This window comes from Microtus pennsylvanicus, chromosome 9 (assembly GCF_037038515.1).
Source record: "Microtus pennsylvanicus isolate mMicPen1 chromosome 9, mMicPen1.hap1, whole genome shotgun sequence".
Classification (NCBI taxonomy): domain Eukaryota; kingdom Metazoa; phylum Chordata; class Mammalia; order Rodentia; family Cricetidae; genus Microtus; species Microtus pennsylvanicus.
Genome location: NC_134587.1, coordinates 39102309 through 39229639, shown reverse-complemented (window position 1 = coordinate 39229639; position 127331 = coordinate 39102309). Strand labels below are relative to the sequence as shown.

The 127331-nt window shown below is 47.5% G+C and overlaps 5 protein-coding genes and 1 non-coding gene across 13 annotated transcripts; 2 read left to right on the top strand and 4 right to left on the bottom strand.

The window, feature by feature from the left end:
• Window positions 1–14456: 14456 nt before the first annotated feature.
• On the bottom strand, window positions 14457–23176 carry Nsmf (NMDA receptor synaptonuclear signaling and neuronal migration factor). Of its 2 annotated transcripts, XM_075985352.1 has the most exons (15): window positions 22884–23176; window positions 22485–22546; window positions 21404–21904; window positions 20148–20223; window positions 19023–19091; window positions 18285–18337; window positions 17649–17738; window positions 17080–17204; window positions 16717–16800; window positions 16562–16595; window positions 16403–16473; window positions 16165–16244; window positions 15949–16051; window positions 15704–15779; window positions 14457–15596 (listed from the first exon to the last, which is right to left on the bottom strand). In XM_075985352.1, exons 1-15 carry the CDS (start codon window positions 22952–22954, stop codon window positions 15499–15501), a joined length of 1593 nt encoding a protein of 530 aa, XP_075841467.1. In that variant the 5' UTR covers window positions 22955–23176; the 3' UTR covers window positions 14457–15498. The 2 variants fall into 2 exon arrangements, with proteins under 2 accessions (XP_075841467.1, XP_075841468.1); XM_075985353.1 differs by lacking the exon at window positions 17649–17738.
• A 313-nt stretch (window positions 23177–23489) lies between these two features.
• Window positions 23490–94795, bottom strand: Pnpla7 (patatin like domain 7, lysophospholipase). 4 transcript variants are annotated; one of them, XM_075985348.1, is made up of 35 exons: window positions 94449–94795; window positions 91789–91863; window positions 91606–91693; window positions 91114–91193; window positions 89674–89765; window positions 89386–89526; window positions 87667–87826; window positions 84876–84956; window positions 81036–81164; window positions 79266–79346; window positions 77660–77786; window positions 75883–76023; window positions 71134–71234; window positions 70809–70955; window positions 63752–63829; window positions 62843–63048; window positions 60903–61034; window positions 59900–60023; window positions 57393–57506; window positions 52813–52882; window positions 45706–45855; window positions 37101–37164; window positions 36369–36537; window positions 35041–35223; window positions 34240–34358; window positions 29421–29577; window positions 27390–27506; window positions 27165–27234; window positions 26548–26664; window positions 25779–25927; window positions 25362–25514; window positions 25142–25252; window positions 24940–25024; window positions 24087–24190; window positions 23490–23905 (listed from the first exon to the last, which is right to left on the bottom strand). In XM_075985348.1, exons 1-35 carry the CDS (start codon window positions 94476–94478, stop codon window positions 23795–23797), a joined length of 4056 nt encoding a protein of 1351 aa, XP_075841463.1. In that variant the 5' UTR covers window positions 94479–94795; the 3' UTR covers window positions 23490–23794. The 4 variants fall into 4 exon arrangements, with proteins under 4 accessions (XP_075841463.1, XP_075841464.1, XP_075841465.1 ...); XM_075985349.1 differs by lacking the exon at window positions 94449–94795 and adding an exon at window positions 91986–92024; XM_075985350.1 differs by lacking the exon at window positions 81036–81164 and having other exon boundaries at window positions 94449–94594.
• Window positions 42681–42785, top strand: LOC142858103 (U6 spliceosomal RNA). Its single transcript, XR_012911982.1, has one exon. It is a non-coding gene; the product is annotated as a U6 spliceosomal RNA (small nuclear RNA).
• Mrpl41 (mitochondrial ribosomal protein L41) lies at window positions 94758–96569 on the top strand. Of its 4 annotated transcripts, none has more exons than XM_075985358.1 (2): window positions 94758–94849; window positions 96016–96569. In XM_075985358.1, exon 2 carries the CDS (start codon window positions 96039–96041, stop codon window positions 96444–96446), a length of 408 nt encoding a protein of 135 aa, XP_075841473.1. In that variant the 5' UTR covers window positions 94758–94849; window positions 96016–96038; the 3' UTR covers window positions 96447–96569. The 4 variants fall into 4 exon arrangements, with proteins under 4 accessions (XP_075841473.1, XP_075841475.1, XP_075841471.1 ...); XM_075985360.1 differs by lacking the exon at window positions 94758–94849 and adding an exon at window positions 94872–94982; XM_075985356.1 differs by lacking the exon at window positions 94758–94849 and adding an exon at window positions 95691–95814.
• A 2480-nt stretch (window positions 96570–99049) lies between these two features.
• On the bottom strand, window positions 99050–107338 carry Dph7 (diphthamide biosynthesis 7). The gene is made up of 9 exons (XM_075985354.1): window positions 107092–107338; window positions 106557–106690; window positions 106144–106231; window positions 105197–105288; window positions 104533–104705; window positions 102589–102658; window positions 102436–102501; window positions 101896–102068; window positions 99050–99701 (listed from the first exon to the last, which is right to left on the bottom strand). Exons 1-9 carry the CDS (start codon window positions 107236–107238, stop codon window positions 99262–99264), a joined length of 1383 nt encoding a protein of 460 aa, XP_075841469.1. The 5' UTR covers window positions 107239–107338; the 3' UTR covers window positions 99050–99261.
• Window positions 107339–107822: 484 nt separating this feature from the next.
• Zmynd19 (zinc finger MYND-type containing 19) lies at window positions 107823–120129 on the bottom strand. Its single transcript, XM_075985355.1, has 6 exons — window positions 119932–120129; window positions 118328–118387; window positions 116938–117044; window positions 115994–116134; window positions 110926–111106; window positions 107823–110494 (listed from the first exon to the last, which is right to left on the bottom strand). The coding sequence occupies exons 1-6, from the start codon at window positions 119980–119982 to the stop codon at window positions 110351–110353; spliced, it is 684 nt and encodes a 227-aa protein (XP_075841470.1). The 5' UTR covers window positions 119983–120129; the 3' UTR covers window positions 107823–110350.
• Window positions 120130–127331: the final 7202 nt, after the last annotated feature.

Sequence of the window (127331 nt, the reverse complement as noted above, 5' to 3'; positions counted from 1 at the left end):
ACGGTGCACGCCTTTAACGCCAGCACTTAGGCGGCAGTCGCGGGTGGATCTCTGAGAGGTCAAGGCCATCCTGGCAGAGCGAGTTCCAGGACAGTCAGGGCTATATAGAGAAACCCTGTCTAGAAAAAACAAAACAAAACAAAACAGAATTTCCTCCATTCCCCACCCCCCCAAAAATTGGGCCATTACCTTTACATTTAACCTCACTCTCGTTCTTAGTAAGCAGATCTAATTCAGCTATATTATTTGCCAGAATATTATATGAATGGTCCCTAGCCTAGTTCCTAATAGAATCCTGTTCGTCTCTGAAACCTCACAAACCCCTCGGCTGTCCATATTTCTCTTGGCATTCCTATCTTCCCACTTCCCACAATAACCACCCATTATCCTGAACAATAAAAGAACTTCTGGAGGCATCACAATCTGTGACTTCAAACTCTACTACAGAGCTACAGTACTGAAAACAGCCTGGTATTGGCATAAGAACAGACAGGAGGACCAATGGAACCAAATAGAAGACCAGGATATCAATCCACACATCTTCAAACACCTGATCTTTGATAAAGAAGCAAAAAATATCAAATGGAAAAAAGAAAGCATATTTATAAGTGGTGCTGGCATAATTGGATATCAACATGTAGAAGAATGAAAATAGATCCATATCTATCACCATGCACAAAACTCAAGTCCAAATGGATGAAAAACCTCAACATAAAGCCAGCCACACTGAACTTTATAGAAGAGAAAGTGGGAAGTACACTTGAACAGGGAACCACTTCCTAAATATAACCCCAGCAGCACAGACACTGAGAGAAATAATTAATAAATGGGACCTCCCTGAAAAGCTCCTGTAAAGCAAAGGACATGGTCAACATGACAAAACAGCAGCCTACAGAATGGGAAAAGATCTTCACTAACCCCACATCAGACAGAGGTCTGATCTCCAAAATATACAAAGAACTCAAGAAATTGGACACCAAAAGAAACATAATCCAATAAAAAATGGGGTACAGACCTAAACAGAGAACTCTCAACAGGGGAATCTAAAATGACTGAAAGACACTTAAGGAAATGTTCAACATCCTTAGCCATCAGAGAAATGCAAATCAAAACAACTCTGAGATTTCATCTTATACCTGTAAGAATGGCCAAGATCAAAAACACTGATGACAGGCCGGGCGGTGGTGGCGCACGCCTTTAATCCCAGGACTCGGGAGGCAGAGGCAGGCGGATCTCTGTGAGTTCGAGACCAGCCTGGTCTACAAGAGCTAGTTCCAGGACAGGCTCCAAAGCCACAGAGAAGCCCTGTCTCGAAAAACCACAAAAAAAAAAAACCCACTGATGACAACTTATGTTGGAGAGGTTGTGGGGAAAAGGGAACATTTCTGCATTGCTGGTGGGAATGCAAGCTGGTACAACCCCTTCGGATGTCAGTGTGGCGATTTCTCAGAAAATTAGGAAACAACCTTTCTCAAGACCCAGTAACACCACTTTTGGGTATATATCCAAAGGATGCTCAACCATGCCACAAGGACATGTGCTCAGCTATGTTCATAGCAGCTTTATTTGTCATAGCCAGAACCTGGAAACAACCTAAATGGCCCTCGACCAAAGAGTGGATAAGGAAAATGTGGTACATTTACACAATGGAGTACTACACAGCAGAAAAAAATAACAACAGCTTGAATTTTGCAGGAAAATGGATGGAGTTAGAAAACATTATTTTGAGTGAGGTAACCCAGACACAGAAAGACAATTATCACATGTATTCACTCATAGGTGGGTTTTAAACATAAAGCAAAGAAAGCCAGCCCTCAAACCACAATCCCAGAGAACTTAGACAACAATGCAGACACTAAGAGAGACTTACATAGATCTAATCTATATGGGAAGTAGAAAGTACAAAAAGACAAGATCTCCTGAGTAAATTGGGAACATGGGGACCTTGGGGGAGGGTTAAAGGGGGGAGGGGAGAGGCAGGGAGGGGAGCAGAGAAAAATGTAGAGCTCAAATAAATATCAATAAAAAATGTATAAAAAAATGACAGGGACCAGAGTCCATATACAGTTAGCCATACCCAGGACTCCATACTCCATGTTGGGTTGGAGGCGGAGTATCCAGATCAGCAGTCTTAGCCAGGACCATAAGGAGAATTATTTCCTGTGGAAGAGGGAAATGAAAAAGACCAATCTTATTTTGTCTAGGCAAAAGTGGTACAATCAATTCTCCAATGTCCTGCTGTTTGTCCACAGTCCAGGCTGCGTCCTGGCAGCAGGTGCTGCCTTGGTGGTCAGTGTCATCATAATCCAGTGGAAATATCGTGGTGTCCCATAATCTTCTTTGGAGACCTGGGGTCAGGGCTGAGATCTCGGAGTCTCTGTCTAATATAATAAGCTTTTTAATCATTATTTTAAATGTCAAATTCTGCATATCTCTGAAGTATTTGAGGGCTGCCTAGGGATATCTGATTAGACAAATTTTGTTTCTAATTACTTGTTTTAAGTTTGACTTCAAAAACATATATAGGGCACTAAATAAGGCTTATCCCTATAATTAATTATGTCAGTGCTTTAAGGATGACTGACGATTAACTTGTATTTCCTTACAGTCTATAATAAGTTAGCAGCTTTCATAAGACTAGAACTTTACATTCTGTCAGATTTAGCCTTAAAAATAATGCTTTTCAATTGAAGCTAATAAAGAAACTAAATTAATCATTCTGAGGGTAAAAACAGAACAAGTTTGTATGCAGCTGTTACTGCTGTCTCCTGGGAAGGCAAGGAAAAGGTCCCTGGGCAAAATGGGAGCAGGAAGGAGCCTAGGGGGCTATCATTGCCCATCGTCAGTTCTAAGGCACTACAGCCATATGTTAATGGAAGGACTTGTGGACATAGAATCTGAGTGTGCTGGCTAGTTTTATGTCAGCTTGTTACAAGCAGGAAAGGAGGGAACCTCAGTAGAAAATAATGGCATAAAATCCAGCTGCAGGCAGGCAAGCCTGTAAGGCATTTTCTTCATTAGTAATTGATGGGGAAGGGCCAATTGTGGGTAGTCCCATCCCTGAGCTGGTAGACCTGGGTTCTATTAAGAAAACAGGCTAGCCGGGCAGTGGTGGCACACACCTTTAATCCCAACACTTGGGAGGCAGAGGAAGGGGCAGGTAGATCTATATGAGTTTGAGGCCAGCCTGCTCTACAAGAGCTAATTTCAGGACAGCTAGGATTGTTATACAGAGAAACCCTGTCTCAAAAAAAAAAAGCAGACTAAGAAAGAAAGTCATGAGGAGCAAACCAGTTAGCAACACCCCTCCATGGCCCCTGCATCAGCTCCTGCCTCTAGTTCCTACCCTGTGTGAGTTCCTGTCCTGACTTCCTTCCATGATGAACAGTGATGTGGAAGTTTAAGTCAAATAAACCCTTTCCTCCCCAACTTGCTTTGGTCATGGTGCTTCATCAGAGCAATAGAAACCCTAACTAGTGGCTGGAGAGATGGCTCAGCGGTTAGGAGCACTGGCTGCTCTTCCAGAGATCCTAAATTCAATTCCCAGCAACCAAATAAATGGTGGTTCACAACCATCTATAATGAGATCTGGCGCCCTCTTCTGGCATAAAGATTTACATGCAAGATACAGCACTCATAAATAACAAAAAAATAAATAAATCAATCTTTAAAAAAAGAAACCCTAAGACACTGGGTCTTCTGTAAGAGCAACAAGTGCTCTAAACCACTGAGCCATCTCTTCAGGCCTTCCTTCTTGCTACCCTATCCTCTAGGTGATAGTATAGGCTCCATCTAACCCATTTACGGTTTCCTTTCCCACCTGGCACTGATCCTGTAGATAAACCCTCCCAGGGATCCTGCTCTGATCCTGGGAGCTGCAGACCTGCCTGGCCCTTTTCTGACCAGCATCTCTAATGACTCAACAGATTATTTCTTTCAGAGATCCCTGCTTTGATGGTTTAACAGTGTGTAAGCCAGATAGGATTGGTCTGCCGCAAAGCTGGGACCTTAGATCATGGCCAATGCTGTGGACAAGGAAGGCCCTTTAGCTTGAGGACCCAACAGCAAGGTTTTCTGTTGCAAAAGGAAGCAGTTAACCAAGTCTTATTAAACCCTTCGTCTGCGTTTCCCTGGGGCCTAGAAATGCTAACGCAATACCAGCTAAATTAACAAGAGATGGATAAAGACTGAATCGTCCTGGGAGCCCTCAGCAGAGTTGACGTCGTAAAAGTCATTATTAAGAACTTAAGTAGTGTGCCAGGCAGTGGTGGCACAGCCTTTAATCTCAGGATTCGCAAGGCAGGCGGATCTCTGTGAGTTCAAGGCCAGCCTGGCCTACAGAATGAGTTCCAGGACAGCCAGAGCTGTTACACAGAGGAACCCTGCCTTGAAAGACCAAACAAACAAACAAAAACAAAAACAAAAAAACAAAACACTCAGGTAGTTCAGGTGGAAACGTAGTGCAATGGAAACTCCATGAAATTTATGATAGTAACCCTAGCGAAGACTCCTAGTGATGGGGACCATGGCACCTGGACCAGCTATTTTCTGTAACCAGGCAAGGCTTCAAGTGGAGCGATTGGGACACCAACCTAGCCAAAAAACTTTCAACCTAAAGCATGTCCTGCCTTCAGAGTATTCAGGAACCAGAGCCTAGCAGAATCATCTATAAAGAGACCAGAGAGACTTCATCCAGCAGCTGATGGGAGCAGATGCAGACTCCCATAGCCAAACCTTAGATGGAGCGCAGGAAGACCTGCAGAGGAGGAAGGATTGGAGGAGCCAGAGGAGTAGGGACATCAGGAGAACACAGTCCACAGAATCAACTGACCAGGACTCAAGGGGGCTCACAGCGATCAGGGAGCCTGCAGGGGTCTGAACCAGACCCCTGCATATATGTTATGGCTGAGTGGTTTGGTGTTCTTATGGGATTCCTTGTTTGTTTCTTTGTTTTTGAGTTTTCAAGATAGGGTTTCTCTGTGTAGCCTTGGCTGTCCTGAAACTCACAATGTAGACTGGGCTGGCCTTGAACTCACAGAGATCCGCCTGCCTCTACCTCCTAAGTACTGGTACTAAAGGCCTGCACCACCACACCTAGCTACCAGGCCTTCTTTCTTATGGAATTCCTGACAGTGGGAGCGGGCTGTCTCTGACTCCTTTGCCTGCTTGTGGGACCCTTTCCTCCTACTGTGTCACCTCGTCCAGCCTTGATGTGATGGTATGTACCTGGTCTTACATATCATGCTGTGTTTGGTGGATGTCCCTGGAAGGCCTGCTCTTTTTTTGAGGGGAGACAGAGTAGGCATGGATCTGGAGGAAAGGAGAGGTGGGGGAGAGAGGCTTCGGGGAGGGGATGGAGGGGAAAACTGCAGTCAGGTTGTAATATATGAGAGAATTTTTAAAAATGGAAAGAGAAAGAAAAAGAAAGAGAGAGAGAGAGAGAGAGAAAGTAGGAAGAGGTAGGCTGGAGATAGGGCTCTGTGCTCTGTGGCAGAGCATTTGCCTGGCAAGTGGGAAGCCCTGTGTTAGCACCACAGAAAGAAGAGAAAAAAAATGGAAGGAATGACAAAAGGGGGCGTCGTAGAGGCCCCCAGGGTGGAAAGCTCAGGTCTTTACTGAGACATTTGGTGAATAATATGGGTAGCGACTGGAGAGGCCTAATGAGACCACTTAGGAGAGCGAGAGCGGAGGACTTGAGGTGACAGCTGGAGATGGGCTGGAACGCTTGGCCGCATGCCCTGTGAGCAGCGTCCCTCCTGCTCGACTGCATCAGGTGGGGGACGTAGCTTCTGACTGGGCTGTCTTCTTACCTTGTACTGAAAACCAGAGAGCAGGTAAACTGCCCTTCAAGTAAAACCCACTGGACTTGCTCTGCAGGCCCAGGGAATTCTTGTGAGCCCACAGCGTGGAGCGGAAGCTGCAAGGGCTGGATGCTCCATCTGATGGCCCTTGGTGGGAGAGTTGCGGGACTTCATGAAGAGCCCTTGGTGGCCGGCACCAATTATTGGGACCTTGCTCTGGGACTGAGGGAGACTCATGAGTGAAGGTCATGGTAGACCCGAATCTGAAGTCAAATGAGCCAAACTTCTTTTTTTTTTATTTTTATTTTTTTAATATTTATTTATTTACTATGTATACAATATTCTGTCTGTGTGTATGTCTGCAGGCCAGAAGAGGGCGCCAGATCTCATTACAGATGGTTGTGAGCCACCATGTGGTTGCTGGGAATTGAACTCAGGACCACTCTTAACCACTGAGCCATCTCTCCAGCCCCTGAGCCAAACTTCTTGAGGGTTGTCAGGGGAACCGTGAGGGGACACCCCTGTGCAAAAGGGTTCCACAGAAGAGGGGAAGTATCGGCACAGGGCACTACAGCCTGGTCAAAGGCATGGAGAGCGATTCACACCCAGGACCACCTGGAGTTGTGTGTGTAACTGGGCTCTGTCTGTCCTATTGAGGACCATCTAAGGATGGTGTCCTATTGAGCAGCTCTCCCCTGACCACTGAAAGCTTCTAGGTTTGTGAAAGCTTCTGCTCTTGTGGAAGGTCTAGACAGTGGTTGGCACCTGTGTTGGGCAGTGGCTGCACAGAAGGGCAACAGACCCTGGACGACTGAATGGATGTTCGAATGGAGCGCGGCACTGTGGAAGTTCTCAGGTCAGTGAGGTGAACACGTCAGAAAACTCCTTTCTTGGTTGACCAAGTAACTGCAGCTGACAAGCATGATGGCCGAAGTCACAAAATAATCCCCCACGAGTTCAGAATTATAAATAATAAAGGGTTATTTACTTAGGGGAGACTTACAGATCACTGTCCTAGATAACAGTCCTCTGCACAAACGGGGACCAGGAACAGAGTCAAGCAGCTGGACGTGCAAGCCGGAAACAAGAGAGCGAGCGCATGCTTTACAGCTGCATTTATAGTGTGAGACCACGCCCAAGTGGGCTGGTATCTTAAAGGCTATTGACTGAAGGAGCGGAAGGAGCCCCACAGCACAAGCAGACACTTTCCACACTACTGATGGAACCTGGGTTCATGACGTTAGCAGACACAGGGATAGCAACAGGGTAAAGAGGGACATGCTCTTCCCATGCCTCAGATACAAACTGCCAATAGGAACTATCGCGTTGGCCAGCAAGGGAAACCAAGGCTGTGAGGGACACACGGCGGCGCAGTATGGCTAGATGGGAGCTGCACACAGCGGGACAGACAGACATTGGTTGCCCTGGTGCTGCAGGTGAATACTGACACAACCAGACACGGGTTCATCGTTTATTAATTCATTTATTTTACATCCTGACTACAGCCTTCCCTCCCTCCTCTCCTCCCTCTCCCCATCTTGTTCAGAAAGGGGCAGGCCTCCCATGGGCATCAGCAAAGCGTGGCATATCAAGCTGCTGTAAGGCCAAGCACCTCCCCCTGTATTCAGGCTGGGCAAAGTCATCTAGGAGGAGCAGGTTCCTTAGAGCCAGCCAGAGCACCAGGGAGCCCTGCTGAGGAGGAGGAGAAGGGAGTGTGGGAGTCTGTCAGAGGAAAGCCCACAGAAATGGCTAACCTGGCTCATGGGAAGTCACAGAGTCTTAGCCAACAACCATGGAGCCTGCACAGGACTGACCTGGGCCCTCTGCATATCTGTGACAGTTGTGTGGCTTGGTCTATTTATGGGACTCCTGACAAATGGGAACAGGGCTGTCCTTGGTTTGGTTTTTTGAAAGATAGGGTGTCTTTGTGCAAACCTGGCTGTTCTGGAACTCAATCTGTAGACCAGGCTGGCCTTAGATTCATAGGAATCTGCCTGCTGCCAAGTGCTGGGATTAAAGGTGTGTGCCACCACTGTCCAGCTCAGACCTCATTTCTAAACCGAGCTTTGTTTACTCAGGGAAATGTATGTGCTCAGGTGCTACAGAAAACACACAGAAGGTACTGCGGGTTAAGATGACCAAACATTGTGTTTTCAGACAAGAGATAGTCAGTGTAGTCACGATGCCTGTGATAGGGGACATGGTCCTCAGAGCAGTTGTGTTTGTCCTGGTAGACATGGCCTGTCCTCTCGCTTTCCTGAGAGACTGGGGACAAGGTAGCAGGCACCGTCTGAGTGCATTTCTTGCCCAGGGGCGTGCCGCCAGCATGACTGTCCAAGCTTCCTTTCCTCCCCTTGCCACGTCTTTCCTCCTTCTTCCCCGAAATCCTGACCTTGGGACCGCAAGGGAAGGACTGCGGTAAGCCAAGCAGGTGGCTACAGAGTCAGCATCCCACAGGCTGCCTCCCTTGTCTCACCCGGCAAGCTCGCCAGCCCGGGATGCAGCTTTAACACCTGGTAGTGAACGTCCTCCACTTGCCCTGAGCTTGTGTAGCCCACCTTATCTGGATGAAGGAAGCCGAGGAGAGGCATCTGCCCAGTGAGTACTGTTGTCGCAGCCTGGCCCAGCAGTGGCCTACTGCCCCTTCCAAAGGTGGTTTCTGCTTTGACGAAGAGACTAGTAGCTGGCAGTGAAGAAGTGGACAGATCGATAGTGAGGGTGGGGGACCAAAGGCTGCGTCAGTGTCTTCAGAGGCACAGGAGCAGGGGACAGCATTGTCTTTGCTCAGTTATGTCAGATGACTGGAAAGATGAGGCTGTTTGCCAAGACCGCTCCAGTTTCCTGGAACCGAACAAGATCAAACGAAGCCCGCAAACACGAGAGGCCTTGCCTCGGGAGACATATTTAGTAGGATGATGGGTGTAACTAATTCTCAACTGGATGGTAATTCTACTGATGTCCTGGTATCTTTGGAGCTGTAAATTGCTTTGATTCGAGGATTTTGTGCTCAAAAGCCAGGAGTGGCCTAGGATATTAGGTGGAGTTTTGCTTTCCGTATCTTATTCCTACACAAGCCGTGGACATTAGAATCACTGGCTAAAAACATGGCGTGGCAAGTGCAGAACTTCAGAGAAGTTGAACCCGCGGAGGGTCCTGGAGGTCAGTCTCCATCCACAGAACACGTGACGCTTCTATGCCCTTCCTTGACCTTTGTCGTGCACATCTCTTCTTCTGTATTTTTGTCACATTCTTTGTAATAAACCAGAAAGCCCGAGTTCTGTGAGCCTCTCTAGTGAATTCACAACGCTGAGGATGAGGGACGGGGAGATGACTCAGTGGATAAGGGAGAGGGACGGGGAGATGACTCAGGGACAAAGGCCTTGCCAACAAGCCTGATGACCTGAGTTCAATCCCTGGATTCCACATGATGGAGAGGAGACTCCTGCCAGCTGTCCTCTGTCACATGCACACCATGGCATGTGCACGTGCGCACGAGCGTGCGATACACACACACACACACACACACACACATGCTCTCTCTTCAGACAGTGGAGGGTTTGGAGAACCTGGGTTTATAGCCAGTTATTCTGAAGTACAGGGAAATATGACTCAGGACACGAAACTAGAACCCGAAGCTGGAGCTGGATGAGGGCAGCCTTGGGGACTTTGCCCTCCACTGTAGGTGATGTGACTGTTGTGTGTACCCTTGACAGGCATGAAGGGTTGGCATGTGAAAACACAGGGACAGATGGCATCTGGGTCCCTGCCATGAGACGTTAGTGGTTTTGTTTTTTAATATTTCATTATTTTATGCAGATGAGGGTTTTGCCTACATGTATGTCTGCATACTACACAAGTCCCTGGTGCCTGTGGAAGTCAGAAGAGGCCATCAAATCCCCTGAGACTGGAGTTACAGAAGGTTGTTAGCTGGCAGGAGAGCACTGGGAATTGAACCTGAAGAAAAGCCAGGGCTCTTAACTCTCCAGTCCTGTCTTCTTCTTCTTTCTTTCCTTGCTGGAACTTCCTAGTATTTTTTTTTTTTCGAGACAGGGTTTCTCCGTAGCTTTTGGTTCCTGCCCTGGAACTAGCTCTTGTAGACCAGGCTGGCCTCGAACTCCCAGAGATCCGCCTGCCTCTGCCTCCCAAGTGCTGGGATTAAAGGCGTGCACCACCACCACCCTGCTGGAACTTCCTAGTATTTTGAGCACTGTTTTACAACCTGCCCCTGCCTGTCTTCTCGTCCTTGGTGGCTGTCTTTCGTGGTTCTTTAGTAGCAGTGTAATTCTGGTTGGTACTATCTTGAATCTTATTTCTGAGGTAGAGTTTCAGTCCTCAGTGGGCTGTGAGCTCAAGATCGGTCCCTTTCCCTAGCCTTTGGGGCACTGTCTCATCTGGCAGCATCAGGTTCCACAGTAGGGACTTGGGGATGGGTCGGATGGGTAATTGGGGTCAGTTTTGACTTCATGCAAGTTGTGCGCAAGCACACCAGGAAATGGGACAGGGTAGCTGCTGAAATGCCATAGAAGTAGGAGATTCCGCAAGGGGAAGAGCTGGCCTGTCTTCCTGTGGGTGGTGGGGCCACCTGCAGAAATAGGTCTTATGCCTTCTCCCGCCCCACCAAGCAAGACACCCAGCAGAGGAAGTGACAGCTCCAAAGCCTCCATTTAAACATTTATTCTCAGTGTGAGCAGCAAAGGAACCACACCTCTGCATGCCCTTAATGCTCTAACCTGGGTGGGATGGCTCCCATGCTTGAGGCTGGTACTCTGCGGGGGCACACAGCAGGGCTGCCCAGCCGTGTCCATTTGGAGTTGTGTGGCTAAACCTGAACGTGCAGGTCAGAGTGTCCCCACTTTAGAGCACAGGGCCTTCATAGAACAGCACCACAGGAGGCCCAGAAGGCTGAATGACCTCTGTGCTGTTGTTCCAAAGCCCTTTGGACAATTAGGGAGTATGTGTGTCAAGACAGTAGACAGGAGGCGTCAGCAGCCTGGAACGTTATCTAATCACTTCAAACAGGTAGTATTCAGGGTTCTGGCAGCTTCCTCTGGAGTGATTAGGACTTTGAATATCTGGGTGGTGGTGCATGCCTTTAGTCCCAGCACTGGGGAGGCAGAGGCAAGCAGCTCTCTGAGTTCCAGGCCAGCTTGGTCTACAGAGTGAATTCCAGGCCAGCCAAGGTTACACAGAGAAACCATCTCAAAAAACAAAGCAAGAAAAAAACAACAGCTGTCTGACTGTCTGTCCTTCCTTTCTTCAAGACACTACCTGGATGACCTGGCAATGCCCTGCTTATGGGCACAGCATGGACATTGGGAGAGAAGCCTCTTCAGAGAAGGTGCCACAGGGAGCCTTCTGGCTGGAGAGTGGCGAGCTTGTCACCTGAGTCTGCACAGCTGTTAGGAGATAACATCGTCTCGGGCTGGTGTCTTACTCATGCCAAGACAAGGTGACGAGGAGCCCCTCACTACTACTTGTGGTGACTTCCCTCATGGATTTCCTTATACTGTCTCTTCCGGCCTTGCTCCTTCTTATTGGCCTCTGTATTATTCTACATGGGCTTTTTAAGGGGTCTAGAGACAGCTCAGCTCCTGCAGAGGACCTTAGCTCCTATCACTGTGACACAACACGGGGACCAGAAGGCAGGCTGGGGAGGAGAGGGTTCACTTGGCTTACACTTCCATATTACTATTATCATCAAAGGCAGTCAGGAAAGGAACTCAAACAGGGCAGCAATGGGGAGGCAAGAGCTGGTGCAGAGGCCATGAAGGTGTGCTGCTTACTGTTTGCTCCCAATGGCTTTGCTCAGCCTGCTTCTCTCTCTCTCTCTCTCTCTCTCTCTCTCTCTCTCTCTCTCTCTCTCTCTCTCTCTCTTTCTCTTCCACTCTTCCTCCCTCCTTCCTTCCTTCCTAAGTTGTTTTTAAGATAGGGTGTCTCTGTGTGCCCTTGGCTGTCCTGGAACTCACTCTGTAGACCAGGCTGGCCTCGAACTCAGGGATCCTCCTGCTCCTGCCATTCGAGTGCTGGGACTAAAGAGGTATGCCACCACCGCCCGGCTTTCAGCTTTTCTTTTTTTTGATTTTACATTCCAGGGGCAGTTTCCTCTCCCTCTCTAGTCCCTACCCCGTCCCTGCTCTGTCTCTGTTTAGGAAAGGGCAGGTCTCCCGTGAGAATCAACAAAACACATGGCATATCAAGCTGCAGTTAAGACGAAGCACCTCTCCATGCATGAATGCTGGGCAGGGTGACCCAGTATGAGGAGTGGGACCCCCAAAGTCAGTAAGAGTTAGAGACGGCCCCTGCTCCCACAAGAGGACCAGCAACATGAGTGTAACACAGACGCGGAGTTCAGCCTGCCTTCTTAGAGGACACAGGACCACAAGACGCAGACACCGAGTTCAGCCTGCCTTCTTAGAGAACACAGGACCACAAGACGCAGACGCAGAGGTCAGCCTGCCTTCTTAGAGAACACAGGACCACAAGACGCAGACGCAGAGTTCAGCCTGCCTTCTTAGAGAACACAGGACCACAAGACGCAGACATAGACGCGGAGTTCAGCCTGCCTTCTTAGAGAACACAGGACCACAAGACGCAGACGCAGAGTTCAGCCTGCCTTCTTAGAGGACACAGGACCACAAGACGCAGACGCAGAGTTCAGCCTGCCTTCTTAGAGAACACAGGACCACAAGACGCAGACGCAGAGGTCAGCCTGCCTTCTTAGAGAACACAGGACCACAAGACGCAGACACAGACGCGGAGTTCAGCCTGCCTTCTTAGAGAACACAGGACCACAAGCCCAGGGAGGGCACCACCCACCATGGACAGGGTCCTCCCCCATCATTCACTAATTAAGAAAATGCCTTCTAGCTAGATCTTACGGAGGCATTCTCTCAATTGAGGCTCCTTCCTTTCAGGTGACTCCGGCCTGTGTCAAGTTCATGTAAAACTAGCCAGGACAGCACCTACGTTAGGAAACTCAAAATTGCTTGCACTCTTTTCAAAGGCTTCTGACTTCTATAACTGCCTGCACTCACATGCAGGTACCCACACATACACACAGAGCCATAATTCATGATATTTTTAATTGAAAAAGCTTGTTATATATTAAGGCTAATAAGCTGAACTTGACAGCTACTGGAGAGGCTGGGCAGTAGGACTGCAAGTTCAAAGTCAGCCTGTGCTATAGAATAAATGGGTTCAAGGCCAACATGGATCAAAATAAAATTTAAAGGGGGAGGGGAATTAGAGTTGTATCTTAGTGGTGGGATGCTATGTATTAGCATGCCTGAAGCCTGAAGTTGAGCCCCTTGGTACCACACCCTCACAGCCACATCCTGACTAAACCATTCTTGCTGGGTGTAGGAGTGAGCACCTTTAATACCAGCACTGTGGGGCAGGGGAGGAGGGTCTTTATGAGTTTGAGGCCAGCCTGATCTACACAGCCAGTTCCAGACCATCCAGGCTACATAGTGAGACTCTATTTGAGAATTTTAAAAATACATATATTCTTAACACTTTGCATATTTTTTCCAAATATTTCTGCCCAACTGTTTTTGGTGGCTGCCTACTAATGTTGCTGGAGGAAAGCCGGTAGGTAGGTGCTTCAGAAAGGTTCAAGGACACCTTGGATTCCCGTTCCCATGCTCTTGTCTCCCCAAATCCAGTCCAGCCACCTCCTTGCTGTCCTACACTTTCCCCATGTTCAGCCCTGGGTGCTTTCTGGATTTTGTCTCTTTCTGGAGGCTAGAAGCATGAGCATGCTCCGATCACTGCTCTAGCTAACCTTCAGAGCTATGGGCAGACACCTCTGCTACCCAGGCCAGACCCCAGGCTGAGCCTGCAGGGTCTTCAGAGCAAATGTTTGCCTGCTCTAAGGTTAAGGTCAGGAACACAGGATTAAATGTCCCTTCTAAACAGAAGTATTGACAGATGGAACCACGGACACTAACCCACTGACCTGTATAGCAGTATTATGTAGATTCCACGTAGCAGTGACTAGAAACACACACCCACACACAGACATGCACACATGCGCACACGGACACATACACACACACTGTTGGATTGCATGTGATCCTGTAAAGGTGCAGACTAAGCTAAGCCGACCTTCTCAAACTGTTCATGGTGGCACCCATGCTCTCTTCCTCTTGGTCCTTTCTGGAGCGTGGTGGCAGTCCCCAGCACCTAGCCTCAAGCCTGCCAGCCTTTGTCATGCTGTAGACTGCACCCCTACCCCACCTCCAGCCCTTCAACTGCCCAGCTGCTCTGGTCCCTTCCACTGGACAGGTAATGGTCAAGTAGCTAAGTCTGGTTGTAGCCTGGACACTGAGGGAAGCTGGCCCACAACTGAGGCTGTAGTCATTCTCTGGCTTCTCGCTCTGGTCACATGAACGGAGTGACCTGAAAGAAGCTGGGGGCAGCCCTCTCCCATTCCCATGGACGGGACAGGGACTGTTTTCATCTATAGGGAGAAGATGCTGTCTCCACTTTCTCCCATGCCAGCTGATAGGACGAGCCCTACCATATTTTCCCATGGGATGTATCTCAAGGGGGATGTTCTGTCCAGGCCCAGGTGTGAGGGAAGCCAAGCAGCAGTGGCTCCGGCTGGCATGCATGCGGAGCGTGAGTACCAAATGAGAAGACCCACACAGCAGCTGCAGCAGAGGGTCAAGTTTAATGGTCACTCTAAGGGATATCGTACATTGTTCAGAGCCCAGTCCTAACTCCCCTTGGTCAGGGACACAGCCAGGTGCCCTCAGACCCCAGGCTCTACAAAAGGGGGGCCTGCCCCCAAGCTCCAACTATGTACAAGAGAGCCCACCCCGCTAGACCCTGGGCAAGACTGTGAAGGGAGTCGCGGGGACTTCACACTTCACCAGCTCCTTAACTTCACAGCCTGGGGGACAGACCCAGGCCCCCACTGCAGTATTGGTGAGGTTCTTGCCTTCCAGGGCCCAGCCCCAGCTGGCCCCCACCAAGCCCCTAAGCCTCTGTGCTGGGATGTGGCTTCCAGATCAAGGCTGGAAAAAGCTGAGCTCAACAGCAGCAGGGGAAATTGGGAGGCAGGAGCTGGGCAACAGGTGGCCACCCAGGCCTCCTCTGAGAAAAGGGAAAGTGAGGCTCCTCCCTCCTACCGCCCAGGCTGCCCCTTGCCAAGATGAGGTCAAAGTAAGCAAGGGGTGACGAGAGGGGTCAAAGCAGACAGATGTGGCCAATATAGACCGGGCCAGGCTAGGCAGCCAGACAGTGCCGGCCCCACAAAGATGGGCCATCCTGGTGCTGGTGATCAAATACGGCAGGGCTGAGGGGCTGGGGGACAGGAGGACCTGAACACACACTGGGCCGGTTGTCTATACTGTAACTAGTAGCAGAGTGCTTAACTAGTTAACTAGTAATGCTGCTTCCCTTCAAATTGTTTCAGGGGGTGTAAAAAAATTGCACTTATTTCTATGAACCCCGTGGAGGGGATTCCCAATGCTGCGGCCTCCAGGCGAGGCATGACAGGACGATGGCCTCAGCGGCCCACTGGTGCAGCGAGGACCAGACCCTACGAGAACCTGAGCAATGTCTGAGGGTCCCTGAAGTAGCTGTGGGCAAGACCAGGGCCACGTGGTGCTAAGGTACAAGAGGTGGCCCAGCCCCAGGTTCCCAGTTCAGAGGAAATGGCCTGGTGGTGCCTGGGCACGACCCATGCTCCTCACAGGACGTCATCAAAGTCCAGCAGTTTGGAGTGCTGGCGGCTCTTCCAGAGGCGGTAAAGCCGGAAGTCAAAGTAGGTCTCAATCATCTGCTTCCCTAGGCAGGAGAGGGAAAAGCCAGGAGGCTCAGGCCTGACCAGGTCCCAGACAGGCCAGACCTACAGCAGCCGTCTACACTCTAGTCAGTCAGCTGGGACAACTCACCTTGGGCAGACAGCTCCAGGGGTGACTCAAAGGTAACCTTGTAAGGAGTCATGAGGGTCCTGAGGTTCTGGAATAGCTTCAAGGAGGGCAAGGTCATGAGTCTGGGGCTAGGGGCAGCAGAACCCACCCTCCTTGCTTAGGACCCTAGGCACGAGAGAGATTTCTGTAGGAGGGCTAAAGCAGGAGGTGGTACCAGGACAAGGAGAAGACCTTGCCCACCTCTCTCACCAGCCTAGAGCCCCTACCTTCTCCCCATTGGGGTTCCCCAGAATGTAGCAGCCCATGATATGGATGACATTCGGCTCTGGGTTGACTTTGCTCATCAGGCGGCTCAACCTCTTCCAGAAGCTGGAGGGAAGGACAGACGGCCTCAGCAGAAGCATGGTGGAGGGTGGGAGTCGGAAGGAATACACCAGGTTCAAGACTTCCCTCCCGCAACCCACGGCCCCCTCCCCTCTCACTGGATCATGTCCTCTTCCTTCTCCACTTTGGCAAAGGTGGCCACCTTGTTCTTGAGCAAATAAAGGTGTCCAGGGCCGCCCTGTAAGAGGTCACGGTCAGGCCTCAGGGGTGCTAGAGCGGCTGCGATGAGACATCCACATACCCAGCCCACAGATGCACAGACACGCCCCCACCACGTGAACACATGCAGTGGGAGCTCGGGCTCGCCACCCCTACCATACTGATCTCTGGTTCTACCTGGCAGAAAATCAGCATCTTCCAGATCTTGGCCCCCTTGTGATAGATGTTCAGCTTCTTCTCTATCTCCTCTGTGGACAGAGGGCTATGAGCACTGCCCCTCCCCATGCAGGGCCACCCTTCCTGCCAGCCACCAGATGAAGTGAGCAAGATACATACCCAGGATGTCCTCAAATGTTGCATGCTCATGGTCCTGAGAACAGACAGGCCACGCATCAGAGCCCTTGCTAGCCCCCCAAGGCACCAATAGCTGGGCCCAGGGTAAGAGGTACACCCAGAATTTGTCTGGATACAGAGGTGGGGAGGACACTCACGTAGAGGATGGGGATGATGGAGGGGTCATCCCTGCGGATGATGGTAGGGATGTACTCTGCTTTTGGCACCTTGGAGGAGATCAGCTGTGGGGGACAGGGAAAGTCCTATGAGGTGCACCCCATAGTCAAGGAGGGGAGAGCCTAGGGATAGCCCCCCTGCTCTGCTGTAACCAAGGGTAGAACCCTCTGAAACTTCCCCCAGAAAGCAGAGTGCTGAGACCCTAAGGACCTTCACAACTAAGGTGGAGCCTAGAGGTTCCCTCCCCAAGCCAAGGATGCAGTGTGGGCATGGTGGGGAGGATCAGAGGACAAGGCTGTACTTCACCCAAATGCCATGCGGGTGCATCCAGGGGCAGGCCTCACCATGACCTTGGGTGGCAAGAAGCCCTCAGTTTCACAGGCCATGGCCTCCAGGCCTTTCTCTGTGTCCCAGTCCAGGTCCTCACAAGCCTCATCCAGGGTGCAGTGTGAGCTCTGCAGGTCACTGCCTAGGAGGCAGGAGGAGTCACCAAGACAGCGACATACTACCCATAAAGCCCAACCATGTCCTGGAGGGTCTTTGGGTAGCTGAGAAGGTTATAGTCACAGGCAAACTGCAAGGCTGGGCCACTGACACCAGTGGGAAGCCGCCCCACAGAGGAAGAGTAGAGACATGTGAAGTTGGGACCCAGCACAAATGTCACCTTTGGCTAAATGTGCCCTAAGAGACAGTGGGTACCACCTTACAGATGCCCCAGTTAGCACTGCTTAGCCATTAGTTAACCCCGCCTACAAGATAGGAGATGCTGGGTACTCCCTCTCATAGACAGGTAAACTGAGGCTCAGGGAGCAAAAGCGCAGAAGCCTAGCAGTACTGCATGGGACCCTTGGCAGGGATATGGGCCTAAGAGAACTTCTCAGGGAAATGGGCCAGCCTGCAACCGGGCACCTACTGTCTCGGGAGTCGTGGGAAGTGTCGGCTTTCATAGGGGTGGGGTCGCTCCAGGACCGGCTGAAGCTCCGTTCGCGCCGCTCAGCGAACGCTGTAGTGAGAGCAAAACCCCCATTAGCCAGAGGGGGCAAGAACAGAGCAGACTCAGGCCCCAGACTGGGGGCTGAGGAGAGGCAGACACTGACAAGGATGGGGCCTGAGGTCACAGATAGAGGACAGAGACCAACGGTAAGTTTCCAGTATTGTGCTCCTAATTAGGACACTAGGAGTAGAGTCTGAACTGGAGGACATTAGGGTGGAGACAAAAGGCACACTGTGGACTATCGACTGCGCTTAGGGTGGAGCCTGGGCTAGGCAGAGCACTGGGTTAGGATACTGGTCAAGTAGGGCCTGGGTGAGACGGAACGCTGTTGGGGAAGCAAGACAGAACACCGAGACATGGCTGGACAGGAGCAGAACACCGGGAAAATGGGAAGCCCGAAGGGAAGGCAGAACACGGCAAACGGGTGGTGCCGGTAGGTGTGTGGGGCTAGAACAGACCGAGGGAGGTGGACTGCCAACATGCAAAGCCCCAGCTTGCCACAAAGCCCCAGCCTGCCAAGCACAGCACTGCCCACTTCCCCAGTACCCATCTTACTCTGGGCCTTCACCCGCCGACTGCCAACCATGCGCAGGTGTTTGCGGAAGTTCCTGAAGGAGAAACCACGGGGTGATGAGGGTCCATAGAGGGGTGGCTCCTGCCCACCTAGTCCCTGACCACGCTGAGGCTGGACACAGAACAGTCTCCCCGAGGCTTATATAGAAGCCCTGCCTCCTCGTGAGATCCTTCCAGAACTCCAGACCACAGGCATGAGTATCTCTCTTGCCAGTTTTGTTTTTTGCTAAGGCTTCTCACGGTCATCTCCACTGTTGCAGAGACACCCTAATATCCTCTACCTGAACCCACACCCACAAGTTGGTCTGGGGGTTTCAAATTGTCCCTTCCCTACTAGGGAGACAGGTGCTCTCTTCCCGCAAATTTTGTGCCCTGCCAAGACCCCATGTTTGAAACAGACAGACAGTTTCCCAGGCACACCTCTGAGGGTGGTGGGAGTTGGAGAGGGTGGGTTGTGCCATTGGATGAACAGCTCTGGGCTTCAGGGCTAGACAGACATGGACGGGCCAGTTGGCTGCGGTATGACTATCATGTACCCTCAAGTATATCTAGGTCCAGGGGCTGAAATGGCCTCTCCTGCCTGCCACGTCCCCAGAGCAGGGCCAGGCCAGTGGTCGCCACCACCCTTCCCCCATCAGGTCTTCCAGGGCCAGGAGGGCCCTGGCCAGGCCAGTGCAGACCAGAGACAGACCCTGGTGGCGAGTGGCTGGCAGGCCCTACCTCTGGATTACAGACGCGGAATCATTCTCCCGTTTCCGACGCTTCCTCTCCGCGTAGCCCCTGAATACCCTGAGAAACCGCCGCAAGTCAGCACTGCCCTTGGCTGAAGGCAGGAGGGACACAGACGTGGAGACAGAGGTGCAAGCACAGGGCCCAGGGGGCATCCGAGGCCCAGCTCCCAGCAGGCCCTGCCGAGGCCTAAATGTCCACAGGAAGCTGGACTAATGGGAACTCAGTACTATCACTGCCCAGGCCCAGGGTCCCTGACCTGCAGACATCTATCCAAGGGTGGGAGGGTCCCCCAGGACAAAGGCTGTGCCCCTAAGTGCACAATGCATGACATACTTACGAGATGCTGAAGTCACGGGGTGAAGGAGCGGCAAGAGAAAGAAGACAAAATGAGTGTGGGTCTCTGGCTCCCTTCAGCCCCCCAGGTCCCCTGAAGGTGGTTTCCTGATGTCTACTGGACTCAAGGCCAGCTGTCAAAGGGCACCAGAGACTGAGTCACTGGCCCATAGCACCAGGTGCTGGGTTCTGGCCAGGCAAGGATGGGGTTTGGCTTTACAGAAGCTTGCCTGTGCCCTGGCCACTTTGCCATAGCAACTGAAGGTAGGGTAGGACCGCTTTGGTGTGGGAACCTTGCTTCTAAGGCATATCTTTGGGAGGACAATTTAGACACATGTCAGATAAAGAGGAAGAGACCTCCAAGAGGTAACTGTCACCTGTCACATGAAGCAGAATGAGGTTGGAGTATGGGGTATACATGAGGACCAGACCTCCCCACCCCCAAACCACTTAGTGCTGGTGTTCAGCTGTAACTCTGTCTGGGTCAGGTCCCCTAGCAAAAATGAAGATAAAAGGCCATGAGGAAGTAGGTAGGCTGAGCGCAGGGGATGACCCGATGGGATGTTAGTAAGAAAAGAAGCAGAAAACAGTGAAAGTATGGTCAGAGGGAGCAGGATATGGTCAGAGGGAACCTGCTGGGACTCAGAGCCCCAGCTTGGTCCATCAGCACAGTGTGGCATATGCAGCTGCTCACAAGTAGACCCCAGCTGGGCCGGGGGCCGGGAGAGAATTGTCACTATCTCCTAAGCCCTAGACTCTTGCAGTGGACAGTGGACTCACGCTTGCATAGTTGTGGTTGCCGTCTGGAAGCTGAAAAGATTTTCCTTGGGGAACCAGGTACGGATGGGGACATCATCTAGAAGAGAGAGGAGGTTATGGCTAACAAGGACAGGTGTCCCGAAGCCTGATCCCTCCCTATTGGGAGGAGACTCTGGGCCAGTTGGGTCAGCAACAGTAGCAGAGTCAAGGCTATAGGACAGAGTCCTCTCAAGGAAAGCAAAAGCCGGCTTGGGATAGGGGTCTGAGATGTAACTCCTCTTTTTCTTTTGAGAGAGAGAGAGAAGGGAGAGGGAGGGAGGAGAGGCTAGAGGTGTCAATCCTGCTGGAGTTAGAATTACAGATGGTTGTGAGTGGTCTAATGTGAGTGATAGGAACCAAACCCAGGTTCTATGCAGGAGCAGTTAGTGTTCTTAACCACTGAGCCATCTCTCTGCCCCTGGCTTGAGGCTTTCTCTGTTAAATTTCCCATTAGCTGTTAGGAGAGTGAGGAGTCTCCTCAAACACGGGCATCACCTTTTTGTCTCCCCTGGACATAAGGTAGTCCTTCTCAGCTACTACCTGGTGAGACCGTCTCCTCCTCTTACTAAACTAGAGGTCCTGAGAGTGGAGACTACCCTGCTGAGGGCTGTCCACTTCCCAGGGTTCCCTAGAGTTATCCTCTGAAGTCTAGGCTTGAGGCTGCTGGAATGTTCTAAGGGGACAGTCATGCTTTGTGGGGAACGGTAGAACACAGCATGCCCTCCCTCCAGTTTACCAATACTAATCTCAGGGCTCCAATAACTTCCCCTCCCTTGCAGTTTCTGAAGACAGGCTTATCTTCCATTAAGCCTTGTTCTTTTCCTCTTCAGGAACCTCCCAGGCCCCCTCCTCCAGGAAGTATTATTAGAGTATAAACTCTAATAAATTTGCTTGGGGCTGGGCGGTGGTGGCGCACGCCTGTAATCCCAGCACTCGGGAGGCAGAGGCAGGCGGATCTCTGTGAGTTCGAGACCAGCCTGGTCTACAAAGGGAGTTCCAGGACAGGCTCCAAAGCTACAGAGAAACCCTGTCTCGAAAAACCAAAAAAAAAAAAAAAAATAAATAAATAAATAAATTTGCTTGGGATCTGAGGGAGGCCACAACTCATAGGATTTGGGAAGGAGGGTGAGCCCAACGTGAAGAGATTCCATCCTTCACACCAGCTCGGCAGTGTCTGCTGCTGCTAAAGGCCAGCAGGCTTCCCCCACACTTGCCCAGGTCCAGATAAGGCCTCTCACCAGACACTCGGTCAACGCTATACATCCTCTCCAGCTTCTTGTTGCGGCCAGAAGCCTCAGGTAGAGGTGGCTGTTCCAGCCCAAAGGCCCGAGGGGAGGGACCAGGGACCAGCTGGGCACATCCTGGGCATTCTTTGGAGCCCTGGCGGCTGCCGGCCCAGCTTTGGCAGGGCCTGTTGATGTCTTCCCGGCTGCTGCCTGGGCTGGCACGCAGGGGCTGGCTATGATGGTGAGGGTGCCGCTCCCGCTGCCTCCTCCCCTTTACCACTGCTAGCTCTATGGCTTCAGCTCCAGAGCTGGGCAGCAGGGCTGGCTCTCTAGAGATGGTGTACACGCGGGGCTGGGGGCCCTCTGTAGCCGGCTTCCCGCTGACCACCTCATCAGAGATGCTGCCCTCATAGCGGCCATTGGAGACGAGGGAGAGGCGGCGCTTGTTCTGGGGGGCAGGCTGCATCTCTGGGGACCCGTCGTGGCCGGAGTAGGCGTCAGCCAGCAGGTGGTCTAAGGGAAAGGCACCAGTGAGCCTTCAGCCTGCTGGTCTACCCTCCCAGCCTCCGCGGGCACACAGAGGGCAACAAACACTAAGCTTGATGAGGGAGTTCTGGGTGCTAGAGAAGGTTCTGCTAGGTGTCCCTGTTTCTCTTATTTGGGCCTGAAGCCCTTGTGTGAGTGTGGACTGGGGTGACAGACAGGCCTTACTACCTGTGCACCATCATCAGGGGTAAGAACAGACAGGCCAGTCCACCAACCCCCCCCCCCCACGAGCCTACAGATACACCCATCTGCCTGATGCCAACTTCTCCCCTCCCCCCTCCCGACCAGCTGGCCCCCGAGACAGTGGTGCCAGCCCTGGGGGTGCCAAGAGGCCTGTTGCCATGCCAACAACCCAGGCTGGGAGGGCGCCATGGAGATGGGTGATTGGAGCTTCTCCTGGGGTTCTGGGCTCTGGAGGGCAGGGGATGTGAGGATGAGAAGCAAGCGAGGCGTCTAGGTTGGCTCACACTCACACTCTGCTGGCCCTGGCCCTGGCCCGGGACAGAGGACTCACCCTGCACAGCCCTTTTGTTTCCTGGGCCCCTACCTGCACCGTTGCGGTTCTCAGGGTGACTCTGGGACAGGTACTCTCCAAACGCTCGAGCTGCTCTGCAGGGTAGGCAGAGGGAACACAATCAGTGCACGCTGGCCACCGGCCTTCGACAACGGCAAGACCCTCCCCACCAGACCTCCCCCCACCCTAGCCCTCCACACCAACATGAGAAGAGGTGGGCTCTTTTCCACCCACCACAGAGAACCAGGACATCCTGGCCACGGACCTCCGACCGCTCTCTGTCCGATCTGTCCAGCCTGTGGGCGTCAGGTTGTAAGGCCCGAGGCCCACTCTAGTAGGAACTGGAAAGCTGCAGGGGGCCGGGGCAGCAGCACACAGCACAGCGGAAGCCGGCAGCGGCTACCTGACCTCCGGTCAGCCCGCCGCACTCACCTTACTTTGGCCGCTACCGAGGACATGGCCTCGCTCCTCAGCGCCCTCCTCCTGGAGGCGGCGGCACCCATGGTCACGGTGCCCGCGCATCCCCCGGGCTTCAGAGCGCGCCCCGCGCCCGCCGCCTCTGCCGGGGGAGCCGTACAGCGCCTGAGGTCGCGCTAGGTCTCGGCCTCAGGGTCAGGGTCACACTCAGGCCCGGGCCCCGCATGGCCGCACCCAGCGCCCTGCAAGTCCAGCCACTGTAGGAGAGAGCGGCTGGACCGGGGGCGGTGCTCCGCCTCCTGACTGACGCTAGGCATGGCACCACCCCCATGATGACAGATACGGGCGTGGCTAAAAGGCGGCTCCTCCCGCGGGCTTTCTTCCTGGGGCGACCCTCCCTGGACTAACGGGTCGGGCCCATGTATGCCTAGAGGTGAGGAACACTTAAGAAAGCCGAAAGCCGAGAGCTCACCTTGTTTTAAGGGAAACCTTAGCTCCATCCAAACCCGGAGCATCCTGCCTGCCCAGCCTACAGTTGCTGCCTGGAGGTTGCAGGACCACCCTGTTGGGACCTTCCTCAGGCCCACTTAGCTCTTTACCATAGCAGCCTTCACACCGGAGTGAAATACCACACAATCAGACCGACCTTTATTAATACACCAATCCCACGCTCCCATGCCTCACAGAGGCTTCAGAGCCCCTCAGTATTGCTTGCTGTGGGAATACAAGGCGAGCCCACAAAGAGGAGAGGCCCATGACTCCTCTAACACAGCGTATGTCCACAGAAGAAACCAGATGGATACACCACCCAGCTTGATCTTGTCAGGCAACTGAAGCAGCCTCCAAGGAGTGGGTGCAGCCTCAGCCTAGTGGGCAGACCCAGGGGAGGCCTGTGCTGTTCTGTGTTAGTCCAGGCAGGAAAGGCATTAGAGTTTTGGCCCCTGCTCATCTTGACCAGGGAGCCAACAGCAGGAATCCTGAGGCTGTTCTGGGGAAGTCAGGCCTGAGGGCACTTGCCATAGTGAAGACTCATCCTCCTGCAAGCAAATTATACATGGTCAAGATATGTCAAGTAGGGGCTGACAGGTCCCAGGCTGCATCATCTGGAGTGGGAAGGAGTGTCCAGCCCAGAATCAGAGACTGAGGGCAGGCCCAGTCTGGGGACCTCAGAGTGGGCCCAACTGAGGCTCACTGGCAGAACAGGGCCCAGCACCTCACCGAGTCAGAGTCCGACTCAATCCCAGTGCTCTGGAAGTCAGCATATGTCTCCTTGGAGATGTCTGGCAGCTCCTCCTCAAACTCTGTCTGATAGTCAGACTCATCTGGAGCAGAAGAAAGGGCTACACTGGTCCCCTCCCCAAGGACAGTGGCTGTGTCCAGCACCACTAAAGCTAAGGCAGAACACGGCCGTAGACCCACTGTCCCTAATTCCACGGTAACACAAACACAGTCCGCTGCCAGACCCAGCGACACAGCGCACTTTCCTCTGTGCACCTCACCCACCAGCTGTCCCGTTTGTCTTTCACAAAACCACGGAGGAAGCTGGTCCTCCTTACCTACCAAGCATGCCCGGGGGCCCGGTCAGGACTGGATAAGGAGTGGCCAGCACAAACTCACCTCAGTGGCTGGGCTCCCACCCTGAGAAGCCCCCAGGGCACCTCTCAAGTTCCTTTTTAAGATGGAACATGCAGCAGGGAATGCAGCAGAACATGTTCTGTTGCAAAACGGAGGTGAGGTGGGGATGGTGGTTGATGACCCCACTGCAGGGCAGTGGTCAGAGCAGTGGCTGTTGGACCTGGCCCCCAGGCTCCCCTGAAGGTCCGTAGTGTGGTTAGGATGCTATGTGGAGTGATGAGGGAGAAGCCTGAGTGGTCAAGGGGACAATCTCATTGCTATGGGAACTCTTGGGCGGACAGATGGTCTTGAGGTCTCAACAAAGGGGAGCAGCAGTGGTTAAGCTTCTTGGTCAGCACAGTTCAAGTGCCAGTGACTTCAAGAGCAAGAGTGAGGGTCCAGAGTAGCCTGTCCCTACCTTTGTGACTCAGGTCTACTTTCTGGACATCTAACTCACCATCCACTGCAGTCACCTTGGCCGGCTCAATCCGTGACACAATCTCAGCGAGGTCGGTGAAGGAGGCACTGGGGCAGGTGAGCACCTGGAAGGAGGCAGAAGGCAGCACGGGGACTCAAGACTACACAGACAGAGTGGACGCCGAGGATGCTGCCAGTGCCCTGGACTCCCACCTGGCTAGACCCTCCATCCTGCTTCTCACCCCACAGTCCTTCCTCTTGCTTGTCCCCTGATGGTCCTGCAGCATCTTCTCCAGTACGCCACTCCGAACCCAGATGTCGAACACCGTCCGCCCATGTTGATACCCGACTTCCTGTGTACATAGGAGGCCCCAACAGGAACTTGAGGGAGCCCCTTCTTGCGCTTTTAGAAAAGAGGCTGAACTGACCCCCAGTCCCTCGTCCTTAGCTGCTGACACTCACACAGATCTCGTCAAACTTGCCGAAGTCCAGGGTGCGGTAGTTGTCGATGGGAGGCCTCAGATACTCGCAGTAGTCACTGTTCTTCACCATCTCCAGCTGCCGGACGCAGCACACATAGGCCAGGCGTGTCTGAATCTCTGCCATGTTCAACACCTGCCAAGAATGTTTGAGTCTCCTACCCTGGCCCTCCCTCCGAACCCAGACACATGATGGGCTCTGAGCCAAAGTCCTGAAGATGTGACCTAGTGAGCCCTCGTCCTCCACAGTTGGTCCCAGGGTCTGGGAAGTAGTACAAACAAGTGTCCCAGCTGGGCTGGGTTCTGAGCTTGGGAAGTGCTTCTACATCCCTATGGCCAGGGATGGCACAGGGAGGATGAGAACACAAGCCCCAGAGAGGCTATCTAGTCTATCCGGTACCTTGACTTTTGTGGCTAAGGGGTTCCAGCGTTTCCAAAGTAGCCACCATCCAGACAAGGCATCACCATAGTTGGTGAGGTCCATCTCATCCCGGCTGCCAACATCAATGGCAATCACAACCTTTGCCCCCATGGATCTCGCTACATCCGCTATGGAGAAAAAGGTAGCCTGGTCACCATCCAGGTGAAAGATGCAAAACTTTAACGGGGTAACACTCCTGGAGGAATGGGAAGAACAAATGGGAGGCAGACCCTGCTTTACTAAGCACTAAGAAGTCCACCTGGGGACCATGTGGTCCCTCTTTAGTATTCTTCCTGGGCCTAGCAGGGGATCAAATGTCCCAGCTTGTGTGTAGCCATGTGCACAGAACTCTGTTCTGAGCCCTTCTGAGTATGTAGCCAACAGGTAGCAGGTACGGCCTCACACACAGTACACCCAACACCTGCAGACTGTTAGCTTCCAACTGTGGGCACAGATGGAAATCAATTGCTCCTGGTTTGTCTCCTTGGCCTTTGTTCTGTTGCTGCTGTGCTAACAGGCAGAGCCATATGCTGGGAGCATGCTGTGCGCATGTGCAAGCATGGGCACATGCGCATGAGTTCTCTATGAGCTGATGCCAGCCTGACATTTTCTCTTGGCATACTCCAAGGAAAACGTGTACCACCCCAGCCTTCCTGGTGTGGAGGCGGTTATGGCAGGCAGCCACGGGGCAGAATGACCAAAGAGCTACGTACCAGCATGGGGGGCACTCCCCCACCCTCAGCAGTACCTGGGAGGTTGTTGATGTAACCCCCATCCATCAGCAGGTGTCCATCCTTGGGGTCGCAGAGAGGGGGCATGTAGCCCGACAAGGACATGCTTGCACGGACATACCTCCACAGGGAGCCTGGAGCAGCAAGAAGGTCTGGTGGGAAAGGCGCTAGAGAAGACCCGTTCTCTGCCCTCTGTGTTCCCTGTCTCAGAGCTGTATCTCTGTCGTCTAAAAGCCCACAGATCCAACCTCCGGGGAGAACACTAAGCTTGATAGACCACCACCAGACCTCTCATCCCCAAAGGGCTTTGTCTTGAAAAGAGATGGCATTGAAGTATTCCTCTATAGTCCCCAAATATCCCACTTTGCCCAACTGAAGAATTCTGTGCCTGAGCACATCCCTAATTCTGTTCCTTTCCCAGAGGCCCTTTTACTCACCTGAGACCCTCGCCCTTGCCTCACTTCACACAGTGTGCCTCTGCCCCCTATGCAAATGTGGCTGTGACCTTCCTTTGTAAGACCCTCAGAGCCCTCATGGAGCTGTGTGTCCATGACCCCATACCTGACTAAGATCCTAGAGCTACTGACCCCACTAAGACGATGCTATGGTGGTTTTGGTTGGAGAAGGCTCTCACCATCTGTGTGAACCCGCATGGCAGAGGCTGTGATGTCAGTGGTGATGGCAAAATACGGGAGCCACAGGTCCTGTGAGGAGGACAAGGATCAGAGGAACCCTCCTCTCAACTGTTCCCTGCCCCACACTGGCAAGGCCATCTAGGGACAGAGGAACGTGGGGAGAAAGCAGGACAGTGTCAAGTTCACTGAGCATCTAGTGCAAGCCAGGTGTGACAGGGACATACCTCAATCTGCCGGTCTCTGAAGATGCTGCTGATGCTGCTATTAAAGCCAGTTCCAGAAAACATAGATGTGATTGGGTAGGTCAGATCTAGTATAGTCTTCACCACTGATGTCATATCCTAGAGACATGGGAGACCTTTAGTGAGGAAATCTTATTTCTGCATCAGAATAGGGGCGACCAAGAAAACCCCCAGGTCCAACTGCCTGAAGTCTCAGGAGAGCACTCCCTGTGGGCTTGAGCCTTAGTGTAGAGGCCAGCAGAAGCTCCTGAGGCTTAAAAGCTAAGTGCCTCCCATAGCTCCACACCCCTGTCCCTTCCTCATGCAGCTATACACTGAGAGCCCTTCAGGACTCCAGAAGACCTGTGCTCTGGGCATCCAAAGTTTCCTACACTGTAGAGAGAGCGCTTGACTAGACAGAGCCACCAGCCCTGGACCCTTCCATACGACAGATGAGTGGTACGGAAAACAAGGAATAAGACAGCCTGAGATTCTACCCAAGATCTGAGCCAGGGAGGCCGCTGGACAAACTCCCTCTTTCATGGCTGGTGGGTACGTATGCCCATGGCTCCACCCCCATTATGTCCTGTAGTCGTCTCCTGCAGGGCAGCCACTTCAGCAAGGTAGCACAGCTTAATTCACCCTCAGTGGGGGGACCAGCCCAAAGGGCCCTGATTCTCCCCACTGCTGATAGCACCAGCTGAGCAGGAGGAGAGAAGGAAAAACACTTCCCACAGGCCCTGGGCTGGGACCTCCCAGTCCATGACTACAATCTAAGCTGTTGTACACCAAGGGGACACATTTTCCTGTGGTAACTGCTCTTAAAGGCCACCCCCAGTGACCGCTGACATAGCACTAAGAACAGGATGTGTCACCAGGCTCTCTTTCCTGATGGCCACGCACTCCATGAGAGACATATTTCTGGACAGAGCCTCAGCTGTGTCCTCAGCTTTGTGGATGGAGCAGGGAGCCCACTCCTCAGCTCTGCACACGGATGACCAATTTTCTCCTCTTTGGAAAAGGAGAGCACAAAATCTTTTGATCCCACGCATGTGGTTTCAGCAGGGTTCCATTTGTTCCACAGGAGCAGCCCAGCCTCGAGAAGGCTATGAGCGGCCTGCTGGCAAGGCAGAGCTAAGGGAACTGGTTCTGCTTCCTTTGATTTTGCTTGACGCTTTGATTCTGATTCTGGTGTCCATTTTTGACAAGGCTGAACTAAGAGCAGAGAAGTGCCAGCTCCTGTGTAGCCTGGAGCCCACACTCAGCCCCTCCTGGTCTGACTCACACCAAGGCAACACTCCCTTCCCCCAAACCATCCAGGGCTAGGTAGGCACCAGGCAACAAGGAATGTCTCCTAGGCATGCTGGAATGATCCATGCTAACCAAACTGAAGCTGCATACCCTGCCTTGCCTTGGCCTCAGAAACCTGAGGCACGGCTGGGGCCAGGGAGACTCTAGGAGTAGTTGGGGGAGGGGATGAATGTAATCAAAATATACTGTATGAAATCCTCCAGCAACTAATTAATAAAAAGGTAAAAACGACACAAAGTTGGGAAGAAGACATGTTGAGGAGATTATGGGGGGTTGGAAAGGGTAAGTAGAAAGTAGATATGATAATATTTCATTATATACACATATAAAAGTCTCAAGAATAAAAACATGTTTTTTTTAAAAAAAAATCTGAGGCCTGTAGTCTCCTGATCTTGACTGACTGTAGTTCCATCTTGCCTCCCTGCCCATTGTAGCCCATGGTTTAGCTGTGCCTCTTGCTTCCTGAGACCCTAGGGTCCACTAGCTCCCCCTTCACTGGCACTGGACCTCCATGTTGTCACCTGATAAACCTACGCGTTAAGACCACCTCCCACACCTGCCTTACAGCCTCCTGCCCCTGCCTACCTCAGGCCACCTCCCGTCACCTACTCCTGGCCTTCTCCCACTACCTGCCCAGTCTTTTCCTGCTTTATGCTCTCCGCCTGCTACAGAGGCCACGCTCTGACCTGCGAGCCTTCCTGAAGGTGGAGGACACCTGCTTACCTCTGCCCATTGCTTAGCACGGATCCGCATCTGGCTGTAGCTCCGCTCCTCAGCAAACAGAGCACTCATAAAAGCCCCAATGGACGTCCCTCCGATCATGTCCACCGGGATGCCACACTCCGCTAGGGCCCTCAGGATACCCACCTGGGCACAGCCTCTTCACCAGCAAGAAGAGAGGGAGAAAATGAGCACCATAGTCAGGCCAGCCCTTGCCCTCCATGCCCTATGTGCCTCAGAGGTGGGTCACATGCTCAGATTACTCTTCCCTCCTCAGAACCAGAAGTTTACATGACCACAGACAATGGGGCAAAGAGAGGAGAGGCTCCCAGAGGGTTCTGGATATAATTTAAAATGCCTCTCTCTGGCGGTGCACAGGTGACCGAGGGGCTGAGACAGGAGAGGATGGCTTTACTGAGGAAAGCCAGTGGGTGACTGCTACCATCTACTGCTGAGTCCAACAGAGTGTCACAGAGGCTGAGAAGCTGAACAGACTTTGCCACAGTTGCAGATGGGGAAACTGGAAATGAGAGCCCTCTAGGAAAAAAAGGGTCCTGGTGAACACCAAGGGCTGCCCCTAGGAATCAAAGTAAAGCAGAAATGAGCTAGCCCCCATGAAGACCAGAATCCAGGTCCCCATTTTTTTTTCAAACCAGGCTGAAGTTATGACCTAAAGCCTCAAAACCAAGCATAACAAGTCATAAAAGAAGAAAAAACCTCATGACTACAAGACAAGATTAAAAACAAACACCACGAATGGACCGAGGACTAGGGGTGGTAGAATACTTGCCTACCGTATGCACACTTGGGTTGATCCCACTAGTCTGTGTGGGAGAACACAGCGCTGCCTGTACGCCCGCAGGAATATACTAGTGTGCTTAGTAAGGAGGCAGACGCGCAGCACACAGCACAGAGGTGTGACTCCGGTTACAGGAAGGTCCTCTAACAGGCAAACTTATGAACCAGAGGGGGCAGAGCATGGGTGAATGTGCAGTGAATACCGTTTATTCAGGATGACGAAACAGCCTAGAAATAGATAGGCCTGACAGCTGTACGACAGTGAGAACGTATTTCGTTGCACTATAACGGTTAAAATATTCATTTACTGTGCATATATTTAGCACATAAAAAGAATAATATGTAATACCACCAGAAAAAAAATTAAATAAGTAGAACTCTTAAAACAAAAGTTGAGCTTGGCATAGTGGTGCAAGCCTTTAATCCCAGCACCTGAGAGACAGAGGCAGGTGGATCTCTGTGCGCTCAAGGCCAGCCTGGTTTACTTTTACTTTAGGTGTGTGGATGTTTTACCTGCATGTGTGTCTGTACAGCCTGTGCATGTAGTGTCTGCAGAGTCCAGATCCCTTGGGACTGGAGTTACAGGCAGTTGTGAGCTGCCATGTGGGTCCGGGGAACTGAACCAGGGAGAGTAGACAGTGTTTTTGAACACTGAGCCTTCTCTCCAGCCCTGGTTTACATAGTGAGTTCCAGGACACAGAGAGACCATTTCCTCAAAAAACAAGTAAACAAAACAACAACAACAGAAACAACAGAGTTGAGAGCTGGGTGTGGTGGTGCACGCATTTAATTCTAGCACTCTGGAGGCAGAGGCAGGTGGATCTGTGAGGTCAAAGCCAGACTAGTCTACATATAGAGTTCCAGGCCAACAGGGTTATATAGTGAGACCGTCTCACAAAAAGAAAAGGAAAAAAATCCCCCAAAAACAAGAGTTGGAGAAATTAAAGACAGGATTGATAACTGACAGAGAATGGGAAACTATAAGCAGGATGAAGTGGAGATTACAGACATGAAACACATAACTGGGATGAAACAACCAACAAATGAGTTTGAAGAAGACTAGACACAGCTGAAGAGCGATGCGGTGTAACTCTCTCTTGCCAGCGGAACTCAGAAACCAGAGCAGCTGTGACAACCTGCATGACAGAGGCCTTGCACAGCGGGCCTCCTGCACCTTTCTCCTCTTTCCTCAGCTGTCCTTTCAAAGGCCACACTTTTGCTTTGTTGACACTTTCTAATGTATGCTTTAATTTCAGCTCTTGTCTGTTTTTGAAGACACTGTATCCTGTACTGGCCTCAAATTCACCGTCCTCCTCAGCATCCTGGGAGCACTGTTCCAGAATATAGGCAGGCTGGTCTTTCCACTATGTCAGAATTTACTTTATAAATAACAAGAAACTCACAAGCTACCTTGATTTCATTGGCTACAACTTATCAAGCAGCCCTGATTTCCCTAGATAGCTGGCTCTCCCAAGCTCTTTTACTGCAGTCTTAATTACGAATTAACTTTCAAACTGCATATTAAATTGTGTGTGTGTGTGTGTGTGACAGAGAGAGAGAGAGAGAGAGAGAGAGAGAGAGAGAGAGAGAGAGAGAGAGAGAGAGAGAGAGAGAGGAGTTACAAAAGAGCAGAAGAGGGCCTTACTGGCAGTGGAGTCAATACGGATACAAAGAGTCACTGGAGATGGCGAGTAGTAAGATATTAACTACATAGTTAATGTAGCTGCTGGAGGCCTGGAGAGCAGCAGGGTTGAGGAGAGCCCAGCCTAGTCTACTTGGCAACTCCATTCCAGCAAGAGAAGCAAGGCAGATGGTGGTTTGAGGAATGACACTGAGGTTATCCCCTGCGATCCCAGCCGCAATGCACATACACAGAGACAGAGAGAAGCAGAAAGGCAGGGATGCAGAGAGATAAAGAGAATGACACAAAATTAATACATTCATTCAGAGATGTCACTAAAAGAGAGCCAGAGCCTGAGAGACAACACTGGCATAAAGCAGTGAGTGAAGATAAAGGAGGGGGTGCTGGTGGGTTTGGGGGTGTGAAGCCCTGGAAAACTTGAACAGAGATGATCTGGTCTGTCTGAACCTGCTAAGAGGATACAAACGCTCATCAGAAATGGAGGAGAAGCAAACACAATAGTTAGAAGCTCCTTTTTTTTCTTTCTCTCTCTTTTTTAAAGACGGTTTCTCTGTGTTAACAGTTTTGGCTGTCCTGGAACTCAACTTTTTTTTTTAAAGATTTATTTACTTATTATTATGTGTATAATATTCCTCCTGCCTGTACACCAGATCTCATGACAGATGGTTGTGAGCCACCATGTGGTTGCTGGGACTTGAACTCAGAACCTCTGGAAGAGCAGCCAGTGCTCTTAACCTCTGAGCCATCTCTCCAGCCCACTCCACGCCCCTTTTCTAAGACCAGTATTGAAGAACATTATTTTAAGGTGTATTACTTTTGTTTATGCTCTGGAACATTTGTTTAATGCTGCAAAGATGTGTTTGATTAAATAAAATTCACCTGTAGTCAAGAGGTTGCGTCAGCAACTAGCTGACAGGAAGTGGTAGGGAGGAGCCAGGTGAGAAGGGTTTTTAAGGAGGGGTGGGGAGCAGCCTGAGGAGCAGAAGTTCACCTCAACCTTTGAATCCTGAGTTCTTCAGAGGGACAGAAATTTAGATAAGTTCCCTTCGTCACACAGCCGTGGCGTAAAAGGCAGCAACAATTTACAAAAGAGGACAACAGACCAAGCTGACCTCAAACTCACAGAGATCCACCTCCCTCTGCTCCTGAGTGCTAGGATTAAAGAAGGAAATGTTCAGAGTCCCATGGATATGATTTACCTCTGAAAGGGCTACGCTCTCACAATGGAACCTCATGAGGATTAGAGAGAGAGAGAGAGAGAGAGAGAGAGAGAGAGAGAGAGAGAGAGAGAGAGAGAGAGAGAGACTGAGGGTACAAAGAGACCAACAGATGTAGGTTATTTGAGAGTTAGGAAGTCAGTGTTCTAAAATTTAAGGAAACATTAGTCAGATAGGACTACTACTTAGGATCACAGAAAAGTCAATGTCCAAACAGACTTTGAAAGTATTTGGCCCCAGAAAGGGAAAGCAGAGGACTGTTCTTTGTGTGCCTTGCAGAACCACTCAGCTTTTAAGTACACCTTGAGCCAAGTGGTAGAGTTTTCAAAAATGCTGTTGGCCTGACACGCAAACCAGGACCAGGTCTGTACCGAACAGTTCTAAGTTTCTATTATCCAGGCCCACAGGAAGGACTAGGGCCTCCCCTACCTGATAATGTCACACCCCTCCTCTAGGTCAGTTCCCCCATGATTCAAGATACAAGGAGCATGCACTGGGTGGGTGGGTTGGGGGGGTCACTTCACTGTAGACTGAGCAGAGCCAGGACTCAGTTCACAGTGGGTCAGCTCCAGAGCACCCCTCCTCCTGGGGAGATGTGGAGTCTGACACGGCTCCTCCTGCATATCTGGATCACCAACCACTTCATCCTCCCACGATGCCATGGGCCTCCACGTCTTTCAGCTCGGAAGGGTCAGATGACAACTCAGGGCAGGAATTGCATGGGCTAAAACTGCTTTAAAGAATCCCAAGCCTAAAGAACTGAAGGATATTTCTCTAGTCTGTGAGCAGAGCAGGTCGTTCCTTCATAGAGAATATATTAAAATGGAAAGAACCTCATGGGGAGCCCACTGGGGAACTGGCAAAGGACAAGAGCAGACAAAGTTCAAAGCGGAGAGACATGGCTAACCAAACAGATGCTGCTAAGCATAGATAGTCAGACAACACACATATCTTCTTCTACCAAACTGGTAACAGTGAAATCCAAAACATTTAGGTTATAAACACACACGCACCTAGACACTTTGGCACGCGGACCACACTCTTGCCATCCATGGGGACTGAGAGTGCGAGAGTGGTCCAAGGGTCTTTGCATCTGCGGCACCTATGCTTAGTCAGGGTAAGGCCGGTGGGAGTGTGGCACACATTTGGGGGGGGGGGGGTTCACCTTGCTCCACCTCCTCCAAGCACCAAGGCAATGGCATTGCCTGTCAGCACCCGTGCCAGGCGGGAGAAGTCTGAGTGACGGTCTGGAGGTCGTTGGAAAACGCGCGTGTACATCTCAACCTGACAGGAGCCAAAGGGAGACAGAGGTTTGTGCATTTCTCCAGCTAAAAGTTGGCATGTCCTGACAGGGCCCAAGCTCACCTGAGAGGTGCTGGCTGAGGACAAACAGACCTAGAGGAAGCTTCTAACTGCCTAAGACCACAGAGCTGGCCCTTTATGTAGGGAGTGCTCTTGAGGCATATGGTCCCAGGCAGGAATGCAGTCAACAAGATGCTGCCCATTGAGCTAGGGTGTTGAATGGGCTGTAGCATGTGGATAGCACCAATGCTTCCCACCACTTAGCTTTCACACTGAGCTCAAAGAACTAAAGATGGCCCAAGGAAGAGGTGTCCTAGGATTGTATCTGTCTCTGCTCTGAAGGGATAGCACAGCGATCCAGCCATAATATCTCTTTAGGGCCTCAGCTAAATGTGAGACTCTCAGCCTTGATCCCTGAGCTCACTGGTTTCCAGGTCTGGACGGCCTCTCTGTGCTTTGTGCTGTGACTTCCTCAACCTGCAAGGTAGCCCAAGAATCCCAAAGTTATGATTACAGAGTTCAGAGCAGAATGGGCAAGCTCAGTAAGAACCCAAGAGCCCTGATGCGCATAAAGGAGGAGAAAGACAGCTCTAGATGTATAACAGGAGGCCAAAGGTAGTGTAGTCAGGGCTAAGTCCTGCTGCGCCAGCCCACCAGGCCTCACCAACTTGGGCAAGCTCCTCTTAGAGAAGACACGGCGTGGGCAGCGGAGGTGCAAGTGGCCAGAGCACCAGCTCCGCATGTTGAGCCACTCCACTGTGCGGGCAGGCCCTGGACCGTCCTCTTTGTGCAGCAAGATCAGCTGCTTCTGGGCACGCACGGCTGTGTTCTCCAACATCCGCTCCAGCTAGAGGAGAATAAGGCCTGGTCAGCAAGCCCAGGTAAGCCTGAGGGCTGAAACAGAACAGAACCCAGGACCACCACAGAGCTATCTCCAAGGTCGACACTCAACACTGCCCTGATAGCTGGCCCCAGAGAGGACAGTGTGGGATGGATCTAGTTAGTAGCCAGGCTGTAAAGATGGTTACTAACACTCTGACCACATGGTCTACTAACTGTGCTGGCTGGCCAACACGGCTACCAGGGGGATGCTGGGAGTATGAGACAAGAGTGCTTCCTCCCGCGTCTCAAACACACTGCTGTGTGACTGTAGGCTGTGACCTTCACAGACGATGCACTTTTTGGGCACTTGCCTTACAAAATAGCACTGCTCGTGCACAATGGGAACAGATATCAGAGGGGCTGACTTTAGCTGCTCCAGGATTAGACAGGTAGGGCAGACACTTGAAATGGAAGCTGAGCAGGCAGAGCAGAGAGGAGATGGGCACACTAATTCAAATGATGAGGAATCACCTCATACTGCTTAGTTAAAGGACATGAATGGAGCCAGAGTTCCCACTCCTGAGAAGGACGGGAGCTCTTCAGCCGCACCTGCAGCCATTCACAACCAGGGAAGCAGCTTGGCAGCATCTAGTAAGTAGACACATTTCCTTTGGGGTCAGCAACTTGAAAGTATCAGAGGATAACTCGACCTTGCTTGTTACTATAAAGTAACTGGTAGAGACTGTACGGTGGACACTCACAAACGGAAAACTAAACAGCCATAAAAATGGGTAAAACAGTGGGATCTTTATCAGTCCTGGGTATCAATGAAAAAGTAAATTTCATGAGGGAGGTGGTGGCACCTGCTTTAATCTTAGCATGTGGAAGGCAGAGGCAGGAGGATCTCTAGGTTCAAGTCCAACCTGGTCTACACAGTGAGTTCAGGACAGACAGGGCTGCACAAATAAACCCCGTCTTCAAAAATCAAAACAAACAAATAAACACAATTTCAGAATGATATAAAACGGTATTATTTCTATATAATTTTTAGGCGTGAACATAGCAGAGGTCTCTAAAGAGACCAGCAAACATGTGGGTCCTCTCTTAAAAAGTATTTCCGCTAACAGAAAGATAGGCGGGTCTGGGTTGGAAGTCCCTCTGAGCACTCACCTCGCCCACTACTGGCTCTTGCTCTCCCAAACCCACAATGAGGATGCAGTCAGCCTGCCTGATGCAGCGCTGGGTCCAGGGTGTGAGTGTGCTGTCTGCTTGATACAGCACAATCCGGTGGATGTCCTCCTGCTGCCCCAGCCAGCTGGATAGCCGGTACTCATGGATACTGAAAGACATAAGGCAGCACCTCATCTTTTTTTAAAAAAAATTTAAATTAAAATTTAAAAGAAAAAAAGTTTTTTTGAGACAGGGTCTCACTATATAGCACTGGCTGGCCTGGAACTCCCTATGTAGACTAGGGAGCCTCAAACTCACAGAGACTGGTCAGCCTCTGCCTCCTGAGTGCTGGCACTTCACCTTCTATGAGGGCTCCTAAGGCTTCTCATCTTCAGTAGCACCTCTCCCACAGAGCAGCAGTGGGTGCTTGGAACTGGGCAGTTGAGCAGAGGCTGTGGCCATGCCTAGAAATTGGGGGCTTAAGAGAAGGTGAGATGCAGAGCTGCCTGTATGATAAGCAGGACCTGGTTGTCTCCTGGGACCTCTGATGGTACCCAAGCACATATAAAGACTAGCGGGTATAGCTGGACAAGGAACATACTAGAATGTGCAGACACCAAGGCACAGGGTTAATGAGGTCCATCTCAAGACTACGCCAGGGCAGCTAAGAAGGAAGTTCAGGCTGACTAAATTTCTCTACATGGGACCATAAGGGGGTCACCTTATGCGCACCTGTCTAGAGCAGCAGAACCAAGGCGTTGTTTGATGTTGTCACTGGTCAGCAGCAGGACAGGACCTGAGAACAACCACCCATTTCAGAAGTCTGTCCCAGCAGCCGCCTCTAAGGACAAGCAAAGGACAAGCGTGCTTACACCTTGTCCGGAGGTCAGCTCCCTGGGAGGGACTGCCGGCAATGGGGATGCGGCAAGTTTTTAAGCTGCCTCTTCAAATCTGGGTCTCCTGTTGACATCTGAACCAAGTGTTTGCAATCCTGCCATCCCGTGTGTGGACACAAGCTAGGGCAAGGACAGCACGCAGCAGTAAAACTTGAAATCCTATAACTTCCCAAAGAAACATCTACAGTGGCCTGGATCCAAATCTAGTCCATTCACACACAGATGCCAAGCTTTCCCATCCATGCCTCTCAGATCAGCCAAGGAAGGTCAGAGGTGGCTCAGAGGCGATGCAGAGTGGAGCGCACCGGTCACTCTCGGAAGCTGCCTCAAGAGTACACTGGCTAGGGGTAGAAAAGAGCCCAGCAGTGGGAAAGCCAATGATAACATACAAGGAGACCCAAATCATTCTTCTTTAATAGTGGTGTAGCCTGCATAGCCTGGATATACGACTGTGTGAGGGTGTCGGATCCACTAGAACTGGACTTACAGACAGTTGTGAGCTGCCATGTGGTTGACTGGGAATTGAACCTGGGTCCTCTGGAAGAGCAGCCAGTGATCTTAACCACTGAGCCATCTCTCCAGCCCTTGAAATCAATTTTAACAAGCCAGCTATTGTAACTCAGTCTTTAATCCCAGCACTTAGAAAGCAGAGGCAGGTGGATCTCTGTGAGTTCAAGGCTAGCCTGGTCTACATGCTTTCAGTTAGTCTAGGCTAGAGCTACGCAGTTAGACATTGTCTCAAAAAACAAAACAAAACAAAAACCATTCTCAACAAGCTCATCCAAGAGTGTATAATTAAGAGCTAATTCAGGCTGGGTGATGGTGGTGCACCCCTTTTATTCCAGCACTCGGGAGGCAGAGGCAGGCATCTCTGAGTTTATGGCCAGCCTGGTCTACAGAGTGAATTTCAGGACAGCCAGAGCTACCCAGAGAAACTCTGTCCCAAAAAAATACAAGCAAATGAACAAAAAGACTAATTAGCTAATTCATAAGACACTCCCCCCAACACACACACACCAGGGTCTTAGGCTCCAGCGTCTTGAACTCCTAAATTCAAGCAATTGCCCCAGCTCTGCATTTCAGGTAGCTAGGCCTACAAGCGAACACCATTGCATCTGCCAACAGTACCATATTTTAATTAGCAGTAGTCTCTGAGAGGCGCACAGAATAAGGGCATCTTTACAGTTGGGAAGGCAGCCGCAGTGTGCTTATCACAAGTCTCGTTAAATTGTGCAAACGGAGCCAGGCATGGTGGCACCTGCCTGCAGAGAGAAGGGGATCTCGGGGAGTTCCAGGCCAGCCTGGTCTATACAGTGAGTTCCAGGCCAGCCTTGTCTCAAAAAAATTAAGCAACAACAACAACAACAACAAAGCCAGGGGAAACTTTTTAAGCAGGCAAATCTGTCCCACTACGGAGGTGAAAAGCAAAGGCAGCAGGTCCTATACGCGCTTTGAGGCCAGTGCTTCCTCAGTCTGGACAGTAGTATGGGGCACCACCATCTCTACCTCCTCCTGTTAAGAGGCCTTCCTGCATAAGATAGATGGATTCTCGCTACATAAAACATCAAGGTACTGGTCTGACCCCAGGCTAGATGCACTCACCCTCAGGGTACTTCTCTGTCTAAGTGCCCTTACTAGATTTGGGAGCTAGGAAAGAAGCATAGAGCTCCCTAGAGATAGTATCTCGGCTTTCCAAGTCAAGACTTCCAGCACTTTCCCTTAGACAACGCTGATCATGTCTCTGCCAAAGGCTCTGGGTTCTGTGGAGGGAGGCAGGATGCTTCCTCCTGCAGTGCACAAGGTAGGCCAGTCTAGTTGAGGGGAGCCTCTGGCCTCATTGGAAGCAGGAATCCCAAAAGTCAGGAGGCTCACCAGAACTACCTGTCTCTACTTTGAGGGGTGTAGCCTAAAGGCCGCATCCAGCCAGGTTGCTATCCCAGGTCCCTGCAGGCTTGGACAGCACTGCACCAGGCTGCCTGACAGCTTCGCTTCTAGGTTCCTAGATCCAGAGAAGCTAGAGGAGAGGGGAACACCTTCCACGACAAAAGAAAACTTCTCTACCTGGATTCTTCACAAGCAATAACACCCTTGGAAATGAAAGGAAGGGTCAAAGGCAGCCACCTGACTCAAGGCAAAGGTAGGCACAATGTGGCTTTTCTAAATGAGGGTTCTGGTTCAATGACAGGACAGTTCTCCCTTTCTTACTTGTAGTTCTCAAGAATCACCATAGGGTGTGCTGGTTCCTGAAATAGGAAGGGGCAGGTCAAGAGAGCTGGGCTCGGCTTCTGCTCTTAGACACGGGATATTCTCCAACATTTTGACCCAGCAAGTCCTGTCCCATGGGTATATGCCCAAGGCAGGCTGCTTTCCCGGTTCCTGAACCCTGGAGACCAGCTGAGAATGAAGCACTGCACCTGTTGTTCCTTGCTGCCCACTCAAAGAAACTTGCTCTGGTTGTGCAGCAATTTCCTCCTAGATAAAACCTTAGCGGTGGTGGCGCATGCCTTTAATCCCAGCACTCAGGAAACAGAGACAGGCAGATCTCTGTGAGTTCAAAGCTAGCGTGGTCTATAGAGCGAGTGCCAGGACAGGCTCCAAAGCTACAGGAAAACCCTGTCTCATGGGAAAAAAAATACCTCCTCACACACAGGATATTAAAAGGGGGAGAAACAGCGGGATGTTATAAGGGAAGGGGCAGTATTCCATCCTTGAGGCAAGTTCTATAAGCTAAGGAAGTAAACAACTCACATAAATCTAGGAAGTCACCGAAACTAACCAGATTCAGTAGGCTCTTCCCTCCCCAAGGGAACTGCTGAGAGACACTGTCTCAGACCAGCTGAATGGCCTACAAGAGGCAGATCAGCCAAGTACCTGAAAGAAGCTACCTGAGGAGGACACTCTTCAAGGTGCTAAGCTGCCTATGGTTACGTAGGGAGCTCTAGGTTTTCAGCTTTCATGGTTGTCACCCAGGCTGGGGTGGGCTTTTGGTGATGCCGCTTTCTTTCAGTCATTTCTGCTCCTGTAATTAACCCTTCACCCAGATTCCTAAAGAAACTGAATAAAACTTACTGGTTCACCGAGTTAGACTTTGGTGGTATCCGTACTTTAGTTTTTTATTGGTTCCCTATCAGGGTCGAGTAGCAAGCTACTTGCTCATGTTTTGTTGTGGAACATTTGCACACTGTGTGAAGATGCGCTGCTGTGATTGGTGTAATAAGAAGCTGAGTGGTCGATAGCTAGGCAGGAGGTATAGGTGGGATTTCCAGGAAGAGAAAGAACTCTGAGAAGAAAGGAGGAGTCGCCAGGGAGATATGGATAGGAAACAGGAGGTGCACGATGGAAGAGAGGTAATGCCACATGGCAGACCTAGATTAATATAAATGGATTAAGTTTTAACATCTAGTTGAGACAAGCCTAAGCTAATGGCCAACCTTTCATAATTAATAGGAAGTCTTCGTGTTGTTATTTGGGAGTTGGCAATTCAAAGATAGTCTGGCAAGAGAGCTTGCTACAATGTTTCCCCAAGAGCACTGTAACATACATGTGTGCATCTTGCCTGTAACTATTCTCTCTGACCAGATTCAGACCAGCTGATAAGCAGAGCACTGTTTGGTGAAGGCCACCCAAAGACATGATTCATGAAATAAATAGCCAGTAAGGTTTCCTTGCAATATATAAAAATCCCTACTCTGTAACAGGCACTGTTCAGTGAATGAAATGACAAGTCACTGACCAGGAAAAAAAAATAGTCACAAAAGAAATGTCCTATGGAAAACTTACCTAAATAGATATAATAGACTCTTAAATTTCAACAATATGAAAACAACCAGGGAGCCTGGAGAGATAGTTGAGTTTTCCAAGTACTTGCCATGCAAGCCCAAGGACCTGCATTCAGATCCCTAGCACTGGAAGGACAGAAACAGGAGACTCCTGGAGCTTGCCAGCTGGCTAGCCTAGCTGAATCAGTGATGCACAGATGAACACAGCAAATGAAAAAAGATCCTGCATCCCATACCATAAGGGAAACAACAAAGAGATTAGTGGTTTCCACGTCTGTTTGGAAGGGATGAGTAGGCAGAGCAGAGGACCCTTAGGACAACTGATTGAAACCACCTTGAGTGATACTGGAGTAGTGAACACACACACACACACACACACACACCCCGCATGCCCGCCCCGCTCTGAACCCTGGGCAATGGTGAAGAGACACAAGCTCCACTCTGATAAGGAATGCTGATAGCAGGGATAGCTGTGCATGGTGAGGGAGCAGGGATGCATGTGAAATCCACACGTCTACCCAAGTTTGCTTCACTCCTACAACTCTTCACAAACCAAAGGTCTGTTTCTTTCTTTCTTTGTTTATTTATGGCATCAAGGTCTTTCTATGTAGCGGTGACTGGCTTAGTACTTACTATGAAGATCAGGCTGGCTTAAATTCGCAGCCATCTTCCTGCCTCTGCCTCCCAAGAGCTGGGATTACAGGTGTGTATCATCTTTAAAAGTGAATCCCCTTCCCCACTAGCCTCCACAGTAAGAAAACTAATGGCCAATTAGAGAAGGAGAAGAGGAAACCGAGGTGCAGTTGAAAGTGTAATGCTTGTTTAGCATGTGTGAGGCCCTGGGCTCTACCCCAGCAGTCAATAACACATACAAAAGCAGAATGAAAAAAGCAAGGAAGAAAAATATATGAACAGACATTTCATCAAGAGAATACATACAGAGAGCGAATCTGTACACAAAATGTTTAGTGCCATAAGCCGACAGAGACAAGCAAATTAAAATTAGTGCGTATGGACCAGGCATGGTGGCACATTCCTTTAACCCCAGCACTCATGAGGCAGAGACTGTGGAGCTCTGTGAGTTCAAGGTCAGCCTGGTCTATGTAGTGAATTCTTGGCCAGCAAAGGCTACAAAGTAAGACCCTGTTTCAAAAAAAAAAAAAAAGCTATAAATGAACGACAAAAAAAAAACCCCAAGAGTTGAAATTAAAGAGCTTCAGACCAGCCAAGACAACATAGTGAGACCCTATCTCAAAAAAAAAAGAGTAAATAAATGAAAAAATAAAATTAAGGCATGCTATCACTATGTCCCTATTAAAATAGCTAAAATTAAAATAGTGATGACACAGAATATTGGCAAGGATGTGAGGAAACTGGTCCTTCACACACCGCTGCTGGGAATACAAATAATATAGATACTGTGGAGAAAACCTGGCAGTTTACTATTAGACTGACACACTCAGACGCCAGAGAAATGAAAAAATTCCATCCATTACACAAATGGTCACAACAATTTAATTCACAACATTCCCAAGCTGGAAACTATCCAGACACCCTTCAATAACACGTGGCTAAAGAAACTGAAACATGTCTTGGGTGGTGTGAATGTGCTATAGCAATAAGAAAGCAAGCAATGTTTGCTTTGGCAGCATATATACTAAAAATGAATAAAAATAATACAAAGATTAGCATGGCATCTGAAAAAGGAAGATATTCCAATTTGTGAAGGGTTTCATATTTAAAAAAAGAAAGAAAATCTCATGTGGGCACACGCTATGATTCTATGTTTATAAATTTCTCAGAACGACAAAAATCAGAGATTAAGGAGAATTGTTTGGATGTCAGTGAGAAGGGTGTTGATACATTGTGGCAGCTTTAAAATGAAAGCTAGAAGGGTTTCTATGGCAATGAGGATTTTGCAGTGTTGGTATGGGCCTGATGCCCGTGTCAAAGGAGGGACAATGTGCATTCACATACCTATATGTGCAGGTATACAAACACAAGAACAGCTGACGAGTTTGAAGCTAGCCTTTGAGTAGTCTTAGCATCCTATGTGGTGTTATCATACGAGACATTGGAAAGGGTTAGGGGGCCTTTTCTTACTTCACCATTTCCTGTGATTCCATAATTATCTTGAAATAAAAAAGTTTTCTCCACAGAGCAACTTGACAGTGTACTGGATGCAGCCTAAACAATCTGACCAATGTCACCGAAAATGAACGGAACTTTCTATACACCTACAATATGGACTGCAAAACAAAGACGAAGACTATCAAACAAGCCAAGGATGGTGGCACACATCTTTAACCCCAGCAGTCTGGAAGCAGAGGCAGGCTGATCTCTGTGAGTTCAAGACCAGCCTGGTCTACATAGAGAAATCCAGAACAGCCAGAGCTACACAGTGCGTGAGACTTGGTCTAAAAAAAACAAAAACAAAAACAAAAACAAAAAAAACCCAACAACAACAGCAATAAACCCAATAATTTTAAACTATATACATCACAACATTAAGCTTTTAAGAATAATTTATAAATAATAGATACTGTGGTATCTTTCAATTTTACAGATCTTTGGTTTGCATTATTTAATGTTTTATATCAGTGGTTCTCAATCTTCCTAATGCTTCGATCCTTTAATACAATGCTTCATGCTGTGGTGACCCCCAACCATAAAATTATTTCATCGCTACTTCATAACTGTAATTTTGCTACTGTTATGAACTGTAATGTAAATATCAGATATACAGGCTATCTGATGTGCGACCCACAGGTTGAGAACCACTGTTCTATATCATTTACGTATCCGCAGGGTAGAGGATATGTTTGTGCTGTACTGAAATAGATATCCCAATAGTATCTTGTTTATGATCACTGGACATAGGGACTGCATTCACTTTACAGAGACATTCCTGAAACTTTTACTATAACATACCATGAGTATATATAATCATATCTCACTTCAAAATTACATGAACACTTGTAAATAAAATGTTAAGAAAAGAGGCCTTGACCCTCTGCACATGGGTGGCAGTTGTCTAGGTCTATCTGAGGAGCCCCTGGCATAAGGACCATGATCTATCCCTGGTGCATGAGCTAGCTTGTCGGAGCCCATCCCCTATGGTGGGATGCAATACTCATCCTTAATGCATTGGGGGTGGGGACTTTGGTCCTGCATCAACTTAATGAGCCAGGCTTTGTTGACTCCCTATGGGAGCCCTTACCCTTGGGAGGAGTGGATGGGGTGTGCTGTGGGGTAGAGGTGGGGGGCTGGAAAGGGGAGAGGGAGAATTGTGGTTGGAATGTGAAACAAATTTTAAAAAATCATTAAAGAGGGCTGCAGAGATGGCTCAGTGGTTAAGAGCACTGCCTGCTCTTCCAAAGGTCCTGAGTTCAATTCCCAGCAACCACATGGTGACTCACAACCATCTATAATAAGATCTGGTGCCCTCTTCTGGCCTGCAGGCATACATGCAGGCAGAACACTGTACACATAATAAATAAATAAATCTTTTTAAAAAATCATTAAAGAAAAAAAGAGGCCTCAAGCTGGAGAGTAATCTGTGGCAATGAACACTTGCAAATAAAGGCGAATGGACTAAAGGGTGAACTGGGCCACACTGCAGCTTCCACAGCAAGATTATTATTATCATCATCATTATTATTCCTTCTTCCTTCTTCTTCCTCCCCCTCTTTCTTCCTCCTTCTTCCCCTTGTTTGTTTTTGTTTATTTTGTTTGGCTTTCGTTTTTTCTTTTAAATTTAGTTTTGATTCGGGAGGGGGCAGTTTGCAAGGACAGGGGGCAGATGCAAGGGGACGGGAAGCTAAGGACTGGAATGCAAGACGTGAAATCCACAAAAAATCAATAAAAGTTTTTTTTTTTAATGTTAAGAAAAACAGAATACCTTACAAACTTGGAAATTCTCAAGAACTCTCCTGAGTTTTAATTTCTTATTCTTAGACTCCAAAATTTTGAGCATATATTTATTGGTTGATCTGCACTTGTGGAGGAGTGGGTGCACATGACTGTGGAGGTCAGAGGACAACTTGTGGGGGGGTTCTCCCCTTCCACCATGGAGGTACCAGGGATCAAACTTAAGTTGTCAGGCTTGGTGGAAAACATCTTTAACTGCTGAGCCAGCTTGCCAAGCCGAGGCTCTAAAATTTAACAGCTTCTTCCTGATGGACGATCAGCTCTGGGTTTCATCCTACAACTAATATACTCTAGCTGTTGACACAAGAGTGGTCTCATTCTAACCAACCCCCCACCTACCAAAGTTACCTGATCCCATTCAAGCATTTTTCCGTTTTCCATCAGGTCAGCAAGTTCCCCGGACATCTATTCCAACACCCCCTCCAGCAAGCAGGGTGCTGGCATATACTTCTAGCAGCCTCAGAACCCAAAACGAGGGTCCTGTGATGGGGGATGCCTATACAAAGGAGTCTCCTAATGTTTCTGGGGCCCTCCATGTCAGGGTTTCTCACACATCATATACTATTACATTCTCTGTGCCCATGAAGATCTCAGAGCCTGGAATTCCCTTAATGTGGAAGGTTCCCTTAGAGTAGAGCCTCCCCTAGATCGAGTCCACCCAGAGTGTAGAGGGCAGTCCACAGCTCCTGAGGAACCGATAATGTTTACCTTCAGGACCTCTATGTAGCTTACCAATGGCACTGAGGGCATGCTGAAGTTCCAGGGCAAAGGCAGTTAGGGGCACATCTTCAGACACAGGCATTGCTGCTACCGTGGACAAGTTGCCAGGTGGGTTCCCCAAGTCCCATTTGTTGTTTGCTGTGTAAAGCCCAAGCTGGTGACCTGTAAGCACAGAACCAGGAATCAACTTGGAACGTTAGGCCACCAGTTTCCAAAGTCCCAGATGACACAGGGCGCCACCAAGAAGGATCAGAGTCTGCTTTCACTCTTGCAATGACTAAAGCAGGCCCTTGGATCAATACCAAATCTAATGTGTTCTAAGTTTTGGCCCTGCATAAATTATCTTGACCCTCCAGAGCTTAGGAATTCAAGGAGCAAGAAAATTTGGAAAACATTTTGTCAGATGAGAGCCCCCGCCCCAATGGTCTCACTATGTAGCCTGGGCTGGCCTCAGCTCTGCCTCTCTTGATGGGGTACATACATGCCTGGAAGGACTCGCGCTCTATAGCTTTTGTATTTTAATCACTTGGGAAACTGGAAACTTAGAAGAGCAACAAACACACCTTTATCATCTCTTAGCCACATGGATTTTCAAAAACCAAAGGAAGCAGAGAATAAATGAGGACGGTCATTCTGGGGCAGGGGCAGGAGCATCCTAGGGAGATACCAGAAGTGACCCCTGAAGGAGAAATCGAAGCAAGCAGAGATTTCCTAAGACCAGGATATCCAAAGGTCCCACGGTGCCTCACCCAGACACAAAGAGCCTGAACCTCCTCCCAGGGTCCTACTCAGCTGCAGGGGCTAAGGGCCACTCAACTACACAAGTGCAAGACCAAAGACGTTTTTGTTTGCTATCCTGTAGCAGAAGATCCTGGTACAAGTTCTCCTCCAGTACAAAGTTCTCTTGAGTGAGTCCCTCCTGTGTCCACAAAGGTGGCTAAGCACATCTCATGACAGCTGACAGGCAGGCCCCCACTTGATCAGGTTTCCCGTGGCACCGTTGTGCTATGGGCTGCCTGGCCACTGGTAGCCCACCCTCCTCTACAATGTCCCTCCCACCCCTGACCTTTTTTACACTGACACAGACAGACCTATCTTCAGGCCTGGGCCACCTGTCTCCCTTAAGGGTGGTTTCCAAATGCCTGGCATCTTCTCTGCTCCTCACCCTAGGAGCTTCAGGAAACTATCAGACACATAGTCCCAATTGCCTGGACATTAGAAGTCCGGTGCAGAGGTACAGGTGGAGCTCCAAGGATGTGTGGAGCCCCATTTAGTGACTGGTAGGCACAGAGCCAGGAAAGACCCCTGTTTCCAGATGACACAGGTGCAGAATATAAGAGACAGAGTTTAGGAAGGGTTTGCCATTTCAAGCAGACCTAAGAGCACACTCAGGCTGTGACAAGCGTCCGGACACAAGTCTGCAATCTTAGGAGAACACATGCATCTCACCTACACATACAACAGATATTATACATACATCCTCCTACATTATACATAAATCACACATACACCATGCATACAATTCACAGATATCTCACATACATCAATATATACCACACACACTACAACTTGCATACATACCTCCCAGACACCATGTATATACCACACACTTAACTCATTAATGGCTTCATAATTACTATATGTGTACCACACACACATACCTCACATATATATGTCATACACACACACACACACACACACACACACACACACAAAGATTTTACTGCTGTACTGTTTAAAATAGTTGGGAAGGCCAGAGATAGTGGCGCACACCTTTAATTACAGCACTTGGGAGGCAGAAACAGGAGGATTTCTGTGGGTCTGAGGCCAGCCTGGTCTATATAGTAAACTCCAGGCCAGTCAGATAAAGAATAATACCCTGTCTCAAAAAGCAAAACAGAACAAAAAAACACAACAACAACAAAATAAATAATAGAGTTGGGAGAGATGTTTGATAATGGAGAAAACAGCTAAATGAATGACCCTCTTAGCTATCAAAAAATAAAACACATCTTTAAGCTAGGTGGTACACCTTTAATAATAGCACCCAGGAGGCAGAGGTAGGCTAGCCTAGTCTACAGAGCAAATTTCAGGACGGCCAAGACCACACAGAGAAACTCTGTCTCAAAAAATAAAATAACAACAAAAAACTCCACATCTTTATATGGTGAGAAAAGTTACTGAATGAAATAGCTATAGTTAATTTATAAAAATATTTCTTTTATTAAATAAACATCTCAAACCTTCCAAAACTAAAGTACCTGCATCTCTAAATAAACAAAAACAATAAACTGACATGGCCTGCTCAGATGACCCAGACTACTGTGGACTGGGCACCGGGTGATCTCTGCTCAACTCCCTCCGTGTTTGTGCCTGATACCACTCCCTGTTCGCAGGCCTCAGCCCCAAGAGGTAGCTCTGGGCCTCTACTACATAGCCTCTTATGGCTTTGGTCACAAGGCCTAAAATGGGCCCTCTTTGGTACCACACTCTCCAGTACCCTGCCCCTCACTCAAAGTGAACTGATGGTAACAAAGCGGGTGTGGCCCCCGTGGTTCCTCTGAGGTCTCCGCCATTTCCTAGTTACATCCACATCCTGCCCCTTCCCCTGCTCTCCCAGGCCTATGGAAAGAAGCCTTCTTTATTTATCCTCCTGATCCACTTCCCCTGCCTTCCTGTTCTAGGGGCATAAGTCCCTCTTGAGGAGGACCTGTCTGGCCCAGAGGCCCCAACCAGGAAACTCCTCCCTTGGCCACTTCTGTCCCCCCCCCTTTTTTTGTTTTTTGTTTTTTTTTTCGAGACAGGGTTTCTCTGTAGCTTTGGAGCCTCTTCTGGAACTAGCTCTTGTAGAGCAGGCTGACCTTGAACTCATAAAGATCCACCTGCCTCTGCCTCCCGAGTTCTAGGATTAAAGACGTGCGCCACCATTTCCCGGCTGGCTCTTCTTGAAAGAGTCCTTTCCAAGGAGGCTGCTTCAAAGGAGCCTTACCAGCATGAACAAAAAACAGTCTTTCTGTCTAGGAAGCAGAAGCCCTGCCCCAGCCAGAGGAGGAAGCAGAGAAAGCCAATCTTCAGCTATGCCTGCGCTTGTCAGATCAGAATCCACAGAGGATGGGAACAAAGGACGATACAGCACTCCAGCAATGGTACTGGCTCAAGGAAACACAGGCTGACCAAACTACCAGGGCCTTGACAAATCACAGTCCAGAAAACTGGGGCAGAACTTGAGCTATGAATACAAACACGTTGGCAGCCACAGAAGATTTAAATGGGAATATAATATTCAAAAATACATACTTGTTTTGTTCAATATATTATATATTTAAAAAATTCAGTATACTCCAAATTACCAGGTACATTGAGAACAAAGAATTTTTGTTTGTTTGTTTTTGTTGTTCGAGACAGGGTTTCTCTGTATAGTCCTGGGTGTCCTGGAACTCACTCTGTAGACCAAACAGGCTGGCATCAAACTCAGAGATCCGCCTTTCTCTGCCACCTGGACCCTCGAATTAAAGGCATTCACTACTCCTAGAGCAAGGAATCTTAATCTGAGTGAGAAAAGTCAGTCAACAGACAAAATAACAGCACAAAGCTTAGAATATTTGCAGGAATAATGAAATATGACCAGTTATAGCCAACAATCAAAATCATGAAATTTCTGGAAAAAAAAAAACCAGAAGACCTTAGCAAAACAAAGAGCCAGAACACAAAAACAAATAAAAGGTTCTCTGGCAGACAATGAGGAATACTGAGAACTCAAGAACAATGGCAGTGGGTTTTTGATCCTACTGCACGTACTGGCTTTGAGGGAGCCTAGGCAGTTTGGATGCTCACCTTACTAGACCTGGATAGAGGTGGGCGGTCCTTGGACTTCCCACAGGTCAGGGAACCCTGATTGCTCTTCGAGCAGATGAGGGAGGGGGACTTGATGGGGGAGGAGGAGGGAAATGGGAGGCGGTGGCGGGGAGGAGGCAGAAATCCTTAATAAATAAATAAATTTAAAAAAAATTAAATTAAAAAAAAAAGGTTGCTCTTTTTCATCTTCCTCTCGGAGAGGCAGCTTCGCTTCTGCCTCTCTCCCCGCTTCTCTGCTTCCCCCTTCTCTGTCTCTTTCTCCTCCTCCTCCTCCTCCTCCTCCTCCTCCTCCTCCTCCTCCTCCTCCTCCTTCTTCTCTCTCTCTCTCTCTCTCTCTCTCTCTCTCTCTCTCTCTCTCTCTCTCTCTCTCTCTCTCTGTCCCCCCCTTCACCCTTCCTCCTCCATAACCCCCTGAATAAACATTCAACCTCACCCTGCAAAAAAAAAAAAAAATGGTTCTCTGGGGCCAGAGTGATAGTGACGTATACCTGTGCGCCCAGCAGAGGGCGCTAGACTAAGAGGGAGACCAGAGCAGGAGGATGGCAGATTCTAGGTCAGTCTGGGCTATATAATGAGTCAGAGGCCAGCCTGGCATACACAGCAAGATCCTGTCTCAAAATAATAATAACAACCAAAAAAAAATATTTTTAAACCACTTTGTATAGGCCAAGTAGGAGAATGAAGGTGACAGGAAAGAGCAAGTAATATTGAGGACAGACCAAAGTAACAATTCTATTTGAACATCATAGCAACAAAAAGATAAAAAAGTGACCAGTGCCCCAGATACCTCTGGAACAATAACAAAAGGCCCAGTATTCGTGACATTTTGTTTTCAGAAGAAAAGAAAGAATACAAGGTTGAAAGAAGATGTGAAGAAAGAAAAGCTAAGAATTTCCCAAATTTGCTAAAAGATATAATCTATAGATTAAAGCAAAATTAACCCCAAAGGCATAAATCCAAAGATTTTCAAATCTCTGAACTGTGAGATGAGAACAATTTAAGGGCAGGGCAGGTGTCATTTATCTACAACTCCTGAGGCCAGAGTGCTTTGGAGTTCTGGCTTTTTCAGATTTTAGAACATTCCCAGACTACTGGTTAAACATTCCTCATCTGAAAGTGGCAAATGCTCCAAAATTCACAACTTCTAAATGCTGACATGGCACTTAAAAAGTTCTAGATTTTGTACTGCAGATTTTTTCAAGGCAAATGTTTGGTTCTCAAGGCATGCAGAAAAAATGGTTAAGACGTATGTCAAGGGCAGGTGAGATTGCTCACTGGTTAAGAGTACTGGCTACTACTATTCCAGATGACCCAGGTTTGATAACCAGCACTCATATGGTGGCTTACAACTGTTTGTAATTCCAGTTTTAGAGGATCTGACACCTTCTTCTGGCCTCCAAGGGCACTGCAAGAATGTAGTGTACAGACATAAGCAGGCAAAACACCCAGATGCATAAAAATAAATAAATTGGGCTGGAGAGACGGCTCAGAGGTTAAGAGCATTGGCTGCTCTTCCAGAGGTCCTGAGTTCAATTTCCAGCAACCACATGGTGGTACACAACCATTTAGAATGAGATCTGATGTCCTCTTCTGGCCTGCAGGCATACATGCAAGCAGAATACTGTATACATAATAAATATATAATTTTTTAAAAAAAATATTAAAAAAACAAACAACAAAACCCAAAACACATTAAGAGAAAGTCACAGAATAATGTGACCTAAACGGTGATAAAGCACTCTCATTCCACTTAAAATGAAAAATTATTGCTATTAATGGATCAGGATAAGCATAAAATATTTCTGTATAGAAACCATCCAACAAAAAAATGTAGAAATCAGAATTAATAAAAATAGGATGCAGAAAAATGGTTAAGTAATCAAAAAGAAGAAGAATATTGGAAGAAAATTTATTTTATTTTTTTAAAATAGTTATTTATTATGTATACAATATTCTGTCTGTGTGTATGCCTGCAGGCCAGAAGATGGAACCAGACCCCATTACAGATGGTTGTGAGCCACCATGTGGTTGCTGGGAATTGAACTCAGGACCTTTGGAAGAGCAAGCAATGCTCTTAACCTCTGAGCCATCTCTCCAGCCCCTGGAAGAAAATTTAAAAATAAGAAAGTAAACATCAATCCTAACAGAACAGTTATGTTAGATGTAAGTGGCCTAAATAGTTAAAAGGTAAAGATTGCCAGAAGAGTTGATAATAATCTTGGCCTCACTGTGTCTTCCTTTAAAAGACTTATTTCAAACATAATGGTCAGACAGGCAGAGCAAAGTAAGAAAGAAATCGTGTGTGTTGAATAGTATGCTGTCTCCTAAAATCCACGCCCACTCAGAACTTCAGAATGTAATCTCATAAGGAAACAGAGCCTTCAAGATTGATGCAGTTCAGAACTGATCCTGGAGAAGGGTCACAGCTTCCCATTGCTGCGTGCATCCTGCAAGCACAGACAGCTTGCTTAACAAAACACCTAAAGTATCAGGATGTGACCCAAATGATGAGGCATACTGAGAGCAAAGAGCTAAGCAGCAGCATGCTTACCCACAAATTTGACCTTCCAACACACATTCAGTACTGTACACCAGTCTCAGTCATGTATAAAGATTCTATGTCTATACAGGGACAGGTCCCAGATGAGCTAGCCTGGGAGAACTAGTATAAAGAAACAAAGATGAGGGCTGAGAGGACAAGAGGTCTGAACAAAAATGTAGACTGGTGACCTAGGCAGGGGAGGAGGAGGTGGAGGCAGGAGAGCGCTATGGGCACAGTGCACACAGAACAGTAAGCACCAAAGAGCAATGCCAGAGTTCTCAAGTATCTGGGACCAGAGGCTCCCAGATGATGGGCCCTCTTAGAAGAAACAGACACAGTGGGGTGGAGTTCTAGTTCCTGGTACCGCAGTTATTTCACCATCTTTTTATATTTGGCACTTGATAGACAGCGACAATCGCCAACCATACCACTCTTCCAGAGGCTTCACCGCTCTCTCCTTTCCTATCAGCTGACAAAATAGATGGCAGATATATCTCACTTCTTTTCACAGATAGTTGGGTTTCCTTCTGTGCTGCCCATGCTGAGACATATCTTGGCAAAACAAACTGGCACCGTCAGTTAGTCTAAGCCCTCCTTACTCAGAGCTGCAGCACAGTATCCCACAATGCTCCAGAGGTCTGCCCTGGCTTCTCTGCTTCTTTCCTCGACCCCTGCCAGGGGAAGGTGGGGCCGTCGTTGGGGTGGGAAGAGGTGAGACTCACCTGTCCCAGAGCCCTGCTGGAGGCTGCCTAAAATCTTCTCACCCAAGAGGTGAATCAGTCGGGTTACAACCTTGGAGTAAGGAAAGAGGAAAATCCCAAACCATGTCGTTAGATGTTGAAACACTGGGAACTGAAAAAGTCACAATGAAGTTCAAACAGCATACTGGGCCTGCTTTTTCAAAACTGTCAGTGACTGGAAGCAAACATGGGCTACAGATGACAAGAGCCCATGCACAGTTTTCTAGGTTCCAGATGAGACAGACTCATCTGAGAGATGGGCCCCTAGACATGCCTGCAGGATTCTCCCTACTACATTAGCTGATGTGGGAAGACAGGACCTGCGCTACAGAAATGGAGAAGTGAGACGAGCACCATCATGCAGGCACCCATTGCTCTCTGTCCTTGATTACGGATGCGAGATGACAGATACCTCCTCAGCTCCTGTCCCTGTGGTTTCTCTACCACGAGGGACAGCAATGTGTGTCAAAATAAAACATTTTTCCTTTGAGTTGCTTTTGTCAGGGTTTTTTATCTTATTTTATTTATTTATTTATTGTTTTATCGAGACAGGGTTTCTCTGTAGCTTTGGTGCCTATCTTGGCCCTTGTTCTGTAGACCAGGCTGGCCTCGAACTCAGAGATCCACCTGCCTCTACCTCCCAAGTGCTGGGATTAACGTTGTGCACCACCACTGTCTGGTTTGTCGGGGTATTTTTTATCACAACGAAAGAAAAAGAAATTATCGCCAGGAAAAAGGAGCACGATTGTGTGAGGGGGGATATGCAGTGGTGGCTCAGTCCAGAGTGACGACAGAGATATGGAAACACAGAGGTGCAAAAGTGCTCCAGGCTCCCACACTCACTCCAGGTAGCAAATGACCCAAGGGACCCATCCATGAGCCCAGGCACGGCAAAGACAGTTGACAAGGCCACCTGAGATAGGGTTCGTCTCAGACAGGGCGCCTGCTTTTGTTTGGTATCATTTATGTGGCACCAGCACTACTTCATTATTTGTAGTCTTTGCTTGTTTGTTTGTTTTGTTTGCAAGACAGAGTTTCTCTGTGAAACCTTAGCCAAGAAACTAACCTAAAACTCGCTCTTTAGACCAGGCTGGCACTGAACTCACAGAGATCGCCTGCCTCCCAAATGCTGGGATTAAAGGAGTACACCGCTTCTGCATGGCTCACAAGGCCCACTTCACAAACTAAATGAATTAGGGATGCTTATTTGCCCCAGGATGGTGGGCTCAGAAACCACAGAAGATGTAATTGAAACTGTCGACATTTTCAGATATGAAACAAAATATAGTCTAAGTAGAGAAGTAAGTGCTGTGGGATAATGCTCTTGTACACTGTAAAGATTTGTCACTTGTATTAGTTTAATAAAACACTGATTGGCCAGTAACCAGGCAGAAGTACAGGTGGAGCAACCAGACTAGGAGAATTCTGGGAAGAGAAAAGGCAGAGAGTCAGTCACAAGCCAGACACTGAGGAAGTAAGATGAGAATGCCTTACTAAGAAAAGGTACTAAGACACACGGCTAAACACAGACAAGAATTATGGGTTAATTTAAGTTGTAAGAGCTAGTTAATAATAAGTCTGAGATAATAGACCAAACAGTTTATAATTTATATAGATTGTAAATTTATATTAATTATATAAATTTATTCTTTGGGACTAAATGGCTGTGGGACCAGGTGGGACAGTGATGTTTCCAGATGAGGCTATTGTTAATGTATTCTACCATTTACATATGAAGTAGAGAGAAGAGTTTAGGAAATTCCCCTGTTCCTTCACCCACCTCAGTAGTATTATTTCATAAACAAGCCCTTGGGAGTACTCACGGAATTCTATTATGAATATCTAAATGTTCTCTAAAGGCTAAGAGCCAAAGCAAACACCTATACTCAGCAAAGCATGATAGTGTGCACCTCTCATAGCAGCAATGGGAGGCTGAGGTGTGAGAAGCTTAAGTTTGAGGTCCGTCTGGACAAGAGAAGTTCAAGGTCATCCTGGGAACCTAGCAACACCCTGTCTCAAAACTTAAAAAGAGCTGGGGATGAAGTTCAGTGCTATAGTGCTTGCTTAGCATATATAAGGCCCTGAGCTTAATTCCAAGTACCACAAACAAATAAATAAAATTTAAAAACAAGCAAATTCTAAGTGAGATGAATTCTGTTGTTGTTGTTGTTTGGTGGGGGAGACAGAGTTTCACTACTGTAGTCCTTGCTAGCCTGAACTCACAATGTAGACCAGACTGGCTTTCAACTCACAGAACTCACACCTGTGACCTTCTGACTTCCAAATACTGGGATTAAAAGCGGACCACCATGCCTGGCCATTCAAGCTAAAATTTTAAAAGGTTATTACTCTGTCAAGTGGCAAAGGTTCAAGATAGGACAATAAGTTCACAAAACGGCAGCTGTATCTTAAAAAAAAAAATAGAGGAAGCACAAGTTCACACCACTGTGATGTACCCATGAGAACTGTGGTTCAGCAGCTGCCTGTGTTTGCTAGCATCCTAGGCTCAGGAACTACATCACACAGGGCTGGGAAGCCGCACAGCCACTTTGGAGAACTGTGCAGTTCCCAAAACTTGTGACCTAGCAAGAGAACAAGGGAAATGAATCATCTGTTTACAATAACATTTGTCAAGGATGTGTTCAACAGCCTTTTAAACCCAATAGTGCCAAACTGGAAACCATCCCAACACCATGACAGACAAAGGGACTGAATACACAGTGGGATACTGCTGGACAATGAACAACCATTCACAAAAAGCTACATTTTGTACTAGTTCATTCATCTACAATTAACAAACAGGCTTGGATTATAACTCAGAGGTAAAGTAAATACTAACATACAATGTACTGGGTTTCATTACCGGTACCACACACATACACACACAAATCAAAAAAAGAAGAGGAGGAGGAGAGTTGGAAAGAAAAAAAATAGACATTGGAAAGCAGTTTTAAGACTAAGGATAGTGGGGTGGTGGTGGCGCACACCTTTAAATCCCAGCACTCAGAAGACAGAGGCAGGTGGATCTCTGTGAGTTCAAGAATGGCCTGGGGCTGGAGAGATGGCTCAGTGGTTAAGAGCATTGCCTGCTCTTCCAAAGGTCCTGAGTTCAATTCCCAGCAACCACATGGTGGCTCACAACCATCTGTAATGGGGTCTGGTGCCCTCTTCTGGCCTTCAGGAACTTCTACAAAGAGAGTTCCAGGGAGAGAGCAGAGAAATCCTGTCTCAAAAAGCAAACAAAGCATCAAAACTAAGAGCAGAATGCTGACTGGGAGCACCACCATGGGGCTCTCTGGGTTTTAGGCCAGAGTGTAGGTTTTCCCCTTCTCTCCTGTGGCAACCTTGTCACTCACAGGCAGGGGGGACAACCAGAAAAGGAAGCTGACTAACAGCTCAGAGAAGGGCCTAAGTACCCCTCTTCCACCAACCATGGTGGATAGCAAAGCTCTCTTTATTTAAGTTGCTATCCTAAGTTACAGATATTGTGTAGCAATTTCCTCCTATATAACACCGTCCATCTTAGAGGAAGCCCCTTAAGACACAGGATATTCTAAAGGGAGGTTGTTAATCTATCCTGCAGGGAATCCCTCAGGTTCAGGAAGTAAACTACTTAAAGGCTTCAGCACATTCCTGAAACTTACCACATACGCAAGTCTTCTCTATGTAGAAGCATACATAAGCAGTAAAGTCTGTGGAAAGACACTCTCAGACCAGCATAGCTGCCTGAGAGGCTCAGGTCGTCTGGTCTATCTGGGAAAGACTCCGTCCAACATTTCTGAGCTGCCTGTGAGTTGTGCAGTGAGCTCCATGCTTCCAGCTATTGTGAGCCATCACCCATGATGGAGCTGTCTTTGGGCCATTTCTGCTCACCATACTCTGAAGTAGCCCCTCACCACACTCCTGTAAGCACCCCCAACCAAACTCACTGGGTTCATCAAGTTGCTCTCTGGTGGCATTCTTCCTTTAGTCTATGTCAGTTCCATATCTGAGGTAAGTCTGGTCTTTGCTCATGTCTCCCCAGGAATAGTGTCATACAACAACAGATAAAAATCCCCTGTCTGAGAGTATGACCTCTTGTGTCACTTTTACAACCTTCCACCCCCCTGTTCCACAGTACATCTGTGTGATGTGGAATTCCCCTATGCATGTTGTGAATATCATTGGTTAATAAACTGTCTTGGGCCTGTGCAGGGAATAGAGGTAGGTGGGAAAAACTAAATTAAATGCTGGGAGAAAAAAAGGAGGAGTTAAGGAGAAGTCATGTAGCCCCCACTGCGCTCCTGTGACAGATTCTGGACGGAACTTTACCTGGTAAGCCCCAGCCATGTGACGATACACAGATTAATGGAAATGGGTTAGTTTAGGATATGAGTTAGCCAGAAACACGCTAGAGTCATTGGCCAAGCAGTGTTTTAAATAATATAGTTTCTGTGTGACTATTTTGGGGCTTAGTGGCCAGGAACAAACAAGTGGATCTCCTTACAACATCTATGTGCACTTGATGAAATCCTACCTGGGCCAGAAATGCAGCTAGAACAGGGGCTGTGCACCACCCTTACCTGTGGGTACCTGCGCTTGATGGATGTCAGAGCTCCTGCTGGCAGCTTGGCCAGTTCTGAGTCCCGGACGGCATGCACTGTGGTTGCTCTGGCCTGGTGGGTTAGTGTCTCCACCTAAGGAAGAAGAGCCAAACTCTGAGGTCTCATAAATCAGTCAAGGTTCCAGAAGGCCAGACTGACCAAACCTGAAATACAGGCAAGTGTACGTCCAAGTCAGGTGGATAGAAGTTGTCTCAGAGTGTCTACTACTGTGATAAAATACAATGACCAGAAGCACCTTTGGGAGGAAAGAACTTATTTCATCTCATACTTCTAGGTAACAGTCTATCACTGAGGGAAATCAAACAGAGCAAGAACCTGGAGGCAAGAACTAAAACAGAGGCCATGGAGAATCGCTGCTTACTGACTTGCTCCTCTGACTTGCTCATCCCACTTTCTTATACCACTCACAGTGAGTTGGTCCCCACACTCACCAATCAGCAATCAAGAAAATGCCCCATAGTCTAGGGGGGGTAATTTTCTCAATTGAGGTTCCCCCTTCTAAAATGACTATAGCTGGGTCAAAGTGACATAAAGGTAGCCAGCACAGCAGCCTAGAGGAACTGTATGGTCAGGAAGCATGAAAAGGAACAAAATGACCTAGCCAAGCCTTTACGCTGCATGAAGCTAGTGGGCTCTCACGTGTGACTGCTGTCCAAATTATGGGATGTTCTAGAAGCCACAAGCACTCCTAGCAACCTCGAGAGTTCTCAGACATGGGTAGCGGCTGTCTCAGGGAACTCTGAACACCCCTCCAGATACAAATGCCTCTAAGGAAGACTCCCCTCCACTAGGGGGCATCATCAGATGCGTCCCTCAGAGCCTAAAGGAGTCCTGGATTGTGGACTCCTGGAGCAAGACTCCTTTTCCGCTTCTGACCATTATGCGAGCTCCCAAGTAGGAGTCTGCATCTAGACTCACAGGCCCCACACAGCATGGCTACCCCTCTGACATGAAAGAGCCACTGCGAGGCAGAGCACAGTGGGAGGCTGCCAGGTGGGAGTAACACTGGAATGGGGGCTGCACAGAGGAAGTGGCCATTGGCACATGCTTGCCAATACCAAGAGGTTTCCCTAAGACCTGTTATTAGGTAGCAAAAAGTCCCTGAGCTTCCTAAAATAGCAGTCTAAAACTTCTTTACAAGCAGAAAGTGGTCCTGGACCTATAGGAAAGTGGGGTGAGCAAGTCCTGGGGAATCACGTCAGTAAGCAGCACTCCATGTCCTCTGCCTCACTGACGGCTTGCTATCTGGAAGTATAAGAGAAATAGTCCCTTTCCTCCACAAATTGCTTTTGGTCAGGGTGATTTACTATAGCAACAGAAACCGAAGACAATGGACTACACAGTGAGACCTTGTCTCAAAGGAGAAGCAGGGAAGGGGTGCGGGTGGCTGGGTGATCAGGATATAGTCAGGGTACAAAAAACAGCTAACCAGACTCCAGAAGGAAACAAACTAAAGAATATAGCCTTGTAAGTAATTTTTGTTTGTTTATAAAGTACAGGTACTTTTTAAAAACATCTGTGCTTAGGGCAGAGAGATGGCTCCATGGTTAAGAGTACTAGCTGCAGCATGAGTCTAGGGCAGTCAAAGCTACATAGTGAGGCCCTGTCTAAAAAAACAAACAAAACAAAACAAGACAAAGGCGCACTGGCTGCTCTTCCAAATGACCTGAGTTTGATTCCTAGCACCCACAAAATGGCTCACAAATATCTATAACTCCAGTTTCAGGGACTCTGATGCCCTCTTTTTTTCCTTTCCTTTTTAAACTCTAGCCCAGGCTGGCCTAGAACTCACAGAGATACACTAACCTTCTGGGATTAAAGGTGTGTGACACCACTGTAAACTTTGATGCCCTCTTCAAGACTCTATGGGCACCAAGCATACAAACTTATCTACAGGCAAAACACCATGCACATTAATACATATATTTGTGCTAATCCATATAGGTTTACTGCTTTAAAAACCTATAATCCAAACACAGGATGCTGAAGCAATAGATTCATCACAATTAGACCAGCTCAAATCTTATGGTGAGTTCCAAGCCTACCTGGGTTACAGTAAGAAAGTTAAGAAAAACAAACAGCAGAAGTCAGATGTGCAAGCTGGAATTTACTGTCCTATACTGCTCTACAAGCCCAACACCACAACATCCTGGGGCTGATCAGTAGCAGACCAAGACAGAGAAACTTGTCCATGTAGGCAGCATTGGGAAGCTAGGATACGCTGCTAGTTACCCTCAGTCAAGTCCTTCTGGACTCTATTCACCATGGCTTCGGCATTGGCTGGGCACAAAGAAGCAACCAGAAACAAGGGACCAGAATCCTGGACCTCCCTGAAGGCTAACCTAGGACTCTAGACAAGGCCAGCGGGGGGATGGCTATCTCCTGCAGGTCACTCAAGCTTCCTCCTCTCCAGGCAGGCAGGGTCCAGACTACCATGGAGAGCAAAAAGGGTAGCTGGCACCTACCACACCAACAAGGTCTCCGCGGCCATATTCCCCTGCCAGGCGTTTTTTCCCATCATCCTTCCGGACCACAGAGCGCAGCCGGCCACTGAGAACGATGTATGTGCAGTCAGACTTGTCCCCTTGCCTGCAGAGACACAAAAGTGCTCAGCTCACCAACCTAAGCTGCTCACAGAACCAGCTTCACCACAGCCAAGTGGACCCCAGGATGCAACAAATTAAAAGAACACAGACTTCTGCGTAATTTTTTGGTTTGTAAAGTACAGTTACTTTCCCAGGCAGGGGTGTCACATGCCTTTAACCCCCGTACTTAGGGACAGAGGCCAGCCTGGTCTACATCTGTACTTTAGCCCCCGCGCTTAGGGACAGAGGCCAGCCTGGTCTACAGCTGTACTTTCCTAGTTAGCTAAGGCTACATAGTGAGACCCTGTCTCAAATAAGAAAGTAAATAATTTTAAAAATGCAATTACTTTTTACTTTAAAATATTTGTACTAACACATGTATTTACCACCACTTCAAACAATTTTAACTTTTTCTTGACTTAAATTTGAAGTGCTAATAAATATTGATAGCTATAATCTAGGTCTGTCTGTGACCTGAGCAGAGACAAAGTCACCAAAGGCAGCCCAGTTAGCACAGCAGCACCTTACAAAGCTGCTTCAGATGGCTCTCGGGTCTCGAGAGGATGGTTTGGGTTTATGTGTATGCACATGGGAAGGTGTTTGTTGAAAATGCTTTTGTGTCTGTGTATATGCACTGAACCCGGGATGACATCAAAGAATGTCACTATGGGTGCCAGAGGAGGGGGAGTGGATGAGGAAACTTACTCTTTTCATTGTACAGCCTTCACAGTTATGGAGCCTTGTCTATTAGCAATACTACTATACATCAATAGGTAGACCCAGTGATGGAGACACCTGCAGGCCTCTGAATAGTGCACACCTTTGGGCCCCTCTATATACTATCTGTGGGTTCCTTTGTACACTACACATGTGTGAACCTCACCTGTATATGGCACGCCCAGCTTCTACTTCCATCCAGTCTAGAGCGAAGTCAATCTGCCTTACAAAGGAGGACATCCTCTTCACAACTGTGTGTGCCACACCCAGGACGATATCTGGCCGTTTCCTCATGATCCTGTCATGTGATCTCAAGTCATTTCCGTTCCATCAGGTCTCCTCTCACCTCCCAATCTTCAGTTCAGTCCTGCTACACCCACTCCTCACACAGAGTCAGGACAACTGAGAGCAGGCAGAACCTTTAACCCGCCCATCGCACAAGGACTCTTGATGTTTACTTTGAGGGAAAAAGACACTAAGGGCTGAGACAGAATGGTGCCTAAGCAGCCATCTGCTCTTAGCTGCACAGGGACAATGGACTTGGTGGAATAGGAGAAGGCCACCCATAGGACTGTCCACTCTATGAAAGTCCCCTGAACACAGGCTGCACGTAAGTTCCAGGTTTTGGCAGCAAGATTCCACCCACCACATACTCAAACCCATGAGTATAAGCAACAGCAAATACAATGAGGTATCCCAATGCTAGCAAAGTTGTTTCAAGGGACTTTGAACCTGAAGGGCATGGAGTCTACCATGAGTGGGTACAGAGTGCTTAGGTTCTGACCCAAGAACACTGTCATCTCTCTGGTGACTGTATGTGGACAGACAATGGAAGGCAGGGCAACAAGGTTATCGTGGTAGCTCCAGGGCTGGGAGGGAAAGAACCAAGGCTGTGGGACTCCAGACCTTGGCCAACTAACAGGAGAGATGGAGTTGCCAGTCTATAAGCAACAGAAAAACAGAGCATTGCCTCAGGTACTACAAAATGGAGGGAATGGAGTCCCTTCACCATCCCAGGGTAGTAAGATAAATACTAGATGATGATAGCTTCAGTGAAGTTAATTGAATATAATTTTATCCCCAAGACTGGATGAGAGTCCCTAGGACATTTGCTGGACCATGTCTGCAGAGTGAGAAATACTTCTATCAGGAGTTTTTTTGCACATACAACCACATACATCTAGACAAGGACATTCAGTATAAGATACATAGAGCTACACATGGGTAAAGATATGTAACAAATGTACACATAGACACAAATATGTAAACAGGTCACAGAAACAGACATGTATATACATAGACAAAGATATCTATATGTACACATAGATACAAATGTGGACATAGACAAGGATATGCAAACACATATATACACAAAAGCTCACAGAGAGCTGGAGAGATGGCTCAGAGGTTAAGAGCACTGGTTGTTCTTCCAGAGGTCATGAGTTCAATTCCCAGCAACCATGATGGCTCACAACCATCCATAATGAGATCTGGTGCCCTCTTCAGGCCTGCAGGGTATATACATAATAAATAAATCTTAAAAATAAAACCCAAAAGCTCACAGAGAAACATAAGGACATATAAACACACATAGAGGAACATAGACATGCATGCACAGACAGTACCATATAGACACACTCAAACATGTGGACAAAGACATGTAGTCTCACACACACACACAGAGAGACATCCTACATAGATTTGTAGGATAACAGACAGACACACATGCATGGGAAGGCTTTGTCAAGGCCAGAGGAGCAAAGAGAAAGAGAACAAGAATGGGGTCCTGAAGACCATATGAGGCAATTCCTCTTCACCCTTCTGACTATCCTTGAGCTTTGCCCTGATACCAGAGCCACACTCCAATAGAGAAAGCAGCATATGTCAGATAGCACAAGTCAAGAGGTTCTCTGAATGACTGAGCCTGTGTATGGTACGAATGTATGCAGTCACCTAGCTAAAGAGCCAGCTAAGCGCAGCAGTAGGTCTAATCCTGAGAGCCCTCAGGGACAGAGGATCCAGGAGACAGGTAAACAGGACAGAGAAGGGCATAGAAAGTGCCTCTGCATTTCAGAATGAATCAGAGAAGGGAACAAGGTGACTCACTCATAGAAGTGGGCCTTAGAGATGGACAAAAAGCTGCAGTCTCTGTTGGCTTTGATGGTGAACATTAGGGGCTCTCCAGTGAGCACTGCCAGCTGCCCCACCATTTCCCCAGGATGTGTGAGAAACAGGCACGTATCCTCCAAGCTGTCGATCTTCTGTTGGTATACATGCAGCAGCCCCGAGACCACAAACAAAATATTGACATCCTGATAAAAACAGAGAAGGCTGGCTTCAGGAAGATAGATATGATAGTGGCCTAGTAAGCCCCATGGGCCCAAAACCTAGGGAGGATCACTGAGCCCCACAGAGTCACACATGGTACAAGCAGCTGCTTCTTTGCCTATTCTAGGGTAACCTAGTCTTGGGCACATGTTTCCACTGAAAATATTATAGCAGTTCTATAACTTTATTATTTAGTTGAATGGTGTCTATGACTTATTTATCCATTACAGGAAATTTAGTTTTTCAAATCTCAAACACACATCCCTTCCCTCCTTACATACCCTTCTACTGCTCTACATAAATGTCAGCTATTTTCCTATAGAAGCCAAGGTGCGACTCCATGCTTTGAAGCCTGTCTATAGACTACACCTCTGCTACCTTTAAAGTCACATATTTTGATTCAAAAGCCACAAAAACATGCAGGTCCAAATTCCAACTCTGTATCTATTATGGGACTCTGCAAACCTTCTCACCCCAAGTCTTTAGATTTCACAAAAGGAGCCAGGGTAGCTGGAACAACCATGGAGAAGCCTGGTGTCAAGGCCCCAAGCTGCCCAGAGACTAAGACAGTCCCCAGAGGCGAGAAGTCTGGTATCGGGACAACTTCACCCATACTCCACCCAGCACTGAGCTGCAGGCCGGGGCAGCCGGATGACCAGCTCTTTAGGATTGAGGTCCTTCACTCACCTGGTCTCCCTGTTTTGACACTACGGTGCCTGCAGGAACATGAAGAAATGTCACCCGGCCATCCAACAGGGATGGGTCCTAAAACAAAACAGATTTCAGGAACTGAAGAGGTACTTACGAGAAGACACAGAAGATGGGACCTGAGAGGATAGAGCAGAGGCATCATGGGTATGGCTGTATCAAGTGCTTATATCTAAGGACTGTCTACTAACTCGGACAAGGCAGTATGCTGCATAAAAGAGAGGAATGCAGCAGAAAATGCAGGGATGCAGACCAGTATGCATGTGACTTATACAGGACAGAGAAGGAATTTAGTTTCAGTAAGAAAAGACAGTTCATTTCATAAAGGTCACTGGCAAAAAGAGGAGGGTGTCAGATACTCTAGAACTGGAGTTACAGAGTTGTCAACTAACTGGGAACTGAAGCCTAAACCTCTGTAAGAGAAGCAAATGCTCGGGCTGGAGAGATGGCTCAGTGGTTAAGAGCATTGCCTGCTCTTCCAAAGGTCCTGAGTTCAATTCCCGGCAACCACATGGTGGCTCACAACCATCTGGAATGAGGTCTGGTGCCCTCTTCTGGCCTGCAGACATACATACAGACAGAATATTGTATACATAATAAATAAATAAATAAATATTTAAAAAAAAAAAAGAGAAGCAAATGCTCTTAACTGCTCTAAGACATTGCTCTAATCCCTCCACCTTATTTTTTGCAACTGGGTCTCTAACTAAACAGGGTGCTCCCTGTTTCAGCTAACAGCTAGGCATACTATTCAGTAAGGCCCCCAGAACTTGCCTATTTCTGTCTGTGCCAACACTGCCCTAGGCCTGAGGCTACAGACACACACACACACACACACACACACACACACACACACACACACACAGAGCTGCCTACACACTGTGATAGCCACTCCCCCTGGAGTGCTGTGGATATTATAAACTCTGGTCCTCATACTTGGACAGCAAGTAAGCACTTTGCCCACTGATTCATCTTCCAAGCCCCAAATTAGAAACATCTCAACAATGACAGCAGATTGTCTAAGTGAAAATCATAGAACCATATAAAATAAGCAAACTTAGGCCCCCAGCTTGGGAGACATTTGCTGTTCAAGTGCAGGCCACATTAGTCAGAAGAATAGGTACCCACCAGCTCAGCTGGAGACTCATTGCTGGACTAGAGGCCACACTAGCTGCCAGAACTCCAGACATGCCACCCACAGACTTCCCCCTCTCCCTCCATGCTCTCTCCCCTCTTCCTCACCACATCCCAGCCCTCAACTTATGTGGAGACTCCCTGCTCAACCACAGACCACACTGGCCACCAGAGATTGAGATTGCAGAGATTGAGTCTGTATATACGTGGACATGATACCTGCAAAGGTCACCCACCCGTGGACCTCCTCTACTCTCTTGGTGTCCTCTATTATCCCCAAGCCTTCCTCCCCTCCTCCTGGCTGTGACCTTCCCAAGTTGGGTGGAGACCTCCTGCTCAACCACAGGCCATACAGGTCAGAAGACTGGAGAGGAAACAGAAACCAAGGAACGAAAAGAAGACAATCTCAGAGCTGGGCAGCACCTAGATCTATAATCACCCCAAAGCCAGAAACCTAGGCACAAGTTTAAGAATAAATAACAACAACCAGGGAAATATGTCACTATCCGAGTCTAGCTATCCTACTACAGCAAGCCCTGAATATTCCAACACAGAAGAAGCACAAGAAAAAGACTTAAAACCAACTTTATGAAGATGATAGAGTTCCTTAAAGAAGAAGTGAAAAAATCCCTTAAAGAAACCAAGGAAAACACAAACAAAAAATTGGAGGGAATGAATAAATGCCTTAAAAGAAAGCCAAGAAAACAAATGAACAGTTGAGGGGAACAAAAAAACATGTTCAAGACCAGAAAATGAAAATAGAAGCAATAATGAAAACTCAAACTAAGGGAATTGTGGAAATTGAAATTTCTAGGTAAGCGAAATAGGAACTACAGATATCACCAACAGAATACAAGAGATGGACGAGAGATCTCAGTTGTTGAAGATATGATAAAGAAAAAGAGACACATTAGTCAAAGAAAATGTTAAATCTAAAAAATTCCTGACACTAAGCATCCTGCAAATCTGGGACACTATGAAAAGGTCAAACCTAAGAATCATAAGAATATAACATAAGAATATAAGAGAAGAATCCCAGCTGAAAGGCCCAGAAAACATTTTCGACAATATCATAGAAGAAAAATTTCATAATCTAAAGAAGGAGACATCTAGAAAGAAGTTTACAGAACACCAAATAGGTTGGACCAGAAAAGAATGTCCTCTCATCCCATAATAATCAAAACACTAAACATACAGAAGAAAGAAAGAATATTAAAAGCTGTAAGGGAAAACCTATTGGAATTTCACCCAACTTCCCAATAGAGACTCTAAAAGCCAGAAGGGCCTGGACAGATGTCCTGCAGACTGTAAGAGACCACAGATGCCAGCCCAGACACTATACTCAGCAAAACTTTCAATTACCACAGATGGAGAAAACAAGATATTCAAAGACAAAGTCAAATTCAAAAGTATCTACCTACAAATCCAGCTCTATAGAAGGTACTAGAAAGAAAAGTGCAACCCTAGGAGGCTAATTACACAGGTGAAAACATAGGAAATAAGTAATCTTACACCAGCAAAACCAAAAGGGAAGCACACACACACACACCACCACCACCACCACCAACAACAACAACAACAGAATGACAGGAATTAACAATCATTGGTCATTGATGGACTTAATTTCCCAATAAAAAGACAGAGACTAACAGAATGGATGCAAAAACAGGATCCATCCTTCTGTTTTATACAAGAAACACACCTCAACATCAAATATAGGTATTACCTCAGAGTAAAGGGTTAAAAAAAAAGATTTTTTTTTCCAAGTAAATGAACCTAAGAAGCAAGCTGGTGTAGCCATTCTAATTATAACAAAACAGTCTTCAAACCAAAATTAATCAAAAGAGATGGAGACGGGCACTTATTCATCAAAGGAAAAATCAACCAAGATGATGTTTCAGTTCTTTTTAAAATTGTTTTTATTGAGCTATATACTTTTCTCTGCTCCCTCTCCCATGATCCCCATGCTCTTTACTCAGAAGAGCTTGTCTTTTCCTACTTCCCATTAGATGAGAGATGTTTCAATCTTAACATCTATGTCTCAAATGTAAGGGCACCCACATTTGTAAAAGAAACACTACTAAAGCTTAAATCACACACTGATAGTGCAAGACTTCAACACCCCACTCTCACCAATGGACAGGCCATCAGACAGAAAACACTGGAGCCAACAAACATTATGAACCGCATGGACCTAATAGATATCTACAGAATATTTCACTCAAACACAAAATAACATACCTTCTTCTCAGCACCTCATGGAACTTTCTCCAAAAGCTATATACTAAGCCACAAAGCAAGTCTCAATACATACAAGAAAACTGAAATAACCCCCTGTATCCTATCAGATCACCATGGATTAAAGCTTGATTTCGACAACTACAGAAACAATAGAAAGCCTACAAACTCATGGAAACTGAATAACTCTCTACTAAATTACTGGGTCAGGACAGAAATAAAGAAGTTAAAGACTTCCTAGAACTCAATGGAAATAAATGCACAATATACCCAAACTTACGGGACACAATGAAAGCAGTGCTGAAAGGAAAGTTCACAGCACTGAGTGATTACATGAAAAATTGGAGAGATCTCATACTAGCAACTTAATACAACACCTGAAACTTCTAGAACAAAAAGAAGTTAAGCAAACCCAAGAGGAGTAGACAACTGTCATGTGATGTGTTGGTTCAGCCAAGAATATGGCTCTGGAAGTGGAGTCTCTCCACCACACACACACACACAAGCACGTGCACGCACACACACACACACACACACACAAGCACGTGCACGCACACACACACACACACACACACACAAGCACGTGCACGCACATACACACACACACACACACCATTTCAGACCCAAGCGTGTGTGTCTCACAGTGTGCCACAAGGCACTTTTGTAGCACATAAAATATGGAAGGCACTAACCTCACTAGTGACTAAAGAGAAAGTTACATAAAAATTTGTCTCTAGGGCTGGAGAGATGGCTCAGAGGTTAAGAACACTGATTGTTCTTCCAGAGGACCTGAGTTCAATTCCTGGCAACCACATGGTGGCTCCCAACCATCTATAAAGAAATCTGGTGCCCTCTTCTCGCCTGCAGGTACTCATGCAGACAGAATAAACAAAATAAATAAATAAATCTTTTAAAAAAATTGTCTCTATACCTCCAGAACATTCAAAATTGAAAACTTTAGAGACCGAGGTGTGGTTCAGGAACACAGTTCTTACCTACCATAAAATATCACACATACACACAGAGTAAAGAGCACAGAGAGAGAGAAAAGGCTTGACACTCTCAACAGCTAGCTGGTATGATACAAGTCTTGCTTGAGTCTGCCCTAGCTTCACAGGGAGAAAATTAGAGATGCTCATGGCCTAGCATCCATGCCCAGACCCACATCAAAGGTGAGCAAGGCACCCCTAGTGACTGGAAACAAATGGGTCACTCTAACCTCTCAAAGCAACCCTGTGCTGGCACTCCCATGTGTCCACCAGTGACGTGGGTGATCCAATGACTACGATCAATATACTTACAGAATGGGCAGTGATGGCAGGGACTAAATTCCAACTCAGGCCACCATATGAGGGAATATGAGGGAAACATGCTGAACACACAGCAATCATTCTAAAGAGCATACCTAGCAGGAATTACTCTGCTTAGGATCAAGTGAAATCAACCAGGGCATCTAGGAGTATAGAATGACACAGAGAAGGGCCTCTTTTGGGGAGAAGGGACAGGACCAAGATATCAGAGTGGGTCTGAGGACTGTTCACAGTGGCATCCCATCCATGTGCTGGTATGATAGTTTGAATGAGAATGATTCTAGCCGAATGGTGGTAGAGACCTTTAATCCCGGCACTCGGGAGGCAGAGACAGGCGGATTGCTGAGTTCAAAGCCAGTCTGGTGTACAGGGTGAATTCCAGGACAGTCAGACCCACACAGAGAAACCCTGTCTCGAAAACCTAAAGGACTCTCATATTTGAATACTTGGTCCCCAGTTGGTGAAACTGTTTGTGAAGGATTAAGAGACATAGTCCTGTTGGACTGCTGTGTCACTGGGGGCGGGCTTTGAGGTTTCAAAAGACTCACATCATTCCCAGCTGTGCCTCTCTGCTTCCTGTTTGTGGATCAGGATGCGAACTCTCAGCAGTTGCTCCAGCACCGTGCTTCCCGATGGCTGTCATGCTTCCCACTATGATGGGGACTGGCTCCTGTCCTGAACTGTAAGCCCCAAATAAACTCTTCCTTCTATAAGTTACCTTGGTCATGGTGTTTTACCACAGCAAAGAGAGGAAGTAATATAGCTGGTTTTCTGGCTCCTCATTAAAGTGAACACAGGTGTTTTCCTTGCCTCTGTATACAAGGTCTTCAATTTTTTTTTTATTTATTATGTATACAGTGTTCTGCCCGCGTGTATCCTTGCAGGCCAAAGAGGGCACCAGATCTCATTATAGACGTTTGTGAGCCACCATGTGGTTGCTGGGAATTGGACTCGGGACCTCTGGAAGAGCACACAGTGCTCTTAACCACTCAGCCATCTCTCCAGTCCCCGGTCTTCAAATTTTTTAAAAGCATGAGAGACATTGCAAGGGACATGGCTAAGTCAATAAAACTTGTCTTACAAGCACAAGGACCTGACTCTGGTCCCTAGAAGCAGACACACTTAGAATCCCGGTCCTGGGGAGGCAGTGACAGGGGGATCCTGAACATTCACTGGTCAGCCTGATCAGCAGTCTTCACTCAGTAAGAGACCCTGTCTCAAAGGAGGTGGACGTGTTCCTAAGGATAACACCCAAAGTTGTTTCTAGCCTCCACGTGTATGTACCAACACTGTGGTGGTCTGAATAAGAATGGCTCCCATAGGCTCATAGACTTGAGTGCTTGGTCATTAGGGAGTGGCACTATTTGACAGGGACTAGGAGGGGTGGCCTTGTTGAAGTAAGTGTGTCACAAGAGATGGCGGACTAGGGGGGTAGGCTTTGGGGTCTCAAATGGTTAAGCCAGGCCCATGGTCTCTGTCTTCCTGTTGCCTACCCATCCAGATGTAGAACTGCCATCTCCCTCTCCAGCACCGTGTATGTCTGCGTGCTGCCATGACAATAATGGACTAAACCTCTGAATGTAAGCGAGCCCCAATTAAATGCTTTCTTTCCTAAGTGTTGCCATGCCAGGCGATGGCGGTGCGCGCCTTTAATCCCAGCACTCGGGAGGCAGAGGCAGAAGGATCTCTGTGAGTTCGAGACCAGCCTGGTCTACAGAGCTAGTTCCAGGACAGGCTCCAAAGCCACAGAGAAACCCTGTCTCGAAAAAAAAAAAAAAAACCCTAAGTGTTGCCATGTCCATGACGCCTCTTCACAGCAACAGAACACTGACTAAGACACGCGTATATATATATGTGTGTTCATGCACTTAAAAAAATATGAGGGATACACTGTGCTCTAACACTCAGGAAGCTGTGGCAGGGCCTAGATTTTAAAGTAACACTGGGCGGTGGTGCCACACGCCTTTAGTCCTAGTACTCAGGAGGCAGAGGCAGGCAAATCTCTGAGTTTGAGGCCAGCCTGGTCTATAGAGAGTTCCAGGGCAACACGGAGAAAGCCTGTCTCAAAACACAAACAAAAAACCCCAAACAAAACAAAAAAAACAACAACAAAGCAACAAAATCCACAAAAAAAACAACAAAGAGGGAAAATTACTAAAAATGCGTATGTGAGAATGAATCTCTGAACGCCCCCTCCACCTGCAGATGGGGAGCCCACTACTGGAAGGCCTGGATGAAAAGAGGACCACAGTGCAGGAAGCATTAGAGGGACGTGCTGCCCAGGGCACGGGAAATGAAGACGCAGTACTGTGGGATCAGAAGTTGTCAAGTCCTCTCTGAGCCCACACACTTACATCTAACTTCATCAGCGTAAGGAGGTCCTTTGTGGCGGCTTTGAAGATGGTGTCTGCCTTCCCTCTGGCCCCAGCCTCATTCCAGGATTTTTCTGAGTAGTGGAAGATGGCAGAGGGGCTCTCTGCAACAACCACGCTTTTCTTCGACTTGAAAAGGACAAAGACACAAGCCATCAGAAGAGGTGCCATGAGGAAAGGATGCAAGTGCATCTCCGTGACCCACTACTGACACTGGTGGTGTCAGACACGGACCACATCCCAAGCACTCACAAGCAGGGGAGTGGGCAAGGCCCCAAGGGGACAATAGGAAGACGCAGGGATATACCTTGCTGGACACAGAGTTCCCAAGTTGCTCATCTGAGTGTGGCAAAACCCTGGCACGGTTGTATGCCATCCCGAGATCTGAGGTGGCCCCCTCATGGCTTTCTAAAGACAGAAAGAAGACTCGGTTTACTGCCCTCCTGCTAGCCCATATGCACAGGCACACAAAGGGCAGGCTGACTGAACAGCATAAACCTGGTAGGTAAGCCTCAAATCTCTAGACAGCAAGGTTGCATTGCTGTCATTTCCACTACAGTATCACTAGTCCATTCTGTACTATAGAAAGCCAAGATGCTCATTTAGTCCATGGTTTCAGAGGCTGGAAGTCCAGGACCGTCTGGCTCCTTATGGTCAGCTTCTAGTAAGGACAATCTTGTTCCGTCACAGTAAGTCAAAACAGCAGAAAGAGAAACAGTCACATGCGGGATGAACTAAGCAAATGTAGTGGCCTTGCTTTACTTTTATTTCTTTTGTTTTTTGAGACAGGGTTTCTCTGTGTTACCTTGGCTGTTCTGGAACTTGCTCTGTAGACCAAGCTGGCCTCAAACTCATAGAGATCTACCTTTCTCTACCTCCCAAGTGCAGGGATTAAAGGCATGCACCACCACCACCCGGCTTGTAGCCTTGTTTTTAAAAAATGTTTTATTATATTTTTATTTATTTATTTTGTGTACATGTTATTTGTGTATATAAGTTTTTAAAATTAATTTTAAAAGAAACAGCTGGGGCTGGAGAAATGGCTCAGCAGTTAAGAGCACTGGTTGCTCTTCCAGAGGTCCTGAGTTCAATTCCCAGCAACCACATGGTGGCTCTCAACCATCTGTAGTAAGATCTGGCTCCCTCTTCTGGCCAGGCAGAACACTGTATACATAATAAATAAATCTTTTTTAAAAAAAGAAAAGAAAACAGCCAAGCTGGGCGGTGGTGGCGTGCATCTTTAATCCCAGCACTCAGGAGGCAGAGGCAGGTGGATCTCGGTAAGTTCGAGGCCAGCCTGGTCTACAAGAGATAGTTCTAGGACAGGCTCCAAAGCTACAGAGAAACCCTGTCTCGAAAAAAAAAAAAAACCTAAATAAATAAATAAATATAAAAAGAAACAGCCTTAGGACTGGCAAGATAACTCAGTCAATAAAGTACTGGCCACACAAACACAAGGAACTGATTCATATCCCCCAGTACCCACATTAAAAGTCAGGCATGAAGTCAGAGAGATAGCTCAGTGGTTAGTATCCACATGGCAGCCCACAACCACCAGTAACTCCAGCTCCAGGGAAATCAGCACCTGCTTCTGGCCTCTGTGGCATGCAGGTCACTTACATTAATACAGGCAAAACAATCACACACATAAAATAAAAATAAATAGGGACTGGAGAGATGGCTCTACAGTTAAGAACACTTGTTACTCTTGCAGAGAACACGGGTTTGATTCCCAGTACTCACATAGCGTCTCACAACTGGCTGTAATTCCAGTTCTAGGAGACCCAACACCTTCTTCTGACCTCTTCAGGTACCAGAAACACATGTGTTGTGCATATATACATACAGGTAAAACACTCTTACAAATAAAATAAAAAATAAGCATGAAAATTACAAATAATAAATATTTTTAAAGAAATAAAAAGGGCCAGGCATTGGTGGCATAGGCCTTTAATCCCAGCACTTGGCAGGCAGATCTCAGTGAGTTTGAGGCCAGCCTGGTCTACGAATTGAGTTCCAGGAATTGTAGCCAGGGCTACACAGAGAAACCTTGTCTCAAAAGTAAATAAATAGATGATAGGTAGGTAGATAGATAGATAGATAGATAGATAGATAGATAGATAGATAGAAAAATTAGTTGGGAAATGGGAAGAGAAAGATCCTTATTGTTCTCTCATTAGCCAGATTGGCCAGTCTAGACTACTGGGCAACCCTAGGTCCCAGTGAGAGACTCTCTCTCAAAGAAAGCTATGGCTCCTAAGGAATGATATCAGTGATTGTCCTCTGGTCTTCACAAGTATACACACACACACACACACACACACAGATACACACAGGGATACACATACAGATACATACACACATGAGAGACACATACATGCATTCATAGATACATATATACGTATGTTCATATATACATATGTATGTTCATACATACATACATACATACATACATACATACATAGAGAATGTACAAGCTCAAGCAGGCTTAAATCTGAAGCCAGACTGTAGCAGTGAGGGTCCACTATGTTTCTCTGATGGAGGAAGCTGGCTTTCTGGGTGACAGGGGAAGCACTACCTGCAGTGGCTACACATAGTATTCTGATCGGAAAAAAAAATTAAGGTCAAAATCACTGATTTAAAGCCGCTCTAGAAACATGAAAAATGGTTCAGTATTAAGAGCAAGTACCGTGCAGAAGACCAAAGTTCAGTTCCCAGAATCTACACTAGGTGGCTCACAACCCTCCCGTAACTCAAGGTCTAGGGGGATTGGGTCCTCTGACCTCCACAAACACCAGCACTCACATGCACATACCTACACAAATAATTTTTTTTTAATGAAAATCAATCTTTAAACTGGCTCTAAGTGATCACTGAGGTTGGCATCAAACTCTTCAGAAACCGTAAGTGATATGGATGTTCAAGTTTAGACGACAGCCATTGGAAAGTAGCCCAGGCATGGGAGCCCATGGCCAGATGTTTCAAACCTGCACCACGAGACGGCACATTCTACCCAGAGCGGTCAGCCACAGGACGCTGACAGAACCGGAGAAAGGTGCAGAGAGCCCAAAGAGAAGCCCTTGACACACACTACATGCCACAAGAGAGCGTGTGCCTCGGTGAAGGGCTGTGGTTAGGATACTACCTAAGTCAGCCATGCAGGAGGCTCACACTTGAAACCTAAGCATTTAGGAGGTAGAGGTTGGGGATTATGAATTCAAACCTGAGCAATACAGCAAGGCTCTACTGAGGGAGGGAAGAAAGAGAGGGCTATGCCCTTAATATAATCTTTCATATGCTAAAGGAACATAGCTATAAACAGAAGCTTGGGAGCTGGATAAGTGGGTAAAGTACTTGCTATGCAAAGATTAGACCCTGAATTCAGATCCAAGCACCCATCTAAAAGCCACTGTGATAGCATATTAGGTATAATCCCAGTGCTGGGAGGCAGAGGTAAGCAGATTCCTGGAAACCACTGGTTAGCTCTGGCTACAGAGTGAGATCCCAGCCACATCTCAACAAACAAACAAACAAACAAACAACAACAAGAACAACAAATAACATATAAAAGCTAATACTTTAGGGATGAAAAACTCACATAGACTCAGAAATATAATACCAATGAAAACAGCATTTTTAAAAAGCCAGAGAATGGGGGTTGGAGAGATGGCAGAGCAGTTAGGAGCACTGACTGTTCTTCCAAAGCACCTGGGTTCAGTTCCCAGCACTCACTTGGCAGCTCACAACTGTCCGTAACTCTAATTCCAGGGGAGCCAACACACTTACACAGACATACATGCAGGCAAAACACCAATGCACATAAAATAAAAACAAACAAATAAAAGTCAGAGATTGTTCATGAATGATATTAGGCAGACTATCATACACTGTATATATAATACATCTTTGAAAAAATATGATTAAAGAGACTGAGGCAAGAAGATTGTGAACTTGATGCCAGCATGTAAGTATGTAGTAAGACCTCATCTCAAAAAAAAAAAAAAAAAGAGGTGAGACTTCCACTAGAGCACATAAACAAGGGGGAAAAGCTCCAGGAGCCATGTAGAATACAGTGGCTATCAACCAGGTATGAAAAGGTGAAGTCTAGCCGGGCAATGGTGGCGCACGCCTTTAATCCCAGCACTCAGGAGGCAGAGACAGGCGGATCTCTGTGAGTTTGAGACCAGCCTGGTCTACAGAGCTAGTTCCAGGACAGGCTCCAAAGCCACAGAGAAACCCTGTCTCAAAAAAAAAAAAGAAAAGAAAAGAAAAAGAAAAGGTGAAGTCTGACAGCTTTTAAATGAAACAGAAAGCCAACAAGCTACACAAAAGAAAGAGAGAAAGAGAAACAGGGGGCTGGAGAGATGGCTCAGTGGTTAAGAGTACTGACTACTCTTCCAGAGGTCCTGAGTTCAATTCCCAGTAATGATCTGGTGGTGGCTCACAATCATCTACAAAAGGATCTGATGCCCTCTTCTAGCATACAAATGTTAAAAATAAATAATTATCATTTAAAAAAATCTTTCCTGCCAGGTGGTGGTGGCACGGAGGTAGGCGGATCTCTGTGAGTTCGAGGCCAACAGGCACCAAAACTACACAGAGAAACCCTGTCTCGAAAAATAAACAGATAAATAAATAAAGGGAGACAGGGAGGAAGGGAAGCAGTGAACAGGCACCTCTGGGCATTAGGCAGCAAACAAGAGGAGGCTAAGGGGACACAGAGTATGTCAGTTTACGACGGGATCCCCAACAGAGGTAAGCCTGTCACTAAAGATGGTGTAGGTGGGTCCAGGGCTCAGCAGAGGTGGCATCATGCACAGGTCTGGTAGAAGATAGTGGGCAGAATTCACCATACACACAGCAAGATACCACCAAAGACTCAGCCCCAGGAAGAGAGTGCCTCGGGCCACAGGCTCTTGTCCAACCATACATGATACCAAGTTCAGGGTGTCTAAGTCAGGACAAGATAACACAAGGGGGAGGAGAGAGCTTGACTCATCTTCCAGACATACAGAACCTGTCATTAAAATGAGCTGTTACAAGAGGGGACTTTTACCTTGGGAGGATGAAAGATTAAAGCCTCTTCCTTGGAACTGCCTGAGCTCATCTGAGATCTCTCCATGGATGGAAGGCAGAGGTACGGAGCAGCTCCTCTTCAGCAGAGGCACAGAGACTGCCAGGCGGCCACTGTCATGATCTGGTGGAGACAGGAAAGAGCTACTCCAGTTCCATAAGGTCTAGTGTCTGCTTTAGTTACTACCACAGATGGCTCAAAGAACAGAGTCCCCCAAAACAGCACATGACCAAGGCCTTCCCAAGTACCCTGTGAACTTGCAGATAACTTACCCAGACAGGGCCTTCAGGAAATCTCACTGGTAGCACTTGCCAGTGGAGTGATGCAAGAATGTGAGCCTCAGGTTGGTCCTGCTCCCTTCCCTCCAACCCTGCATCTCTCTTGGCCATCCCTCTCCATGGGCCTCCTGACTACCCCTGCTGCCACCAAGTACTTTGAAGGTAAACCCTAAAGCAGAGAATCTGCCAGTTGCCCCTTTTCCATGACCTTCTTCTTCTGAGATGACCATTAGCACACCTAGGGCGCAATAGGGCTTGAATGTTCTTTCTCAACTTCAAAGGACCCTGACCTTGCCCACCACACAAGACACTGTCTGCTACTGCAGACTCTGATTCCAAAGAGATTCATAAAACTCAGCCCCGCTGAGTGGCGGTGGTGGGGCACTCCTTTAATCCCAGCACTTGGGAGGTAGAGATCTCAGTGAGTTCGAGGCCAGCCTGGTCTACAGAGAGAGGTCCAGGACAGCCAGCACTATTACACAGAGAAACCATGTCTCAAAAAAAAAGCAAAAACAAAAATAACAAAACAAACAAAACAAACAAAACAAAACAATAAAAACCAAACTCCTCAACCCAACCCCAATCTCTGTGAAGATGCAACACTGGACAGCTGCCTGAACCAAACACCTTCAAGAGGACAGGCCTCAAGGTTCCATCACTCAAGCTAATGAAGTTTCAGAGAGAAAAGCACTACTCAGGAAAAAGACTTAAATGGAACCTATTTTAAAGTACATTTATGGGGAAAACCAGATCAAAACCAGGGATGTCAAGGTCACAAAGGTCCAAAGCCTCATCTCAGGTAGAATCATATGGGCAGCTTCAGTCTACCTGACACCAGAGGCCATTTCACTTAGTGTCTTGCTCTTTTTTTAGTCCCTTGGAATCTTTCACAGATATGATAAACTATTAAGACGCTGAAGGTCTATCTACTTTCAAAGCAGCGTGTGGGAATACTGTAACGTAGCAATAGATGTTGCTCAAGCATTACTGGCCAGCGTGTTCCCCAACCTAATTTGTTCTTGGGACTGAAAGCAGTTCTCAGGTGCAGGTCTGAAGACAAAGCTGAGAACCTGCTCCCCTGAACAGCATTCCCATGAAGCAAATCTCTCACCAGGATACCAAAAGACAGAAGGTATGATTCTTGGACACATGCAACTGAGCACGGGAGGTCACCTGAGTGAAGCTAAAAAGACCTGAGGACGGTGAGGTAATCCTAGACCATGAAGTCTGGGCATCTATGAGGGGAGGACAGGTGAGGAGATCTGGGATTACATAAACAGACCTGGGGCCTGTGAGGAAACCTGAGGGGGCAGATCAGGAAACACGGAGCCATGGAATAAGACCTGGGACAGGTGAAGAGACATGGGGCAAGTGAGGAGACCAGGAGGCATGTGAGGAACCTGAGATGAAGGTGAGGAGACCAGGAGGCACATGAAGAAGCCTGGAAAGTGGAGTGAGAAGGACCTGAGCCGGGGTAGTACCTGAGTTGCAGGGTTCCAGGGACCTTGGGAACCTTTCAAACTGGTCCTCTTGGCCATATGACATCTGTCTCTTGGCCTGTCCAGTTGCCACACTGGCTACTGACAAGAGAGGGATGGCTTGGCTCTCCTACGAAATGAGAAGAACATTAGCTATGCTCCAGGAATCCCCTGGTTCCCTATAAACATGCTATTAGAGAGTGCAACATTTATCAACTGTGAGGACAACAGCAGACACTACAGGACCCAGGCAGTTGAGAGAGGATGAGCTTGTTGAGGCTCGGCATGTTCTTCTCTTAGGTTCTGTATACATACAGAACATACATACATACAAACTCTTCATACAGCCAAAATAATAGCCCATGTAGTCAACTCTTCACTAATAGATAACATGATAGAATAACATGATAGAATATTCAATTCTTCATTCATAGGAAAAATCTTGTAACATAAAAGAACAGGGGCTGGAGAGATGGCTCAGTGGTTAAGAGCACTGGCTGCTCTTCCAGAGGTCCTGAGTTCAATTCCCAGCAACCACATGGTGGCTCACAACCATCTGTACTGAGATCTGGCGCCCTCCTCTGGCGTGCGGGCATACATCGAGGCAGAATTGAATGCATAATAAACAAATAAATCTTTTTTTTAAAAAAAAAAAGAATATTCCCTAAATACTGAGTATGACAAACTCTAAAATATCACCAAAGAAATGATAACTCACTGGGCAGTGGTGGCGCACGCCTTTAATTCCAGGACTCGGGAAGCAGAGGAAGGCAGATCTCCGTGAGTTTGAGGCCAGCCTGGTCTACAAGAGCTAGTTTCTAGGACAGGCTCCAAAGCTACAGAGAAACCCTGTCTCAAAAAGAAAGAAAGAAAGAAAGAAAGAAAGAAAGAAAGAAAGAAAGAAAGAAAGGAAGGAAGGAAGGAAGGAAGGAAGGAAGGAAGGAAGGAAGGAAGGAAGGAAGGGAAAAAGAAAAAAGAAATGATAACTCATGGGTACCAAGCACTTCTTACCAGCTGCCAGGACTTCTGTTGGGGTGTCACTTGTATGTTTCACAGTGACTTCCTCTGCCCTTGCTTCAGGTACAGGAATAGAATAGTTGCTATTGAGCCCTTCTAAGGTGAGAACCAGTTTTGTCCCATTTCACAGGCTATGATTGGCCAGGATTTTAGCAGTAGGTACAAAAGTGAAGATTCAAGGCCTTGGAACCCTTGGCAATACCCCACACCTTCCAAGTCACAGTTTAGTGTTAGCTCAGTTCAGTGTTATGTCAAGGGCAGGACATAGAGACAAGAACTAGTAAGAGGGACAGGTGGAAAGGAGTGAAGGCCCAGCCCACAGTCTCAGGACCTGGGCACCAGATTCTGGTTTTAGGGGTACAACAGGACAACTGGCAAGCAACAAAGCAAGCTAACACATCCAAAGCTTGACAAGCCTATACGCCCCAAATCCTGACTGTCTGTCGTAGTCACTCAGCCACCACCACTGCTCAGAGTGCAGACCCACAACCAGGACTGCTTGCCGACAGCTGCACTGGTTGGCACAGGCAGGGCTGTCCTGGCGAGAGCCTCAGCATCCTGACAGAAGGCAATGTAGGAGGCCTGCACTCACAGGGTTGAAGAGCTCCGTAGTCAGCCCCAGGTAGTTGTGTAGAGCCAGGAAAGTCACCCGCTGCAGCCGGACCATGATGATCTGCAAGACACAGAGGTGGGACGAGTGAGCCTGGGCCCCAGCCGCCCACAGCAACTCCTGCTGACCCACAGCACAGGCCACAGCTCACATTTTCCAGGGCCCAACAAGCCACCACTGTGCAGCAGGGAGCTAACGTGAGGGACAATGTGGGACAGAGAATCAGGCAGTGTTTTCAAACTGTCTGTAAATCCGAAATTACTCTAAAATATTTTGTAAGAAATTTAAAATTTTTCTTTTGGAAAATGGGAGGTCTTAAAGCTTCTGTGGAGTTATTAATATTAATCTCTGTGTGTGTGTGCACGCATGTGTGTGTGTGTAACAAGAGCAAAAGATGTGTGAGCATGCGCATGGAGAGCAGAGGTGTTGCTCCTCAGGCATCAGAGAGGTTTGCTTCCGAGACAAGGTCTCACAGGGACCTGAGACTCACTGATCTGGCTGGGCAGGCCAGACAAGCCTTAGGGGTTCACTTGCCTCCCAGGTCACATGCTCTCGGCTTTTTCACACTGAGTTTTGGGGATCAAATTCAGGTCCTCACGCTTAGAAGGTGAGCACTTTACTGACTAAACTACCTCCTCAGCCCCCACCCTCACTCCCACATTGCCTTTTCTATTTTGTGAATGAATATGGGTATGAACATGCCACAGGACACAAGTGACTTACAGAAGTCAGTTCTTTCCTTCCACCACATCAGTCCTGGGGATCAGACTCAAGTAGTCATGCTTGGCAGCAGGGTCCCTTACTTGCTGAGCATCTTGGCAGCCCATTTTGTGTTTTTCTGAGGCAGAGTCCTGCTCTGGCAACCCTAGTACAAGCTCTGTAGCCCAGCTGGCCTTGAACTCAGGTCAATCCTTCTGCCTCATTTTTCTAAGGGTTGGGATTATACCCATGTGCCATTACTCTATCCAATTTATGCCTATTTTTTTTAAAAAAAACATTTTTCTAGCCAGGCAATAGTGGTGTATGCCTTTAATCCCAGCACTCGGGAGGCAGAGGAAGGCAGATCTCTGAGCTTGAGGCCAGCCTGGTCTACAGAGCAAGTTTCAGGACAGCTGGAGCTACATAAAGAAACCCTGTCTTGAAAAATATAATAAAAAGGCTTTTTTTCTATTGAAAAAAAATTTCTCATATATATATATATATATATATTTTTTTTTTTTTTTTGGTTTTTTGAGTCAGGGTTTCTCTGTGGCTTTGGAGCCTGTCCTGGAACTAGCTCTTGTAGACCAGGCTGGTCTCGAACTCACAGAGATCCGCCTGCCTCTGCCTCCCGAGTGCTGGGATTAAAGGCATGCGCCACCATTGCCCGGCTTCATATAATATATTTTGATCATGTCCTTCCCACCCCTTTTCTGACACATGGTCTTACTACGTAGCTGTGGCTGGCCTGGAACTTGCCACGTAGAACAGGCTGACCTGAATTTACAGATAAGCCCTGCCTCTGCCTCCCGAGTGCTGGGCTAAGGCACACTACCAACACAGACCTGGATCACAAAGCACTCCCTAGAATTCACATCCCCAGGAGAAAATCCTGCCAGCAAAGCCAGGTCAACATGCTCTGACTTCACCCTCAATGCCGAATGAGAAACTGACACAACCAGAAACGGCTCTAACGGGATCCACACCAGTGCCCAGCTCCGGGGCCTGAGAAGGCCCATGGCAGACAGGAAAGGCACCTAGAAAGAAACTCACCTGCACTACCCTCACCAGAGTTTCTGGGTATTTCTCAAAAACTCCCTGGAAAGCTGCTGCAGGAAGCCAGAGGATGGTGGATGAGACAGCTGCGCGGGCAGAAACGGTTTTGTAGGGTGCAGTGTGGCCCTGCAACAATGACTTGGTTAGTCCCACACAGCAGACCCAGAGAGCTCCTGGGGAATTCCACAGCCCACAGAGGTTTCTGGGGGTCCCGCCTGGCTCCTACTCACACAGCTGTACTCTTCCCAGACATACTGTGGACACTGGCAATTTTGACGTAAACCACAATTTGTCACAGCAAAACATAGCAAAGGCTTGGCTGACAGGAGTTGTGGATAATGCTGTTACATGCTCTTTCCTGAGACTCTCAGGCCAGGTTCTTCAACATCCCACCCTGTCGATAGCCCCTTGCCAAAAAAGCACAACTCAACAACCCATGTGTGTTTTCTGTAAAGGTCACCGAGAGCAGAAGTCACTATCATCAAACAGTTACACAACAGTCGTCAAACACTCACTAGGCCTGCCATGCATATTCCTGTATCCCCAGCGAGGGGCTGAGCTGCTTCTAAGACACAGTAACTATAAAGATGCGATAATACACACACAGGGTTCTGTGAGCATATTTCTTGCTGAATATATGGGAGGGGGGTTACTAGGAGACACGGTATCTGCATCCTTAACTCTGTAAAAATCAATCAAAACAAAGAAAAACGTCTACCAGATAAGTAAACAACAACAAAAATCACACCAGATTGTCTTCCACAGTGGCTGTGCCCTTCTGCGTTCCCATCAGCCGTGAGCATGAGCCCCTGCCACTGTCAGAGTCACAGGGCTCAGCAGGTTTGTGAACCCTACCTCCCGCTCCCATCAGCAGGTCTTCCCTGCCATGATGGAACTCGAACTGTAATCAAGTAAACCCTTCCTCCCTTCAATTGCTTCTTGTCATGGCAGTAAGAACAGTCACTAACACACAGCTGTTTGGGGAGGGGTCATCCATGCTCCCATGCTTAAGTCAACACTGGTTCAGCAAGCTACACTTGGGCTTTTTTATTTAGTAGTTTTAATTTTAATAATTTTTAATATTTACTTTGGTCTGTGACTGGTACCCTATCTGAGCTAACTACATGTCTGACCATGTATCCCCATGAAAAGATCATACAACACTATAATCTCTTTTTTACTGTTGTGATCACACCTTGTGGGTTTTCTCTAGCAGGCTGGTCTTTTAGTTGCTATATTGTAAGATATTAACTGGTTAGATTCACACCACAGTACACACCTACGAGCAGTAGATCTAATTCCGTCATTTCCAAAGACTCTGATGTTCCAAAGGCTCTGCTATCAAATGTCACTCTGGAGTTAATCTGGGATTTTAAATGAAGTCTGAATATTAATCTAATTCTCATTGCCTCTGCTATGTTGCTTATGGCTTATTCTGAGTTTAAAGAGGTTCAAGGACAGAATCAGTGGACTTTTTTTTGCTTTCATTCAATACACGATGTTTATCTCTGCTCTCTCAAAGGATATAAATGGTCATAATCCCAATGATTAAGACAGAGGCCTGCTAGGAATGGTAGACATGATAATCTCAGTGCTTGGGAAGTAGAGGCAGACAGATTCAGAACAATACTGTCTCAAAAACACAAAGAACCAGGAGTATCCAGTTTATTCTGTCCTGTCTCCTGCATAGACTCCCCAGGTGACAGCCTGGACCATATACATGCGTGTGTGCGTGTGCATTCACGAGCATACGTGTGAGCACAAGAGCAGTGAGCACGTGGAAGCCAGAGAACAGCATTTGGGTATCGACTCTCTCCTTACACCTTGTTAAGTCAGGATCTGTCTTATTTCTGCTTCTGTGAAGCTTACTCCAAGCTAGCAGGTCTTCTAGCTTGTGGCCTCTGCTCCTGTCTCTGCCTCCGACTGCTGAGATTAAAGGAGTGTGCCATCATGCCTACTGGACCCTGGTTTTAAGTGGCATTTTTCTTTTCATAATTAATCCTTGTAATTACCAGTTGAGTCAAGGACTTTTCCAGCAACCAGAATGTCTTGTGCTATCCTGAGTCAATACCCAGCATAAACCCCTGACATGTAGGCCACTGGTCCTCAAACCTTCTCATCACCTGCTTTGGAAACAGTGTTTTGGGCACACTGTCACTCACTAATCTACACACTGTTGATAGACAATATAGCCTATAAAGCTAAAATATCTACCACTGAGCTTCGGGGGGAAAGGCTGGCTAGCCTTTGCTCTTCCGCACACCCATGTCAGCAGCCTCCTCAAAGCTGAGCATCCATCTTCACAGGCAATTCTGCCTTGCTCAAAAGTGGGTGTCTCTTTTCCTCAGGCAAGCAGCCTTCCCAACTCAGGCCAAATGGGACACAGCAATACACAGGGGTCCCATCTCTGCCTCTTGGCCACCAAATAAGACAACGCATTCACTGATAGGCAGCAGAGTAGACACATAAGGAATTTGCTGCTTCAGTGACAAGCACGCAGCTAAGGGCTCCATCAGTGGGTCCCACCAACGAAGACTCTCGTGTGATCCTATACAAAAGCCTGGACTCCAGGTGCTGAATCCACCCAAACAAGGTTCTATTAGCTGCTCTGAGACACAGTAACAGTCCAGAAGAATGGAGCGGTGATAATTAGTCATCACTGTTGACTAGATTTGGAATCACCACAGAAACACATTCCAGGGTATGTCTATAAGAATGCTTCTAGAAAGGTTTGGATGTGGGCAGCACTATGCCAAGACTAAGCTCTCAGATGGTAAGAAGGAGAAAGTGAGCAGTATACCAGCACTCGTCTTTCTGCGTCCCAACTGTGAACACCCCTCTCCTGCCGCCACGCTTTCTCCACCATGACGGACTGTACTTTTAAACGGTGAACAGAAACAAACCTAAAACTTGCCCAAACTGCTTTTCTCAGCTCTTCTTGCCATAGCAACTAGAAAAGTAATTAGCCAGGCATGGAGGCACACACCCTTAGTCCCATTTGGTGAAAGACATACGGGCTGGTGTGATGATTCTGTTCACTTCTGTGTGTGAACAAATACAATAAAGAATAAAAAGAGGAAAGCTGGGTGGAGGTGGCACACGCCTTTAATCCCAGCACTCGGGAGGAAGAGATAGACGGATCTCTGTGAATTCGAAGCCAGCCTAGTCTACAGAGGGAGTTACAGGACAGTCTTGAAAAACCATTTTTTAAGGGCTGGAGAGATGGCTCAGAGGTTAAGAGCATTGTCTGCTCTTCCAAATGTCATGAGTTCAATTCCCAGCAACCACATGGTGGCTCACAACCATCTGTAACGGGGTCTGGTGCCCTCTTCTGGCCTGCAGACATACACACAGACAGAATATTGTATACACAATAAATAAATATTAAAAAAAGAAGAAAAACCATTTTTTAAAAAAACGAAGAGTGGAAAATGTCTGGCACAGCAGCACACACTTGTAATCCAGTGTTTTGGGGACCACGAGAGGGGATGAAGTCTGTGAGGCAAGTCTGGGCTAACACAGCAAGATCCTGAACCAGACAGAAAGACAGACAGACAAAGAAGAAATAGAAAGGCCCACTGAAGCCTTACTAAATACATTCTACCTAAAATACAATGTCAAAGTTGTTCCCACAGACAGACACCTCCTCAACTACTGAATGAGAGCTGTTCTCATCCTAGACAACCCCTCTTACTGTGTTACTACTGCAGAGACGCAGCCGTCAACAATAAGCAACTCACTGTCTAGCAAGACAGGAAGAACAGGCCTTGAGGGCAGGCCAGAGATGCTTGGGCTCCTATGGCGGGTGGGGGTGGGAGGGGTGGGTGTGGTACTTACAGTGATCACGTCCAGAATGCTGAGGAGGCTGTGGACACTGTCCCCTGGTAGAACCTCTTTGACCACCACCTCGGTGCCATCCTGCGCTTAGATACAGAACCACAGGTATCAGGACAGGGACTGTTGGTACAGGGCACAGAGGCCAGTCAGCACCCAGGACAGTTGGCACATGAGAGTTCATCTCTGAGTTGCTAGCTCAGAGAAAAGCCAAAAGTATGAGATACCATAAGCAGGGCTGGGAAAACGGCTCAACAGTAAATAGCACTTGCTGCTCTTCTAGCGGATCCAGTTTGGTTACCAGCACCCACATCAGGGGGTTCACAATCAGGGCATCTGATGCCCTCTTCTGACCTCTACCCACACACATGTGTAACACATACACACCCATACACAAATGAAAATAAATCTTTTAAAGAAAAGAAGAAGAGATACCACAAGCTTGAAAAATGTTAAGAAACAATAATAGCTGGGCATGATGGTGCACGCCTTTAATCCCAGTACTTGGGAGGCAGAGGCAGGCAGATCTCTGAGTTTGAGGTCTACAGAGTGCATTCCAGGACTACCAGGGATACACAGAAAAACCCTATCTTGAAAAACAAAATGAAACAAAACAAAAGGTGGGGGCAGGGAAAATACATCTCAATCAGTAAAGTGCTTGCCTTAAAAGCACAGAGATCTGAGTTAGATCCTCAAAATGCATTTTAAAAATATCTAATTGAATCAGAGGTAGTGGTTCATAACTTTAATCCCAGCACTCAGGAAGTAGACCTCTGGGAACTTCAGGCCAGCTGGTCTGTATAGTGAGTTCCAGGCAAGCCAGTGCTACATGTTGGCTTGAACACATTAATGATAGCTTCAGAGCATCCAAAAAGTTTCAGCAGCATTAAGGAGAAGAAATTAAAAATACTTCCTCTTGATGTAATTTAACGCAGAGTGAGATCTGAATTCTCTACTTCTCTCTCCCTGAGTCTTCTATCATCCCTGTCTGTTGTCTGTTGTGGAATATTCCTTTACACTATATGAAGATGTGTCATTGTGACTGGCTTAATGAAAAGCTAAATTGCCAATAGTCAGAAGGTATAGCCGGGACTTCTCGACAGAAAGAGCTCCGGGAGGAAGAAAGGCCGAGTCATCAGCCAGACAGAGAGGACACAAGACATGCAGGAGGAGAGGTAAAAGCCATGAGTCACGTGACTACACACAGATGAATAGAAATGGGTTAATTTAAGTTCTAAGAGCTAGTGGGACAAGCCTAAAATATAGGCAGAGCTTTCATAAATCTCTATAATCTGGATTTTCTTGGGGTTTTTTGCTTGTTTTTTTGTTTGTTTGGGGGTTTTTGTTTGTTTGTTTGTTTTTTGGTGAGTTGGTGGCCCAAAGAAAAATCCATCTACAGTTGTTTGAGTCTGAATCTGTGTCTACATGAATATTGTCTTCTGAATTTGTCTGTCCCTGTCTCTGTCCCTCTCTGTATGTGTCTGTTTGTCCCTAACAAAGGGCTTTTCTCTTTCTTTTACTGAACAGTACAGAAAGCATCACATGGAGGAGGAGGGATACGATACGTCACAGAAATCTTTAGCAGAGTTTAACAAGGGTTGAAGTTCACTGACTCCAACTGGCCCACACAAGTGAATAAATGCTATCAAGTGATATTCACATGTAGTCTTCAACACCATGGCAGATATTCATTTCATAAGGTTGCTTTCAACCTTTATTTGCTGTTTCCGGCATTAACTACCGAAACATATATACATACAAGCATTATTTGTGGATCAGGGGTAGGAAGAGTACGTAATTTAAGATTATAGCTGTGCATTATCTTAGCTTGTAAAAGTTTATACATGGGAATCCAAGGCAAGGAAGGTTAGTTGCCATATTGTCCTCTTAAAGGCAGGCCAAACAAACAGGCTGAGAGCACAAAAGAGAATCAGTATGGTCTTAAGTGACCTTAGGGTATATCATTAACTCTGACTGCAAGATCCAGAAAAAGTTCCAGTCTCTTAAAATGTAACATGTATTTTCATAACATTGTATTGTCACACAGAGTGAGATTCTGTCACCACCCAACTTCCCCAAAAATGTCAAGTATGGCCAGCAGGATGGCTCAGCAGTTAAAAGTACTTCCCTGCAAGACTGAGAACTTGAGTTTGATCCCTGAAATCCCACAGTAAAAGAAGAAAACAAACCTCCAAAAGTTATTCTCTGACCTTTACATGTGCACACCATGGGCATATTCACACATGCATGCACATGCACACACACATCTCTCTCTCTCACACACACACACACACAATAAAAATGTTAAATGTCAGGTCTGGTGGTGTGCATCTGTAATCCCAATGTTGGGAAGAGACAGGCAGGTCTCTGAGGCTCACTAGCAAGTCAGCCTAGCCTACTTGTTGAGTTCAGACTAGTAAGAAACCATGTCTCAAAAAAACAAAGTAACCAGGCATGGTGGTACACGCATTTAATCTAAGCTCTTGGGAGGCAGAGGCAGCCAAATCTCTGTGAGCTTGAGGTCAGCCTGGTATACAGATTGAGTTCTAGGACAGTCAATACTTTTATATAGAGAAACCCTGTCTCAGAAAACAAACAAACGTCACGTCCATACTGACTTCTTGGCTAAAAAAAATAAAAAAGAAAAAAAAGAAAACAAACAAATAAACAAATAAATAAAGCAGCTGTGTTTGAACACTGCATTTTTACCAAAGAACTAAGGTTTAAAAGTCCTATATTAACTTTTTGACGGAGAGTTTTCAAAGCATCCCCTTTCCCACCTGGCCCGACTCACAGCATCTTGGATGCAGACCTCCAGGCGTCCATCCTGAACCACATATATACTGGTGTCAGGCTCCCCAGGCTGGAATACATGCTCCCCCTCCTGCAGCTGCACAAAGACCATGTGCTTGCAAAGCTCCAGGAACAATGGCTTCTCAAAGTGGCCCAGGACCCTGCAACAAACAGAATATACTACAGAACATGCTCTCAAGGAAGGCAGAGTAAGAAATATAGGCCACTGTCCCCACCAGCAGCAGGACCAGGACTGGCCTAGACCTCTATAAGCCCAGTTCAGCTCATCGGGCATCATAGTCAATAAGAGGTTTTTTTTTTTGGGGGGGGGGGTTCGAGACAGGGTTTCTCTGTAGCTTTGGAGCCTGTCCTGGAACTAGCTCTTGTAGACCAGGCTGGCCTCGAACTCACAGAGATCCGCCTGCCTCTGCCTCTCGAGTGCTGGGATTAAAGGTGTGTGCCACCACTGCTAGGCAAGAGGCCATTCTTATTCGAACCACCATACAAAATAAAAGTAGAGAGAACTAACTTCACAAAATTGTCCTCTGAAATTCTACACAGGAGCTATGACACATGTGTGCCTGTCCTCACTTATATCACACACAACATGCACAGATAATAATAATAAATTTCAAAAGTTAAAAATAATGTACCTTAGCCGGGCGATGGTGGCGCACGCCTTTAATCCCAGCACTCGGGAGGCAGGGGCAGGCGGATCTCTGTGAGTTCGAGACCAGCCTGGTCTACAGAGCTAGTTCCAGGACAGGTTCCAAAGCCACAGAGAAACCCTGTCTCGAAAAACCAAAAAAATAAATAAAAATTAAAAATTAAAAAAAAAATAATGTACCTTCTTTAAAAAAAATGAAGCTGCTAGGTGGTGGTGGTGCATACCTTTAATCCCAGCACTCGGGAGGCAGAGGCAGGCAGATCTCTGTGAGTTCAAGGCCAGCCTGGTCTACAGAGCAAGTTCCAGAACAGGCTCCAAAGCTACAGAGAAACCCTGTCTTTTTTAAAAAAAATATTTATTTATTTATTTATTTAATTTATTAAGTATACAATATTCTGTCTGCATATATGCCTGCAGGCCAGAAGAGGGCATCAGATCTCATTACAGATGGTTGTGAGCCACCATGTGGTTGTTGGGAATTGAACTCAGGACCTTCGGAAGAGCAGGCAATGCTCTTAACCGCTGAGCCATCTCGCCAGCCCGAGAAACCCTGTCTTGAAAAACAAAAACAAACAAAAAAATGAAGCAGACATAATAGTACACAGCTGTGATCTCAGCATTCGGGAGACTGAGGCATAGGATTGTAAACTGAAGGCCAGCTTAGGCTACATAGTAAAATGCCGTCAAGAAAGGCAAGAGAGAGAGCGCGACAGAGAGGAGAGATGGGAAAACCCAGCCTGTCATTCTTGATCCATAGACACACTTCTCATACTTGCTCTTGAGTTTGCTGGATTGCTAACTAGCACAGGGAGGAACAGCTAAAAAAAGGTGAGCTGACCGCAAGATTCCACACACCTACAGCACCCTGACCCTGCTGACCACTCCTACCACCATGAAGCACAGAAGCCAGCAGTGTCGAGGTGAAAAGGAGACAGGCTTTGCCAACCATCCCTGACATAGAGAAGCTAAGTCAAAGACAGCCCAGGACGGAAGGAGACACCTCCAGCAACACAGTCTAGCCAGAACCCTCCTGCTGCCCAGTCACTATCTTACCGAACATTTTTCAGCATGTACAAAACTTCTGACGGCAGATGAGAGTTCTTCACATCAAACTCTGTAAGATCAGCCTCTAGCAGGGAGGGTGGGGGCTCTTTTGGCTGCAAAGTAGGGTATTCTTTCTTAAAGCGTAGAAACCTACAAGGTAGAGACACTTAGGAAAGAATCGAGGAGCCCAAACCCAATACTGTGAGCACTCTGAAGCCCCAAGGAGCTCTGCTTTGGTGTGTCCTGACGTGGGAGAAGCCACAGTTGTGGTTAGGACCTTCGAGGAATTCCCAGTACCTCTTGGCCAAAGAAAGCACTTTGGTTCTCTTCCTGACCCGCTGCCGAGGTGGAGCTGTATTCTCAACCAAGGTATGGGGGAGCGTGGTCACCTGCGGAACCAAGAGAAAGACTGAGTGCTGACCTGGGGACTGGCAAGGTCTACGCTCTCAGCCTCAGGGTCTGTCCCCACGACCTGCCTATGAGTTGCTGCCTTCCTGACCTCAGCTAATAGGAGCTGCTCTCACCAACCCCCACCTGCCTGGCTTCTTGAAGAGGCTGTAGCAGTCAAGGAGGAAGGGATATCATTTGCACGAGGGCACAGCACAGTCCCATACCCCACAGTATGGTCCTCACTTCCCTCAAGTGACCACGTCTTCAGAACTCTGTGGCTCCATGCCTCTGGTAAAACTCCTGAGGTGAGTGGGAGAGAGCAGAAGGGACCAGCTGTGGCAGTTCACCAAAGGCAAAGATTCGGACTAGCCTTCTTATTCCTGGCCACTAATTCCTGACCCTCAGTGCAGGAGGACCATACATTTATGATTCAGAACCCCATATGGAAAAGAGGGCTTTTTACCTTAGGACAAAGACGGCCATTAGGAAACTGCACTGCTCCACCCGGGTCCCCAGGAGCTAGGTAGAGTCCTTCCTTGTCTCAGCCTTCCAAATCTGGCAGTGACCACTGACCTTGGAGCAAACACATGCCCCCTGTGCCTATCCGTACTGTACCCAGGGATGTCCCTGGAAAGCAGTTTCCTATCCTATTTCTTGTTAACACAAACCTGAAACTCAGAAAGTACCCTTCTCCTTGGCACTTGCCAAAGCAGTTCAGGTGTTTCAAGCCAGACAGATAGAAACCCATCAGCACCATAACTCCAAGTGAGGGATTTCCAGGTAAAAATGTATTGCTTCCTCTGGGGAAGTAGATAACTAAGACTTAAAACATCTCCTAAACTTGTACCCAGTGGCAGGAGTCATGGGACCAGAGGAGAGGAGGCAGCTCAGGAGCCTCAGGGCCTGGGAAGCAGCAGGTCCGCATTCCAGAAGAGACACTTGCCCCCCAGTGGCAGCGCACACTTCTTTAATCCCAGCACCCCAGGGCAGAGGCAGGCAGATCTCTAAGTCTGAGGCCAGCCTGCTACATAGTGAGTTCCAAGACAGTCAGTGCTACACAGAGAAACCCTGTCTTGAAAAACAAAAAAATGGGGGGCCTGGAGAAATGGCTCAGTGGTTGAGATTACTGGCTGATCTTTCAGAAGACCCAGGTTCAACTTCCACATGGCAGCTTATAACTACCTATAACTCCAGTTTCAGGGGATCCAACACCTTAACACAGACATACACACAAGCAAAGCACAAATGCACATTAAATAAATATAATAAATAAATTATTTAAAGAGAGAGAGAAAGAGACTCTCACCACCTCAACCTTGTGCAACCCAGGGCTTCCATACAAGTTACCTTTCTCATAATCTTTCGGCCATAAAACATTACTTTGTCTCTCTTCCGGAACCTGTACTGAGGAGTGGGCTCTGCTTGTCCTGTGAGAGGAGGGAAGGGGCATGGTGAGAAGGCAGGGATCTGAATACAGTCTTGAATGGGTAGGCAGTGAACACAATTGAACCAGCACAAGACAGGCCTTGAAGGCGCTGACAAGAAACCATGCTCCCGATTGCCCTATCCCTGGCTGCTGCTCAGACAGCAGGTGTCAGCAGTGACATTGGGGACTCATCTTAGCAGAGTCAGGACTTCTGTCCTTACTGGATCCTAGCTTTGGAAAGAGCAGAAAAGGGTAGGGACAGACTGGGAACCTCAACCTGATCCTTAGGAGGTGACCATATTTTAACAAGGCTTTGAGGGAAGCTCCCAGGAGCTCCAAGTACCTCGTAAGACACAAATGCAGAACCCCACCCCGTCCCACTGCTCAGCCAGAGTCCAAACAAAGATACTTACGCAATCTGCTCACCCTTCTGTACACAAAAAAGATGGCAACGCTAACAAAGGCCAGTGTTATGAGGGCTCCGATTCCAATCCCGACCAGCTACACAGGATGGGAGATAGATAATAGGGTCAGTAGGGCCAAACACAGCCACAGGCCAATCACAGCCCAGTCCCTGGGAAGCCCATAGTTGTTACCATGGTGAACTGTGAAGACTCCTCCATGAAATGCAGCCCCCAGGAGCTCAGGGTACTCCCCAAACAATAGCCAGCCTGAGGAGAGAACAGACAGGGTACCCAGTTGCTCAGCCTGGGCTTAGTCAGAGAACAAGAGTAAGCTCAGAAGCTAAGGGAGAAGTCAATAGCCCTGAAGATTTTTGAGAAATGGAGCCTACCAGACAACTCGGTGGAGAAGGCATTTACTGCCAAGTCTGATGACCTGAGTTTAATCCAGGAGACCCATATGGTGTCAGGATAGAACAGATTTCCATAAATTGTCCTCTGACCTCCACATTAATGCCATTACATTTGCACAGCTACACATACACACACAGAGAGAAATATTATTTATATATATATATATTAATTTTAGAGAAATGATCTTGTCAGGGGTGCCAAGACCCTCTGAGCACAACTGCAAAAACAGAAAAGCAGCAACATGTCTCCTTTGGCACTGGGATGAGTAGGCAGAGTAGCTATGCTATTGCAACTGCCATGCATGATAATGCAACAACTTCCAGCTCTCCAATCCTCAAGAAGAAGGCCTGGGGAGGTCAAAGTCATCTCTTGGAACCCTCTGGATACCAGTAGGACCAGGGTTGCAAATTCCAAGATCCACGAGAGCCCATTCAGAATAAATGCTCAGACACTCCTAAGAGTGTGTGAAGTTACTGACACCCACGTTCATTTTGGTCCCAGCTACCTGAAAGGCTGAGTAAGAGGATCGTGCACACCCAGGTTCAAGCCCTGCCTAGACAACCAGTGAGACCAAGTTTTAAAAACAAAAAAAAAAAAGGATGGAGAACAAAAAGAAACCCCAAGGGAAGATCCATTGGGATTTAGAGATATCTAAAATCAGTTCACATGCCAAAGAAGAAATGAAAGGAAGGTTCTGCCTCTACCCCCCTGCTGTCTACAGGAAGCCACTGCAGGACTTCACTTGTCCAAGGAAGGGAAGGAGGCAGGAGAGCAAGGGCTCAGGATATAAGGGTGAACGAGTGGCCAACAGGGGAAGCTGGTTCATGGTGGGGAGGGTTACATGATTTAGTCCACCACGTTGGAAGCCAATCTATTGGAAAAGGGCCGCTTATTGGTTCCTGGCCGCCCAGCTAGCTTAGACCCGAAATAATCACAAAGAAACTGTATTGATTAAATCACTGCTTAGCCCATTAGCTCTAGCTTCTTATTGGCTAGCTCTTGCATTAACTTAACCCATTTCTATTAATCTGTATATCGCCGCCACGTGGCTGTGGCTTACCGGGTAAAGTTCCCAGCGTCTGTCTCTGGTAGCTCCATGGCTTCTCTCTGACTCCACCCTTCTTTCTCCCACCATACAGCCTAGCTTTCCCTGTCTAGTTCTGTTCTTCCCTGCCATAGGCTCAAAGCAGTTCTTTATTCATTAACCAATAAAAGCACCACATAGACAGAAGGACCTCCTACACCACTCCCAAATGCTAAAGACAGAAGAAATCTGACCTGCAGCTGTCCCTCGGTCTTCCAGTCCTCACCTACCCCGTCTTCTCAAGCAGCAGTCAGGAACTGAATAGGGCCAGCACCCACCTACTCATCCTTTGCAGCTTCTACCTAACTGCCAAGGACCAAAGCCTAGCTTTAAAAACAAACAACAAACAAGTCTCAGACTCAGCAGTCCCTGCCAAAAAACCCAAGGAGAGCTGAAGGCCACTCAGGAAGGAACCCCAAAGGCATAGGTCTGCCTCAGAACAGAGTAAGTGGGTCGCCTAGAAAACAGCCTTGTGATCTTAGTTCAGGAGACAAATAGCTGAGTATTGGTTAAGGGAGGGAAGAACATGTCCCAATAAGTATGTTCTTAGGTAACTGCATCATTGAGTGACTGTCACAGGGTGCATTTACACAATGTTATCCCACCAAGCAATACAATCTGTGGGATCAATATTGCATGTGCTCTATTGTGCAATGTACAGCCAGTACGCTTTTAGTTTCAAAACTAAGGCACTCAACTTCCCTTCTCCTCTACTCCAGCTCAGCTCTCAAGACTGGGGTGTACAAAAGCACCCCAACCGCACCTTCTACTTTCCTCTGAGCTTGCCTTATCCAAGGAAAAACACCTGCCTGCATACACAGTCTACCACAGTGCACCACCTCAGCCAGTCTAGCTTTTACGGTTATTCTAATGGGTCCACTCTTCTGGTTTAAAAATGAAGGTGTGGGTATAGTGGCACACACCTTTAGTCCCAGCACTTGGGAGGCGGAGGCAGGACAATCTCTGTGAGTTCAAGGCCAGCCTGGTCTATACAGAGAGTACTAGAGATGTGTAGATCAACCCTGTCTCAAAACAAAACAACCACCAAAATACTACTTCTAATAAAGGCCTTTGGGACATGTTGACTTGAGAAAAAGACCTCAGATACCAAAGTTCTATAAGAAAGCAGGAAGTAACAACTGCTACTTTAAGGGAAGAAAATAAGGCTTCAGTAATGACTTAACAGCCAGGTTCCATTGTCCAGCCTGTCAGTAACAAGTGTCAAAGCTCTGATAGTGAAACACATTAAGTCACCATTCCCACATTTTCTTGGTCTTCTAGGAGCTTCTGTAGAAACCTGAGGCAAAGGATTCTTCTGTCCTCTGGAAATGTTCTCACCCACGCTTGGTCTACCTACCTTAAGGCAGACATCTTCGTCTTTCTGCATGACTGAAAGCAAGGCAATGTGGAGGGCGAAAAGAAGACAGGCTGAGACCAAGCTGCTCTCCCTGAACCTTTGCAGCAGGACAGCTGTGGTTCCAGCCTTGCCAGCTCCTTTCCAAGTCAAACGCTCTTATTGGAAGGGACTCGAGAACTCTGTGCTCCAAAACAAGTTGTTTTCCAGAAGCGTCGGCTCTCTGTGTGCTTCCGTCTCCTGTAAACAGCCCTCACGTGGTCTAAGGGGAACCCATAACTGTGGCTCGGAGTGGGAATGAGAGTGGCGGGGGGTGGGGGGAGGTAGAGAATTGAGCGACAGTCAGGGATCAAGCAACCACCCAGAAAGGGACAGCGGCTGGAGTGGGGGAGGAGAGCAGAAGTGTAAGTTGGCTGACAGTCAGGGAGGGGAGGTGGGAGAGCTTGAGACTGGCGGTACAGATAAGAGAGTGGTTCAGGAACGCGGCGAACAACAAGCTCAGTGGAGGGAGACTAGGAGGGGGTGACCGACTGGAGGGTGAGCCTCACCCGGGAGCCTTGATATCGCCAAGAGGAGAGACGAGGGATGGGGCGTGGAGGCTTTACAGCTCAAGAAAGATCTGGGCCAACAGGGGTCACAGCCCAAAAGGGATCTCGATTAGGAGGGGTGAGGGACGGGAAGGTGGTTATAGCCTAGGAGTGATCATGGGAGCCTTGACAGCGAGGGAGGGAAAAGGAGGGCATGATATCCAGGAGAAGCGTGAAGGGCGAGGAGGGGGCCAGTCACAGCGGGTAGGGTAGCGTGTGGACGTGCAGCGCAGGCACGGTGGGTGTGTTGGGATCAAGGATGATTAACTAGAGGGCCACTAGGACCCAAGTAGACTTGGCCACGCGCCAGACCGCCGTTCACTGGCCTAGTCCCCAACAGCGCGTCAATCCCAGAAGCCACAGCTCGGTAGTGACTCGAAGGGTCCACAAGCCCCGACCCCCAGACCTAGGGCAGCACCGATGACGCCCGCGCCAGTCCGGCAGCCGACCTTCGGCGCCGCGGTTGTGAACGTCCGGTCGCGAGGCTGACGAGGGCCAAGAGCGATCTCTGCACAGGCCAGCCCTAGATCGCCACCTCGCGGCGCAGGGTGAACATGCAAGGCCGCGCGCGCTCCACATCCGGTTCTGCGCGGCTGAGGCTGGGTATTGGGCACGCTGGCGACCAATCCGCGAGGCTCTTGCTGCGGAGTGGCTGGCCCCGCCGACGGCCGGAAACGCAAGGGTGGACCTTGCAGTGGTAGTCGGGGGGATTGGTGTCTGAGCGGTCTCAAGTCGGAAGCGACAAGGGACCTGCGGGCCGAGCTCGAGATCCATCTGCCCAGGTCGGTTTGTGCGTTTCCATTTGGCGCCTCCCCTGCGGAGTTCTTCAGGGTCCGGGATCTCTCAGGATTAGAGGTAGTCTCCACTTTTGGGGTCTTGGGTCATCTGCACCCGCAGGGCCCACAGCACTCTCTGCTCGTGAGTTCTAGGATGCCGAGTCCCTCTGGCTCTGATTGGCCCCCTCAACTGCCTTGTTCTTTCAGAGCTGTCTTCTGCAGAGCCCAGCATGGGTTTCCTGACCGCGGTGACTCAAGGCCTGGTGCGGGGAGCGGACAGGATGAGCAAGTGGACAAGCAAGCGGGGACCACGCACCTTCAACAAGGGCCGAGGTGCTAAGAGAACGGGCATCTATGCCTCAAATGGGAAGTTTGTGCAGATAAAGGAAATGGTTCCAGAATTTGTCGTCCCGGACTTGACCGGCTTCAAGCTCAAGCCCTATGTTAATTACCGAGCTCCTGCCGGCGTAGATACACCCCTGACCGCCAAAGCGCTTTTCCTGGAAACAGCGGCACCTGTTATTGAAAAAGACTTTAAAGAAGGGACTTTTGATGCTAACAACTTGGAGAAATATGGCTTTGAGCCCACACAGGAAGGCAAGCTGTTCCAGTTGTATCCTAAGAATTTCCCACGCTAGAAAACTGACAGAGACCAAAAGTTTGCCTATGAAGTGGAGACAATCCAAGCCTTCAATTCGAGTGTCTCAAAAAGGAGGGGCAGCTTCTTTGTGCACTTCTATTAAAGGCCTTTGGTAACTCGTACAATGTGTGTTTTGAATCAAGTCACTGAAGTGGACCGCAAGGCAGAATCCATGCAGTAGCTACAGAGTCCATAACAAATTCCAACAGAGTCAGGTCTGGGTACCCCTCTGGCTCCAAGTCAGAGAGCAGTAAGTATACCCAAGGAAAACCTAAAGATAGAAGTGAGGAGAGCAATCAATGCCAAACTGCTTTTTCATGACCAGTGGACCTGATTCGTCACAGTTTATCAGATGTTATATGTCCCTTTAAGACTTAGCTGACCCTTACATTTAATACCTTTTATTGAAATAAATGGGCCTGTAACTGAGAATTTTGGTTTTTCGAGACAGGGTTTCCCTGTGTTTCTCTCTCTGGCTGTCCTGGAACTGTAGGCCAGGCTGTCCTCAAACTCACAGAGATTCGCCTGCCTCTGCCTCCCAAGTGCTGGGATTAAAGACTTGTGCACCACCACTACCCAGAGAATTGATCACTTTAATGATAATCAAAAAAATAAAAAAGTTATTTCATCAGAAAATAACACAAGGACCAAGAGGTAGCTATGCCCATATAGTGCTTGCCATGCAATAATCATTAAGACCCAGCTTCAGCCCATGCTTATAATCTCAGCACCAGAAGAGCAGCAGGATCTCTGGGGCTTGCTGCCCAGTCAAGTCTAATCAGTTAACCTCAGATCCCAGTAAGAGACCTTGGCTCAAAAGAAGACAAGGTCATCTTGAATGGCACCCGAGATTGGCCTGTCTGCCACACTCAGGCATATGTGTACACACACAAGCAAAAACAAGGCATAGTGTTGCGCACTTGCAGTCCAACACTTAAAGACTAGAAAGGGATTACAAATTTCAGATCAGCCAGGGCTACAAAGGAAGACTTCTTTCTGAGACAAGAGTCTTTCTGCACATCTTTGGCTGTCCTGGAACTCGCTATGTAGACCACCAAGCTGGCCTCAACCTCAGAGATCCACCTTCATGTGTTTCCTGAGTGCAGGGATTAAAGACATGCACCACCACTCCTGGCTAAGGCCCTATATTAATAGACAAGGGCATAGTATCTCATACCTATGAACTCAGCATTTGGGAAGCTTAGGTATATAGGCTCCAAGAGTTGGAAGTCAACCAGCCTGGACTACAGAGGCATGGGGAAGGAAAAGGCTAGGAGTACAGTTCACTGATGGATAATAGTAAGTCCTCGAGCATGTGCAGTTCCTGTATTTGATGCCCAACATTTAAAAGAAAAAACCAAAACACCATTTTCTCTTCAAAACACTTGTATATCCTATTGAGGGTTAGACACATTCCAATGCCCTTTCCTTCCAGATAGGACATTAAAAATGGGAATGTTGATCAGTGCACACCTGACATGTTCCTATAAAACCCATCTATCTAGACATGAAAACTGATCAAGCTATTAATGCTATAAGTATCTCATACCGACCATGCCAAATACTCCAAGTTTGTGTTCCCTGAAGCAGCTTACAATATTTACACACCTCCTTTTATTCTATTATCCACTTTTAAAACTAGTTCAGAGATGGAAATAGTGTTTGGATAGCATTCCAGTTAAAAAAAAAAAAACAAAAACCTTTGTTTAGGAAATGGCTTCTAATGTGATAAAATGAGACTTTAAATGAGGGACTATGGGGCTAACAAGAGGCTCAGTGACTTACTACCAAGACTGATACCTAAGTTGGATCCCTGGGTCCCATGCTAGGAGATTCAACAGTGGTATTTGTGTACTCACACAAAAATTAATAATAAAAACAAACAACTTAGGGGCTACAGGCTAGAGATGGTTCAGGGGCTGAGTACTGCCTGCTCTTCCAGTGCACACAAAGTGGCTCCCAGCTGTCAGTCAGGTGATCCAACATCCTCTTCTAACCTCTGGGAGCACAGACACATAAATGGAGCACAGAAAAGCACTCATATACATAACAGTTTTTTGTTTTTCTAGATAGGGTTTTTCTGTGTAGTCCTGGCTGGACTCAAACTGAAATCTGCCTGCCTCTGCCTCCCAAAGGGTGGGATTAAAAAGGGTGTGTGGGCACCACCACATGGCTTTTAAATCAATCTCTCTCTCTCTCTCTCTCTCTCTCTCTCTCTCTCTCTCTCTCTAGATCTGCCTACCTCTGCCTCCTGGGTGCTGGGATTAAAAGGCATGCACCACCACTGCTCAGCTGTTTTTCTGGTTTCTTGAGACAGGGTTTCTCTGTGTAACAGGCTGTCCTGGAACTCACAAAGATCCACCTGCCTCTGTCTCCCGAGTGCTAGGATTAAAGGCGTGCGCCACCACTACCATGCAGATGGAATTTTTTTTTTTAAGTGAAAGGTTTAGGATCTTATTGGGTAAGAGCATATATTCTTGCAGAGGACCCAAATTTGGCTCCCACATAGTGGCTCACAATCACCTGTAACGTTAGCTCCAGGGGGATCCCTCTTTTGGCTTCTTCCAGAATCCACACACAGACATAAGCACACATATGATTACAATTTTTTTAAAAAATTAAAAAAATTGAAGTTATTTAATTAATATAAACAAGGACTTAAATACAAACGAAGGGCTGAATGTCAAAATATACCAAGATACTTAAGTTTTAGAGCTGAAAAAACCATTCACTGCCAAAACATAATCACAAAGGACATTCTCAAAGGCCAGCACTCCCAAGTCACATCCAGTATAAATGCAAAGAGTGCAGCCTCAAGCTTGCTCTGTCTTCCACTTCCAGAGGTGGAGAACATGGTTGTAAAAGGAACAGGTGGCCAGGAGGCTGTTGTCACAATTCCCTCCACCAGAGGAGAGGCTGAGATCACACATCTTGGAAGAGGAGTCTAGCTGGCTGCTGCTTATCATGTCCTCTGCTACTGGAAGGAGAGAAGCCTCCAATTCAGCTCTACTGGGCGTGTTAACAGGGCCATCTATGTGGTGGTCCACTACTTGTTCATGGAAAGGCACTGGTGGCTCCTCGGCAACCTTCAGACTGGAGTGGTCTGCAGCTCTGGTTCCCATCTCATTCTGATCAAAGGAGCAGGTGGGCCTAGGCTTCGTGGAATGGCAAAGAAGCCAGGACCAGTCAGCCCCATACACTAATGAGTTAGGCATTTCCTGGGATATTGAAACAGTCACGTCCTGCTTCTCCTCTGCAGCAAAGAGACGAGAGGAAAACCAGCATTACTCAAAGCTAACCAGCCTCCACTTATGTCTCCCTCAGCTTCCACCAAGAGCAGCCATTCTATCAGCACACACATTCACTGTCTGCAGAAGAATGAAAATGTGCACAGGTGGGCAAAAAAGAAACCAGATATGCATTTTGCAATGTGTACTGTGCCTCTGACATCAGCCAGGTCTAAAAGACCCACAAACAAGGGCTTCCAAACTGGAGGGTTTGGCAAAGGCTTTCTAGAAGGCGGTGTAACTCATTCACAAAGGACACAGAAGTAAGACGGAAGAGGACAGAAAAGAAATGGGGAGCACAGAGCCAGAGAGATGGCTCAATGGTTAAGAGAACCTGCTGCTCTTGGAGAAGGCCTGAGTTCGGTTCACAGCAGTCACACGGCAGGTGATAACTGCCGGTAACTCCAGTCCCGGAGATTTCTAAGCCCTCTTCTGGCCTCCTCAGGCACCAGGCATGCACACAGTACCCATACATATACGCAGGCACTCACACATATACATAAAATATTTTTAAAAGAGAAAAAAATGGAGAACACACGTGGAGTACAGAGGCTAAGAAGACCACAGCAAGGCTGAGGAACGAATGGCAACAGCCTATGGCTGTAGCCCAGTGGCTAGGAACTTGCAGCCCCAAGTAGGTCTGCAGAAGTTTCTTTCTAGTAACTTCCCCAGACAGCCTGGCAAATGAAGAAAGTGTCAGAAATAAGCCAGTGCACATTACAATGGTATTGAGCCACAACAGTATGGAAGAGACATTACAGACAGAGAGAAAGGAAGTTTTTAAAAGAACATTAAGTGTAGAGGGCCGAAATTGAACTGCATAGAAACTCTGAGGTAGCATTCTCACTCACAGGCTTGGCAAACCAAGTCAGGAGGAGGCAAACCTCTCCCATCAGTAGAGTGCCTTGCCAATAGTCAGTCCTTGAGAACACAGATGTGCACTGTAGTTCAAAGGCTCTGATTAGGTTGTGGTTTGCCTTCTGATGAGGTGTTTTTATATATTATATTACAACAGGAGGTTTTCCCATAACACTGAGCTTTTTGTTTAGATTAGTTAGGGCACGAAGCTCTTGAAATTAGTTGCAGCCAAGTGACTAGTCAATGAAACTATTTTCCTGTATTATGGGAACCTAGTTTGAATCATGATTTGAGTATTATAAAAGAGCACTGGCTTTGCAATAAAGTATGCAGTTGTATCTCCTACTCTGCATCCCCTGTGTCCTGATTTCTGCGGCACTACCCAGGGTCATCCATAACCAAGGAGGTTGGGGAAGGGTCCCCAACAATTAAGGACAGAGCCGGTCCACAGTTCAGAAGCAAGGAGACAACTGGTAAAAGTGATCCTCAAGAACCAGCAGGGACACCAGATACGGGTGTTCCTGTCGTCCCAGTACTCAAGACACTGAGATAGGAGGATTGCCATTGAGTTCAAGACCAGCTTCAAATACATATCAAATTTGAAGCCAGCTTGTGTTGTTGCATGAGACCCTGTCTGAAAACACACACAAATTAAAAATCTTTTTTAAAAAGTGAGATATAAAACTAAAAAGATACAAGGAAGTAGTGATTAAGGACTGGCAATTTAATGATGGGGGTCTGAGGTGTTCTTTAGAGTGCTTCTTTTCAGAGGGAGAGTAGATAAAGAAGAGAAACTATGATGGGAGAAGGAGGAGAGAAGGCGGCAGGGCTTGGAAAGAGAAAGGGTGATGAGAAATGGTTCTGATAATGTTAGTTCATGGTGTGGTTCACCAAGCAAATCCAAGAATGTCCTACAGCACACCTAGAAGAGAGGCTCTTCACCTACAGCCACAGGTAGAGTTAGGCTTAACTAATACCAGGTTCTGTGAGAAAGGGGACAAGAGGAAGGCAATACGTGTGAGACACGGGGAGACCAGAGTCCAAGCTGTTCAAGAGAAAGCAGGGCAGGAATGGCCATGTGACAAGGGGTAATGCTTCTGGACAGGGCCCCAGTGCAGTTCTGACTGCAAAATGCAGGAAGACTTAAACAGCAGATCTGGCCATGAGGAAATCAGGGTGAAAGTGGGTTCTTGAAATTGAAGTCCAGTGCTGCACAGGGCGGGGCTGTGACATGTTCTGGGTGTGGTCTGTGGAGAAAACACTGATTCCCTATCCTGAGGCCAGCTCTATGTTCCCACTTACCAATGGCCTTCTGGCAGTTGAGAATCTTGAAACCATTGTACATGCAAGCCGCCAGGAGTAGGTGGTGGTAGACTGGGTGCCACTTGAGCCTCCACACGCCTCCTTGCACTGGCACATCTGCCAACGGCTGCTTGATGTTCCGAGTGTCCCAAAGCAGAACGTGCTCATCATAACTAGAACCATGTACCAGACATTGACATACAGGAAAGCCCACGCTCATATTGTCCCTAAGACCTTGTGGTGTCAGCAAACACCTCCCAAGTCCTGCCCCACTAATTTTTTTTGAGACAGGGTCTCACTATAAAGCTTTGGCTGACCTGGAACTCATAGAGACCCACCTGCCTCTGCCTCCTTGGTGCTGGGGTTAAAGTCCTGCACAAACTGCCTGTCTCATTTATCTTTAAGGACATAGGTAAGCCCCACTTTCTGGACCCAGATACCTGAACTGTGGGTTGGTTGAGACCTTTGGACTCAATCTTGAATCCTTGTGGAGAGGAGCTGTGGAATGCACAAAGCAGCAGACCCACCCCAGGGACTCACCTTCCAGTAGCCAGTATATGTTCCTGATGGGGGTTGCTCTGGATGCTGCACACGCCCATGGAGTGTCTGTAGGCAAAGCGGAACAAGCAAGGTAGAGGATGAAATGTCCTAAGACAGGAGCATGGAAGGGCCATGCCCAAGCTGACCAGCTACCTTTTGCTAGTGAAGACAGGTGTGCCAAGAATCCTGGTGTCCCAGCCTCTCAAAAGACAGTCATCTCCTCCTGCGGAAAGACAGAGAAGTCCATCAACAATGATAATGGCAATGAGTCTGCAAGAAAGATCTTTTGGTTAGAGCACCAAAAACAACCATTAGGCACTCTATCTTCCAATTGAGGGAACCAGGGTAGAAGATCAAAGCACTCTTTACCACTCTAGAGGGCAGAAAAGGATTCCCTAGAACTGGAGTTACAGACAGTTGTGAGCTGCCACATAGATGCTGAGAACTGAACCTGAGTCCTCTGCAAAAACAGCCAGTGCACTTAAGCACTGTGTCATCTACATGGACCCCAGTAAAGCCACTCCTACCCTCTTCTGCTTAACAGGCCCCAGGCTCTGCCCTCCTGTTCTGTAATTTATACTTAACCAGAGATCCTCTTAAACTTCAGTCTGTAAATCAGAAAATGTCACTTCTCTGCAGTTACTCTACTTCACTCCAGTCCCTCTGAGTGTGCAAAGCCCCGAGGCCTGCCAGTGGTGGCAAGCCCTTCTATCTTCACGCGCTGTGGCTGTGCTGGCTGCTCTTCCCTTACACTGGGCACACCTGCTGGGGGGCCACTCCTCGCCGCATACAGTTCCCGGGCACACTGGTCTTCCTTCTTTGTCCAGAACGTTACCACACCTCTGACCTCCATGCCGTTCCCTGCTCTCACATGTCTTCCACTTTCCCCGTCAACGTAAGCTTGGAGAGAACAGGCTGCTTGCTAAGATACCCTAATACATAAACTGCTGATATTTCTGTTTGTGTGTCTGTTTGGTTTTGGTTTTGGTTTTTTAGCTTGGAGGAGAGTTGTGTGTTTGGTTTTTGTTTAAATTATTTTTGGTTGGAGGAAATAAAGGTTATTGTGTTTGGCTTTGTTTTGAGACAGTATGGCTGGACGTGTAGCTCCGTCTATCATCAGAATAACAGCAATCCTCCCTTCTCAGCCTCCCAAGTACTGGGATTACAGAGTGAGCCTCCATGGCAAACTCAGTAAGTTCCTGAGAGTGAATAAAGAGGTAGAACTAATCCTAGAATTAAAGAACTTAAAAAAATAGGTGGGGGAAAAATCTTCAAAAATGAACTCTTCATGGTTCTTAGAAAATTCGTTCAAGTGTATAATAGCAAATGACACAGATTGGAATCTACCCCTGAAAAATAAAAATCAGCATTATGTATATAATAATAATCATGGTAAGTGCTGGGGTCCATGAGAGATTAGACATGAACTGAGCTGGTGAAGATAGTGTTGGTGCAGGCTCCTCACTAGAAACAGAACCAAAAGCATGGTGTATACCTTTAATCCCAACACTCCGGAAGCAGAGGCAGGCGGACTTCTGTGAATTCCAGGCCATACTACATGAGTTCCAGGACAGCCAAAGCTACATAGAGACACTCTGTCTCAAAAACACAAAAACAAAACAAACAACCAAACAAAAAAGACCAAAAAAGAAAGTTGGGACTATACATACTTGGCCCTGGGAATCTCAAGTATTTTAAATTTTATTCTGTCTTTTCTAAGCCAGCTCTTCCCGGCTCACATGACTTAGCTCCTCCACCGGGGAGAGAAATCACCCAATTTTGTTAATTTCTCATTCTCATATAAATAGCACCAAAGTGATAAACCATTCAAAAACAGGAAACCTACCTATTTTCTTCATTCTTTCTTTCCTTTTGGAAGGGAAGCTATATCTAGAAAAGGACAAACCTAAAATCTGTGAGAGAGTCTACAGAAGTGGGATGTGGGGCAGCCACAGGTGCTGACCAGAGGATGTACCTTCCACAGACAGTCCTAAGGCCTCACATATTCTGAACCACAGCTTTGGCCTAGCCCCATCTTCTCCTCTCCCTGTCTTGAACAAGTCTTCATGGAGATGACTATACCGAGGTCCAACTCACCTGAATACACGAGTTCTGTGCGCCAGTAATTGAAAGCAGCAATCCAGGCCTCAAAGTGATGGGCCGGCCATGAAGCCACGAGCTGCAGTTCAGCCGCTCCCTCATTAACCATCAGGAGATGCAGCTGCCCCTTAGAATCACTGCTAATGATCTTCAAGGGCTGGTCTCTGGCCCTAGAACCCAGTAGCCAAAGGAGAGCCTATTAAACTCTACTCACCATCCTTTTCTGGTTTTCATTTGTTTGTTTTAGAGACAGGTTCCAAGAAGCCTAGGTGGGTCTTACACTTGAAATCCACCTGTCTCAGTCTCCTGAAATCTAGCATTACAAGAAAGAACCATCACAAACATTCTCTTCGAGTTCCCATATATGCCGTAGGAGACATTTCTCAGGCAGCATACAACCATACCTCCAAGAGAGCCTCTTGGTATCTGGTAAAGGATGAAACTATCACAGTTTGTCACTAAAACCCCGGCTGGCTTCTCTTGATGATGGCATCATCACTACTTATTCAAAATGCTGTGATTTTCTGTTTTTAAGGATAGGACTGATAGTACACCCAGGTTTTAGGAACCAAACTAGCAGAAGGTAGCTTTAATTCTTCCTGAAATAGAAACAGGCATTGTTCCTCGGGAGACTCAGACCCCCACCAAACCTGACTCTTACCTTCCAGGTTTCCCTGTTGACCAATCTAGGGACAAGGACAGACTTCTCTCCTCCAGGGTAAGTCTGGATATTGGTTGTAGGGTGTAACTGTTCTACTGGAAAGAAAAGGGACACCCTTGTCTAGGCAAACCTCCATTCCCTGGATGAGCAACATGCACCAGGTACTGTTGTTTTTGAGACGGGGTTCCCTATGTTGCTCATATTCATCTTGAACTTTCAAGTTCAAGCAGTCCTTTCATGGCAACTCTGCAGATACTGGTAGTAGAGGCAGGCTCTGCCTTACCTGGGTTTTTGGTGTTATTTATGCTTTAATAGTGCTAGAGGGGTGGAACTCAAGGCCTCAATGCATGCTAGGCAAGCAGTCTGCCACTAGGCTCCACCCTCAGACCAGAATTAACATTTCCTCTAAGAGTGAGCTCTTGTCACTTATCAAGCACAGGATAGCACCTGAAGCCATGGAAACTCCAGCTACAGGGGCCCTGACACCTTCTTCTGGCCTCTGTGGGCATGACACCCACACTCAGAAACCCCAGTCACACAATTAAAAATAAAAACAGAATCTTTTTAAAGAGAAAGACCCCCTTTCTTTTTTAAAGAGGGAGAGGGAAAGGGAGAAAAGGAGAGAGGGAGAAGGGGAGGGGGGAGACCCTTTTCACATGAGAGATTTACTGGTATTCTTAGCCTTGGTATAAACCCCAGACATGCTTGCAGTGCAGTTCCTACAGAAACCCAGACCTGTGGACAACCTTCTTTTGGGATACTTGAGGTGATCTTATCTCACCAGAACCCCGTATAACTTAAAATAGACTCTATAATTTCTTAAAACATTTATAACAAAGTCTACCACGGAAGAGACCAGCCTAGGAAAATGGCTCCATCAGTACAGAGCCCTCATCAACACTCTCCACTAAGGTCCCTTTCCCATTAAAGCATGACCCATCACTGACCTCATATTCTGTCAGGCGGAGCAGCTCTACAGATCCACTGGCATTTGCCAAGCCTAAAAGTATGTGGCCAGACACTGGGATATGGCACCTGATGGGAGAACGCAGGAATACAATCACGGCTTGGAGGAACATCATGAACTCCAGTGATGTGTTATATTTCCTTCCCCAAATCAGGTTAGAGCCAACTGTTCTGTCTCCAAAGGCTTTCCAGGTTATAAACCTGGACCTCATATTGTATCCCAGATTAATCCTGAGTCTGGGTTTGGGAAACTGACCAGGGAAATGTCAAGCAGGGCTTTCTACCTCCTAAGGGCAGCAAATGATGGAACCCAGAGTTCAGTTCCCTGTTTCCGTGAAGGTCCCTTAAGGCATCATCCAGGCTTTCAGACCAGGTGGGGTTACCTGTATCCTACCATTTCATGTCCAGGATGGCAGAAGAATCCCTTCTATGGACCTCAACCAGAGGTTTAGTCGTGTTGTCCTCATTGAAACTGTACAGGTAAAGACGACCTAAACGAACTTGAGGCTCGTTGACATCCAGGGCAGGCTACAGAATATACATATTTCCTGATTACCTTAACAGATACCGAGATCACAAAGGATGGAAAACAAAACTAGAACAAAAAGAAGGGCCAGGGCAGAGACTAGCTTCTGACTGAAGTGGAAACTCTCAGTTTCTGAGAAAAGAATCTCTTTTCCTCCAAGTGTTCAATGAACAGGGGAGCTCTCCCGGAGCCAGTACAGCCAGGACCGCCCGAGGCGGACCTGCCTGCAGTTACATGGCTACAATCCCACTTGGTTTCGCAAGTTCAGAGAAACCTTCCGGAGATAGGCATGGTCCTGAAAGGTCCCACTTTACTTTCCCATTAGTTCTCACAGATTTAGGCCTTTTATGCAGGCCAGTAGTCCCTCTCCTTCTGCCCCGGCCTGACCCTCCCAGGCGTGCACCTGGTCCTCGGGCGTTCGCAGCTGGTAGGTTCCGCAGGCCATCAGGTGCTGGCAACCCTCTACTGGGCACCACTCCACCGAGTCCGCAGTAAGTTCCGTGTCCACTGCCTGCAGAGTCTGCAGCATGCCTGACCAGCTGCCCGCCATTGAGTCAAAACCAAAAGATGCATGCGCGACACAGGGTCTCCACTTTCCTAAGTCACGTCCGACCCGGGGAAGAAATTTCCGGTCTGGAAGAGACAGCGGAAATGCTGCGCCCCCTACCTACCGGAGGACCGCGGGAAACAGAGTCCTGCTAGGGGCGGGAGCAAAAAGCAATGGCTTAGGGAAAGAGGAATAAAAACCTGATCTCAAGTAGATACAGAAGCCCTCAAGAAAATTCCTGTATTGTAAATAACAGTTGGCTTGGGGAAACGAGTTTTTTTACACCTTGTGATTCCAACTACGTCCCAAAAATATATGTATGTTGAAGTTAAGCCCCAGTAACTCATAACCTTTGGAAACGTGGTCCTTTATAGTGACAAAATGATGCTCCCAGTGACCTATGATCCAATAGTCTTCATGTAGAGAAATTTAGAAACATGCACAGAGGACTTAATGTGTGCCCTCTGAAGTCTGAAACAATGCATAAAGGAGCCCAGAATGCTATCAGATGTAGACTTGCAACACCTTTCCCCAGCACTTGCTGTGGCTGTTGCAGCAAGAACCTTGATTAAACCATGAGACAGACCCAAGAGACAATAATCTCTAGCTTTAGTCCAACCAGATTTGGCACTTAGTTACAGCAGCTCCAGGAAGCAAGTTCACAGGACACCTGGGTATCCAGTCTGGGAACAGAAGCAGGGATATGGCTATTTACCCAGCTTGCAGATTAGTTAGCAGCTGAAGCAGAGGAACCTACCTAGGACATTTTGAACAGACCTCAATCCCTTCAGCACTATATTATTCCAAGGTCAAATAGCCCCAACACATTACAGAAGGGAGAAAGGGTTCCATAACTGAACCACCAGAACATTCACACAACAGTCTAGATAAGCAGCTACAAAGAACAAAAGGTAGGGATAATCGGAAGGGGAGGGCAGGGATGGCAACAGACACGGGAAGACACCAAGTGGCCTGATATACCCCTTCACTGCACAGTAGCACCTGTGCTAGCAGGTGTGGAAGAGTTGATTGGAAGAACCCAGAGGCAAGCCTAACTCATACCATCACCTTTACCAGCAATGCTTCTAGGTCAGCTGTGCAATCCTGAGTGTTCTCTAGGTATAAATTCCTGATGCAAAGTTCACAGTGTAAAGCAGCCACTGTTGGTCAGGGGACAGGGACAGGATAAAGTCCCAATCCAGCCATTCTTAAAGATACAAGCAATTATCAGTTTGTAGCCTAGATGGCCCATCCCAAGAAATTTAACCCACATGGGAACCTTTTCCCACAACAGTCCTAGCCACTTAGTGTATCCAAGACATGAAGGGCTCAAGTCAGCTGCTGTTGGTAGCAATATTTTACAATATATATATAGGCACATTTCCCCTCCCCAATTACATTATACAGATTGATGTTCAACCTAGGATCTGAGCAGAAATCCCAACTATGCCAGCTAATAACTACCATGACCTTCAGAACAGAAACAGGAACGCTCCTTGGTATAGGTCCGACCGACACAGGCACTTCTCCAAGCTGCAGGCCACTGTGTAACGTAAAAGCAGTCATTGGAGTGCTATTCATAAGCATGAGCCCAAAGAGTTGTGCTATGCCAGAGATAGCATAGAGCACAGAGAGTCAAGGAATGTGATAGAAATGCAATAGGGGGGAATAGAGCAGAAACCTGCAGACCAACCAGGCCAGCAGTCAAGTAGCAGCTTGAAGCAGGAGGGATTATACCCTGAGAAGACTTCAGCAACACAGATGGGTTCATTTCTGCAAGTTACCAAATAGCCCTCAGATACCTGTGGGTCTCCCAAAGAACACAGGACTAGCTATCCTGGGGACCACAGCTCTGCAGTGAATGAGGCACTGGCTCCACTTTGGCTGCCTAGCCCTCATTCACCCCAGTACCAACCAGCAGTTCAGATTGGCTCCAAGGGTCTTTGTGCCTAAAAATGATCATTTACAAATGTAGGAATATATAGGACTATGCTGGTTAGAGTTTTATGTCAACACAAACTAGAGTCATTTTAGAAGGCAATTATGAAAATGCCCCACTAGATTGGCCTGTGGACAAGCCTGTACTGAATTTTCTTGATGACTGATTTGGGAGGCCCCACTTCACTATGGATAGAGCCACCACTGGGCTGGTGAACTTGGGTGCTTTATAAAATCAGACTGATCAAGTTGTGAGGAGCAAAATAAGCTTCAGTGAACAGTGATGTGGAACTGCAAGCTGATAGAACCCCTCTTCTTTACAGGTCATGGTGTTTTTATCACAGCAAAAGAAACCCTAACTAAAACAAGCACCTTTAGTAACCAAAGCAGTAATCACCTACTGGAACACTTGCACCTATCACCAGACAACCGTCAGAGCCTCCCTTGTGCTCCTAGCTAACATTCTCTGAGGCTCAGAGGCCAACCTTCAAAACCATTTCCATTAAATCAGTTCCTCTCAAAAATAAAGTTGAACCAGGCGTGTTTGCACACGCCTTTAATCACAGCACTCATGAGGCTGAGGCAGGTAGGTCTCTTGAGTTCAAAGCCAGCCTGGATACATATTAAGTTCCAAGACAGCCAGGACTAAATGGAGAGACACCGTCTCAAGGGAAGAGGAAAAAAAAGGCTGGACAACAGGGGTTTGAGCAAAGACTGGTCACAAGGATGATTCTACCCCTTTACTCTGCCTGTTTAGACATGACTCTGTGCATGCCTCTTAGTGGATTCCCACCCCCAGGAAAAGCTTGACTACATGACAGTTTCTAGCCGAGTGTCAACTGTTTACCATTTGAGGAATACAACAAATGATTCTATTTGAAGTTTCTAACCCTCCCCTCACTTTACCCCCAAAAAAACTGTACATGAGTTTACAAACATATTAACATATAAATAATGAGAAAGGTCCTAGGGAGCCTCCCGTTGTCTCTGCTAGGGGTGAACACTGGAGGGGCACTGTCCCCACAGGCTTCATGTTGCTGTGAGGTCTTATGGCAGCTGCTCTGGATCCATTGCTGGCTTCTTTGGCACCTCCAGGTTCAACTGCCAGTCTATCTTCCACTGTGCTCATTACGAGCTGGAAACCTTGAACCTGCAGCAGTGGCAGCACTTCAGCCCGTCATCGCTCTGGCTCAAGCTCATGCTGAAACGGACGCTTCCTCTCCCGACAGTGCTTCTTGTGGGCAGGCCAGTCCTTCTGCTGGCACTGAGAGCCACAATATCGAGCCACCTGGCAACGCCCACAGATATTGAACTCCCGAAGCTGAAACACAAAACACTATGGCTTCAATATCACACTAACAAAATGTATGGAAAACGTATCTCAGCATCTGAAAAAACACAATAAAACCCGGGTTCAATTCCCAGCACCCAATATGGCAGCTTAAAACTGTCTATAACTCCAGGATCCAGCACCTTCACACAGATATACATACAGGCTAAAACACCAATAAAATAAAATTAAAAAAAAAAAAAAAGAATCCCACCTCAAAAGTCACACGCACACACTGAGAGAGAGACTGACTATACAGGCACTGTAGCTGAAGAGCATATGCCCTGCCTAGACAGGAACAGCAGCAAAGGAAGTCACCCTAGTAGAAACCCAGGGCTACCAGGCGTCTCCAGGAAAAACCTGCCTCGTTACACCCATACTGCTGGGCAGAAGTGGCCAAGACTCAGTGTAGCACACCATACCTGCTTCTCAATCACTGTACAAGGAGGATAGTGACACTCATAGTAGGTACAGGAATTCTCTTCCTCTTCCACCACATCTCCATTGGCATTATAGTACCGGGTCACATTCAGGACAGGGAACTGTTCTTCTATAGGGTCTGTGGGAAGCTGCTGGATCGCAAGCCAGTATAAGCTTTGCTCCCTGAAAGAAAGTATGTCAGACCAGGTCAGCACAAGGAGAGAAAATACCTATCCAAGACAGGTAGGCTCTGCCCAGTTCTGGCAACTTGAGTTTGGCCTGCCCACCACTATTGCATGTACTAACCACTCCACATTAAAAACATTTAATGTGGCACAAACCTTTAATCTTAGCACTCGGGAAGAGGCAGGCAGATCTCTGTGAGTTCGAGGCCAGCCTGGTCTACAGAGTGAGTTCCAAGACAGCCACAGATAACAGAGAAACCCTAACTCAAAAAAATAAATAAATTTTTAATCTTAGCCAGGTGTGATGGCAGTCAGAGCTATACAGTGAAATCTCGTCTCCCAAAAAAAAAAGGAAGGAAGGAAGGAAGGAAGGAAGGAAGGAAGGAAGGAAGAAAAAAAAAAGAAAGGAAAGAAAGAAAAAGAAGAAAGAGACCTGTCTCTCGGTAATACACAAGCCTAGTCTATCACTCTCCCCAATGCTAGGGCTGACAGGCACACACAAAAGCATGGAGTTTGGTAAGCTTCGCTACTTGGTGCCTCCAGGAAGACCACCATCCTTCCCTTTAACCTAGGAAGCACCAACTACCATTAGCCCACTACTTCCCCTTTTAGGTCACAGCAATCCTTCCTTTCTGAAAATCCCTCCTGAGTAAGTGAGCCAGAAGTAACTGACTACTGCAACAGGAACTGCAAGCTGAGACTTGTGCTATATGAAGAAGGCCCAATGTGGTGGTCTAAAGGAGAAATGCCCCCCTCTAAGAGATTCAGGTATTAGAACACTTGGTGCCCAGTTGGCAGAGCTGTTTGGAGAGGTTTAAGAGGTACAGACTTGAAGGAAGTATGTCACTAGAGGCTGGCTGAGTTACTTATACTTGGGTTACTTATACTTTGTGCTCTCTGCTTCATTTTTGTGTGGTTGAGGATGTAAACTATCATGTTTGGCTGTCATGTTTGCTGCTGGTTCTATGCTTTCTGGTCATAACAGATTCTTATCTATTTGGAACTATATCCCAAATAAACTCTTTCTTCCTTAACTTGCTTTTAGTCATGGTCTTACCACAGCCACAGAAAAATAACTAATACAGAAATTAATGCCATAGAATAGGATACTGCGGTGGCAGACTTAATTAGGTTGTTTTGGGGAGGATTGTGGATGTATTTGGAACTTTGGGCTAGAAAAGCCAGTTCCAAGCTTAATGGGTTGTTCTGTGAACATTTAGAAGACAAAAGTGTTAAAAGAGGCCAAGCATTGGTGGCACACACCTTTAATCCCAGCACTTGGGAGGCAGAAGCAGGTGGGCAGATTTGAGTTTGAAGCAGCCTGATCTACAAAGCAAGTTCCAGGACAGCCAGGACTGTTTCACAGAGAAACCCCGTCTTAAGAAATCAAGACAAACAACCAAACAAACAAAACAGAGTGTTGAAAGAAATGTAGAGGATGGAAGCCTAGCTTGCGAAATGTTCATGTGATGTATTTGAATTAAGAATCTAGCTGGGGCTGAAGAATCAGCTGTGATTAACAAAAGAACCGCATCACTGAGATGAAATCCTGTAGAAAGTATTTCCTGTCAGTTAGCACCAGGGTTGTGACCTAGAAGGGGCCAGTGCTACATCTCAAGCAGAGTCAAACCTGGTCATGTGCTCTCACACAGCAATGGTTCTGGAGGCATGGAGTTTCAGGACTAAAGAGTTCATGGAAAACAGCGGAGATCCAGGAGAGGCCATTGGTTAAGTGAGCAGCCTCAGCTGAAAATCCCAGTAAACTGGAAATGCCAGGACTGTGGGATAAGCAATAAGGACGGCTGAGTATGTGGAGCAGACCTACCATAAGACTACAAGATAAGTGGTGGCATACTGTGGATGGCAGAGCGAGAAGTGGCACAGACCTGCCTAAACCCTGTGGAGCCCAGAGATTATGAGTGCGTTTCGGATGTTCAACACTGAGTTAGTTATTTATATTGTTGACTTTTGGTTTTATGTCAGGATATCAACATCAGATTCTGGAGACAAAAAACGAAGGGAGGCCAGGTGGTGTTGGCACACGCCTTTAAACCTAGCACTCGGAAGAGGCAAACTGTGAGTTTGAGGCCAGTTTGGTCTACAGGGTAAGTTCTAGGACTGGCTCGATAGTTATTGAGAAACCCTGTCTCGAAAAACCAAATACACATACATAGTATGTCAAGTTAAAAGAATCAATTATGCGGTTAGTTTTTGTCATTTTGATAGAAACCAATCACTTGGAAAGATGGAACATCAACTGAGAAATTACCTCCATCAGACTTGCCTACAGGTTACACATAGGGGCATTTTCTTAAATGGTAATTGATACAGGAGGGCAGTATCAATTTTGGGCAAGTTGGCCTAGGCTGTGTGAGAAAGGTGAGCTAGCAATGCAGAGAAAATCAATAAAGAATGCTCCCAAATTGGGCTGGAGAGATGGCTCCTTGGTTAAAATTTAAAAGCACTGACTACTCTTCCAAAGGTCCTGAGTTCAATTCCCAGCAACCACATGGTGGCTCACAGCCATCTTTAATGAGATCTGGTGCCCTCTTCTGGCATGCGAGCATACATGGAAGGAATGTTGCATACATAATAAATAAATAAATCTTAAAAAAAAAAAAAAAGAATGCTCCCAAAGTGGTCTCTGTTTTCAGATTCCTGATTGAATTTCTGCCCTTAATTCCCTCAGTGATGGACTGAGACATGAAGACTAAAATAAATAAACCCTTTCTTCCAAGTTGCTTTTGGTCATGGTATTTTATCATATTAACAGAAACCTAACCAGGATAGCCCTAATATGACTGCTGGCTGCCCTAAGTGAGTATAACAGACTGCGTGGGGCTTTGGAGATGCATGGCTGGTTTCTCTGCACAGGGGCTGTTTAACTGAACTTTATAAGCAACCTGTTCACAAACCAGGACACTGAACATCCTTCTCTGACTGCATGTGCCCACAGGTTCAAGCACCCCCTCCTGAAACACATACATTCATTCTCTCCCTCTACACCCACTTACACACACATACCAGATATGCTTCATGGGTCGTAGTCCAATCTGGGTCTGCCTCTGTCAGCAAGAGGTACTACCTACCTGAAGGGCACAGCTTCAACCAAGCTTAGTAAAAACTGGCTGAGGAAAGGGTCAACAAGCCATCTGACCACAAACGTCAGCTCTCTACCCCCAAGACTGTAACTGCAAGGGGGTTTCGAGACAGGGTTTCTCTGTGGTTTTGGAGCCTGTCCTGGAACTAGCTCTTGTAGACCCAGGCTGGTCTTGAACTCACAGAGATCAGCCTGCCTCTGCCTCCCAAGTGCTGGGATTAATGGCGTGCACCACCACCACCCGGCTTCCAAATAGAGTTTTTAACTGTAGTTGCTATATTGCATGATCGTAAGGTATATTCAGAAGATTAAAGACAGCACTCAACCACAGGATAGTAAGGCCATCGTGTGGGGACCCTGCTGAATAGGATGTCTACTTCTCAGGAGGATGGTAGTTCAAGGTCAGTCTCAGCTACATAGCAAGTTGAAACCAGCATAAGATACGTGAACCTCAAAAAAGAAAATTAAAAAATAAAAAAGAGAGTGGGGAGGGAGTGGTAAGACAGAACTGAAGACGCAAACCTCTGACATCAGAGTAGGAAGCAGGAAACCAGGCAGATTTGAAATTTGAGACCTTCATAGGGCTGCCTTCACACTCTGCAAGAGCAGAACAGCAGTTTGGCAACTGTCTTCTAAGGACCTGGAGACCAACACTAAACATCAAGTATAGAAGGCTGGGCCCTCCCATAGCTCCTACCTACACTACATGGAGGTCTAGCATCACCTGAAACCAATCGCTAAAAGATCCACCTACCTACCATCTATAACATCAACCTCACCAATGCTACTGCCATCTGAGGTGTGGTCAGTGCCAAGGAAGGCTGCTTACACTTAAGGACATATACAGAAACTCACATAAGCTCTCAGAAGAGGTCTATGATAGGTCAGTGATACCTGTGTGGCTTGGGACTATGGGTATTTCCAATCCCCCCCCCCCCAACCGTTTCCTGCTGGTGCCTCAGCTCTTCTCCAAAGCTTCATGAAGTTCACTGTGATAAGTCCCAGGGCCAGCAAGAACAGGACTTGCAGAATAGAAAGCTTGTACTATGCTGTTTTCAGGACCATAGGGAACTGGGAAACCAAGAGGCCCAGTCCCTAGGTTTTGCCCTCCTACTTCCTTTAAATCACTGCTCAGGGAAAGCTGTTCAGCAAAGGAACATGATAGAAACATAGCTGTGTGGTCCTGGGGGGTATGGTCTCATTCCATCACATTAGCTAAAATGTTCTTAGAGCCAGTCACCAACAAAAATCAATCGCCAAAATTAATCATAAAAATTCTTCTAGCTGCCGGGCGGTGGTGACGCACGCCTTTAATCCCAGCACTCGGGAGGCAGAGGCAGGCGGATCTCTGTGAGTTCGAGACCAGCCTGGCCTACAGAGCTAGTTCCAGGACAGGCTCCAGAGCCACAGAGAAACCCTGTCTCGAAAAACTAAAAAAAAAAAAAAAATTCTTCTAGCCAAGCATGGAGGTGTATATACACCTTTAGTCTTAGCACAGGGGAAACAGAGGCAGGAGAATCTCTGTGCCTGGTCTACATACCGTACATACTGATTTCCAAAACAGTCAGGGAGACCATTTCTAAACCCTCCCCACCAAAAAATAAATAAAAAAAAAAGGAAAAAATATTTCCTTCTTCCATGAAGAAAAGAAAAATCCCCCCAACACACATGGATGGTGGCAGGTAGGATATCAAGGTCCCAAAACACTCACAGTAAAAGAGCAAAAACAAAACAGAAACATGGGATGGCCCTTTAGGAGTAAGGTGTTGGCCAGGAAAGACCCACCTTTGTTTGCTGGAGGTCTCTTCAGCTTTGGGTCGCCAGCCCCACGGTACTAACTGCAGGTTGTCCAGACGATTGTCCACAGTCACAGCATTGAGATGTACCACCTGAAACCCGGGAGCCACACCTCCCCTGTGTCGTTCCCTAGGGAAAGACAATTTTTTTTCCCTTGGGGGAAAAGACCCTCAAGCACTTCTATTTGAGCATTAATGTCCAACCACACAGAAATACCAATCATGAGGTCTGAACTGGGCCCTTCCCTACCGAAGGGGGATACCAAGAGGAAGCCAAGCAATATCAGTGTGGCCAACACAAACAGGACCAGGCTGATGATTTTTCCCCTGAATTTAAGGGATTTGCTCAGAGGGTAATGGATAGAACCCCCAAAGTATCAACATAATCTAGAGACAAGTTCTATCTGGAAGGTCTCAACATTTCAAACCCCACCTTATACACCCAGGTTCAATAGTCCATTTTCTAGGGATGCAGTCTGACTCACCAGAAGGATCCAAAAGCAGAACCCTTCCTCCACAAGGCCTCGTCTCATCAGAATCCTACCAGTTGTTTTTTTTTTATTTATTTATTTATTTATTTATTTATTTATTTATTATTTTTACAATATTCTGTGTGTATGCCTGCTAGCCAGAAGAGGGCACCAGACCCCACTGTAGATGGTTGTGAGCCACCATGTGGTTGCTGGGAATTGAACTCAGGACCTTTGGTAGAGCAGGCAATGCTCTTAACCTCTGAGCCATCTCTCCAGCCCCCCCACCAGTTGTTTATAGTGATATGTACTTCCCTTTGGATTAGTAGTAAAGGCCACTAAAATAAACTCCCAGACTTAGGGTCTGACTCCACTAGGTAGAGTGCTCGCTAGCCTTCAGGCACACTGTATCCTTAGCTCACATGGGTTAGGTAGGGAGACTTAGCAGCTGGAAAATACCCACCACAGTAGCTCATGCAGAAGCCTGCCTGAGCCTCTTCCTCGGTTTTTGTCGAAGGCATATGCAAATATCTTAGCACCATTTCCATCGGCATCTACTTCCATTCGAGCCTGAGGAGCATAAAGCAGAGTAGGTCTGTTGGAAAGCCTCCAACTCTCAGCAACATTTCAAATGCAGCTTAGAAAAATGCCAGAAGTACAGGTGACATCCTGCTTCAAGGACCTGAGAAGCACAGGGGCTTCTTCCTGCTCCACTCAGGCAAGAAACCCTCATGAACAACTTGGAAAATATTGTAGACACCAAGCAATAAAGTTTTGCATCCTTAAAAAAGTCCAGAAATGGAGTGGGGTGGGTGGAGGTGAACTAGAGATGTCTCAGCAGTTAAGAGTACTGGCTGCTCTTTCAGAGGACCTGGATTTAATGCTCAGAACCCACATGGTGGCTTCATAACTGTCTGTGACTAGTACAGACATTCAGGTAAACATTAATACACATAAAATAAAAATAAGTAAAGCCCAAGAAAAAAATACTTGAGAGGAAAAAAACAAAAAGCCCAGAAAGTTGGCTGTGATGGTCCGTATCTGTAATCTCAGCACTCAAGAAGTGAAGATAGGGAAAATGAATATTCATAGCTGGCTTGAGGGTGCCTAACAAGATCCCACACAAAAACAAAAAGGACACAAATAATTCCTGGATAAGTAGCAGCTATGAAAGTGTGAGGTGCTGAGATAGACTGAAATGATTGATGTAAAAGTTACTGGAGAGGGTGGCAGAGGAGCAGCAGAGCCTGTAATCCTTTATCAAGGATACACTAAAGGCAGCATGGTCTCCCCAATCAAGGTGCAGAGACTGGAGGAGAGCAACATTCAAAAACTGGTCTGCTCATTTGGTTTAAGATATCTAATTCTTTAACTTCAGCACTCAGTTCAGAGGTAGAGGCAGGTGGATCTCTGTGAGTTTGAGGCTAGCCTGGACTACAGAGCGAGTTCCAGGACAGGCTCTAAAGTTACACAGAAACCCTGTCTTGAAAAATCAAAAACCTAGCCTGGTCTACAGAGCGGGTTCCAGGGCAGCCTTCAAACCTAAACACAAAAACTCTATCTCAAAAAAAATAAAACAAAACACAAAATGAAGCAAAAACAACAAAGACAAAAAAAGAAGAAAAAAAGAAAAGCCAAAAACCAACCAAACAAACCCAAACAAAAGATTAGTAATCAGGGCAAAAGAGCTCACATGAACTCTACTGGGCAGCATCTACTGGACATCCAGGCTGTCACAACCTGTTTGGGAGCTGAGTGCTCCTAAGTACCAGTGGTTATACTCTTGTTCTCCCAAAACCAGGAAGGAAATTCATCTTCATGTTTCCTGAGGATCAAACAAAAATAATCCTTACCTCAAAAGAGTAGCTCTCCACCAGTGGTATGTCTTGCTCATCTATCAGTGTGTATTTGGTCTGAAAATAAACCATGTTTCAAAGGTTACATCTGAGATCAATCTAAGAAACAGTAACGCCATAACTAGCAATAGCAGTAATCTGCAATATTTTCCAATGAGACAGAAAGTAACCAAATCTTAAGTGGTGACTTAGCACAGCCTATAGCAATGCTATAGCTGGGCATAGCGGTACACACCTTTAATCTCAACACTCCAAGGTAGTGGCAGACAGAACTCTGTGAAGTTCCAGGACTGCCAAGACCACATAGTGAGACCCTGTCTCAAAAGACAAAGACAAAAAACAAAACAAAAAAAAAAAAAATGAAGTAAAAAGAAAAGTCAAATTAGTCAAATTTAGTATGTTAAAAGTAAAAAACAAGGCAGGGTGGTAGTGGCCCACACCTCCACACCTTTAATTCGACCCGCTCAGGAGGCAGGATTATCTTTGAGTTCAAGGCCAGGCCTTGTCTACAGAGTGAGTACCAGGACTGCCTGGGGTACACAGAGAAACCGTTTGGGAAAAAAAAAAAAGTGATCACATTTTCCAGAGTAAGTAGGCTTCAGGGGCCATCCATACCGGATAGACCCTGCCTGACAAGTGGTCCTGAGGTTTTAATGCCCCCAGAAACTCGGTCATCACAAGTTTACTGAAGCAGAGGAAGGGAATGGGATTGCGATAGAAAATTGATGTTTTAAGTACTGCATATTGAGTAGGTTGGGTAGCTTTTGCACGTGCTCACTGGATAGCGAGCGCTCCTTCCTCTAGTCTCAGATGGTCCTAGTAAAAGCTTTAAGGGCCAAGGCTGCTGCAATTAGTTACCGAGTCGAAAGGAGTCTAGGCTCCCATCCCTCCCTAGTTAGAAAGTTCCAGCAGCCCTTTCCTGAGCTCTTGCAAAAAATGCAAAGGAAAACAGGTTGGTCTTACTTCCCTGGAAGAGCTTTCTAGGATCTCAGTTACCTGCCCCTATTTTCTGTCTGTTCCTCTCTCCCAGCAGCAGCTGCAGCCAGGGGAGGGAGGAACAGAATTAAGGTCCACAGTTCCTGAACGGCACCATGCCTCGGGGCCCAGCTCCAACATGTGGTGGGTGGTGGCCCGAGCGAGGAGCACCTGAGAGCCTTCCAGCCCACCAAGACCAGGGCCCTGGCCCCTAGTCTGTGCTCGAGGAAAGCCTGCGACTCGAGTGACCGAACGTGGCCAGCCCTTGGACAACGTTAAAACGCACCGCCGCCGAGATCTACTGCGGACTGGCGACTCCGCTGGCCTCAGAGCTACGGGCCGAGGGCGTTTACGGCGGGAGGCCGCCGCGTTTAAACCGTGCGGCCGCAGGTGCAGCCTGGCTGCCGGAGCCGCCGCAGGTGCCCGCCAGGGGCCACACAGGACGAACGCCGGGAACTGTTCCGCGCAAGCCAGTCCCACACGAGTCCTGAGGCCGAGGGGCGCGCCCACGGCCGCGGGGAAGGTCCCCGCGAGGAAGGCGGCGCCCGAACCAAGCAGGCCCGCGCAGCTGCTCGCCCAGGTGTCCCAGCCCGCGCAGGCCTCGCCGCCGCTCCCACACCGCTTACCTTTCCGGCCACCCGGCCGAGCCGCACGATGCCCAATTTAAAGTCGGTCATGGCCGGGCCTGCGCTCTCGGCAGGCGGAGCCGCTCCCTCCGGAGGCTCCAGACCGGGCCGGGCCGGAGCGAGGCCGCGGCACTCCGGGTCAGGCCGGGGCCGGGGTCAGGCCGGGCGGGCCGAGGGCGGACGAGGCTGGGCCGGGTTCGGGCCACCGCCGCCGCCTCGCGCCCGCCGGACCTGCCACGCGCCGCCGCCACCGCCGCGCGCACACCAGCGAGCGGAGCCGAGGGCGGGGCGCGACCGGGACACACCCCCCACCGGCGGCGACCGACCAATTGCGGGACGCGCCCTCCGCCGGCCGTGGCGCGCCGCGGCCAGCCGACCAATAGAAATAGGGAAAGAGCGCAGGCGCAGTGAAAAAGAACCAAGTGCGGGGGGAGGGGCGATCCGGGGGCGGCGCCTGCGCGGCGGCCGGCGCAACGTCAATTTCGCGGGAAGCTTTGTGCGCTCTGCGGCGGCTGGGGCGGCAGGAGCGTGAGATTTTGGTTGCGGTTTTTTCGTGACCCTTAGCCGCCTTCATTCTCGTCTCGGAGCTGTGTACGGCAGAGCGACGTGGAACGTCTGTCCTTACGGGGTGGTTACGGCCTGGCACTATACTGTGTGAGTGGTTCAGGTCTCCAGAACCAACCTACGAGGCAGCGGCGAATACCTACGCCGAGCCTCCCGGATCCAATGCGCCTTAGGTCTCCAAAGAAGGATAAGACCTTCGGTGAGGAGCCGGAGGCTGGGTTGGATATCTTTCTCTCGAAAAGGGAGACCTCATAGTCTCGAATCGTGACACAGCCGGTAAGGCCTAAAGCTCAAACCTAGGGCTAGGCTCCTTTTGCTTCAAGGTGACTCCAGGCATCTAAGGATCTGCAGATGTTGCTGGCTCTCATTGTTCTATTTTGGAAATAGTTACCAAGCGTCCCGAGTGAAGCTAGAACTTCTCTCAGCCCTTGGAACTTCACAGGACTCCCAGATGCTTTGCTCAAAACGCACCTGTCCCACCAACCTCTTCACACTTGTGATGATGTCCCGAAGTTAAGAGAAAAGGGGCGGGATGCTTAGGATGGAGCAGCGTGTGTGTTTCCCTGGTAATAAAGCCAGTAGTCTTACTGTAAGTCCCTCCAAAATAGGAATTCGACACATCTGCATGACTTAAAAGGAGACCCCAGGATACACCTGATGAGTCAGAGGCTGCTCCTGTAGAGGGCATCAGCCGTGCTTCACCCTATCGAGTACCTTCCTTGAGCTGATAAATGAGTATGAGACAGCCCCAAGGTAGTTAACAATGAGATTAGCTCCTAAATTATGGCTTTATAGCCTATTTAGTTCCTTTACTAATCTATTAGACTCAGAAATCCCTACCCCCTGAGCTCAGGCACTCTATCCCTTTTAGGGAAGACATAATAGATGTAAATATTAAAGCTGGGTGGTGGTGGTGGCATTTGGAAGGCAGAGGCATGTGGATCTCTGTTAGTTCGGGGCCAGCCTGGTCTACAAAGTGAGTTCCAGGACAGCCAGGACTGTTTAACGGAAAAATCTTGTGTCAAAAAAAACAAACAAGATTATAGTTTTCCTCTATTCTTAAGATCCAGTAGGATTTCCATCATATTCTAGTTTCCCTCACTCAAGTAGCTTTCATTCTTTTTGTTGTTGTTGTTATTGTTGTTTGTTCTTCTGTTTTTTGAGACTGGGTTTCTCTGTGTAACAGTCCTGGCTATCTTGGAACTTACTTTGTAGACCAGGCAGGCCTTGAACTCACTGAGACTCACCTGCCTCTGCCTTTCACCTGCTGGGATTAAAGGCATTTGCCACCATCGCCCTGGCATTTAGATTATTTATGTGTATGAGTGCTTTGCCTGCACTTATGTACGTGTACCATGTGTGTGCAGAAGGTGTTTGATGCCATGGAACTAGAGTTAATGGTTGTGAGACTCCATGTGGATGCTAGGAACTAAATCTAGGTCCCCTGCAAATACTGCTAACGACTGAGCCAACGCTGCAGCTCTGTGGCCAGCATTATAGGACCTGGTCACCTGAAATCTGTGAGTCTTTCTACCCAACCTAGAAATAATCTGCATTATTGAAAGCACCATATGGAAGCTGGGCATGGTAGCACATGCCTTCAATCCCAGCACTGGGGAGACAGTGTCTGGTAAGCGATCTCGGTGAGTTTAAGGCCAGCCTGGTCTACATAGTTACTGGACAGTCAAGGATACATAGAAAAATCATGTCTCCAAGAAAACTAAACAAAACATTCTAATCCCATCCATGAGGGAAGAACCCTGATGACCTCATTATCTTTGGGTACTGTTATGTTGGGAATTAAATCTGAACGTGACTTTTTAAGTTCTGTCTGCATTAATTTTTTTTAAATATTTATTTATTTATTTATTATGTATACAATATTCTGTCTGTGTGTATGCCTGAAAGCCAGAAGAGGGCACCAGACCTCATTACAGATGGTTGTGAGCCACCATGCGGTTGCTGGGAATTGAACTCAAGACCTTTGGAAGAGCAGGGAATGCTCTTAACCACTGAGCCATCTCTCCAGCTCCTGCATTAGTTTATTTTGTGAGTGCATGTGTCAGAGGGTAACATTGGGCGCTGGTTCATTTCTGTGAGTTCTGGGTTCTTAGATCATCAGGTTTTGCAGCAAGCATGTCTAACCACTGAGCCATCTCACCAATCTGTCTTTTTTTTTTTCAGGCAGAGTCACCAGACTGACTTCAAAATAGCTTCCCTGCCTCAAACCTCCTAAGTGCTAGGATGTTTTAGGTGTTTGCTGGCACACTCAATTTCTTTAGAAAATGTTTTTATATTTATTTATGGTGTACATACGTGTGGCAGTTACAAGATAACTTATGGAAGTGGGTTCTTCTTGCCATGTTAGTTTCAGGGATTGAACTCAGATCATCAGACTTGGCAGCAAGCATATTTACTTTCTGCCTCCTGGCACCTGATCTCTTTTTAAAATAATTTATTTTATGTGCATGAATGTTTGCATGTATTTACATATGCTATGCATCCAGTTCCTGAGAAGACTGTTGGATCCTCTGCAACTGGAGTTGCAGATGGTTATGAACTGCCATGTGGCTGCTGGGAACTGAACCCCAGTCCTCTACACGAGCAGCAAGTGCTTTTGACTCCTGAGCAACCTCTCCAGACCCATACCAACTTATTAACATTCAAACCACAGTAATGCATAAAACTGCGAAAGATAACTAGGGAAGAAATGCCTCAGAGATGAGGAAAAGGCGGAACCCTGAGCATGCTTATATCAAGGAGAAAATAACTAGGAAGAGCACAACTCAGCAAGGAAACCCGGAGAAGTTGGGGGCAGAGAAGCCAGAAACGGGCAGTGTGTTTGTGGCAGACATTTATGATAGGCCCAGGAGTTAACAACAGACAGTGAAACAATGGATTTAGCACACCTTGAAATGTATAGTTTTGGTTGAGGAACAACCATCAGTGTGCTGAGAAGAAATAGAAGGTTGGGCATTGTGGCACATGCCTGAAATCCCAAGCATGATTAAGGCAGAAGCGGGAAGACTCAAATCCATCCTAGACTGTAGTAAATTATTCCCAGGTCAGCATGGAATCCATAGTACTTTCCAAGCAAATCTGAGCTATACAATGAGACACTGGGGGGGGGGGGGGGCAGGGTTGAGACAGGGTTTCACTGTAGCTTTGGAGCCTGTCCTGGAACTAGCTCTTGTAGGCCAGGCTGGCCTTGAACTCACAGAGATTCACCTGCCTCTGCCTCCGGGGTGCAGGGATTAAGGGCGTGCGCCACCACTGCCTGTCTGAGTCACCATCTTAAAGAAAGTTGACAAGCCTGTAGCCCTAGAATTTGGGAGGTAGCAGGCAGAGAATCAAAAGTTCAAGGTCATTCTTAGCTTTATAGGGGGAATAAGGCCCTCCTGGGCTAAATGTGTCTCATACAGGGAAAGAGAATTAGAGACAATGAGAAACAGCTCTTCTGAGATTTTGCTGAACAAAGGAACAGAACAAGGGTCATGGCTAACAAGAAGATGGCTCAGAATTTTGTACAGTGGAAGAGAAATATCACATCTATTCACCCCTGGAATTGAGACTGACAAGATGGCTCAGTAGAGGCCGGGTGATGGTGGCGCACGCCTTTAATCCCAGCACTCGGGAGGCAGAGGCAGGCGGATTTCTGTGAGTTCGAGACCAGCCTGGTCTACAAGAGCTAGTTCCAGGACAGGCTCCAAAACCACAGAGAAACCCTGTCTCGAAAAACCAAAAAAAAAAAAAAAAGTAAAAAATTAAATCACTTTTGTAGCTGGACTTGTTATCCCATGTCTTTAATCCCAATACTTGAGAGACAGAAGCAGGATCTCTGTAAATTCAGGGCCAGCTTGGTCTACATAGGTCGAGAACAGTGAGGGCTACATTGTCTTGTAGATTTTGTTTTTTTTGTTGTTGTTGTTTCTTTGAGACAGGGTTTCTCTGTGGCTTTGGAGCCTGTCCTGGAACTAGCTCTGTAGACCAGGCTGGTCTCAAACTCACAGAGATCCACCCGCCTCTGCCTCCCGAGTGCTGGGATTAAAGGCGTGCACCACCGTCGCCCGGCTGTGTTGTAGAATGTTAGTTAAAGATGTGTTACATTTGTTTATGTAATGGAATTTGCTTAATGATGCAATGATGATGTGTTCTTTATTTTTTTAAGATTTATTTATTACGTATACAGTGTTCTGTCTGCATGTATGCCTACAGGCCAGAAGAGGGCACCAGATCTCATTATGAATGGTTGTGAGCCACCATGTGGTTGCTGGAAATTGAACTCAGGACCTCTGGAAGAGCAGCCAGTGCTCTCAACCTGAGCCATCCTTCCAGCCCTTGTTGCATTTCTTTATGTTGCATTTGTTTACCTCTGTGAAACTGTGTTACTTTGCCTTGTCTAAAACTCCTGATTGGTTTAATAAAGAGATGAATGGCCAATATCAAGACAGGAAAAAGGATAAGGAGGGCTGGCAGGCAGAGAAAGAATAAATAGAGATCTGGGAAGGAAGGATGAAGGGGTTAGAGGAGGAGGACTCCAGGGACTAGCCACCCAGCTACACAGCAAGCCATGGAGTAAAAGTAAAGTTATATGGAATAAAGACAAAAGCCCAGGGCAGTGGTGGCTCAGGCATTTAAAGCCAGCACTCAGGAGGCAGAGGCAGGTCTATCTCTGTGAGTTCAAGACCAGCCTGGTCTACTAAAAACAGCCCCATCCCTAAAAACAAAACAAACAAAACAAAAAAAAAAAAAAACAACAAAACAAAAGCCCAGAGGCAGCTGGGTGGTGGTGGCACACGCCTTTAATCCCAACACTCGGGGAGGCAGAGGCAGAGGGGTCTCTGAGTTCTGGACCAGCCTGGTCTACTATGATTTTATTTATTTTTTTATTTTTTTGACTTTACAAGGATCTTTCTTTTATTTACATTTTCAAGATTGCTTTTGTACATTTGAATATTTCTCAAATACTTAATACCACTGCTCTTGTCAGTTTATTGACAATTAAATTGTCAATCTTGAACTGCTGTGAATGCACGCCCTGCCCATTTGTTACCACGGTAACAGAAGACAGCAGCCTGGCTCATTGATAAAGAGCAAAACATTGCTTTTCCTGGTTCTGGAGGCTGGGAAGCCTCGAAGCAAGGCCCTAGTAGATTTTATGTCTGGTGAGGACCTGATGTCTACTTCTCGAATGGTCTCTTGAATGCTGTGATCTCCACAGAAAAGGAACCCCTTTCCGGTGTGGTAGAAGAACAGAAGAAAGTGTCTCCGCCTCCACTCTACTATGATTTAAAAATGGTGGGAGAGAGTCCTGCTATACAAAAGGGCTCACATTGGAGATTTGTTGAAAGAGGAGAGAGAGGTGAGCAGAGACCAGCCCCTGGGGATGAATGGTGGAAAACAAAGATGGGAGGTGGGTAGTGCCCACCTTTTAAAAGGGAAAGCAGCAAATGTGCACAGGAGGTATTGTTAGTGGCTGCATCTTAGGACGAATCCTGTCAGGACCCCGAGGGCAGGCCAGTGCAGCTGCCTGACTACTAACATTCCTCCTTTTTACTTATCATGAAATGGTGAGTTAGAAAGTGGTAGCAGGTGATACAGAAATGTGGATGCCATCTTCTTGAGACTACTTTCTGCTGTCCTGGGGGACCTGAGAAAACTGGGGTGCTGACAAGGTCCTGAGGTAGCTGGCTATTTCACTTCACTGTCCAGGATCTGTGGAACTGTCAGGCGCTGCTTGGACCTGACAAATGCTGTTTGAAGTGGAACCGAGTCAACTCCCTGGAGCTCACAAGAACTCACAAGAAGCGCCTGTTCCTTCACTTCACCGCAACAGCACCTTGACACCCTCTTTCTGTCTGATTCACCAGGAGGCACAGGTGGTTGGCTACGGGGTAGTCATTGTAGCATTAGTACCTTTTAAATAAAGGAATAGTAAAGAGTTACATAAAAAGCTGTTCTGTGAGTCTCTTCCAAATCTGGGGGGACATGGTTACCTCCGGGGTGCTGTTGGTTCTCATCCCCTGGACATGTTTGGCAGTCTTCTGCCCCCAGCTCTGTGGCTAGCAGTTGGTGGTCCTGTAACAATAGCTGATTAGTTGTTTAGTCCGAGATTTTTGAATGTATCATTGAAGAAATTGATGAGACAGGAAAATGAGGAGAGGGGTCAGGAAGGAAAGCATCCACATCCATATAGTGTTCCCGATCCTGTAGATAAAGGGCAGCTGTGAGGTGAACCCTCGTTCTTCTGGAATTGGGGACTAGACTGCTGATCTTGGTGTCTTCTGAAGCTTAGGGAAAGAGCGTCGCAGTCCTGAGGACTGTCTCCATCTCTGACTTCCATGTTGTAGCAAACCTAGACAGAACATTTACAGAGGGAGAGTAGATAGGTTGTGGAGCAGTGAATAAAAAAAAAAAAAGATGGAGAATTCTTTCTTAGTTCCCTGACTGGTCCAAAGGATACTGAGGCCTGATTTTATTTGAAAGGAGTGGTCAGTGGGACTCTAAAAGACATTGCAATGGAAGCAAGAAGGTGTATGACACAGTTCCAAAGGATGGGGCAGAGGAAGACTGAATGGACACAACGAGCAAGAGAAAGATTCAAAGGCCTGAATACACTGGCATCCCAAGGATCTATGGAGGATCTAATTGACTGGGCACAAGCTGCAAGAACATGACCCACGGGCTCTGAGCCCTAGAAAGACACAGATGCTTTGTACTAGAACTCGAAAAGCCAGAAGGTGAGAAGAGGACTGTGCTCGAGAAAGGAAGCCTCACCTCCAGAGGAATGGTCAGAGGTGGGTAGCCCCGCCAGAGACCCAACTGATTGAATGGAA

Coding starts and splice junctions, on each gene's coding strand:
- Dph7 (XM_075985354.1), bottom strand. CDS start 107,238: ATGGCGGGCAGCTGGTCAGGCATGCTGCAGACTCTGCAGGCAGTGGAC. Junction 102,659..104,532: donor CACAGAACTCGTGTATTCAG/GTGAGTTGGACC, acceptor GTCTTTCCGCAG/GAGGAGATGACTGTCTTTTG. Junction 102,069..102,435: donor CATATACTGGCTACTGGAAG/GTGAGTCCCTGG, acceptor ACATGGTTCTAG/TTATGATGAGCACGTTCTGC.
- Zmynd19 (XM_075985355.1), bottom strand. CDS start 119,982: ATGACCGACTTTAAATTGGGCATCGTGCGGCTCGGCCGGGTGGCCGGA. Junction 118,388..119,931: donor TCGGCCGGGTGGCCGGAAAG/GTAAGCGGTGTG, acceptor GTTTATTTTCAG/ACCAAATACACACTGATAGA. Junction 110,495..110,925: donor GTACAGTGATTGAGAAGCAG/GTATGGTGTGCT, acceptor TTTGTGTTTCAG/CTTCGGGAGTTCAATATCTG.
- Pnpla7 (XM_075985348.1), bottom strand. CDS start 94,478: ATGCAGAAAGACGAAGATGTCTGCCTTAAG. Junction 71,235..75,882: donor TAATCTTTCATCCTCCCAAG/GTAAAAGTCCCC, acceptor TTCTGTCTTTAG/AAAGCCATGAGGGGGCCACC. Junction 23,906..24,086: donor TTGAGTCGGACTCTGACTCG/GTGAGGTGCTGG, acceptor ATTTGCTTGCAG/GAGGATGAGTCTTCACTATG.
- Mrpl41 (XM_075985358.1), top strand. CDS start 96,039: ATGGGTTTCCTGACCGCGGTGACTCAAGGCCTGGTGCGGGGAGCGGAC.
- Nsmf (XM_075985352.1), bottom strand. CDS start 22,954: ATGGGTGCCGCCGCCTCCAGGAGGAGGGCGCTGAGGAGCGAGGCCATG. Junction 16,596..16,716: donor CCATCATCCCCATCCTCTAC/GTGAGTGTCCTC, acceptor GTCTGTTCTCAG/GACCATGAGCATGCAACATT. Junction 15,597..15,703: donor CCTGGAGCTGTCTGCCCAAG/GTGAGTTGTCCC, acceptor TCTCCTGCCTAG/GGAAGCAGATGATTGAGACC.